The sequence below is a fragment of the Osmerus eperlanus genome, chromosome 3 (genome assembly GCF_963692335.1).
Source record: "Osmerus eperlanus chromosome 3, fOsmEpe2.1, whole genome shotgun sequence".
Lineage (NCBI taxonomy): Eukaryota > Metazoa > Chordata > Actinopteri > Osmeriformes > Osmeridae > Osmerus > Osmerus eperlanus.
This window is the reverse complement of record NC_085020.1, coordinates 17,497,867-17,637,194: the sequence shown is the minus strand read 5'-3', so window position 1 is coordinate 17,637,194 and position 139,328 is coordinate 17,497,867. Positions and strand designations below refer to the sequence as shown.

The 139,328-nt window shown below is 45.8% G+C and overlaps 6 protein-coding genes across 6 annotated transcripts; 2 read left to right on the top strand and 4 right to left on the bottom strand.

Moving 5' to 3' along the window:
• Nucleotides 1–7,069: 7,069 nt before the first annotated feature.
• On the bottom strand, nucleotides 7,070–9,644 carry gpr18 (G protein-coupled receptor 18). The gene is made up of 2 exons (XM_062456153.1): nucleotides 9,522–9,644; nucleotides 7,070–8,780 (listed from the first exon to the last, which is right to left on the bottom strand). The coding sequence occupies exons 1-2, from the start codon at nucleotides 9,543–9,545 to the stop codon at nucleotides 7,773–7,775; spliced, it is 1,032 nt and encodes a 343-aa protein (XP_062312137.1). The 5' UTR covers nucleotides 9,546–9,644; the 3' UTR covers nucleotides 7,070–7,772.
• A 1,917-nt stretch (nucleotides 9,645–11,561) lies between these two features.
• On the bottom strand, nucleotides 11,562–14,801 carry gpr183a (G protein-coupled receptor 183a). The gene is made up of 2 exons (XM_062457521.1): nucleotides 14,627–14,801; nucleotides 11,562–13,307 (listed from the first exon to the last, which is right to left on the bottom strand). The coding sequence occupies exon 2, from the start codon at nucleotides 13,274–13,276 to the stop codon at nucleotides 12,176–12,178; it is 1,101 nt and encodes a 366-aa protein (XP_062313505.1). The 5' UTR covers nucleotides 13,277–13,307; nucleotides 14,627–14,801; the 3' UTR covers nucleotides 11,562–12,175.
• A 12,673-nt stretch (nucleotides 14,802–27,474) lies between these two features.
• si:ch211-184m13.4 (uncharacterized protein LOC798560 homolog) lies at nucleotides 27,475–30,121 on the bottom strand. Its single transcript, XM_062456152.1, has 4 exons — nucleotides 30,082–30,121; nucleotides 29,608–29,958; nucleotides 28,876–29,390; nucleotides 27,475–28,367 (listed from the first exon to the last, which is right to left on the bottom strand). Exons 2-4 carry the CDS (start codon nucleotides 29,954–29,956, stop codon nucleotides 28,203–28,205), a joined length of 1,029 nt encoding a protein of 342 aa, XP_062312136.1. The 5' UTR covers nucleotides 29,957–29,958; nucleotides 30,082–30,121; the 3' UTR covers nucleotides 27,475–28,202.
• A 16,390-nt stretch (nucleotides 30,122–46,511) lies between these two features.
• On the top strand, nucleotides 46,512–106,745 carry clybl (citrate lyase beta like). The gene is given in 10 exon segments (XM_062457520.1): nucleotides 46,512–46,604; nucleotides 82,036–82,240; nucleotides 92,969–93,106; nucleotides 93,108–93,158; nucleotides 98,974–99,075; nucleotides 99,982–100,075; nucleotides 100,534–100,593; nucleotides 100,596–100,700; nucleotides 104,910–105,034; nucleotides 106,339–106,745. Coding segments are annotated over 10 exon segments (1,017 nt in total). The 5' UTR covers nucleotides 46,512–46,560; the 3' UTR covers nucleotides 106,432–106,745.
• A 16,049-nt stretch (nucleotides 106,746–122,794) lies between these two features.
• Nucleotides 122,795–127,174, bottom strand: zic5 (zic family member 5 (odd-paired homolog, Drosophila)). The gene is made up of 2 exons (XM_062457518.1): nucleotides 125,996–127,174; nucleotides 122,795–124,506 (listed from the first exon to the last, which is right to left on the bottom strand). The coding sequence occupies exons 1-2, from the start codon at nucleotides 127,038–127,040 to the stop codon at nucleotides 124,067–124,069; spliced, it is 1,485 nt and encodes a 494-aa protein (XP_062313502.1). The 5' UTR covers nucleotides 127,041–127,174; the 3' UTR covers nucleotides 122,795–124,066.
• Nucleotides 127,175–130,719: 3,545 nt separating this feature from the next.
• On the top strand, nucleotides 130,720–136,570 carry zic2a (zic family member 2 (odd-paired homolog, Drosophila), a). Its single transcript, XM_062457519.1, has 4 exons — nucleotides 130,720–131,040; nucleotides 132,248–133,850; nucleotides 135,223–135,386; nucleotides 135,569–136,570. Exons 2-4 carry the CDS (start codon nucleotides 132,875–132,877, stop codon nucleotides 135,758–135,760), a joined length of 1,332 nt encoding a protein of 443 aa, XP_062313503.1. The 5' UTR covers nucleotides 130,720–131,040; nucleotides 132,248–132,874; the 3' UTR covers nucleotides 135,761–136,570.
• The last annotated feature ends 2,758 nt before the right edge of the window (nucleotides 136,571–139,328 follow it).

Below are 139,328 nucleotides of genomic sequence, written 5' to 3'. Positions count from 1 at the left end.
ACAGGGGGCCACCTTTTAACTCGACGCTTCTTGGGCGGAAATGGAGCCGAGCGCCTTTCATTCTCTGGAGAATGTGTTGCAGAGGATTTTATCACTTTCTTTTTTTCCCTCTTTCTTTATCTTTCTCTCTCTCTCTCTTTCTCTCTCTCTCCCTCTCTTTTTCTCTTTCAGTCTCCCTCCCTCTCCCGCTCTTTATTTGTCTTCCTCTCTCTTTCTCTCTCTGTTTGTACCTCTTTTTCACTACCTCTATCTGCTCCTCTATCTCTCACTCTTCCCCCCCCACTCTTTTCTTTCAGTCCTTCAGTCAAAGCATGTTCATATCCTCACATCCTTTTTGTGATATTTGGAGCCAACACGGCCTTTAACATCCCCATTACTCTCATAGGGCTCTTTTCAAAATGACACATGGCTCTTTTGATGTCTGATAACTATGTCAACAAGTTTCTTCCATGGAAATGCCTTGGCGCTGGGTTTCTTTAAAATGTCACCAGCGGCGCTCTGAAAGGTCTCCGTATGAAGTATGTCGGGGGCAAAAGGAGAAGAAAACAAGTGAGTTTTGATCTGTCTAGGACTCCATACCTGTGCGGCCATGTTGTTGATGGGGGAGCTTTCATTCAGGGTTTCCGGGCCACTGGACTTTGGCACAGTGTTGACTGTATGCCTTTCATTGTACTGTAGGGACGATCTGGAGGTGATAATGGCAACACAAAAGGGAGTGATGGAAAAGAGTATGGTCTTTTAGTGTTCGCACGCACACACACACACACACACACACACACACACACACACACACACACACACAGTAAACACATTCTTTGCCCAGACCTGGAAAAATATATTGTGGTCATAACATTATAAACTGTACTTTATGTGGTAGCATTAAAAGTAATATATTTTATGTTACTTAATCTGTTATACTGTTGAAGTATACAGTACTTATACTGTTTACTACATATTTAAATTAACCCTTGTGTTATCTTCGGGTCATTCTGACCCATCAGTCATTGTGACCCACCGTCGTATTGCGACAACTTTACCGTATACAAAAACAAAGTGAAGCATTTTCTTTTAATCATCGGGCTGTCTCAGACCCCCACATTGCGAAGGTTAAAAGAAAATGCTATTTATTTGTTTTTGGATTGGGTAAAATTGGGTAAACACAACGATGGTTCGTTGTAAACCTTTGGGTCATGTGACACGAAGGCAGCACAAGGGTTAACTGATACTGTATGATGTATATAGACGTAGACTACATTTATAAATGATATCCATGGTGATGTTTTACACCTGGGAAAAATCCACAGTCAATTTCAGAAAAATAATATTGTAAACTATGTATAAGTTGAGTGAGAGGTAGTTGATTTGTTTTGAGGGCCAAAAAACATGCCTATTCCTCTGGTGTTCAATGGGAGGGACCTCCATGTGTGAGCATATTGTGTGTGTGTGTGAACCCAAAGGATTACTCTTCATTTTGTGCCTTTGTCATCAGTGAAGGTTTGAGTGATACTGAATGGTACCGAAAAGAAAACACACACACATGAACACTCACACACACACACACTATTAACCTCCCCCCCAGCTCATCAACTTTATTTTGCAATCTTCCCTCAGAACCATTAGAATACCCTGAAGAAATGACTTTCCAATTAAAGGGGATCTAGGAGACTGAGGCTCCTTTATCTCCGGCTCCTGGAGTTCTTTATTCCAATCATTTAAATTGGAATTGATTTTTCAATTTAGCCACCAACTGCTACGGACGCACAGCAGAAGACTCGAGTTGCGTCGCTGGAATATTTGTCATCACGCCGCCGTCCTCGAGCGTCTGTGTGCGGAGGTCCCATACACACACGCAACACAGTCTGGGTCTATGGTCAGTCAGGTTAGCTGGCTCGTTAGGTTTCTGCTTGAAAGTGAACATGATCAATGTGTTCCCTCAGACGGTCAGTCGCTTCCTTGTGGCCTTATCTCAGATTGTTGCTGATGGATCAAACCTTGCTTCATCGGTGATCTGACCACCAACAAACTCCGAGAGTACTCGGGGTGTATCAGCACCCCCCCCCGTCGCCAACAGGAAGCAGTCATCATCGTCGGCAAGTACGCTTGACCAACAGGAGTTTATGAAGTCCCCGCCGACAGCAGCCCCAGCTGTCTCTTAACAAGCTCTTCCTGGTTCCAACCCCGGCGACCGCTTTACGGGGTGACGGCCTTAAAGCAGCCCGATTTCTGTTCCGCAGATGTGTTTTCTAGAAGCGAGAGGACCGGTCGGACCGGACGGATGGCTCTTCCCTGGGCTGATGACAGCTGTGCCAGGGCCTGTTTTGTTCGCCGCGCTCTCCCGAGTTGTTTTAATAAAGTTGTGTTGCAGGAATACGGGGGGGGGGGGGTGGAAGATTAATGGAGGCACAGGAAGTGTGTCAGTTGTGAGAGGATGCAGGAGAGAACGGGCCTGTCGCCATCTGTTCCCTCGTCTCTACAGCTCTGTTAGTGCTGAGAGGATTTGAGTTCCCACAGACACACACACACACACATGCAGCCCCGCGCCGTGGAACACAGAGCTAACACAAAACTTCACTTTATATGACAGAGACGAGAGCTGGGCTTTTGTCATTGTTTTTCCCTCTTGTGTTTCTCTCTATTTCTCGCTCTCTCTCTCTTTTCCCTACCTCTCAGCATCATGAAGTTGGGCCCATGCCATGGCAGTGAGATTTAGATGAAAGACAGTCTGGATGGAACGTGATTAAGAGGTGGGTTCCTGAGGCAAAACAGGACTTGGCGTCCGTTGAGAGGAAAACGTAATCAAATTAAAATGAAACAGCGTTATTGTTGTGGAGAGTGTTCTGTGCTTGTGTCATGTCAGAAGCGTAGCGGGGAACAGCTTAATAAAGGGCTGCGTACTAGATATAACAGCAAGATCTGAAGAGCTGCCGGTCGTCGTCAACGCACATACACACACTAATGATCACCCATGGTTCTGTAAGAGCATTACACAGTAAACAGTGTTCTGAAAAGCAATAGGTCCTATATTCCATACCACAGTGATGTTTAACATCAATGATGGTACCATGAAATCGCTTAAGAGCTAAAGCGTGTACTGTACAGTTGCAATGTAAGACCTCACAGAATGCTGCTATACCTTATACATACCGTGGGGGATATATACATATATACAGTATATCTACATCTATACGCTGTAAATATCAGCCAGCACAGAGAAGAGTGTTGTCTGTGTCCAGTGGTTTATGTATGTTTCTGTTCAAGTGATTCCGATCCTGTCATGTTAAATGATGATATGCGTCCTCTCCCTCTCTCCGCCAGTGAAGACATCTGTATGACATGATGAAGTTTCCTTTCTGAGTACCAATCCTGTAATTGAGCTCAGGGAGAGCAGACGTGACGAGCACACAGAGGGGCCACTCTGGACTCAAACGCACACCTCCCTCTTTCCCCTCGCTCCCTTCCACACCGCTCTCCCTTTCCTTCCTCCCCAGTCTGTCTCTCCCTCTCTCTTTCCCTCTCTTCTCTCTCTGTATTTCTCCCTGCCTCTCTATCCCCCTCCCTTCCTGTCTTTCCCTGTGTTTGTCTCTCTCTCTCTCTCTTCGTTGCTCAATCTCTTCCTCTGTCTCATCTCTATCTGTTTATATATCTCTCTCCCTTTCTCTCTCTATCTCTCTAACATCCCCTCACATGTGCAGTAGGGCTTGATTGCTTTGTAAAACAAGGTCTTACACACTTCCTCTTCTTGGATTCGTCCGCGGCTATCTGCACCGTGGTACAAAGGAGAAAACACTGTTCAGGAACATTGGTCTCCACCCGAGTCTCGCTCTCATCCGGACACTTCCAGAGCGAGGCCGTGTTTGAGAATGATGACGCCTCCACCCTCACGTCCTGTTATCCATGCTGGTTGTAATGTAGTTCTCTCTGTCTGGGGCTGGCGATAGCACAGCTCAAGAGGAAGCCAAAGTGAGACTGGATTAAATATTAACACACCCGTCCCAGCCAGGCCACCCCCCATCCCCACTTCACATGATACAATTAAAAACAGTACGGCCAACACCCCCCCCCCCCCCGCGCGCCGCCCCGCCCCTATTACCTCCCCCACCCCCTCCCTGTGTGCGGGGCAGAACACTCGATCCCCTCTGAACGCTGTCAAGAACACAGCGCTTTACCAACTTCAAATAAATCTTGTACTAATCTATAGAGAACCTGACAAGAGCAGCCTGAGGTTTCCAGCCACTTAGCTGAGTAGAGTCGGAAAAAAGGGGAAGGTGGGGGGTGGGGGGGTGGGTGGGGGCGTTCTACATTATTTATGTGCACTAATGGTGCCGTGTCTTGCTATGTGTGTGAATCAGCAGCAAACAATCTGCTAAAATAGACACGCAGCTGTAATCAAGGCCATACATTTCCTCCTCGGCCCTTCCTCTCCCTCTCTCTGCGCCGCGCTAACGGCAGGGTCAATTGGAGTCAGTTTGATAGCGAGCACAGCGCCTCGCAGCGCGTTATCCTCTTATAATGGAGACGGAAGACTTCGAGGTGTACATTTCATTTGCCAACGCAAAAGGCCTGAGTGTGTGAGTGTGGACTGCATGTGTGTGTGTGTGCTAAATATCCCAGTACTGAACCTCTTCCAGCTCCTACAGAGCACAGAACAGCCACATGTGACTTGAGCTTTCCGCCGCTACCATAGATATGAACGATACCTTCACTTCCCAGGCCAAAGTAACAGACAAAAGGAATCCATTAATGCAGAGCTCTCAACCCGAAACTCACCAGGGGGACCCTCTGCAGCACCACTAGGTACACACATGTGCCTCTCATTTCCTTTAGTTGGCTGGGAGGGTCGCCCCTACACCCCCACAGTAAACTTGACTAAGAGAGGTGGGCTGGGGAGTGGGGTGGTTCTGGGGAGGGGGGCACTGTGTATTGAAGTGCCCTGAGAGAACGTCTAAATGATGTAAATGCAGACATGTGCAGGTAGCTAATGCCCTTGACATAGCTGGGCACTGCGGAGGCTTGTTGTGGGGGTCTGGCGGAGGCCGAGGCAGTGCGTAATTACTGTAGGGTTCTTTCATGTTCCTATAGGCTGTAATGGAAACAGCCTGAGGACTGGCAATGAAGTCCAAGCATGGGGCTTACTGTACTCCCATGTACAGTTACGAAAGCTGTTTCCACAACCGACTTATGGAATGACTGGCGAATAAGCTGTGTATGCTACAATAGGCCAGTTGGGGCATGCCGTGGTTGTGAATGTCTGAAACTCACTTTGAAAATGACCAACCTGTCTTTGGAATGTTGTGATGTCGTTTGTTTTGGTGATTTGGGAATGTAGCTGTATGTGATGTGCCCAATGAACAGGCACAACGACGGAGGCCTCGTGCGACGAGGGCCCCACGTACCTCGCGTCGGTGCTCACACTACCAGGCACAAGTTGAGATCTGGAGACTAGCGCGAGCCCCGTGTGACGGATCGCCCAATCAAAGCAATATTTGGAAAACAAATCCAGGGACGGCTGCTCTGATCATCACTTGATAGTGTGCTGACACGCAAACTCTATTAAGCTGTCTTCAAATATGCAAAATGATATGATTTTACAATGATTACATATTCACTTCCCCAGCTGGCTGGCTGCGAGCGTCTCCATTTGTCATCGACTATTGTGTCCAATTATATGATTAGCTTTGAACACTCCAGTACTTGGAAAGCTCTCGTGTGTTCCGCCGAGCCGAGCGATTCACAAACAAAGTCATTACAACATGTATTCACACATATCAAATAACGAAACAGATGGCCACTGAGCTCGTCGACTGATTTGTTTTCCACACGAGCGGCGGGAGAAAAGGTATTTTCACCGAGCTTCGTTTAATGCTGACTGTTTTTATTCCCAGAGAAGAGCAGCTGGCTGTCGCGCTGTTGGATCAGCTCGAATGAAAGACAATCTTGTTTTCATTAATTTTTCTAGACAACAAAGGCGCTTGTTGTGAAGATTTCGAGTTACGGAGGAGTAAAGCTTCCGGATAATTCATCACAGGGACTCGACAGGAAACGTAATTGTTTTAAATGTCAGTCCTGTGCAGAGTGTCTTAGGTTTCTCTTTGATGCGTAACAGGTGGAACAGACAGAACCCACCCCTGCTTGATTTGACCTCTGACCTCCTCGGTTATAAATCCCATTGACTGAATGAGTGAATCATAAAATTGTATTTGGGCAGAACCAATGAACAATAAACCAAACATGTTAAAGATGGACCGCAGTAGGGGTGGCAGTCTGGATATCCCAACCAGAGTATACACCAACAGTAAAGAGAACTCGCAACGTCCCACCAGTATAATTCCTCTACCCTCATCCCTTCCAGTCGAGCACGGAAGCATAATCAGTTGTTGATCTTTTATCCTAGCCAGAGAGATGGGGAAACGAGTTAAGAGTAATTTCCTCTCACACGCAACATGGTAGACAATATGCTATTCAATTGAATGTCCCTTGGCTGATATACAGAGCCTGGATGGTGTCAATTGCTAAAGCACAGGTGGGAACACAACCACAGACCCTAGACAACCCACTATCATGAGTCACTGGCTATGCAGTCACCTAGTCACCGAGCCACCCAGCCATCCAGTAAAGATCAGACTCACTGTGTGGTCTGTTCCACACTTACCATCTTACTCATAGGTAGTCGACAACAGCAACATATTTTCATGTTTGTTCATGTAGGGCCTTCTCTCATACTCCAACTCAGAAAAGAAACAACCAAAACATGTCAATCTAATAAAAAAAATGGAAGTCACTTTTACCCGACCTATCTTTCTTCTCTTTCTCAACACTTAACACAGACGGGATCCAGTGGGATCAACTCTCCTGTTGTACTGAGCTGATTCTCCTCTTCTGGACAGGTGGCTCTGTCCTGTTCACCAGGGTGTGCTGCCACCTCCTGGTCAGGTTGTATAACTGCAGCTCAGCTCATTTTTTGCCGTCTCATTTCCAGTAGCACAGCACCTCCCTGAGGCGGGGTTGAACAGCCCCTTCACCCTTACTGTACTGTAGATACTGAACACACAAAAACACAAACTGCTGTGGCAACAAAACAACAAAAGTTATTTTATACATATATATATATACATATGTCACAACCTTATGTTGAGGATTATTGTCGTTCTGTATCAAATCGAAATTCTAACATTTACATGACAAGGTTGAAACATTTTACAATGATGTCAGAGTCTCAGTGAAAGTGGAGTGGAAGATGCAGAGACCACAGTGTCCTGTCTACGGCGCTGAACCTCCGAGCAGGCGGACTAGATTTAAGTTATGAAACAGACAAATAAAAGAGAGAGAGATGTTGTGGTCATGGAGGACACGCAACTTACAATGCGACAATCCAAAACAGATTCGCTAGTTAGACGTGAGCAAGAGCTGATTTTAGTCTCAACAGGCTGTACCGTATAGGCCTACAGAATACTGAATACTGAGTGAGGCTGGTGTGTTTGCATGCTTGTGTGTTTGCATACGGGTGTGTGTGCATGTATGAGGACATGCTTGTATGCGTGTTTGTGTGTGTGTGTGTACCTTATATTCCACAAGTCTCAGGCGCTAACCAATCAGTCTTGAAAGCAGATGTTTACGGTAACAGAACACACCACTTCCACAGTGTGAATTTGAATCTCCCAAATGAATTAAAGAGTGTTTTTATGATAAAACACACTAGTAATCCGTGTGATAAGGGCTCTCGTCAATGCGCCGGCACAGGTGTCTCGGAGTTCCTCAACTCCCCCTCTTCCTCCTCAGATCATGGCGCTGGTCAGGTTGCTAAGCGACCTGACGCTGCCCGTGTGCGTGTGCCGGCTCTTCCTGCGCACGCTCCGTAGGTAGTTCCTGTAGAGGATCACGCTGATCACGCGGTCCTGGAACTGCTTGGAGACGATGTAGTAGAGGATGATGTCCAGCACCGTGCTGAGGTTCATCAGGAAGGTGGTGAAGGCCGCCCAGATGTTGAAGTCCCCTCCCCCGGCCTTCTGGAGGAGCAGGAACACCAGGCACACGTGGTAGGGCACGAAGCACACCAGCATCTGGATGATGAGCGTGACGATGATGCGGATGGACTTCTCCTTCACCTTGGGTTTGAGCTTGGAAGTGCGCCCGTGGACCAGGTTGTCCACGATGACCACGTAGCAGCCGATCATGATGCCGACGGGCACCAGGAAGAAGAAGACGAGACGGCAAAAGTGGACGGGGTTGTCCCGGCGCAGGTGGACGATGTCGGTCATCTTCAGGCACGTGGTGAAGTTGGAGGCGGCGTCGGGGTCGTCGTCGGGGAAGAGGAGGGGCACGGTGCTCCCCAGCGTCATGAGCCAGACCCCCACGCATGCCAGCAACGCCTTGGGGATGTTCTTCAGCTCCTTGCTGTGTTTGGGTTGGACGATGGCCACGTAGCGGTCGGCGCTGATCATGGCAAACAGCCACAGCGCCATGCAGGGGTAAAAGACGGTGAGCGCGGCCGTGACCCGGCAGAAGAAGTCACCGAAGGGCCAGCGGTCCCGGGCGTAGTACACCATCCTGAAGGGCAAAAGGAAGATGAAGAGGAGGTCCACCACAGCCACGTTGATCATGTAGACGGTGACGGTGTTCCTGCGCTTGGTGGTGAGGGCGAACACCCACAATGCCGTGAGGTTGACGACCACGCCGATGGCCAGGAGGACGCTGTAGAACACCAGACTGGCAATGCGGTATTCAGCGGGCATCAGCTCATCAGATGGGTCCAGGCTGACAGCTGCCATGGAGATTATGTTCGACTGCAGAGGACAGAGAGTCATGAGGAAAACACCCGCTGAAACACAACGATTATCTACCACCTCCAGGTGTGAAGTGAACCACTTCTAGATAAAGTACTGTATGGCATAACTTGAGGCAGAAGCTATAAACGTGTTGACAGTTTGCACAACCCCGTTACTCAATGGTTTGAATGTTTTTTAATAGCAGTGCAGCTGCAGCCTCCACACAAGATGAAGAGGAAGACACAAGTTTCAGTCTGACTGTGGATGTAGCTGACTGTAGCTCTACGTTTCAGCCTAGATCGTAGAAAGTATTTGATGTCCACAACCACAGAAATAAGTGGCGACAACATCTGCCACGTAAAGTTCCATGCTGCATTATGGTATGATCTCAGACACTTTACAATACCCATCCCTAATTCACATGAGAAAAAGGAAGTGTTTTTTTAAATAAAGAAGTGTAACTTCAAAAACGATTCCCTTGGAATTTGTGGGGCAATTTCTTGTAAATGCCTCAGCTGACCAGATACGCTTTCCTCCCTTAGAGATGTCATGTATATGTTTGTGAGCTGACGTGTTTACATTATGTCCGATTCTTTCAAGAATATTACACAACATGTGTTGTGTTCTCTATCCTAACCATGGCGAGGCAACACTAAGACACATATACACCTCCCACTGCGAATGTAACTTGTCAGACTGGTTGCTTCAAATATTCAAAAGTCTCTTTTCCAGTAACATACCCTAACATCATATGCTTACCTCTGGGACGGCCGTGGAGTCCATGTTCTCCTAGATTCTCACCATCCCGATGGACAGGCCTCTCTTCATCACCCCCCGGCAAGCTACTGTATAGAGGAACGGCGGCCGATTGACTTTCTCACAGACTTTCTCACTCAGGGCTGATATCGAGCTACGCGAATGGGAAGTGAATCCGTTTTTTTTATTTCAGTGCAACAGATGACATGGTGCGACCGACTAGATGCTGAAGCCCCCCCTCCCCCCTCCACCTCCCAACATCCTGTTCAGCCACCCCCCACCCCCCACCCCCCTCCCACCACCACCACCACCACAGTTACTGTAAAGCTCACAAAGCTACAGCAACTCCACAAACACAAACAGAGCAAAAAGCCACTTTTGCAGTCTCCAATTACACCCCCTTAAAGAAAATGATGTGCCATTAGAAGTGGGAGTGTGTGTGTTGGCGTGCGTGCGTGCGTGTGGGTGGCAGGCAGAGCGATGGCAGATTTAGGGCGAGTTATTGATTGGAAAAGTGGGGTCTGTCACAGCACATTAGTTCTCAGGGGAGTCATCCACAGCAGGTTGGCTGTGAGAAGCATCTGCTGCCTGCGAGATGTAATTAAAAACAGGATGTTGAGGCAGTTGCCATATAAACAGGAAATAAGATGGCAGTAACAGACACTTTAGCCCTGTCCTCGCTGTGAGACGGTTTTATACCTCCGCCTCCACTGCTCTTGATGCATGCAAGCCGCACCGCTCAGGTGAAACGCCCAAGGTCAAACCGGACCAGAATACTTATCGGAGGAGGAGAGGGGGTGTTTGTGTTTGTGTGTGTTAGTTGAGGCTTAGTCTCTGCATGTGTGTGTGTGTACGTGTGTGCGCATGAATGTGTGTCCATTCATGAACATCTGTCCATTGGGGACAGCACATGCACATACACATGCTGACAGCCAGCTCACATGGGACAAATATCAACCTAACTTTCAGGCTGAAAGAAAATGTAATCTCCAGTCTTACGATTTCCATAAGCATCACAGACCGTCTCCCCCACTGGAACATCTTACACACAATGGAACAGCAACTGTGTCACACTTTCCCGCACCACCTCTGTGACATTTCGTCCTCTAAGCCATGTGACCGTTCTGCACAGGCCATTTGCTTTCTTTTAAAGGTTACATGGTGTTTTCTAACACTCTGATGTATGTCGGTTGTAGTGTAATGTTGATAGGATCTGAGATATGGCTGTCACACGGGTGACCCAGACGCTTCTGTAATAAAACTGACTGGATAGAGAATCAGTCCACATGCAGAAACTCAGAGAAACAACCTTCTACTTAGAGCTATGTAAATAACCACAAACTGTTCTCAGATTTACAGCCCATGGACTACAACTCCCAAGAGACTGAGATGTTTAATGGCGAGGAGTTGAGGATGCTGTTTAGTTTTTTATTGCATGCCCTTCCATAATAACCTTCCATGCTCTGGTAATGCATAATTTTTATTCCATATGATATTAAATGCTGAATATGATGGAAGTAGCTTTAATGAGTAGAAATGCCATTCATCTAAATGATTTCCCTGGATATAATTACCTCTCTGCTACTCTCCCTGTCTCTCTCTTTGACTGTCTGATACATTTTGGTCGACCAGATGGTGTATTGTGTTCATTGCAATATGTTGTTTTGACAACAGTCTGTGTGATGTTGTCTTTGTCATGTGCTTGCCTCTGAAAGTCTTTTTCTCTCTGGTATTTATACATGTAATATTTGTAAGGAACAGTCAAATGCTATGTATGAGAAGATTAATTCCAAATATAATATTGTTTTAATACTGACGATAGTTAACTTTTAATGTTCTCTTTAGCAAATGCCATCTATGACCGCTAGGCGGTAGGACACTGAATTCGAACTCTAGACATCAGTAACCAAGATAGGGATATATCACTAGTCTTCTTACTTCTGTATAACATTGCCCTCTAGAGGCTAAGCTGGTCGCACAGTGGTTCACAATCACGTTTAAACACCAATGCACACAGAAAAATACCACTAGTATTTTCCCTGTGAAATATTTATTAGAAATGCAATGACAACAGGAATGGCCCTTGAACACTCTTGCAAAAAGAAGGTCCATTCACAAGCTTTACATCATAAACAACTGTGCAACAACAATATGTACATGAGGGGAACACTACAGATAGTCTCAATGTTTGAAAAGAATTCCACAAATGAAATCATCTGAAATCATAATTTTCTCCTGCTATTGGTACAGTACAGACAACATGTTTATTAAAATTAGATTGTGTCTTCTCAAACTGTAAGAGGAACAATCCTCCGTTTGATTTCAGTTTATGTCACCTCGGCTCTACTCTCCACCAGAGGGACCTGATGAGGACTAATGACAACATGCTAGTATGCTTCCCCCATAGTATGCCTTCATACCATATTTTTCTGGATGATGCAATGTCGTGGCTTTGTTGAATCAGACAAGTAACATGGCCATCAGTCTGGCTGATGGTGCCTGATGAATACTGTCTCGTTTTCCTCACACTTCAACACCACATTGAGCAAAAGTGTAAAACGACTCCTTTCAGTCGGGTCAAATGAGTAGTGCAGCGCCACCCGGACCTCTCCTCTCCCCCTCATGCCTCTCCTCTGTCCCCCTCTCGCTGTCCCCCTTCACGGGTTGTACCTGGAAGATGCGAGGTGAATCTTGTTGCCGTCGATCATGTCCCGTGACGAGCCCTCGGGCGAGGTTCGGACGGCGCTGGAGAAGGACACGCTCACCTGTCTCTTGAGCAGTTTCAGGACTTTCCTCTTGTAGCCCTTGCAGGCAAAGAAGTAGATGAAGGGGTCCAAGCAAGAGTTGAGGTTCATCAAACACACGGTGAAGTGCAACGACACCTGGAAGGCCGTGAGTTCCGCACAGTCCGGCTCGGAGACCAGCTTGCGGACCATGTACTGCAGCAGGTCGATGTGGTAGGGGCTGAAACACACCACGAACACCAGCGACACGCAGCAGATCACGCCGATGGCCTTGCGGCTCCGACCCGACTTATCGGTCAGGTGATTGGACCGGGCCGTCAGACGGAGCTTGAAACACAGGATCGAGTAGCACACCAGGATGGTTACCACGGGGATGCCGTAACCTAGGAACACGGCGCCAATTAGCATGTAGGCGATGTTGGGCACCTTCTCGAAGTTGGGATACTCCATGCAGGTGATGTAGTTGTCCGGTTCTGTATGGGTCATGGGCATGGAGAGGAGGGGCAGCGTCTGCATCAGAACCACCGCCCACACCGCCACGCAGATGTAGCGCACGTTGCTGACCTTGCGGAAGCGGGAGAACCGCAGTGGCAGCACCACGGCGATGAAGCGGTCCACGCTGAGGCAGGTCATGAAGTTGACGCCGGCGTAGGTGTTAATGTAGAACAGGAGGCCTGTGAACTTGCAGAGGGGCTCTCCCATTGGCCAGTGGAAGCCCAGGGCATAGTAGATGATGCGCAGAGGCAGGGACAGGGTGAACAGGATGTCAGACACCACCAGATTCAGGGAGTAAAGAGTTGTGGAGTTCATCTTTTTCAGGTTTTGCCGGATGACGTGCAGTGCCAACGTGTTGCCCAGCAAGCCCACAATGAAGACAATGATGTAGAACAGAGGGATGAGAACTCTAGAATACTCCCGGTGGGCATACAGGGTACTGCAGTTGGTGCTGGAATTGGGAGACGAGGAGAGAGAGAAGAAGGAGGGTGGAGGCTGGGTGGTGGATCTCACTTCCATTTTGGAATCAGTGAGTTGGGAATTTGTATACCTGCAAAGACAGATCACAATAGTTATTATTACAACCAAGAACATGTACAGTACATAGAGATCTTGCTCACTGCAAAATAATCGAAAGTATTCAAACGCAAAACCCTATCCCACACTGTAAATTGACGTAACCTCAGACTAAATCCCTGTAAGATAAATGAGAAATTAGCTCTATAAAAAAATATGACCTTTGTATCAATAACTGAAATCTAGTTTCACTGAGGAAGTACAACACATGCTTCTCAACATTCTATGAGCCACATTGTGTTGTGTTAAGAGTTGCTTTACAATCTGTATGTGTGCTAACATGTCTGAACCACTAAAGCACTGAGAAAATGTACATTTTTTAGCCTGCAATACAGAGTACAAATGTCTGAGCCACAAAATATTTACTGAAACAGAGGTAATGTTAAATAAAGTCAGTGTTCATCTGTGTTCTGGTTACGTTCATCTGTTTTAGGTTCACAAGTCAATTCCTATGTTTTGTTTTTGCACATGCATTGAGACATATTCAATAGCCACTTACAATATGTTGACCGACATCAAATCTCGGGGCACATTCAAAAATTCAAAAAACAACTGCCTTGGCGGAAACCTCAGAACAATGCCAGCGCTAAGCTCTGAACACAGCTGCAGGGGTCACATCACAGAAAGAAAAGGTGCTGAAAGACCTTCCTCCACACAACCGGACGTGTCCACCTCCCTGGGACAGCCATACCAAGGGTCTGTCCTCACAGTGACCTTCCAGGCCCCCACATGCCTACTGCAAACCACAGCACTACACAAAACATGCTTCCTAGCCATTAACACCTATGAAGGACTCTGGCCATAAACTCTGGGTGATTTTTTGGGGGGGAATTTTACACGTTATCACACTGTCTTGATTCTTTTTTTTTTGTCGTCTGTGTCATGTGATACTTTAAAGCCTGTTATTTGATATCTGGAATCATAATGATGGGTGAGAGTATGTGACAAGTGTATGATTGATTCATGAGGTTGATGATGTGTATGATTGTATGTTGTATGTATGATGTATGACAAGTGTATGATTGATTGTTTTTGAAGCCCTCAGAAAACTCCCAACCTCTGTCATATAGGCCCCAATGAATGAATATGTATGTTAAAACAGATTTTGCTGATTCTCCTGGCTCTAATTGTACTGGTTCTAGCTACGTGTGCCCAGGTTTTTGTGCGGGGACATCTCAAAAGACAGGTCACGCACACACACATCCTCGCTCAATACGATTACTACACATTCATCAAGTGTATTAATGATAAAAGACCCTATGGTATTACGCCATGAAACAAGCATGAACTCACCAAGTAACTGACGGTAGAATTTTGTTATGTCTTTTCTCTCCAAGTGTTCTGTGGAGGTCGCATAGATCCCCTTAGCCTAGCACGGTGTAGGTTCTTACTACAAGATGATCCCAAACCTGGCTGGCCCCGTTTAGCTATGCTCCACTCAGAATAATACAGAAGTTTGAGTCACACCATAGTGACACAATTTCCTGTGTGGATGTTTACTCTCTCTCTCTCTCTCTCTCTCTCTCTCTCTCTCTCTCTCTCTCTCTCTCTCTCTCTCTCTCTCTCTCTCTCTCTCTCTCTCTCTCTCTCTCTCTCTCTCTCTCTCTCTCTCTCTCTCTCTCTCTCTCCATCTCCCTCTCTTGTTCTGTATTTTCTCCTCTCTTTGGTAATGAAACTTTCACCACCTGTGTGTGTATGGTATACTGATTGGATCTTTACTGTTATGAGTAATATGCTGATTTTCTCGGGTGTTATTCAGCCGGTGTTTGTGCCATGTTAATCAATAAACTTTATTATGACCTCAGCGGTTTTCCAAAACAACCTATCTACCACATTATTATAACTAATTAAATGAACCTGATGGATTACACTATACAAATAGTACCTTGTCTAATTTAGCATGGCCTGGTCATAGATACTGGATTACTGGGAGGAAATAGCTTGCCACATGGTATGCCATGTGCATGTGTACGCTGGGGAGGATGTGGCTTTAGCTGAAAGTACTTGCGTGACAGTTCCTTATCATCTCATTAAAGAGTTTTTTTTTTACTTGAGTATTTGTTACAATTTCACTAAAAGGGTTGTGGCTCGGCATGAGCTTCATACCATCCATAAACAGCATGTTAACACGTGCGCACACACACACACATCCACACACCATCTCCGTGTTTTGATTTGTATTATGTTCTGACAAGAGAGCTATGAATGAAGCTCCTATCCCATTACTAATGAAATGGCTCTTCTTGAAGGGGAAAACGAATAGGCTTGTTTTTCAGTTCAAATACCACTGAATGTCACATGACAAACCTCAAGGGGTGATCACACTCAACGTTTCGCCTTAGGAACGTCCTCCAAACCTTTAAACCCTAGACTTCTTTTTTTCAGCACATTTTACATCGTACATATATAGTACCATAGGCAGTATACGTGAAATGCTACCTGTTTGGGACATGCTACTTACTTTGTTGTATCATGAGGCCATTAACAGACAGGTTCATATCAGTCTGACATTGTTGTCTCCATGGTTGATTCCCCCTTTCTTTGTAGGTCAGAACAGCCAGAAAGCAAGCTTGCTTCCAAAATGCAGAATGAAAATGGTTGTACTGTAGTACATCATCATATCACTTACAGTGTACTGTATCAGGCTGTATCAATATGTTATGGAACATACTAAATCTGTGTTTGGCGAACAACAAAGGGTGGTAGTACATTGTCTAAAACAGAGGATACAGAGATTTTCAGGTCAAACAGCAAGAGATCAGTTCCCCAAACAACTTGACAAATTCAGTGTCAAATCAGAGCTAACACGTACTGTACATATAATTACATTTACATTTATGCATTTAGCAGACGTTTTGATCCAAAGCGACTTCCAAAAGAGAGCCTTACAAAAGTGCATAGGTCACTGATCATAACAACGAGATGCTCCAAACATTGCGGGTAACCAAAACATGAAGCATACATTGTGAAAACTAAATAAGTCCCAAAGGGAAGAACCATAAGAGCATGTAGTTAAACAAGATACAATTAAACAACATGAACCTCGAAAAAGTGCAAGGGTGTACCTGCGGAAAAAAGCAAGCAACAAAATATATTACACAGCAAGTACAATAGTTTTAAGTCAGTTACAACTAACCAACAAGAGCAACAAGTCTCTCAATAAGAGTGTGATCCTGGAGGGAACATCAGGTCCAAACAAACATTCCTAAGTGTCGTTGTACTTCCGGAAAAAGTGCGTCTTGAGCCTTTTCTTGAAGGTGGGGAGATGATTCCACCATTGGGGGGCCAGACAGGAGAAGAGCTTCTGTTGGGACCGGGTGCTCTTGATGCATAAAAAAGAAATCTGAATTATCCTGAAAGCACAAAAGTAAAATGGCAAAACTTCTGTCACAAAAATTAACTGTCACAAAGGATGCATTGATGTCTCCAGAGATATGCACGTTTGTATTTTGCAACTTGGTTAACACTCCCCCTCGTAGGAAAAAAAAGGTGTTGAACAAGGCTATCTTGAGAAGTCTAATACACAGAATGACACAGAATGCCCCATTTCTGTTAACATAGTTGCAATATAATAATGCACTGTAATGTCCAAAACATGGATGTCAAATCCAATAGGCTCGACATAGGAGATAGGACTGGACAGATGTTTTTCTGTAGAGAGGTTCTTCGGCACTGTTCTTCTCTTATGTCAAAACACTAGGGTGTGTTCTTACTTAAGTGAGAAAGCAAATGCATGTCTTCTTCTGAGCACGTTTCTCCATGTTCCTCTTCTAGGGTGGAGGGTGGAGTGGGGATGGGGATCAGGCCCTGTGGTTGTATAGGGGGAAGAGGTGGACTTCCTCTTGGCCCGGCCTTGTGTGGCTGACTCACATACGCGCAGAGACTGTGCTGACAGCCAGACAGCCTCGTGGACAGTCAGGAAACTCACACACCGCATGGCCTATTCATAGTGCCGGGCAGGGGAGTCTGGGGCACGTGCCCCAGTATAAATCTGCTGTGCCCCAGTCAAATCTAAAGTTTGAGTTTTAACAATTTACTTTATTAGTCAGTGCATTCATTTAGATTGATAATCCCGGAAAAAAATAAACTCAGTATTCCAATCAACGCTTGTAAAAGTGTTTAACCGAAAACACAAACCGATGCACGCCGTTTTCACGCAGTATTCCATGTCAGCGCGCTCTTCGGGGCTTGCCAAATAGCCACTGCAGCACGCACACAGGCCAACAGCGGAAGGGAAGAAACTGTTTTTGTGGCGTGTGGTATTGGTCCTGATGGACCGCAGCCTTCTGCCGGAGGGGAGTGGCTGGAACAGAGGGTGTCCCGGGTGGGAGGAGTCAGCCACAATCTTCCTCGCTCGCCTCAGGGTCCTCGAGAAGTGCAGGCCCTCGAGGGTAGGCAGATTGCAGCCGATCACCTTCTCAGCAACGCGGGTGATACGTTGCAGTACGCTCTTGTCCTTGGCAGTGGCAGCAGCGTACCAGATGGTGATGGAGGAGGTCAGAATGAATGAATCAGAATGGGTTTTATTCGCCATGAAAGTTTGCACAGACAAGGAATTTGCTTTGGCAGGAAGGTGCAAACATTAAACATATAGGAATCAAAAATTTAAATATGAGCACTAACTATACTAAGGGTACATAACTAGAAAACCAAGGGTACATAACTAGCAATGGAATTAGATTAAAATAAACTATACAATAAAATATAAAATAAAATATAAGTTGCAGTAATTTACAATATAAAAATACAAATATTACAAAAAATACAAATGGTACAGGATTGTATTGTCCAGTGCAAAAAGCAGTGTTGTTTTAAGGGCATTAAGTCATGAAGTCAGTGTGAACCCTTGGCCTTGTTGAAGAGGCCAACAGCGGAAGGGAAGAAACTGTTTTTGTGGTGTGTGGTATTGGTCCTGATGGACCGCAGCCTTCTGCCGGAGGGGAGTGACTGAAACAGGGAGTGACCAGGGTGGGAGGAGTCGGCCACAATCTTCCTCGCTCGCCTCAGGGTCCTCGAGAAGTGCAGGCCCTCGAGGGTAGGCAGATTGCAGCCATTCACCTTCTCAGCAGTGCGGATGATACGCTGCAGCCTGCTCTTGTCCTTGGCAGTGGCAGCAGCGTACCAGATGGTGATGGAGGAGGTGTGGATGGACTCAATGATGGCTGTGTAGAAGTGCACCATCATTGTCTTTGGCAGGTTGAATTTCTTCAGCTGCCGTAGGAAGTACATCCTTTGTTGTGCTTTCTTAGTGATGTTGAGCTGATGTTCAGTTCCCACTTGAGGTCCTGGGAGAGGATAGTGCCCAGGAAGCGGAAGGATTCCACAGTGTTGACTGGGGAGTCGCACAGGGTGATGGGGGTGAGTGGGGCTGTGTTCTCCCTGAAGTCCACAACCATCTCCACTGTCTTAAGAGCATTGAGCTCTAAGTTGTTCTGGCTGCAAGAGGTCACCAGGTTGTCTGCTTCCCACCTGTAATCAGACTCATCCCCGTCAGAGATGAGCCCAATGAGGGTCGTGTCGTCCGCAAACTTCAGGAGTTTGACGAACTGATGACTGTAGGTGCAGCTGTTGGTGTCAGGTGGCTGAGCGGTTAGGGAGTCGGGCTAGTAATCTGAAGGTTACCGGTTCGATTCCCGGCTCTGCCAAATGACGTTGTGTCCTTGGGCAAGGCACTTCACCCTACTTGCCTCGGGGGGAATGTCCCTGTACTTACTGTAAGTCGCTCTGGATAAGAGCGTCTGCTAAATGACTAAATGTAAATGTAAATGTACAGGGAGAAGAGCTGAGGGGAAAGGACGCAACCCATTTGGCTCCATGGGTTAAATCAGAGCAAGAATGGTCAAAAGTAAGGTTAAATGAAATATATATTTAATAACATTACAAAAGGATGAAATCAATTACAATGTTACAAAATGAAGGTTTTAAATATGACCTACCCTACCTTGATTATTGTAAATCAGGAAGAGAAAGCAAGAGGTGAGGAAGGAGAAGAAAAGGGACAAGCCAGAGCTGAGGAGCAGGCCCTCAGGAGATGAAGAATCCACAGAACAATTCTTCACAATTCCTTCACAATTGCGTTCAATTTATACACAAGAACAGCCAATCAGACCACATCTTGACACTTATCAACATATGACAATGCTACTGTACGTAAGTTTCACAATGAGGTATATGAGACCCATTAAGTAGAGACTCCGTCCAGCAACTCTATATTTTAACATATGACAGGTGGGGGCAGGGTGACACCCAGCCTTACTATACAGTATACCTGACAACTGTGCTGTCCTGCAATCTAGCTTGTCTGGTGTAGAGTTTTGTGGGAAGACAATACAATTGAGTTGTGAGTTATTTGGGCCTGTTAAGTTGTGAGTACTAACTGATGTTGAATTGGGTGAGCTGAGCTGAGTCCTGCAATCTAGCTTGTCTGGTGTAGAGTTTTGTGGGAAGACAATACAATTGAGTTGTGAGTTATTTGGGCCTGTTAAGTTGTGAGTACTAACTGATGTTGAATTGGGTGAGCTGAGCTGAGCCGTGCTATTTAACCAAAGTCGCTTTTAACTAGTCATTCATGCATCAACAACCTCCACTCAGGAAATCCTTTTTAGTGGTATCTGATTCAAAGAATGGCAACTGTTGAGCCAAAGAGTAGAGTAGAGGTGAAGTGAAGTACTTACTCAAGATTTTGAAGGCAGGGCAGAGAGGGCTCCTATCATCTGGAACAAACTTTCTGTTTAATTCAGAGAGCCGACACACTTACTGCCACTCTCAGTGTTTAAATGAAAACAAACTCAAATCTCTTCAGGCATTCTGACTGTGCGACTGAAGCATTACTCAAATCTAAACATAACCTTTGGAGAACCAACCCTACTTCCACTGCAAGTCCCTTTCTTTAGTGTGGAAGGTGGGGGGCGAGAGAGTAGTCACTTCCACGACCGTTCTAATATTTGCACCATTTTTCATTTGATCTTCATTTTATATACTGTATATTTATTCTGTTAGCAGACACTTTTATCCAAAGTATCGTACAAAATGCACATAGTCTACTTTAGTGAGTGTGTAACATACTTTTGTGTCGGCAGTGCACACACGTCGCAACCGCCCGTCATTGAACTCAAACTCTGCACCACAGATTCCGCAAGCGTGACCTGCACTACCAGTTACGCCAACAGAATACTAGCTTCTTGCTGGTGCGGGTGGTCTGTACTTATACCAAGGAGTGAGTTGAGTTCAGTCAATACCCTCACGTGATTGATTTCACCATTTGTTCATATACATGAAAAATTGGCGGAATGGATGTACATGGGGAAGCGCTCCATGCCATGCTGCAGCATGCATGACATGAGGCAGGGAGCAAAGAGTTAAATCCCCCACGGGGAGTACAGACAGACAACATGGGGGAGAAGGGGATGGTGGTGGGTGGCAGCAGCGCAGGACACTGAGGTAATCGAGGATGCGTGTGCGTGCATGTGTGCGACTTTATAGCGCCGTCTATCGAGCTGCAGTCAGTAATAACATCATATCAAACGTTTTCTTCCTATGGACATGTAAGGTTTTTCACAGAGATGTTCATGTTATCTCCTAGGAGAGGATTGATTTTTGTTGGAAGTCTTTTCTTTGAGGGTTTAGGTCGGATGAAGATGTTGATATGTGTGAAACTGTGTGGCCATGGTTTGACATCGATTTGAAAAACTTCCCTAAACATGTCAAATCATATTTGATTTGAATTCTGATACAGATATATGTTGGCTATTTTAAAAGGGCCTGAACCATTTCCAAACAGGCTGTTGAGTAAGTTAATGCAGTCAGTGTAGTTGATGAAGCTGACTGCAGAAAGAGCATATTGCAAAACTTGGACAGGAAACCTCTTAGTGAACCTCTCACCGACAGTTTCAAAAACACATTTGGGTAACGGCTTTAGTGTCAATCCAAGTATAAACATTGAAACTTCCTCCTAACAACCTATGTTTGTGTTAAACTGAAAGCCATTTGAGGGAGGATTGGGTTGCGGTTTTCTTTTGCATGGTTAAGCTATTTTATTCTGTAAAGCAATTTAAAAGTGACTATTAAATTCCCTTAAACTATTCATGGTTTTGTGAAGTTCATGCTTGTTGTCCATTGCTACAGACCACAAAGTTTCGTTTTTTTCTCCAAATGTTTCATTTTATTGTTATCGAAAGGAATCAAGTTCATTGAGGGAAGTTTTCAAGTATCTGTGCCGTTCAAAAACAAATGTCTGGATGAATTTGACTATGATGGGTGTGAAAACAATTTGAATTAAATTATTAAATGAAATCATACTCGACCGTAACCACATATCTTTAAAAATGCATTGATTTGTCATGGCTCTCCTCCGAGTTTTGACTACTCTCTGACTGTGTGAGTTGGCTCGGCCCTCCCTCATGCAGGATTGACAGGAACAGAATGTGAGGATGATCGTGTGCGCCTTTAAGCCTACAAATATATTTTTGTTGTTCTTTGAATTAGTCAATTATTTTAAATACAATTAAAATTCATTATTTCATAATCATTTAGTTTTTATAGGCTGTATTAATCTATTAAAAATAGAGTCGGCTCTTCAGATATGCGAGCCAGCTCCCGACGTTAACCTTCAAGAGCCGGCTCTTAGAGCCGGATCGTTCGCGAACGACCCATCACTATTAGGAAGTACTGCCAGGGGGATAAATGGCCGAAAACCATGCAGAGAACTGAGCCGTATGTATCATTCATCTAATGCCTCATGTATCACCGGCCAAACTGGCTAGTGAGTTTTTATTAATACCCGCCAAAATGAATTTTAACCCGCATTTGGCGGGTTGGCGGGTGTTAATTTAGAACCCTGGTTGTAGTGCCATCTCTTGAACGCTAAGAGTGCAGTGTTGTGGAGTGTGTTATATTTCACTAGTTTGTATTGTGGTTCTGTGGGTGGACCAAACAAGCAGGCTGTACGTGAGGGGGGCCTCCTATGCAAGACTCCAGTTATAAGTACCGTGGGTGATTGGGAAGTACTGCCCTATTGAGACGGCTGGAGATTTTACTAATAATAAAGTCTATTTTTGTACGTCGGCCTCTACGGGTTTTCTGTGTTGCCTTGTGCCAAGATCCAAACCATGCACGGGTGGAGCAGAGTTCACTGTAATTCTGACAGGATCATATCATGTAAAACTGGCATTAAATAGATCAAATAAGAGATGCATAGTGTGTTCCCCATTGACACACCTGCACTAGGTTCACTGGGGTAATGGTTTGACACTCCAGTTTGTGTCAAACACGTCATTTGCTATACATCAGCTCACTCCCACTACTTGCTTGCTTTTCTTTCTCACTTGTCTCTCTGAGCGTTTATTATCCGTACCCTGTGTTCTGTGCCCAGACCTACCCTTTGTGATTTTCTGATGCCCATTTCTGGTTTGCCTGTTTTGGACTTTGCTGATTGTCTCCCTACAGTACTGCCTGCTGTGAGTTTTGTAGCTTTTGAAATGAAAGTCCTGAACCTGGATTCACCCTACTGAGTGGTTTGAGGGTCTGTGTTACAGAAGGCTTTTGCAAATAATCTGTTAAAATGTTATTTTACCCTAACATTCTGAGTAGATTACATTGTCTGTTGTAGCAAGCCATTCATATGAATATGAATGTAATGAGGAAATGAAATACTATAGTTTTGTTCCCTCACACAAACTGGTCTTTACATTTCAAAAACATTGTGCCCTGCTAATAGTAGGATACTTTCTGCAGAATAAGCTTGACTAATTAGTTCACCATTTTCCATGCCAGCTGTCTATCTATAAACTCCTCTCCAGACAACTCTGGTAAGATGATTGTCTCCCTCTGCTGGTATCAGAGCATCACATTATGCAGTTCTGTTGAGTGAGCAGGAAAATATGCTGTCTAGATTTGTTGGAGCCACAGCCTGTGTAGGGAAGGATGCAGTTAAATTACATTGGATGGTGATGTAAATGGTAAATACATGACCATCCTTTTAACGTATAGATGTAGAGAATCTCACAAAAGCCCTTTTTATAATTTGTTTCGCAAGGCTGTGCAGACACACACAGATCAAGACTAATATTCAGCCTAAACCCAGCCTAAACAGAAGCCACAGAAGACTCCCAACCACTTGTTCTTTTTGGAGGGAATATAAGTGGGAGAAACCTCAGAAGCAATTCAGTCCTTTCAGAAACAGGTCCAACATCTCTACATGTATGGCAGCCATTCCATTCCAGTGTGTTGAATTCCAACATGGGCACACCTCAGTCTACTTAATGAGGTGCTTACAGTATTAGGTGATTACCTGAACTAAATCTTTTTCAACAAGGAAAAAAAGACTCCTGGCATTTAAAAGTAGATGCCTGAAAAGGCTGGACACTACACTGTGTGTGATAGGCTACTTACTATTACTAATGTCAAATTTAGCAGGCTTGAGTTTCCCAAGTTATGATTTGAATATATTTGTTAGGCAAAATGCAGTAACCTGTGAGGGTTTCTGGACAATATTTGTTTTGTGTTTGTGTTTCTCGATTGGTTACACACATTTTCTGAAAGCATGCCTCATACTCAGAACTCTACACACAAATCAAAAAACACACACACAATGGGCATAACCCCTCAATTCGCCTGCAAAATGAAACTTTACATTCAAAATGTTATTTCTTCTCAATTGTATTTTTTGTAGACATAAGAACCAGTTGAACACTTATGTGCTCAATGGAAAACACTTCTCCATTCATCATAATGAATTAGGCCTTTTTTTGTTCAGTGTTACACTTAGACAGTACATACATAAGTGTGTTGTAAAATATTTGAGAATATCGTTTTTATACTCAGAACACAAATACACGGTAACAAATATATTTTATTCTTCCCACAAAAACAATGTACACACTGTACATCCCAACCGACACAAAGTTGCACATACAAAACAGAAGAATTTACTGTATACAGTTACAGTAAAAAAACAAAACCACTATGCTGTTCCTCTATTCTGTTCCGGTCTGGCCACAGCACCTCATCCACATCACAAGCAATGTTTTCCCTGGCCAAGAAGCGGGGGAAATATCGGCTGGCATGGCGAATCCAGCCATGAAAAGCATCAACTGCTATATCTCCACATGTGTCTTCCATAGCTTGGAGAAGGGGTATACGCGTTTGTGGATTTGGGTCAAACACTTTCCATCTCCAGGCAGAAAAGAATTCCTCAATAGGATTGAGGAATGGAGAATATGGAGGGACATGAACAACTAAAAAGCGTGGGTGGGCAGTGAACCAGTTACGAAAGCAGAGCAGCCCGGTGGAAACTTACGTTGTCCCAAATGACAACGGACCTGAGCTGCTCTGGGCCGTATATCTGATCTGGTGGAATGAGTGTGTTGTGTAGGGTGTCCAGGAATGTGATCAGATGGGCAGTATTGTAGGGGCCAAGGGTAGCATGGTGATGGATGACGCCGTGGTGGGTAATCGCTGCACACATTGTGATGTTCCCTCCGCGCTGGCCTGGGACTTCAACAATGGCACGCTGGCCGATGATATTCCTTCCCCTGCATCGTCTTTTTGTGAGGTTGAATCCAACCTCATCAATGAAGATTAACTGGTCCACTGCAGCCATGTCTAGCTCAAGGACTGTCTGAAACACACATGACAATATCAGAAATAGACATGGAGTGGTCACTATTGTGAAGCACAATCATTATGATTACAATACTGAAATATGTATAATTTATACAGTGTTGAGTATGCATCAATTGTGGGATTGTATAGGACTCACTTGCACATAGTTATATTGCATTTCTTTGACTCTTTCTGAATTGCGTTCAAATGTCACCCTGTAGACCTGCTTCAACCTTAGATTCTGTGCAAGACACGGTCCAGTGTTGATAAGCTTATCCTATCAATATTTTTAAATATCTCATTGTTTTCTATTATTTTTCTTTGTATTTGCCGTAATGTTGTGCCGTTATTTTCTAGGACCATGTTTATGATTTCAGTTCCCTGTTCAGGAGACAGAAGACGTTCCCGACCACATTGTGTGGGTAATCTTCCAGTTCTGCCAAACAAATAGTAAAATACTGTAAATACTGTGTAGGAATACAAAGTACTTGAAACATACTTTATTTTTACAGTCTTACAGAACAGTCCACAGGCAATCCTGTACTACTGTACTCATTGAATACTGTATTGATATGCAGTACTGCAATTTTCTAGTGAGAGTAGATTTCTTACCTATTCTCATTTCGGAAAGTCCAGATGATGGATGCTACAGTGTACCTGCTCAAATTTGACAGTACTCTTTGCCCAGCCTCCCTCATTGTTAGACCGTGGTTGACCACATGGTCAACCAAAGTGGCTCGAATCTCATCAGAGATTACGGTCCTTGTCCTCCCCGTCCTCCTCCTCTTACTCTCACTCCTCTGGCTCTGCCTCTGCCTCTGTTTCAAATGTTGTCATCCATGGCTCCAAAACAGAGGAGCTCACCTGTTGCCCTTTTATACTAAAGCTCTGATTGCTAATTGTACCTATACACCTGTAACTATGTGACAGGTGTTTGCCTATGTGATGAGTCAGTGTGCATATTTGAATGGCAGTGTGTTCCTTGTGAAAACAAGAGATTTTCTTCATAAAAATTGTGCCTAATGCAGAGAATTGTGTGTAGTGTTACTAAGTGTGTTTTAGAACTGCAATTTGAGTGTAAAGCAGGAATTGTGCCTGTAGTTTAGCAGAATTGGTTCAGGGGGTGGGTGTATGAGGTACATGTTGTGGTCATTGTGTCTCAAGTACCAGTATTTGTGTGTAAACAATTGAGAAAAACTGTAAATGAGTATTGGAAGGAAGCATGAGGAGCTGCTATGTGACACTTCAGCATCTTGGCCACAGGAGGGCAGTAGCGTCTTTTGCTGACCTGTTACTTGGGTGGCTTACATTTTTAGTATATATTTAAGAGTTGGGTTATTATGGCATCCAAATACTAAAAGACTAGTCAACTCATTAGTCAACATGAAATTGTGAACAGAATCAAACTGGCATTTTAATCGGTCAAGTAAAATTCTTGAATCACTTGTCTGGATTTTCAAAGGTGCTAATGGGCCTTTCTTCAGATCATTTTGGGAAGAACAAGCTGGTACTGTTCAATGTATTCAGACACTGTGTTGATCTGGGAAAAAGACTTGAAGCTCAGTGAAAGTTCAGATTCACTGTCGTCTTCATTGCCAGCAGGTTTATATAAATGAATACACTGTCAATGACAATTGTTTTCTTGGAGAAGTAGATAAGGTAGGTTTCTACGTAAACCATGTGAGGTTTTACGTCTAAATATAGAAATGAAACTCTGAGGCTTTGAAATTGTTGAATCCACACTGATGCTCTATAAAGAAGCCACTGGCACCTGGTTACACAGTACAATGCACACACACAACAAAAACACACATGCACACAAAAGGTAGAGCAGGAAGTGAGGAAATATGTACCCACGCACCCACTTCCACCCCCCTCCCCACAAACACACAGAAGCGAGAAATGTGTTCATCTGCTTTTTTTTTGTTTTTTTTTACTAAAACAGTTTCAGGTTGATATTCATGTGTGATTCAGATCCATGCTGCATTTGAGGTTTCATGGGCTTGGCAACCATTTCAGTGGGAATCACAGCCAGTCCCCTGAGTATTAGACATTCTGTAACGTTCATTAAGCAGCATTCCCATTCAATGTGTTAGTATTATTAACTTTTATAAACTTGCTTTTGTTCTTTGTATTTGGTGTAATGGGACTGAAGAGTGGGGGGGTTACAGAATCAAATGACATTCAATTACACGGTTTGCTACATTCTGATTGTTTCTACTGGACTGTGTCCACATATTAATCTCTCTGCCAGCTGAAAATGAAAACAACTCATTATGGTATCTTGGTTAATGATTGCTAAGATTTCATGTCTGTTGACAAGTTTCAACAACAACTTTGAAGTGGTCTCCAGTGTAATTTACAGAATTATGACATGCTGAAAGCAACACTTTTTTTTGCCATTTCACGATTGAGTTGTGATTATATGTAGGCTATGAGCCATGATGCTTGCAGATGGGAAATGTGAGAAAATGTTTAAATTAAAATCAGAAAAATGAACATTCAACCAGTAAATTGTCAACATACTTTTTAATGTGACAGATCAACCAATAAACAGGTGTCAATAAACCAATGACAGTTTTTTAAAGAAAACTACACTGACATTTATGTCTGTGTGTTTTTGTTATCAATATAAAGAGGAAATGAAATACTTTTTTGTTCCTTAGGACAGACGTACCAAACCACAAAGATACAACAAAAGCACACACTAGCTAGACAAAGCTAGACAAATTGTATCTACAAAAAAGGAACAACACAAGGAAAAAAAGCAATAGTACTGTTGACTTCATAGAAAAGGCACTGGCCTTATGTAACCAGTCAACTTGAGTACAGCACAAAGTTGATCTAACAGACAGCGGTAATGTTTTACATGTACAAAATTATATTTCAAGTTAGTCAGCCAAGAGTTAAAAGATTCAACATAATCTAACGAATAGCAGTTGTAAATTTAATACATTTCAGTCTTTTCCAGTAAATTAACAGGCTTTGCTGATTCACATGACTGAACCTTTGCTGTCATAGTTGTCATTGTCACACTACTTAGCCACAGATCAAATGTCACTGACAGATCGGAATTTCCCCAGAAAATTGTTCAGGGCTTGTCCATGTCAACAATGAGCTAAAGTCAAGTGCTATCAGACACAAGAACATCAACACACCCAAGCAACTGGTAAAGTAACCAGATAAGGTTTCCCACTTCCTCTTCCAGAGCATCCTCTCTCTCGCCTCAGACTTCAATGGTCTCTGATCTCTGCCTGGGGGTTCAGGTTCAGGTGTTGCTGCTGCTGTTGTCCGTGGTGGTCTTGGAGGAGGGTCCAGAGGCGGACAGGTAACCCTTAAACAGACTTAACACCCTCTTTTTGTAGGTCTTTATAGCAAAGAAGTAGATGACTGGATCTAGGCAGCAGTTGAGATTCATCATAGACACAGTCACCTGAAACAGATCATTGGATGAATATGAAGGTAGATGGTTTTCTTAGTGGCATAACATAGAACACTCAGATGTAACCAAAATATAAATGTCGTTTTGGCCGTTTTGTTGATGGTTACTTTAGAGGTGAGTGAACTTGGTTGCCCTCTTCGGCTGCAAGTTATTGCAATATTACTTCACAGCGTTGCCTTTGCCATCTTTATTCCACAATGAAAGTGCTCCGCATAGCTACTCTACATTTTATAGACTCAGGTTTTAGTTTTGGAAACGTTGAACATTACTTCCTTACGTGCTTAAATACGTTTTCAAAATGAAACCCCAAAAAGTACTTTTCAAAACAACACTGTCAAGACAGCAGCCTGTCTGGTCAGTAAACATATTCCATGAAAACTATTACCGGTATACAAAAGTATTTTTCCTTCCCTTCCCCACATGGAATGACTCGCAGAGGAAATGGAACAGAGAAAACAGAGAGAATGGCGCAGCTTGTATCTCAGCTATCCGTTCTTACCTGAAGAGACACCTTGAATGCTCTCAGTTCGGGGCAAGTGGGCTGGCCAACCATCTTCCTAACCATGAACCTCATGATGTTGAGGTGGTAGGGGCTGAAGCACAGGACGAAGGTGAGAAGGATGAGGAGGATGATGGTGTTGGCCCTTTGGCTCCGGCCAGAACGGCCGGTCAGCGGGTTCTGCTTGGCGCTGGCCCGCAGCTTGAGCTGGATCTGGGTGTAGCAGCCCAGGATGGCCAGCAGGGGGAAGCAGAAGGAGAGCAGGCAGGCCAGGAGGAGCAGGTAGGGGGTGGAGGGAGAGCCGTCGAAGTTGAAGTACTCCATGCAGGTGCGCCTGCCCTGCTGCTCCTGGAGCATGGGCCGGAATAGAAGCGGGGACGTCTGAACAGAAGCCAGGAGCCAGACAAGGCAGCAGACCCCGCGGACCACCCTCGCTCCACGCAGACGCTGCAGACGGTGAGGGTGAACCATGGCCAGGAAGCGGTCCAGGCTAATACAGGTCATGAAGGCGATACCTAGGAGAAGGATGAGATGGACTTGTTACGCTAAGCACGGGGCAGGGTCGTACAACAGAGAGAGACACCCAGGTATACAGTATAACCTACAAAGGTTTTAGGTTTAGCCAGACAGTTCAACACACACAAACACTACTCCAGACACTCCAGAGCAGGCAAACAGACAAACATCTGGACACGTACAACACATTGGGTCATTCTGTCAACACACACACACCTGTGTAGGTGTTGGTGAAGAACAAAACAGCCGTCAGCCGGCAGAGCAGGTCTCCGAACGGCCAGTCAAACTGCCGGATGTAGTAGACCACCCTGCCTGGGAGGGCCAGGGTGAAGAGGGCGTCGGACAGCGCCAGGTTCACCAGGTACACCGACGTGGAGTTGAACTTCTGCCCCTTCTTCCCACAGCTGACGTAGAGGACCAGGCTGTTGCCACAGGCGCTGACGAGGAACACCAGCGAGTAGAACACGGGGAAAATGACCAGCGCCGGAGTCCCGTAGACGAGTACGTCACAGGAGCTCCCATTGGCGGCGGTGGAGAAGTTGTCCGGCGTGCTATTGTCAGCCATCACTGTAGGGGAATCAAAGCCATGCGTTCAAAAAGAACCAGAGCTGGCATCCTATGGGGAGCAAAACCACCATAGGAGACAGTGTAAATCATATGTCAGTGACTGAGTACTGACGAGATACTCACAAGAACTGCAGTGTGCCTTGGTGTGGAGTGGTCTCCCCTGACTTCTGTGTCTGGTGTCTGAGAGTTGTGTTAAGCAGTAAGACTGCTTGTCAACTCTGATGACTGAGTATGTCAAAAAACCCTAACCCTCCCACTGTACTTTCCATCCTCCACTGCCTCCATGTCATCAGACTTGTCACTGTGACTGTAACTACCATTTATGTTGCAGAACGTGAACACTGTTTGTACATTTACAATGCATGTTTTTCAAGAGTTTTCAATTCAACAGTCTGGACAGTAATGGTTGGCCAGTGTGGAATTTCTCATGGAAAGTTACTGTACCTAAACCAAACAACATTATTTAATACTTTGCTTTTATTATACATGTAAAAGTCAGTCAGGTCAAACGTTTTCTTGTGTATTATGAAACTAGGTCAAGCTTTAGTGTCCCTTTTGTCACCTTTCTGTGCTCTCACATTGTGAGAGTCTGTGACTGTCAGCATCTAAACATGTGGTTGTCATACACACGTGCATACCGTACACAGAAGCATGCACACACCCCAGCACGCACACTCACGCATACTCTCACCCATGCACGCTTGGATGTACACACAGACACACACACAAACTAGGGCATCGTCACAGATGCATCTCGACATGATACAGGTCTGACAGTTCACTGATAAACTCCATAGTCAAACTGGGTGCCATAGCATTGAGCCGTCTGAAGCAGACAGCATCACTATGCACACATATACTTTCTTTAAAGAAGAGTGTGTGCTCCAGTATGTCCTGTATGATTTGAACTGTGACAGATAAGAAAGGTTAGAGGAGCGTTTGAGGACGTATATCCTGTTTGAGTGGCTGTGATGCTGCAGAGTCTGTACCTGAGGTGAGGAGAAGTTTGAGGTGGAGATGTTGGAAGATTAGGAGAATGCAGAATTTGCAGTGGCGGTGTGTGTGTGGGGTGGGTTTGCGGCATCGGAATCCTGTGATGTGGATGAATCATTTTTATAAGATTGTACCCACACGGCCTCTAAACAGCGAGTGTCTAACATCGAGACTAAAATCATGCACACTCGTGAGAGACATGAAATAACTGTTATATAGCAGATTGTGTGAAAACTAGGAGACTGTGAATAGACACATATTTATTATGTTGCTAGTAAAACTTCTGTCCCATAGTAATGCATACAATGTCTATTTTCATACACATGTAAGTTTTAATCTGCAGTTTTTAACTGTACAGATGTCTTGTCAGAGTATATCGTGTGGGATGCTTAAAACAATGGCAGTTTTTGCATCAGGTGGTTAGAAACATATTTACAAGGTGACATCAGCTGAGTGTGTTGCTATTGCAAACTCATTCTTCTGAGTAAAAGAGAAACTCTCTAAGAAACATAGATACACATGTCGGTGACTTGTATCTGTGTACTTACTGTGTTTGAGCCCAAACCCAGCAAGCTGTGTGAAAATGAGATCTCTTAGATAAAGGAGCTTCAGATAGACATTCTCCAGTGTGAACACCTGGCCATTTTAAACTTCACATTGAGTCTAACTTAACTGAATGTGTCTTCAGTTTGAGCGGGAACTCACATGACCTTTTGAAAAACTGAATTTCTTATGAAGTGTCTTATTGTTCAACTGACACCCAGGTAAACGCTAATGAATGAGATGAAGTTATCATTGGGGACAGTGTGCAAGTTGTGCCCCAGCTGCAGTAGTTTCCGTTAGAGCTAAATTGTTAATTGGGTGTGTTTGCCTTTGGCAAGGCACAAGAGATGGTATCTTGCTTCCACCTTTTGTTTAGACAACCCAGTCATTTGGAGCAGATACACATCTAAAAACATGCAGGGCTACAGTAGGCCCAAGTACTAGGATCAATGACCAAGATTGAGAGAGGCTGGTATAGAGGGGGTATTAAAGCTAACAAAGTTGAATGTTCTTCACCCTATTACAGCGCCATAGCCGGTGATATCACAAAACCCCTTAATCTTCAGACAGCTATAGGGACTTTACTGATGTTACTGACTAGGATCACGGACTATGATCACTAAACTTGTTATATTAGCCAGTTTTCAGAAATACATTTCAAGCTTTCACGTTTTGGGGGCAATTTTTTCGGTTGCAGAGGGTAGCTGTTTTAATCGCGATTCCAGCTAAAATAGGCCGACACCTAAGCCTACAGTTTATGACAACATTGTTAGATTAGGGTTAGGACAATATTGACACAAGATTGCCCAATTTCTTCGTTTTGATGAAACGTTTTCCAACCAACTGAGGCTGCAACATAGCCTATCACATTTCCTCTTGCACTAAGGGAAATGAGAACCCGATTTCATTCTACACTATCTATGCCATCTTCATAAATAATAATTATGCATTCTTAATTAAAATATACAGAAATATCACTTGTAAAATATCAGTAACAAAACCGATGGGTCCGTTTTGTTACTTGTTACCGACGCAAGCACACCTCACAATTTCCCCAGAAATTGTAGGCTACCCTCTCTATTTACAGTGACAGTTGACGCAGTGACAGATTCAATAATAACAGGTTCATTGTCACAGTTTCAGCAATCCTAATATTTCAAGCACAGTTACAGATTAATTTAGGGTTCCAGTTACAGGAACGGTTCCTACCACCACAGTTACAATGTGGCAGAAGTACAACAGAGTACAGTAGAGGCCTTCTCGTAGCTTCTAAGCGGTCAGGCTCAGCTGGTTCTCAGCCTGGCAAACTGGCGTGCGCCGAGTAATTGAAGCCGATGGCTCTGGACTAACGAAAGGTCACCAATCGTCACCAGTCACACGCGGTTATGATACAGCTCATTTAGATCACGAAACGAGTCCCATGCATCTACCGTCACCTGAGAGCGGGGAGGGTTCACGCTCCATTAATCCGGAGCACGGAGTTTAAGATTCGACCGCGCGTACGCTGCGTCGGATAGGGAGATGACAATTGTTATTGTACGCGCTCAGAGGGGAGTCCCTGGAACCTGCATTCATGGACACAGTGTGGACGCAGGGGTCTCCTCCTCCTGCCCCTTTCTCAAAACTTTTATCTCTGAAATAGGACGGGGACATCATTTTTAGTTGATTATCCGTAAATCCTATGTCACTGAGTTTCACGTGCACTTCTTTCTACATTCTTTTCTTTCCAGTACTAATTTTGCTGGCCTAATTTAATAGATCCCACGTTGGCTAACTTGGTTGGTATCGGTAAGTGAAAATAACTTGATAAATCATGTTGATTATAAAACGGTATGATATGTGAGCACAATTAGACAGACAAATCTGAAGTCTTAAGCCTGAATCGGGCCGCAGTAGCGGGAGCGGCGCGCACAGCCCAGTGCCGTGATGGGTGTGTGACATGAAAGGTTTTAGGAAATTGAAAGTGACGACCCCAGCATGGAACATGCATGGAAGTCACTTCTCAGAAATGTGACCTTTATAGTGGTGGGTAAAACAGGAGAGAGTGTGTGTGTGTGTGTGTGACAGAGAGAGAGAGAGAGAGAGAGAGAGAGAGAGAGAGAGAGAGAGAGAGAGAGAGAGAGAGAGAGAGAGAGAGAGAGAGAGAGAGAGAGAGAGAGAGAGAGAGAGAGAGAGAGAGAGAGAGAGAGGAGGGTGGGGTGGGGTGGGGTGGCGGTTGTATGAGGGGTAGTGGAAGGGAGGGGTGAGACTGATTTGGAGGGAAAATAGATGTAGTCAATGGTGCAACGACAGCCCACGAGAGAGCAACCCCAGAAGGCATATCATTTTAAAGGTGGCCTCGTTGAGCAGGGGAGAGACCAGGGGTCTACTGGTGAGCCAAACTGGGGATGACTTCTCATGTCCACATCCTCCACCAACTCACCAGCATGGCTCCACAAAAGGTGCCTGACCAAATTTGGGATGTTTTTAGCTGCCAGATTGAATTTAATATCAAATGTTACTGAACAGCGTCTTTAGATTGGAGTGGACAAAGTCCAAGTACAGCCAAGTTTAAAATGTGGCAATGAGTCTTTCATTCACTTCAGCGTTGAACTACTAACATTTAAACATTGCCATAGTATGCAGCTGCTAGTTCAATAAAACGTTATGTTCTCTTCAATACACTTTTACTTGTTGTTAATTTATGTGCCACTAGAGGGTGTACAACCATAATCTAAAATCTAAAAGAAGGAAATACGGCTTTCACGCTTTGGTGTAAAACCGTAAAACTACTCTTCCTGGTCTAAAATGGCATTTCCTCTCATCCTGTACTGTTAATAGAGAAGCACATTGCGAATGATATTCTATGCTGTATCCCTCCTACTGTGTGAAGTGTTGGTCTAAACACTTACGTCCAGTGCAAAGTTAGATCTATTCTGATAAACACTGAAACACTGACAGGAGACTTGTATGTGAGTGTTTGTGTGGGCATGTGCATGTGCATGCTCGCATTCATCTTTGTGTGTGTGTGTTTGTGTGTGCGTGTGTGTGCGTGTGCATGCAACTGGAGATACCGCAGGGCACTCCTTCTTTGTCAGGGGGCCTCATGTGGCTTGTGTCTGTTCTCATCATCACCACCTCTCCCTGTGGACGAGAAGTCGCCTGACCAGTCCAGTCCAGCCAGTCCCGCCTAAGTCCCCGTCCGCCTGTCCCCTGATCCACTGGCCTCGCGTGAACACTCTCCATTCACACTCAGCCAGACGCTAGTCCGCTTTAGCGCGGCTATTTATTCAAACAGTGAGCACTTTGCTTTTGAGGAACACCCTTTATCTTAAACCATGTGCGGAACGGGTGACCGGAGGTAACGTTGTCACACACACGCGCTCACACACGCGCACACACACTTACCCAAATGAACACAGCACAAACATGCACACGGTCACACAAATCGATACAGACATACAAACACGCATACATGACATGCCTTTTCAAAACTCATACACAGGCAAAAAATATGCATGCACCCACACACCTCCTACGCAAAGCCACGCACATCAGGTGCAAAGGGGTTGCAAAGGAAGCAGGTGTGTGTGTGGGAGAGTTGTTGTGGGAGAGGTGTTGCATGGAAGACCGGAATAGAGAGACACGGTCTCTCTTTGAGAATGTTGGTGGTCTGTCCGCTATGCAGGTGTGTGTAAGGGAGTGCTTGAGTGTATGTGTGCAGGTGTGTGTGAGGGAGTGTTTGAGCGTGCCTCTGTAGGTGTCTACAGGATATAGCCTACATTCAGTTCCTGCTGTCTCCTGCATCTCGGCATCAGTCTCCTCTAATGGGACGTGTCAGTGTGTTGGTACTTCTTCAGCTGGTTGTGAAACACACACTGTGGCTCCACATCCCTGTGAACTGCTCATGACTTCACACCCAGGCGCGTGGTGGAGCCTTCTCACACCATCGCTCCCCCAGCCTTCATCCCTCTGCACCCAGCCTCCAACCTCCAACCCCCATTCTCCTACCTCTAGCCCTGAGCCTCGAACCTCTACCCCCCATTCTCCAACCTTTAGCCTCTTAGCTGGGCAGGGGGTGCATACACGTGGGCCTGCTTCACGGATCACTTGTCTGACCTGCTTGTGGCAAATGTTATTGTTTAGCCATGTCTCATGTTAGCATGAGACATGGTTACAGCCACTGGCAGAGCTGCCACTATAAAATCAAGAAGACCAACTCTTCATTTCACCTCATTGTTCTTTCCTGCTTTTTGTTGAAACATCACACCCGAGAAGATGATGAGAGGAGACACGAGACAATGGCAAAATGAGACATGACATGTAGTAGACGTTTGAACTAAAGAGGACTTTGAGTTTGAAAAATGCATGCTTGTATTTATTTTCTTTGCCCTCATTTGCTTTCTTCCTTCATCTTTCGCAGGCCCGTTCCTACTTGAGAGCGATGGTTTACACTTGAACCTTCTGCCCTCGCAGCCCCAGAGTGGTGGTTGCGGACACGCACGGAGCCATGGACCCTCGACCAAAAAAACCCGCGAGATTAGCATCACAATAGAGCAGGATAGGGGACAAAGACAGCTTCATAACGGCAGAGGCTCTGCAGTGAAAGAGATCAAACCTGTCCTGCTCCGCCTGCACACACAAGACCTAACAAAAGCCACCGAAACAATCACTCTATTTAGGGTAGCTGTTCCTATGTCGTGATTTTCTCCCTCAACATGTACATAGGATCCCTCAAAACAAAGCCGGTATTCTTCTGACAGACACGGCCTGGCTGAGCTTCAAGACATGGCTCGATTGGCTTGGTCGTAGCCGAGCAGCTTTCTCAGGTCATTCGGGCCATACTCTAGATGTCGTCTCGGTGGTTGTGTTGCTGTTTCATTCACAAGGGCGTAGACTAATCATTTCAACAGCTCTCGTCGTCGCATGCTAGACTGACAGTTGCCGTCATTGGAGTGATCAGTCTGTTTCTCAGTCTCGGCCTGGGCTGTTTGATGTATATTAACTGTAATTGGTGCCGCAGCCACAATGATGTTTAGTAAACCTTTGTGCCATTTTTTCCAGCAGGATGGCCACGAGGAATGTTCCAGAGGGCCGGTCCATCTGCGGAGACTGTTTAAGAGCCGGGAGAGACTGCTGTTTGTCACTCTTGAGATCGTCTTTATTATCATCATCCTCATTATCCTTTTTTTCTCTGCCAACTGGAGTTCTCTCTTTAAGAGACCTATTCCGAACTGATTGTAATTTTTACATAACTAGCTGTACTTTCTTTTCTATCGAGAACATAACTGACTGTTCAAAATGACTGTACTGGATTAAGATTACAATAGCCATAATAATGACCATAGCTACATTGCTAATAAAAGTACACAAATATTTGATTAGATAGTTTGGTGTGATAAAACTCTTGAGAAAGGAAAGCACAGTAATAAGCTATGTAACTCATTAGTGAACACACAGGTTTACATGATTATACAAGACACAAGACAATCCTGTTCTCTGGATTTCTATGAGATCCAACTGGTATCTTTAAACCACTCCTTACCGAGACTTCCTTCTGCTTTGATAAAACATGACCATCTTCCCAGGCATGCTGCATGACTAAGCAGTGTGTTGCGTGTGGATTCCCTTTTAGTGGACTCATCTTCCTGACCTGTTTATTTACTTTGTTTGTCAGGGAGGTCGTGACCTCTCCATTGGCTCAGATGTACAGTAAACGATGTCAACCTGTCAGGTGAACTGCTTGGTGCGTGCTGCATGTTTCAGTGTCTACTGGGTCGACCTGAAGTAGTCCGGGCCGGGCCAGACTGGTCCAGGGATTCCAACAGGTTCTGGGACTGCCAGGTCTCACCAGTGTACAGGGGGCAGATGTGTGCTGACAGAATGCTGCTCATTAGTCCGAATCAGCGTCACACTGTGACAACTAGACAACTTGAGGCGTCTCTGGTCACTCTGGTTGTGGCCTTCCAGCTCAGGCCAAGCCAGACCAATGCTGACCGTTTTTAGACCAACTTATACCTATACAGATATTCTTCATCCCATCCAGGCCAGTAATGACCTCATTTAGCTCAATCTAGACCAAAACAAACCATGATTAGGTCAACCCAGAACAGCACTGTTTGTCTTTTGCCCGACCAGAATTTAGCCCCACCTTCATACTTATTCCCTCATCCCTGGATGCATAGTATGTCTCCAGTCCAGTCTTATCTCAGCCTAGTCTAGTCCAGCCCTTCCACCAGGCCAATTCCTGTCCAAATATCTCTCTTGTATCACCTCAAAACAATGTCCTAAACCCATGGGCGTCTTCAGCCCAAGGCCCAAACCTTTTGCCCCAGCCCCAGCCCAGCCCCAGCTGTGCAACCAGCCTCAGCCCTATCCCCTAACCCCAGGCCCAGACCTGCTGCCCCAGTCTCAGCTGTATGGTCGGCCCCAGCCCTTCCAGCTTCCAGTCCCCAGGCTGTGGCTGCGATATCTATTTCAGTCAGCCCTAAGACAAAACAGCTTGCACTAACACCGTGGCTCCAGAGAATTCCCTATCTGGTGCCTTCTAATGGTAGGGCTCCTCTCATAATGCGCTGTAGCGTCTCCCGTGTCCAAACTGCTTAGCGTCCAGTGGCACGCTTACAGGCATCAAGGCCAGGCCGCAATTAGAGATGTGTGGCTACCGGTCGCAGAAACAGATGTGCTTTCATCTATTTACGGTGGGATGGAAGAGAGGGGTGGGGGTTGGGGATGGGGGGGGTGGTGTGGTCATCGCAGCCTCTATCTGACTGGGTCAGATCATGCACCACTTACTCTTCTTCCTGCCAATCACTGAGCTTCCCAGCCAGAACCATGTTCCAGACAATACATTTGCACCTTGAATGTGTCACTTCATTAGTGTGTGTGTCTGAGTATGTTTAGGTTGTTCTCAAAACAAACCAAATGTTTGTTCCAAATGACTAAAAAATACAAGTTGAATATGAAGCCCACAGCTCCCATTCTGAAGCATACTCTAATTGTGTGGTTAGGGTCAAGGTCAGGATTAGACTTTGAACTTGGAAACATTCGGTTGGCCATTAGTTTCAGCTTTTTTTAAAAGTAATGCTTCCCATCAGCTCACAGTCGTTTCCTACCGTATGCATACATGCAAATGGTAAACAGATGAGACCGACAGAATGTGTGTTATTAGTGGTTGGTGAGTGTATATGTGAGACAGAGAGACTGTCTATGTAAGCACATGAGAATTTAAATACAGTAAGCAAGCATGTGTAGAGGTGAGGGCTCATTGAATAAAGTGTTGGACAGCCCTCCTACATAAAATTAAAGGGTGCCGATATAAACCCCATCTGTTAAGCTGCCAAAATTCACCAAAGGGCAAAATAGTAAGTGTTGGTATACATTTATAACGCCTTGTCTTGTTTTTTCTTTCAGTCTTGACTGCCTTGGGTGGTGAAAAATGGATAACAAATGTTGTGCTGACAGCTTTCTTATGCCCAGGGTGTGTGGATATTTATATAATCAAGGTGCCAACACATCCTGGTTAAACAGGCTGACCATCGCTGGGGGAGAGACGAGAAGCGAGGGGAGGGGTGGGGGGTGGGTGGGTGGGTGGGTGTGAGGGAGGGAGGGAGAGGGTGGAGAGAGGCATTCGTCTTTCTTTGACCATTTCTGAATGGTTAATGATAAATACAATTGGAACTGTAAACAATGAATGATTGGATACAGTGAATTACTTCAAGGTGTGAATGTATTCACTGTAAAACAACACAGAATCAGAAAGGGATTTATTCGCCATTAAAGTTTGCACAGACAAGAAATTTGCTTTGGCAGGAAGGTGCATACAATAAACATTTAGGAATCTTAAATTTTAATATGTGGTCTAACTATACTAAGGGTACATAAACTAGCAATACTAAACAATACACAGCTATTGTGTTGTATCCTTACAACAGAGAGAAGATTTGATTTCATAAAACTGTGCTAGTGCTAGGTTAGGGTTGAGGTAGTTGGGACTGGGACCAGGGCTAGGTTAGGGTTGAGGTAGTTGGGACTGGGACCAGGGCTAGGTTAGGGTTGAGGTAGTTGGGACTGGGACCAGGGCTAGGTTAGGGTTGAGGTACTGGAACTTATTCAGCCTTTAATTCTGGCTATGGTTCAGTAAGATTCCCCGCTCCCGTCACCTCTCTGCCTGGTCACTTGTCTTACTGTCATCGTTTGCTTGTATTAAAAATTCACGGGTCACTTGTATGACATTTGGTGCTTGTCTACAGCCAACGCGTGTCCTTGCGACTGTAACCAGTCAGTTGTGACCACTTTGCACGGAGGCAGCACTGGCGGTGCTTTGGGCGAACTGGGATTCCAGAATGTTTATCGTGTCAGTGACAAGCCGGATGGAGGCAGAGGTAAAGACAGCACCACACACATGAATAATGAATCAGTTCATATACATATCTACATGCAAATATAAGTGGAGGTAAAACGCCTAAACAGTAAGAAGCGCGTCAAAGTCTCTCTGTCTATTGAAAAGGAAGACGTGTTAGCGTGATAGATACTGTTGTACAAACTCTCTGTCCAGTGTGTCGAGGAGTGGTGTATTTTTACAAGGCACGCGGGGGGGCAAACCTCAGACAGACCGAGGTTGACATGACTGTGTGTTACGTGGAACTCTGTCCTGACATGAACCGGGCTCTCACAGCTTTAGGTCCTTTCTGATGTTCTGGATGTCTTTCAGACTGGCCGTGTCGTGTTGCGTGGTGTTTTGTGTGTGTGTGTCGTGTTGCCAGGCCAAAGTCCAGCTGGGATTGTTCCACATCAGTGCAGTGAGTAGAGTACTACAGGCCCACGGGAGAGGTTACTACTACTGAGGACACTCATTCATAAACAAACACAAACACACACACGCTTACTGTACACACCTACACATGTACAGACACATACGGTGTGAATGGACACACACAAAAGCAGACATTCTAACACATGGTGTTGAATACAAGGCCAGGGAGAGAAAGAGAAATGCTATCTTTGTTGAGACACAACAGTTTGTCTATTTGTCTGTTCACCCGCAGCTGAACTTTCGCTAACGCTCATGGGTCAGACACATCTCGCATCTGTGGCCAACACTCCAGTGGATCCATTCATTCTGCATAGTGCGAGTGTGTCTTCATCCCTGTGTTATTCTCATAACCTCTCATGCAACACAAACACACCCCTCAGCTGAGTGACTGGTGCCCAAGATGGTGGTAGTCTGAGGTCTGCTCATTAAATCAGTTCAATGAAGTGAGAAAGTGGGAATCAGAGTGAACCGAACAGGAAAAAAGCCCTTAAAACCATTTCCTGTGATTTGGGTAATGTGCGGACCAGCTCACATCTCCCCCCCCTTTCTCTCTCTCTGTCTCACTCCCTCTCTCTCCCTCTCTCCCTCTCACGCTCTCAATTTTTCTCTCTGTTCTCTCTCGTAATTTATTTTCTTAATTTTACATCTCACACTTCGGTTCTCTTAAGACCATCTGTCGCTGTCTTCTTTTTTCACACCCATCTATCTCTCCTTCTCTTTCTCTCTTTTTCTCTTTCTCTCTCATTCTCTGTTTCTCTTTCTCTTTCTCTCTCTCTCTTTCTCTGTCTCTCTCTCTCTCTCTCTCTCTCTCTCTCTCTCTCTCTCTCTCTCTCTCTCTCTGCCTCTCTCTCTCTCTGTCTCTCTGTCTGGGTCAGCGAGTCTGTGGGTTGGGTCCGGGGCCCTAATGCCTCCTGACACCTGGAGCTCCATCAGGCTGCGTCACATCATTCCAGTAATGCAGTGCCAGCGCAGGGTCTGGGATCGCGTGAGGGAATTAGTCTGGAAAACCCAAACAAGCCCAATGTTCTGTTAGACAGTAAAGATGATTAGATTTAGGTGCTTGATGAGCTGTTTGTTCTTCTTGCAGTTCACAATTGACGTTTTTTTCTAATCCTTTTGCTGGTACACTGAGAGGATGCAGCCAACGTTGTTTGGTGTCTATGAATCTACGTATTGCTCTATCGTTAAAAAAAGTACGGCCGTTGTTTGAAATCAATTGTCCAGGTCTTAAACAGTGTTGTGTGGTCATCAAAACAGGTGTACAGAATGCACCGATGAGGTAAAGAACTGTAAAGCAAGCAGTAGTGTTCACTGCTGCTCTAATGCAGTGGTCTTCAACCCTGGTCCTCGGGGCCCATGTCCTGTATGTTTTAGATGTTTCCCTGCTCCAACACACCTGACTCAAATCAACAGTCATCGTCAGGCTTCTGCAGAGCTCGATAACAACCCATTCATTTGGATTAGGTGTGTTGGAGCAGGGAAACATCTAAAACATACAGGACAGTGGGCCCTGAGGACCACGGTTGAAGGCGACTGCTCTAATGGATCCTAATAGGAAACGATGGCCTTATGTGACTCCATGTTGATCTCCTTGCCCTCTCGAGCTGGTGTACTAGTGCTCCTCTCTGCCCCCTGCCCCTCCTGTGTTACGAGCACCCATCCGAATTGTTGCTTAACCCATGCACTGACCCTGCCACACACTATATCCTTCCCCCTCCCTAGATACAACCCTACACCCCTACATGCCCCACCCCAATCCCCCCACCCCCGAGGCATGTATCTCTATGTGTGTCAAAGCAGAATTAAAATCCTTGTTGGAGCTAGAGAGAGAGAGAGAGGACAGGGAGAAAGAGAGACAGATTTAGAGATAGAGAGGGGAAGAGGCAGAGAGAGTGGAAGGGAGAGAGAGATAAAGAGAGAAAGAGAGAGAGAGAGAGAGAGAGAGAGAGAGAGAGAGAGAGAGAGAGAGAGAGAGAGAGAGAGAGAGAGAGAGAGAGAGAGAGAGAGAGAGAGAGAGAGAGAGAGAGAGAGAGAGAAAAAGCCAGCGCCAGTGCTTACTCATCTGTTAAAAACGGAGTGATCTGGAAAGTTTGTTATGGGAGGGTTTTTGACAGTGCCCTGCTGCTCTGTCAGAGCAGCACATGCTGCAGGCTCTGGCATCCCCTATTGCCTTCCGGGTCATTGGCCAAGCCCAGTGGCCAATGACCACTGGGCCCCACGACGCATCCCTGATTCACAGCTGGAACCGTAACAAGGTATCATCGTAAATGAGACGGTAAAACATCACTGGTTTGAAAAGCGTGAACATTTTTGTCATGATATCATTTATAATTCCTGATCTGGACTGCCGGTGGTGGCAAGCGAGAGATAAAGGGGTAGGGGAGGGGGGAAAGGGAGGGAGGAGTGGAGGACAGAGAGAGACGTGAAGGAAAGGCAATCCTTCATTGCCTGAGACAGACATTGCTTCTCTTTTTCTCTGCCTTCTCTCTCTCTCTCTCTCTATCCTGATGGCTAATGCGAACAGGCAATGATGCAGCAACTCCTGTGTGTCAGGGTTGGGTGGGTTATAGGTGTTGTGGTCATGACATGAGGCCCTGATGACACGTCAGTACTCCTGTTGTTGAGCCTCTGCTCCTCATTTCTACCGACTCCTGAGCAATGCCGAGCTCTCAGATGTGGCCTGTCCTGGAGTGCTCTGGTGATAGTGGGCAAAGGAGGTGCGGTAAGTTGGGGGCTGTCTGGGAGATGTCTGATGTTGGGCTGGTCCGGACCTGGTGTCTGCATCTCTAACAAGGCCTCAGATGTGATAGGCCCAACTGCACCAATACACTACAACTATAGTGTCTGATAGGATTATTATTATCATCACATTGCATACTTAATTTGACGTCAACAGCAAGGATAAAGCATGTAAAAATATGTGTTTATTACAGTGTAAAAATCTAACTGAAATTATTTATTTTATTTTACTTCTTTATTTTTGTGTGACATAAGTCTCTTTCTGTTTCAATTGTGGTTGATATTTCACTAACAGAATATGAAGATTCAATTATATTTAATTATTTGTCTGATTAGGGTTAAGATTAATATTTGGCCAAGAACAATACAGTATGAAATATTATTTTATGGCCATAAAAGGGTGACATATCTATGGCAAACAGAGTTGCAAGAGATCTTGGAACCAAGCATGTAGCAAAATAATTAACTTGACAACAAAAAAAAGATGAATTATGTAACTAAAATCTTGACACGTGAAAGTAGCCCTTGCAACATTTAGGGCTCCAATGTTTAGGTACAGTAATCTGGGTTGGTGTGCATGCGTGCATAGGTAGGATGGGTGGTAAGAATGGACAAACATGTGCCATCCTCTAAAACCACAATGGATACCTTGGATCTAAATGTCAGGGTTTCATAACAGATCCACTGACATTTGTGTGATGGGATTTAGCCATGGGTTAATGTGGCCAGCACCAACACACTGCATTGATGTCCATCTCACCAAGCCTGTGAAGTCAGCCTCACCATGTTTTGGGGGCCCCCTCACAGAACTGTATCTGGGAGAGATGAATTGGATTCTATGGTGGTTATAGCCAATTAATGTCTCAGGCAGTCCTGTTTGATATGTGCGTTTGTTTTGTATCATGTAAATGCGCCTCAGGAGTTGTTATCATTTTATTTTTTGGGGAGGCGATCGGTATTAAAATCAGAGCCATGTAAATCTAATCAATTATACAGTTGTGCAGATAAAATATTGGTAAATCAAAACACATTTTCCAAAAGTCACAGTATAATGAGAAATTTAAATTGGAAACAGAAACCATTTGTTTATTATAAATGCCAGGGAGAGGTGGTGACTTGCCACCCATAAATTTTGTCATCCTTTCATTTTTCTTTTATCTCTGGCTCCAGTCCTGGCACTAGTTCAAGATTTTTAATGAACCCAGACATCTGAGGCTTCAAGTCCTGGTGATGCATTGTCCATTTGGATCAGGGACTACAGACAGGGAGCGGAGGGGATCTGGATAAGAAGATGTATTTTCATATCAAATTTGATATTCCATCGCCTTACACAGAGGTCATTAGATAATGGTGACATATGAGATTGACGGGAAAAAACACATCTGAAACATGTTGTTGGATTTTCAAACGACAAAATGTAACTAACTGTAGCTTACGCTTCATCCTGTGTCTGTGTGTGTGTTTATGTATGCGTGTGTGTGTGTGTGTGTGAACCTCACATGTCTATGGAGATGGCCGAATTGAATCGAAAAAGAATTTGCTGTGCTTATGAGGACACAGAGAAGCACCCCAAACCCCCCCCTCTGCTCTGGCACGACCTGGAGTCGGCTGCTTTCTTGGGCTCAGAGGTTCCTAGGGGAGACCAGAATGGAAGTTGAGCATCTTGCTGTGATCCAAAGAAAGTGTGCCAAATGCTATCAAAACTGGATTAGTAGACTACAATTGTGTTCGATGAACGAGGGGGGGAGGGAGTTTCCAAGTAACCCATGAGTGGAATTTTCTAAAAACATTGCATTTTCTGTCTCTGCTATATCCATGGCAGGGTGCCCAAAAATCCCTCTGCATCAATTGACAAAACTGAAAAACGTTCTGTTTATCCGAGAAAATAATTTCTCGGGTAAAGTCGTTTTTCTTTGAAGGACAAAAATGACTGTATTCTGAAAATGACATTCATTTTTATCTAAGGTCATGAGAAAATCTCTCATGTTTCAGTTATGTGTAAAGAGAATCCATTGCTTATCATTCCGTCTGTGGTCTATCATCCATTGGGGTAAAGAATAGTGAAATCCCAAAGTCGATGTTAGTGATGAATATGTTTCAGTCCTGTGCAGAAAGATGCAGGGAAAGAGATGATCAGTCATTATAGGCCATTGGAAGTCACTGTGGATAATATCAATACACAGCTGTTGGTTAGGAACATCATCACAACAACACCTATGTTGCCTTGCAAAGTGACTGTATTGATTGAATTCAGAATAAGCCTCTGGAGTATAATATTATTCCATTGCAGTTATGACCATTTGTGGGCTGCTATGGAGGGCGGTGTTCAGTTAGTGTATAGTGACTAAAGATACATCTTTATACGAGGTGCCTCCTAAAACAGTTTCAAATGTGTTTTCCAATTGATAAAACACAACAAATCGTTTCTTGGTATAGTATATTTATGTGCCACAATGTAATATATGCCATAGCACAGTTTATTACTTATAAAAGCAATTGATTGTACATAATACAATTATTTTTGACTTTTTCAGCTCAAGGCTGTGTTTGTATGTCTGTTTTTGTTTTACTTCCACCTCTTTTAGAGGTACAGTAAGCCTCAGCAAGCTGCGCACACACGGTGGAATAGCTGTTCTCTGAATACTGACATTTGGAGCGAATCCCCTGCTGACTTAATCATGGCAAATATTGCGTGTCATTTGTGCGCCACACTCGGACCTGGCTGACGGTAGTGGTCGTAATTCACCTCTGCTGAGAGAGAGGACTCCTGGGGTGATGTGCCGTGCTGGTGCTGTAAGCTTTCTTTCTCTCTCTCTCTCTCTCTCTCTCTCTCTCTCTCTCTCTCTCTTTCTCTCTCTTTCTCTCTCTCTTTATCATGCCCATTCCATCTCTTCCTATCTCTCTCTGCTTTAAGCTCCCTCTCTCAGTCCTTATTTCTCTCTGGTGAGCAGAAGGCCATCGAGTGACTGTGGAGAATGACCATCTGTGAAGTAATCAACTCACTGAAGAGGAATTTGCATGGCTCACAGCTGATGAATAGACTCATTGGATAATATAGTATCTATTAAATGTAATAATCAGTCAACAGAACGAAGTATAATCTTTTTTATGTAGTTTCCAAGTCTACATGATTAATTTGAAAATATCAGGTCTAATATAAGTCTCTTCAAATCATGAATATGTTTAGCATTTTTTCCACTCTATAAACGTCAATTTATGGTGGAAATGAGTTCACCACCTCCGCCGCCCGCACCACCTCCCCATGTAATTAGCGGCATGATCTGTATAACATTTATCCATACATTTTTTGCGTGTGTATGTAAAAAACAACAACTACATGGTTGCCATTTTAATCGGTTTTCTTATTACTAAAACGTAGGGAAAGTACAATTTCAGTAGACTGTTTACATGAAGCCATGTGCCGCGTTACCGCTCATGCCCGCCCTCTTCCTTTTAAAGCCAACCAGAGGGCTCCGATTGCTTACTTGTAACCAATCGTTTTGAGACCTGCCATAACGTAGGCAGAAAAAAACATGGCGCTGTACATGAGTCGAGCTGTCAGACGAACTGCTTCTCAGTAAGTCCTGATTTCTACCCACTTCTATGATGCGGACTGTGACTACTGTACTTATCGCGAGTGACTGTTAAACAGTGTTGAAGCAGAGTTGCAATTTAGTATGGAATGTCTCATACATGCTGGCATCATAAGCTTACCACGAGGACTGATCATTTTACTGTCGGTCGGCAACACACTGACATTGTATTGGTAAATGATGATATATTACGTTAGCCTACTGTAATAGCCCGTATGGCTGTAAAAGCTTTTACCAATTATGGCGTGATCATTTTTTTAAATGTCTGACAGCCCGTGTCACCCAAAACAGGCTAGAGAGTTGTACACAATTCTGACATTCAATGTTTAAACAGTAGCCTATTTCATTCTTTGATTATTTAGTTTCCCACTCGTTTAATCTTCTAGACAACGATGCAGCGGCAGCGTCCCGCTCGAGCTTGTCGTATGTAAGTGGGGTACAAACCTGTCCATTATGTGAGCTGTTTGAGCCCTTGAGGTCCTCTGGAAGGCTGTGCCACAGCGTAGGCAAGTGCTACTGCAGTTGGTGGGAAACGTAAATCATATTAAAGCATTACATTCCGAAATAATGCTGTAGTACTACTACATGTAGGGACATTAGATTCATGCACTGTAGGCCTACATGGAAGAAAGGTATCACGTGGGCTCGTGTTATTGAGTTGTATCCTGTTAAATTTAAGATAAAGAGCAGGCAACTAGTAGTAGTATAGAATTCCACAAAGTAGTAAGTTCCATTTAATAAGACATTCCCTTGATTACATGTGAAACTTTGGTTAATCTAAGGATTTGTATAATATATATAATATATATACATAATATATAATATAATTGAGCTAGACAGAAGAACTATTGTGTCTTACACTCATGGATATTATGGTTCCTTGTACTGTACTGTTGGTTTTGTACATCTGTAATTCATTTATTTGGACCATCTTAATGAGGGACTTCAAAAAGTTTGAATGTGAATTACAAAGAAGGCCGTGGCTTTAAGGCTCTAGTAATCTTCCCCTATTGGTCATCAGGGGAGGAGAGCCAGGTGGCTCTAATTCAAGGCAGATGAATTTCCAGAGGCTCTGACGACCCTGCGAATCTTCGGTGTGAAGTGACTGTCACGCCAGTGTGTGTGTGTGTGTTTGTGTATGTGTATATGACAGCGGCTCACACGGTTGTATTGCCTAAAGGTTAAATGAGGTTTTGCTTGGTATCTGTGATCAGCAACACTTCTGATCATAGAGGTCTTATTATTTACTTAGGAAAATTCATAGTCTATGGAGCATTTATAGGCTTGGGATTTTGTCTTTTTTATTATCACACATTTTGTAATATTTTTTGTCATGCATTAATCACACCGGAATGGGAAAGTGAAGGAACTGGAAATCGAAGGCCGCAATTTATTAGACGCCTGTTTCCATATTGAAAGAGCACAATGGTTTTCTCACTGTATTTGAGCAGTGGTGTTTACATGGTTAACAAGGCCTAATAGCCAGTCGAGTAGGAGTTAGAGGGAGAGGAATGTGAACTGCCTGTTTTATGGACAGCCTGGAGCTGCAGCTCCGGTCTTGGCGGCAGACTGCTCAGTGTCAAAAACACCCTTGTGTCAAAGACGCAACTGCATCCCGGAGGAAACGCGCACCGCCGCTGCTGCTATTAAGTCAACAAGTGATGAAAGTGGCCTGGAGGTTGTCAATTAGGAAGCCAGGGCTTGAGCCTGATAAGTTAATGGAAAGTTTCCCCTCCAAGTCCCTTCCAGTCCAAGAATCTTACCCGCTTTTAAAAAAGCAAAAAAAAAAAAAAAAACGATTGCGTATAATGCACCCCTATAACGTTTTCAATTAAGAGACACAGCATAAAGCAGTGCAGATACCTGGCATTTCACTTGATACACTGGGGTTTGAAGTGGCCTTTTACATAAATGGAAGGTGTTTTTTCGTTCGCCCCAGATGCTATAATGTGCCTGCTATCATTGTGCTGGTTGTTACTGTGATGGCACTTCACACTGACTTCTTAACAGTAAAGGCGTCCTGGTGTCTGCCTGTTACTGGGCCGTGTAGCTTAGTCAGATAAAAAGTACCTTAGAAAGTGGAAACTGGAACCAAAGACATAAAACAGTGAAACAGGAGTCATACTAACGGCCATCTTACACATTTAGTGAGTGATTTTTCTTAAGACTACAATGTAGACTACTACTAATGGCTATGTATACTTTACAAAGCATTTGTTGTTTGATTTATTTTTGTCTGTGAAAAATCAAATCAAATAAATCATTACATTTTGTGGAATTTCAGTTGCAGAGTGAGAAACTCCATTTAATTAATGTCCAAGACAATTGGTTTTGATTACATTTTGACCAGCGTATCCCCTTACTGTTGCTACACATAGAGTAAGATTATTTAAAATGTTCCAAGTCTGTCCCTCCACTCATCTGGTCTGTGTCGGAGTAAAGCTGGTTTTGGGCTTTTGGGCTTCCCGTAGACAAATAAATGAGGGCTGAATAAACAGCAATGTGTTGACACCTCATTTCCTCATTGGTTGGTGGCCTTAATCCTGTCAGGCAGGAAAACAACCTAGGTCCCCCATCGACTTGGCCTAGGCAAAAGCATTTGACTGTGAGCATCAGTTTGAATGCCTTGATCATATTCAGATTAATATTAAAGGATGTAGCCAATATTATGTAATAGATACTTTCTGCACAATTGTCACAAACTAGTCATTTTACACTACAAGCTATAAAACCAAAACATTGTATTTAAGTTTAAGAAATACTACAGAAAATGTCATTTTAAACATAACATTTTTTTCATGTTGAAGTGAACTGGATGTAGCTATGTGTAACAGCCAGGTAGGCAGGCATTAGCCACCCTGATATAAGCAGACAGTCAGGCAGGCAGGCAGGTTGCGTAGAGTCAAGTCACAGCTCACAGTATGCTGGTCTTTGTCTTGGCCATCTAATTATCTTTATTTCATCCCTTTCCTGTGCTAACATCTGATTACACTTCAGTTCTGATGAGGAAGAGAATAGCTGCTACCTTAGTGGCAGTTGTCAGAGATCCAAACAAATAAACAAAGAAAATAAACCAAAGATGGCTGGTGATTTTCCTAGATTTTCCTAGATGCAGGGATGGAAATAACCCTGTGGAAGGGCATTTGACTGTAGATCAAGAGGTTGCAGCTTAGAATATTATTATCTTGCAGGAGACAAATAACGAAACCAGTTTCTAAGCTGACATCGCTCTTATTTCACTTAAAAAAAGATTGGACCTTCAGGCCCAAAAGAAGATGATCAATTATTTTGTCTGCTTAGATTTAATAGAACTACCTCGGACACACGATGGAGTGAACATCAGCTGTCGTGTGTGTGTCTGTGTGTGTGTGCGTGTTCACGGAACACATTTCCTCCTCTCTTTCCTTTTTTTCAAGTCAGTACATCAATAAATCGCTCTATTACCTGTTGTTGACCCTGCTAAGCTTGCCTTTGAAATGTGTTACAGAGCATTAAGTTAACACATGTTGCTGTGTGAAAACAAAGCCTGGGCCAGGGGCTGGGGAGCCAGCTGAGTAAACGGGTGTGTGTGTGTGGGGGGGGGGGGGTTTCAGAGAATGACAGCGAGAGAGACACAGAGAGAGAGACACAGAAAGAGAGAGACACAGAGAGACACAGAAAGAGAGAGAGGGAGGGAGAGAGGGAGCGAGAGAGAGAGAGGGAGAAGAAAGGAGAGAGACTTGGAAGGAAAGGGACGCGGCGACAGCGCCGCACTTGTCCCAGAGCTGACCGAAGCAAATCCACACGGCCAACAGATGGACCTGTTACCCCGGGTCCCCTCCACCCTTCCCCCCTCTCCCTCCCTCACCCACCCTTCCCCACCCTCTCCGATTCCAAAAAACAGCCAGGCCAAAACAAGTGCCTCTCCTCTGGCCCCCGGTGCCTTTGATCACAGGGCTCATCTCTGGGGGCCAGGAGCAGGCCTTCCTCCGGCCTCCGCCGAGCACATGGAAGCGCATCTGTACAAACACGGCCACGCAGGAGGAATGTGTGAACAATGCAACAAAAGAATCTTGTTCTGGAGGCTGTGGTGGGGCCGGGGGAGAGGTGTGTTGGGGGGGGGGGGGGGGGGGGGAGGGTTGACGGCTGGTTTATGTGGTTAAGAGATTGAGCGTGGTGGAGGGATGGACGACCAAGTTGGGGAAATACGCTGTGTTTTTCATGACAACAGAAGAGCTGGGATGAAGTAGTCCAGAGGAAAATAGACCTGACCCTTCTCAGGTCACACTGAACAATGGCTGCCAGTGAGGCCACGTTCTGAAAACGGGAAAATGGTCGACAATGCCAATATTTTTTACCATCTTAAGAAGGTTATATATAAACTATTATTTCTTGGGATGGGTGTCACTAGAAATGGGTGTGCCTGGGACACCAGCAGCCATAGGTTGGCCTATCAGTCAGGCTGAGTCTGTTCACCGTGGGATACACACCTAACCAAAGATACCGTACACCCAGGCCTGTCTCTCTCTCCTACAGTATGCGTCCTTATTGGCATGTTTCACCTCAATTTGTATTTACTAAAGCTAATTCCCTGTGAACATAAGTAATTCCCTGTTTATGGCCACCCATTTAGGTTGAATGCTGGGACATTGACCTTGTGTGTAAAGCCCACCCAAGCCTCAGTAGCTGGGGATAAAGGCCTATTTAGTCCCACTGTATTGGAACATGCTCTGTAGGCATGATTAGGATCCGCTAATGGCCCCCTGAAAGACGTAGCGCTGGCCTGGTACTGTATAGCCCACTTACTGTTAACAGGCTAGCAGTCGGGGGAGCGTGTGTGGGCCTGTTGATTACTTCCAGGTTCTCCGGTGAAAAACGCCACCTCAACTTATCTCTCAGTCTGCTCTCTCTCTCTTTTTCTCTCTCTCTCTCTCTCTCTCTCTCTCTCTCTCTCTCTCTCTCTCTCTCTCTCTCTCTCTCTCTCCTCTCTCTCTCTCTCTCTCTCTCTCTCTCTCTCTCTCTATGTATATATATATATATATATATATATATATCGTCCTCTGTTCCCCCACTTCCTCCTTCTGTTCCTCTCTCCACTGTCAGGGCTGTGCTTTTCTCTGTCTCCTGCTCGTCCTCCCACGCCACCTGGGCTGGCTTACCGCCAGCGTTGGTAGGCTAGGCCTGTGCCAGGGCGATGAGGGCTAATTTACCCAGCATTTCCTGTCTGAAGTACACGTAAAAACACACACACACACACACACACCACACACACTTAATGAGTTGGGGAACTGAGTTTACAGCACACAGCTTACAGTTTGTTGACTAGGCTTGGTGTGGTGCTTTAACTGCTATATCTGTGTGTGTGTGTGTGTGTGGGGGGGGGGGGGGGGGGGTGTGTGTGTGTGTGCACGTGTTTGTGTGCTTCTCTCGGTAGGTTTCGTCCTGTCGTCAGAAAATGTTAGCGGTTGCAAATTGATGCAGTACCTTGCCTGACCCCTTGGTGTCAGTGTTGACAGCGATGTGTGGAGAGGAGCGCATCGTGACGGGTTGGTGTTGTGCTTTAACTGTGTGTGTGTGTTTGTATTGGTGTGTGTTTTATGTGTGTATCTGTGTTAGAGATGTCTCCAGAATGTTCTAGGGGAACCTTCCATCTCATATCTGACTGTTTGTTAATGAGAGCCAGACTGAGCAGTTCATTGATTGGCTTTCTGAGGTGTCTTCTTTTTTGCCCAACTGTCAACAGCTTCAGCAGGTAAAACTATGCTGCTCAACTCAGCTGTTTACTCGCTGCAGCACTTTTATTTCCACTGAAGAAAATCTTTATTTTATACCTTTTGCAAAGGTTGTGATTGAATTTTTACATCATGATTTAGTGAAAAAGAAATCTTCCTAGTCTAATACGAAGAGGGAATTAGGGAGTCCATATTAGGTGACGTTAAATACCCTCCCCCACCCTTCAGTGTTTAATCTCATGAATTACCAATGCTGTGTGCTAAGGCTATGTATAATAAAATACCAGGCTACTCACAGGACGAGAATATTAAAATGATAGTCCTCGTGGTTTGGAGCTGTGTCCCCGACTTTAATGGCCATGCAAATGCAATATTAAAAGAACATAAGCAATAAGACGAGAGCTAATAATGGACCTGGTTTCCCATGGAGAAGCTCATGTAAATGGGGAAATGGAACCCCGAGGACTGGGGAGAGAAAAGGGTGTGGCGGTGTGTGTGTGTGTGTGCGTGTGTGTGTGTGGAGATGCCCTAGCGATAGGTAAAGAGAAAGTGAATAGGTGATGGGGGATATTTTGAGTCTTAAATCTGCTCCACCTGTCCTCTGGGCTACTTGTGTTCCGTCTATCTCTTTATGTGAGCTTATCACCAGCCACACGCACACACACACACACACACACACACTTGCACACACACCGCATCCATCCATCGGGCATCACAGTTCATTCGAAGCAGGTTTCCCCCCATGCCACACACAGGATCCATCGTCAGAGCCCGGGTTTCACCCCATCGTCAAAGCAGTCCTTATTCAGCAGACAGGGCCCTCTGTGCCCTTCTCCTCATCACTCGCCCCTAATGGGCCATGCACATGGCCTATGTGTGTTTTCATCTGTCCCTCTCTCGCCCCTCTCTGTCCTTGGTTCATTCTCAATCCATCCTTCTCTCTCTCTCTCTCTCTCTCTCTCTCTCTCTCTCTCTCTCTCTCTCTCTCTCTCTCTCTCTCTCTCTCTCTCTCTCTCTCTCTCTCTCTCTCTCTCTCTCTCTCTCTCTCTCTCTCTCTCCCTCACCGTGTCGTGTTTGTTTGGCTGGCAGAGTTTGTTTGTTTATTGTTTCCAGATGGCAGACTTCATTTGTGTGGCTTTCAAGTTTCCAGAGAGCTTTTTACTGCCTTGGCTCAAGCGCTTATCCTGTTTCCTCTGGCCTGGCTTTATGATGGGCCCTTATACCTAGCAACTGGAAACGACTGTCACAAGCAGTCGGGTTGTCGAGGAAGTAAAGTCTCTGTCTCTCTCGGGGTCTCTCTCTTTGGCTCTCTCTTCTCTCTCTTGTCGAGGAGACCCATCTCCCAGGAAGATGTTTCCATCGTGGAAGTTCACTGCGTCATTCCAAGTCCCTTAGTTCCATGTCAGGAAAGTCTGTGAGATTGAGACAGTTTTTTGGGGGGGTGTTTCAGAAGACCCTTTTGGGTGTAGATTCTCATGTGATAAAATAAACCCCCGACACACAGTACACAGACAGATATAAAACACTATAACCCCACAGGTCTTCACACTACACCAATAGTTCGCCTATAACAAACGGTTTAAACGTTTGTTCGCTGGAAGTATGAGTGCAGAATTGATTAAAAGGACATTACACCCACAGCAAAGACAATTTTAATAATTCCTCTAACAAACAAAAAAAGATTGTTTTCACAGAGGAAGACGATGAGCGTCCATCACACAGCGGTGGTCACCCACTCAGACTGTGTCAGAAATGAAGCATGCACTTGCATTCCTAAACACTTTAGGCTACTTTCTTGTTTTTAACCTTCAATAGAAATTGGGCAAAAATGATCGATTACAAAACATTTTCTTTCCTTTTGTAGACGTTCTGTGAGGGTCTGTGCATTTCAGACTGGAATGAATGACAGTGTCTGCTGGTCTTCATAGACAAACTGGCCTGAATTGGCCTAGTCTAGCCTTGTCCACACTGGTCTGGTCAGACCTATACTATGCCTGGGTCTCAAATGGTTTGATCTGGCCAAATGTTTACATTCTTGTCCAGCCTGACTAGGTCTAGTGTGGCCTAATATTGCTGGCCTGGCCCAGTCTAGGATGATATGGCCTGGTCTGGGGTTACCTATCTCGTCCTAATCGTAGCCTTGCCTAGCCTTGCCTTGTTGCTTAGGTTGTACTGACCAGTCCTAGCCTAGCCTAGTTTACACTACCCTTGTCTGGTCTGGCCAGTCCTAGCCTACCCTAGTTTACACTACCCTGGTCTGGCCAGGCCTAGCCTAGCCTAGTTTAGACTACCCTGGTCTGATCTGGCCAGGTCTAGCGTACCGTAGTTTACACTACCCTGGTCTGGTCTGGTCTGGCCAAGCCAAGCGTAGTTTACACTACCCTGGTCTGGTCTGGCCAGGTCTAGGCTAGCCTAGTTTAGACTACCCTGGTCTGATCTGGCCAGGCCTAGCCTAGCGTAGTTTACACTACCCTGGTCTGGTCTGGCCAGGCCTAGGCTAGCCTAGTTTAGACTACCCTGGTCTGGTCTGGCCAGGCCTAGCCTAGCCTAGTTTAGACTACCCTGGTCTGGTCTAGCCAGGCCTAGCCTACCCTAGTTTACACTACCCTGGTCCTGTCTGGGCATCATTAAGTCAGACCTACATCATTTATTTACAGGAACTCAGGAGGGGGTGCAGTGGGAGAGGGGGGGCTGCCACCCCAGTAAACGTGGGGGAGGACGTCTTGACTCATCGGATGTGGTTTAAAAACAGCGCTAATCAAAGCGGCCGGCTATATAAAAGGCCCAGCCTGCCCCTTAAGAAGGTCTTTTTCTCCAGGCCGTCATTGAATGAGTGATTACCCTGGCATTCCAGTCTCGCTAATCCCATTCCTAGCAGTGATTTAACCCAGGGAAACAGTGGCCAAGACACCCCCTCTCTTGGCTTACCCCGTCAAACCACTCACTGGACGACGGAGGAGGGGAGAAGTCAACGGGCTCCACAACACAGCGTACAGGGTAGCTTGGTTCCTGGTGCCTGGATATTAACACACACACACACACACACACACACACACACACACACACACACACACACACACACACACACACACAGAGACAACAGCTTTTGTCCCCTAGTTAGCCAGAGTGCTGGGTGGACTTGTCAACGGCAGTTTCTCTTGGTGCGTGTCGAAGGGGGAGGGGGACTGTGGTCTGACGTCAGCTGTAATCGCAGGCTGATTAGTCGTGTGTTAAGGAGATGAGAGGGTCGGAGGTGGGGTTTAGGGATGCAGGGAAAGCTGCCGGGGAGAAGGGAGTATTACACTGGAAGGTGTAAGGATAGAGGGAGTAGAGGTTTATCACTGCTGGGGGGGTTGGGGTGTGTGTGTGTTGGGGGACGGGGACAGGGGGGTTGTACTTTGTCCTGGTGACCCGCAGATGACCCTGTGGGAGAAAAGACCTGAGCTGAACTGTCTATCTGGATGATCAAGTTGGATGGGTGTGTTCCGGGCTTTTGTCACTGTAGTGTTTGACATGGGAACGAGGCTTCCTGTGATGTCTCTTGTATGAAATGCTTACGATATATGATACAAATAAATCGTGATTACAGCAAAGCTACCTTCTCAATTAGCCCATGGGGTGCCGACTGTACTGTGGTTGTGAGGCATCCAGTTCAGTCGTGCAACCCGGCCTAGTGTAATTTGTGGATTCGAGCTTGGATTTTGTAAATTGTGCACTATAGCTTATACATTGTAGCTTGTAGACTATATTACATAGCTTGTACACCTTGGCTTGTAGACTGCATTATGTAGCTTATTGACTGTGGCTTATGCACCGTAGACTTTACTTTATCTTGTAAACTGTGTACAAAGGTTTAGACCGTAGCTTGTAGGGTGTATCATGTAACTTGTTTATGGTAGCTTATGTACTGTAAACTGTAACTTGTAGACTCTTACTTGTCGTCTGAAAGACTAAAATTCTATCATTTTGAGACAACACTCTTTTACCTCCTGGAAAACTCATGAGATGTTCTCCTTGAATGGAAGGGAATCCCTTGTTCTCTTTAGTTTTAAGCTGACTTAAACTGTAGGCTGCTTACACCGAACAAACAGACAGACAAACAAACAAACAGGACGTAGACAGTCTAGAGGACATATCTTTCTGATGAAGTATTTCCTGTTCTATCCACTATTAGGGCCCTATGATCTTTTGGGGGTGGGGAAATTAGTGATTAGGGATTCAAAATGGGTGTAAATTACGGGTATTATCCTAGCTATCTTTTTATCAAGACAATGGAAACATGTTTGGCTGTGTCCCAGTCACTCCTGTGAATGGGGTTTTCTCGAATCGCTTGGCAGAAGCATCATGGTTTGGCTGTGCAGTGTTGGACTTCACAGGGCAATGTTCGCCTGTTTTCACAATGAGAGACTCACAGCCCATGCCTCTCTATTTTCTCTCTGGTCGAAGGGACAAGTTGGTCTCACATCCAGCTTTTTGCCTGTGAGTGATTGATGTGAGTGTGGAGTGGTTCCAAGCTATTGAGAACTGGTGGTAGTGGGATGACTGATTCTAAATGGTGAATATCACCACGGCCTGGTAGGTGTTATTGTAGTGACTTGAGAACTCTGGACCTTCACGCACGCGCGTGCACACACACACGCGCACACACACACGCGCACAAAGTCAGGAAACGGGTCAGGAGTGAAGCGTTTGATGGTCTAATTAAAACCAGTGGATATTTTGGATTCATCTCCCCTGACGTAGGTTGTGTGTGTGTGTGTGTGTGTGTGTGTGTGTGCACGCGTAGGTGCGGACACTGGGTGGAACAAGGGATGTTCCTCTTTGTGTGCGATGGATGGATACTCTGGCTCGTTTTCCTATTTTGCTGTGAAGTCGAAACTCCAAATATTTTGCTTTCCATTTCATAACAGGCCCCGTCATTGATACGGACGCCGGGATAGGCCGCCCCCTCCATCTCTGAGCTCGTCTGTCTCTGGGCCCCAGCATCTCTGCTGTTTCACAAGCCTCTCTGGGCTCCCTAGCAAAGCACGGCCTCACGCTTCTCTAAACAGCTGTAATACACGCTTCATATTCCCTTTAAAACATGAAAGAGGAGTTGCAAAACTCTCTGTTATCCCCCATTACAAAGATAATAGAAAGATGTGAGCTGTGTTTAATGAAGAACCCAGATGCTGTTAGGGGAACCTTTTATCAGGTTGTCATCGTTCTGCCGTCGCGAAGTGTTGTTGCGATGTCACGTGATTACCGCACCGTACCGTGTTCAGGAACGCTGTGTGTTCGTCCGCTATTCAGCCGATGCTGTCGATTGTTTAAAGATGCTGTAATGAATCCATCGAAAACTCTGTGTCCATTTAGGGGGGAACCGTGTTTGGATCAAACAAACCTAAAACATTTTTAAGACTTAAAATTCTCATCTAATTATCACCTACTGGCTGATGATCAGCCAGCAAACAACTCATTACTGCTTGTCTTGGCTTCCATAAGCAGTATTCAAAGTGAACGCTGTTAGCACCTCTGCAAACACTCTCTAATGGAGTTGTATTTTCCTAAATAAGCCACAGCTGCTAAATGCTCTCATAGATTAATGTAGGCTACTTATCAGACATTTCATGAAGACGTGTCTGTATAGTTTTTTTGTTGTTGGTTTGTGTGTGTTTCAGATGGAAGTGTAGGCTATTATGCCAGCTTTCCATCACAGCTTACGGTGCAACGTTCTAAAGCTGGGTTATGAATTGGCCCCTAAGCCATTCTTATTAAAAATATATAATAAATAAATAAAAAACGTTTGAAAGGGTGAGTGAATGGGATTTGCTGGACTCAAAAGGTCTGCTAAAAGGTTAAAGCTTATTCTAAATCCGACATCACTCCCAGTCCAACGCCAGACGTTGGTGGAGGTGTACACAACAGTTTCACCCAGGCAGACTGTGCCTCTGTAAACCTTGCAATCATTATGCTGGACAAGTCAGTTCATTTGAATGTCGTGCGGACACAAACAAACAGAAAGCAGCATAGCCTGTCTTTGATGTATCCAGAATGACAAAGGGACTCCCCTCCTATCAAAGGATTAGGCTACAAATAAAGACCAGGGGAAAGAGAACAAGAGAGTCTTGTGTCTCCCTGCCTCCGTTTTACGTTCATTTGGAGCGTATTTGGGTATTTTGTAATCGTGTTCTTGTGTTTTTAGTTGACTCAATGTTGTTCCTTTTCTGTATGCCAAAACAGCAGGATTTCTGGATTATTATTTTTTTCATCCCTGCACCAAAGCAAAACGTTAACTGTAACCAAACAAGTTTTAACTGGGCAGGAAATAATGTAACATTGGTACAATATTTTAGTTAGGGTTAGAGTTTGGTACCAATCAAAGCCAAATCTAAAATACAAATACAACAAAACTTGGTTACATTGTGTTGTGATTCCGTAAGACTCGAGCTTGTGTGCACTTTGCCTGTCATAGAACGGAGGAGAACCAATGCATGTCCACACAATGTTTAGAAAACTGCTCAATACATAATGGCTATCCATGAACCTATATATGCTTAAAAAGGGAGAACAGGGTTGCCCTGATCATGTTCACGAGTAGAACGTTTAGGGACTCGAGGCATAGGTAATGATGTTCCGCTGTCTCCTCAGCCGGAGTCGGTGTGTCCCAGTCCCTAACCCTTCAGTGTCCTCCCTGCCCAGATGAACCATGAAGAAGGGCTCCACAGCCAATCAAAGGACGGGAGTGGACCGGGGCCCAGGCCAAGTGCCATGCCTGTTAGTGCCGTCTTCAGTGATGCGCTACTTCCCCCCGATCTTTTGTCCGTCCTCCAGGGCCACAGCTGTGGGGGCTAGGTGCTGCCCGCGCTCCCCTCCCCAAAACCTGCCGCCACGCGCTAATGCTCCCCAAACACTAAATAGGAGCATTAGACACACCGTGTTAGAGGCTGCTGGTGTCAGGGCTGGGACCGGGGGTGCGTGTCCTCCAGTCCCCTTGGTCGGACACACACGTCTTGGACATGGACACACGCACACACACACACACAGATGCCCGGGACATTCACACACACACGGGACAGCCACATGCCTCAGAAATGTACGCTCACACACACAGGCTGGTTTGATGTGTCATTACCCTGTCCTGGGGTTGTCATGTCCTTTCTCCCCCCCCCACACACCTTTGGTTCTCTCTGCCCAGCTACCGAACAGTGCTGTGAAAATACCCACAAGGCCTTGCTTTCTGCCCATATGTAGTGTTGCAGATTTTGATTATGCACCAGCAGCATCACACCCCAGCAGGGTATAACCAAACACGCAAATTAATTCACAGCTAAATGCTGCTATATGCAGTCCGAGAGGTAGCGAGGAGAAAAGAGAGCGAGGTACAGGGGCAGTGGAAGAGAGCGAGGAAGGGAGGGGGGAAGGGCGAGAGAGAGAGGGAGAGAGAGAGGGATGGAGAGAGGGAAAGAAAGAGGGATGGAGAGAGGGAAAGAAAGAGGGATGGAGAGAGGGAAGAGCCTGAAGGCACCCAGAGCTATGTTCATTAATGTGCAAAGCAAATGGAATAGTAAAATGATAAAAACTCACCAGTGCTATCAATAGAGGGAACAGCTCTTTGATAGCACAGAATTTCAATGGGCATAAGAAATTGACCCAAATAAAATAGATGTAAAATATTCCCTGCAACTGATTAAAAATCTAGTTAATGAAGCCAACGAATAAATTCTACTTAATGAGGTGAAATTATAAGCAATGCTGTTCTCTCTCTGGGGACGAACATTGATAAGACCAGGAGTAAAAAGTTCGTCCTCGTATGTTGCAGCCAAGCCAGTCACAGAGATGACTGGAATAGATCACCTTTCAGGAACGAGAGCTTGCGTACCGGTGAGTGTACGGCACTGGTCATGTGTCTGAATGCTTTTCAAACTCTATCCTGCCTATCACTGTCTCATCATTTTAGGACTGAAGCAGTGGGTGGTTTGACATGTTGAGGAACAGACCGTTAAACAAAATGTGAGACTACTCCCTTTCCGAAGCCTGTTCGAGAGTGAGAGAGACTGTGTGTGTGTGTGGTACATGACCTGAGTTGAATGTGTTACCAGAGAGGTCCTAACCCTCTTCTCGAGTGCTGTCATGAATGGCTGTCTGGCTCGACGCGGCCAGGTCGCTACGGAGACGTCCCGCTCGTCGCGTCGACTTGAGTCGTAATGAACTTTAGCACGAAAGTACTTGGCCGCGACTTTGTCTCAGAGCAATGCAAATGGCACTGCCCCCCCGACGGTCTGGAATGCGCCCAGCTGGCCTTTAAAAGGTGATAATTGGAAAATACAGGATGCAGCCGGAGCCCTCGGGTTCCACTAAGTTAGCCACTGCATGGATGGAGGGATGAGAGGGAGAGAGAAACAGAGAGATGCACAGAAAGAAAGACAAAGAGATGGAGGGACGGGGTGAGATTGGCGTGATAAGGAGGCGTAGACATTTGGCCAGATTCATGTTTGTTTTTATTTCCTCTTCCGTGGGAGGAACGCCCGATCCTGAAATGTTACGGTTTCAAAATGGTCCACTGACCTCGTTCCTAGCTTCTTTCAATGGTTTTGTAGTCTGTGCAATGGGTTAAATAATCTCACACAAGTTTGCTCTTTACACCACAGACAGTCAGTCTGGCTCGATTAGAGGGGCTTAGATAATGTAAGACAGACTAGGTCATACTAGGCTAGGTATTCCTTATGCTGTAACACTGTCGAGGATTTGCTTTATTGATATTTACCACCACCTTGAGGGGGCACTGTTGAGCCCAACATGCAGTCTGTTGGTCACTTGCTAGCTAACTTGGGAGAAAGTTTGTGGGAGAGTTGTACACTGCACTGAGAGTTGTGTACTACTATATCTCTTCACTGGACTTAAGGAGATAGAAAATTCAAGGAATGTGTTATTTAGCGGATCATTGATTATAGAGATTACAGTACAGCACAACTCAAGGCTAAATCTAATATACATGTTCAGTCATGTAGGGAAAGTGATACCAAACCTTTTAATTTTTTTATATGCATCATATTTAGTATGTTATTATATTTAACTGAACTGGTCACACCCACTAAGTCAACGTATTGCAGTTGACTGTTGTGGTGGAGACCAACAGACTATGGAACTTCTCACTTGAAATTGCTTCAATGTCAAATATGGAAAGAGTTAGCACATTTCTGGACCGTATTCCCAGCCAGTCCAAATAGAGCTGGTGTCGTCTCAACCCGCATGACCCCATGTCAGTCAGCAGATATTTCCACGCTACGCCCAGTCCACGCTCTCCTCAGGAAACACCGCAGGAAGTAGAAATGGAATCTGCCTAATGACTTCCTGTCTGGGCGCCAGCCGTGCCCCAGTTCTACTGTATTCCTGACCTCTGGCCTTTGACCCCCGTGGAATGTTCACTGCATGATTCAAACTGCCACCCTCCTCACTGGAGCCCGGGCCCCCTGGCTGTCCCTAGTGGGGTCCCACTCACCTGTTCTGCTGTACACCACTGGCCCTAGACAGCAAACCTTCTGTGCTGGTCCTCCCTCCCTCCCCCCCCGACTGTCTGTGTTTGCCGGTCTGTCTGTCAATCAGTCTGTTTCTCCGGTTACATGTAACTGGCTGTCTGCATAACCTTTTGATAATGGTATGAAGGGGTTTATTTTCATCAGTAAAGATATTCTGTGATACATGATGAAGTTTCCATGTTCCTCCCTTTAGGGGAAGGAAGGGGCACTGATGTCACCTCTCATCTAACCCTGCACACACCCTACACCTAACACACACCCTGGACCACACACACACACCCTGGACCACACACACACACACACACACACCTCTCTCTTTCCACTCATCTACCCTTTTCGGTTTGGACTTTTTCCACATTTCCTCCAGCCGGCTCTCCCTCCGTCTGCACGTGCAGCCTGATGTTTGTGTGTCCCGCCGACTCCACCCTCCACTTCTGGACGTGCTGTCCCAGAAGCTGACCGTGATGCGATGTGGATTCAGGGTTTCACTCCCCTTCAGATAGTCCATGACTATCATGTTTCCTCTGCGTACTGTAGTCTCATATTTTGTCCCATGTCACCTGGGGTCCCATGTGACAATGTGAGTGTATATTCTGCTTGACGTTCGCATGCTCTCGATGTGTTGGTTGGGTGGAGGTTGGTGGTGGCTCGTTCTAGGATCCTCCAGAAAAGACCGGAACGTGAGACTGGGAGCCGGTGGCGACGGTTCAGCTGTCTTGCTCATGAAGGTCCTGTCAGGTACTGCCTTGCCTGTCACCCTGTTGTGAGGGGCTTTACAAACAGAGCTGGTGTTGACTGAAGGAGTTAAAGACTACTTTCACAGAAGCGGCCAAAGCCTATTATAAAGGTGATTCCTTAACCCCTGCGAAGACTGGCTTTTAATTACAGTCCCCACGCAATCTTGTTTTGGTACGGAGATGGAGGTTGTGTGTGTGTGTGTGCATGTGTGTGTGTGCGCGTGTGTGTGCTTGTGTTCGAGTTTGATGGATGAGGACGGAGGGAAGGGCAAGAAGGAGAATGGCATGGAGGGGCATGACAGGGAGGAGGGAGAGAGCGAGGGGCGTGGGGGAGGGAGGCCTGTCGGTGGATTTTATCCCAGTGTCGTGGGGGGGTTAGGTGGGCTGGCTCTCAGGAAACTCCCTGGTGTGTCAAGAGCAATCGGGCCTAAGCCAGTCTTAATTAAAGGCTTGGGGCCGGGGCTGGAATGGAGGGCAGAAGCCATGCTTGTATGAATGAGCTGTCTATCATTGGAGCAACAGGAGGTGCGCCCTTTGTTCCGAAATACCTCCAAAAGCCTTCGATATTAACATTTTGCATGCCATCCGTTAAAAATGCACCGAGAGAGGAACGCTGGCACCAGACTGATTCGTGTGTGGATTTCAATGAAACTGTGAGCTAATTTGACCAGAAACACCAGAAACATTGGTGTGGCATGACTGGTCCTCTCCCAGCAAGCTGAGCCAGTGTTTCAGAGTGATAGAATGATAGAGAGGATAGAGTGATAGAGAGGATAGAGAGGATAGAGTGATAGAGAGAGAGAGGATAGAGAGGTGATCCCTCCATCCCTCGTAAAAGAGAGAGGCGGCTGAACACTCAGTGCCTATCCAAGTGTGTCAGACTGAAGCAAAGCTATTTGAGTCACTGATAAGATGAATCATTCTGAAGAATCCGTCTCTTTGCCAGTGTGTGTGTGTGTGTGTATGTATGTGTGTGTAGCCTACAGAGTGTATCTGTACTGTAGCCTAGGGTGTAGTAGTGAAAGGGTGTAACAGAGGCCAAAAGCCTTGTCACAGGTTCAGTCCTAGCATGCTGTCTTAAATCAATCATGCTGTCTTAAATCAATCATTTTCAAACATCATTTTCACACTAAAGGTTATTTCATCCGGAAGCTGTCAAGTTGGTAAAACTGCTGCATTTGCTGTGATTGGCCACTGGGGGGCACAGGCAACTTACCGGGAGGAAAAATGTGCACTGGAATGGAGAAAAGAAAAAAAGAAAACGTAACTTTAATTTGAAAGGATTTGATTCAGAATGGGTCACCTTTTTTGGTCATCTGCTGAATGAAGTGGACATGTGCATGTGATCTGTCCTGATGTCTCTCCAGAGTGGCTGTCACTGGTCTCTCCAGAGTCTCTGTTACTTGTATCTCCAGAGTCTCTGTTACTGGTCTCTCCAGAGTCTCTGTTACTTGTATCTCCAGAGTTTCTGTCACTGGTTTCTCCAGTCTCTGTTACTGGTCTCTCCAGAGTCTCTGTTACTTGTATCTCCAGAGGCTCTGTCACTGGTTTCTCCAGAGTCTCTGTCACTGGTCTCTCAGGCACACCTTTCAGCCCCTCGAAGCTGGTGTGAGAGAAGGGGTATGGGGCTACGACAGAGAAGGATTCCCCCCCCCCCCCCCCCCAACTCCCCGCGTACCTTCCCCAGACACCTGTGCTGACTCAAGGGTGCCCATCTTTGTTTTCTACACTAGCGGGAAGAGAGAGAACCACCAGAGAGACAGAGAGAGAGAAACGCAAGACAGAGAGGAAGATGAGATCAAGGGAGAGAGAGGGCTTCATAGCCGTGTCAGTGTGCACCTGTGTTGCCGTGGGAACTTTCTGAAGCCTGCGTGCTCTGGGTGGGGGCGAAGCGGACGGAAGGCTAATTAGCTGCTAACGCTAATGACTGCTCCTCCTTCAGACTGATCGGGGGGGGATCCTCACCTGAACATCTCTGAACATCTCTGAATGCTGCCCAGCCCTGCTGCTTATGTAACTGGACGCCGGCTGAACTCCTGAGGGCGTAGCTCCCACCTTGGCAGACACACACACACACACACAGTCTTAATGGATTCAGGTTACACTGTGTCAGATGGTCACTGCTCTGCTGGCCCTGACACAGGCACAATGTCTAGCTGTTCCCGGATTCAGGCTGGTGTGTGTGTCTGTGTGTGTGTGTGTGTGTGTGTGTGTGTGTGTAGCAGTGTCCGTTAGATTAGGCTTGGATGTGTCCATATGGTTTAGTGGGGACACATTTGAGCTGTTCTGGCCTTGAGCCAAGCGATGTTGCTGGGCTTTGACTGCGCTGGAGGAGTGTGTGTGTGTTGGGGAGAGGGGGAGAAGTGGTTTTGGCGGAGAGGGGGGGGGGGGTGTAGGACTAGACTTGACTGGCTGAGAGTGTTATGGGATGTTTGGGACGCATGTCCCAGTGCATGCTGGGGCCTCTGCACTCTTATTGGTCAAGGAGCTGCTTGAAAACAAACACTAATCAGTCTTTGTTCCCTCCCTCTGTTTCTCTCTCTCTTTCTCTGTTCTTTTCTGTCTCTTTCCTTCCCTCACACTCCCTCCTCTCTCTTTCACTAGAGAGAGAGAGAAAGAGTCTAAGAGTCAAATATGCACTCGTATTTTGTCTGCTAGGCGTCAACTTACCTGAAATGTTCACTCCCCATACCCTCACCCCTACACCCTCCCCATACCCTCACCCCTACCCTCCCCATACCCTCACCCCTACCCTCCCCATACCCTCACCCCTACCCTCCCCATACCCTCACCCCTACACCCCTCACCCCTACACCCTCCCCATACCCTCACCCCTACCCTCCCCATACCCTCACCCCTACACCCCTCACCCCTACGCCCCTCCCCATACCCTCACCCCTACACCCCTCACACCTACACCCCTCACCCCCTCACCCCTACACCCTCCACAGATCCTCACCCCTACACCCCTCACCCCCTCAGCCCTACGCCCCTCCCCATACCCTCACCCCTACACCCCTCCCCATGACCTCACCCCTTCATCTGATCTCCTCTTCCTGTGTCCTCATCCTACCTCCTTCATCCTACCTCTTCCTGCCTCCTAATCCTACTTTACCATCCTACCTCCTTTAGCTAACCTCCTCATAGTGCCTCCTCATCTTACCCCCTGACCCAGCCCCTATGTCAGGGGCTAGCCAGGTTAGCTGGGGACTGGGCCACAGAGCTAGGTAAGAGACCTGTGGTCACACGTTGAGGTCCCAGTGAGGTTAGAGAGAGGATAAAGGGGGTCATTGCAAGGACCCCCCCCCCAAAAAAGCCTCCTGGAGCATCCACCCCCCCCCCCCCCAAACTGACCAATTCCCTCCTTACCATCACCGTCACAGCCACCCCCCCCCCCCCTTTCCCACCCAATAACCTGCTACACCCCCCCCCCCCCTCGGGCCGTGGGGCTACGTGGGAAGGGTAATGAATCTCTGGACGAGCCTGTTATGGGGCTTTGCTTTACGGCTCCTTTTATGGAGGCGAGCCCACCGGTAGCTACCATCACGCTTCCTGTCAGTTTAACTGAAGGCATTACCACGAGAAAAGGATACTTACAGAGGGAGGGGGGGCGGGGGGGGGGGGGTGGTGGTGGTGGTGGTGGTAGGGTCTTGGGAGAGCTCCCAGCCTCTGTGTCAGGCTCTGGCAGTCTTTGATGGTGAGATCTGTGGCTTCGGGCTATCCACTGCTACATTTTATGTCTGTCACCTTTTGTCACAGGGGCGTTATTGACGTCTGACCTGTGTACTTCTCCCCACCTCCACATCACTAATCAATTACCACATTGATCCATCCATCAGAAGGGCCTGATGGGGGCAGAAAGGGCTCCCGGGTAGCAGTGAGGTGTCGTGGGCTAGGGCCCGGGGCTAGAGCCTGGGTCTTGGGCCTGACTGGGGCTGGGGGGGCAGCTTACCTGCAGATAGAAGATTCTCTGAGAGGAACCCTGGAAGTATGGGGTTGTCGCAATTTGGTCCGATTTTTATAAATGGTAACGCTGTTTCGGTTTATGACTTGCAGAGACAGAGATAGCATTAAATATGATCAAATGTGGTCTTAATTAAAGATGTATAATTGCAAAAAAAAAAAAAAAGTGGAGGGATGTGACTGGAGGAAGGAGTAAGGGAGAGATGGACCGTTCACCCCACAAATGCATGTTTTTACTGTTACTCATAGTGCTATTTATCCATCTAGATTGTTTTGGTGTGAGTTGTTGGGCATATTTTTTTATACGCATTTGAAATGCGTATAAAATGTAATTGTTGTTAGCAGTTTCATGAAGGTACTATATTCTTTCTACCGAACTACACTTGCCAACCGTATCACGAACATGAGCCTGTCGTCCATGAGTAGATGCGCGCTTCCTTCCGAGCTTTGATACGGTTGGAGGGGTGTCGTTCGGTAGAGAGAAATAGTTCCTACATGAAAAAGAATAGACATTACTGTTGAGTTTTTGTTTTCAAATATTATTCAAGTATTTGGGGGGTTTTGCGCTTTGAGCATGTCAGAAAACCACAAGATAGTCGAGAGCAAGCAGACATCACTTCGGCTAAAATCTCAGAAACTCTGCAACTCACACCAAAACAATCGACATAGACAAATGACATTACAGTTCAGAGGAAATGTATGTATTTTTCGGATTTTGGGGTGAACTGTCCTTTTAAATAGGGAGAGAGGACACAAGCAGACAGGCAGACAGACAGGCAGACAGGCAGAAAGGCAGTTGGACCCCTGGACCAGCGTCCGCTCCTCCCCGCTCTCCCCGGCCGTGTCTTCGCCATGAGCACTTTTGGCGTCTTTGTCCCCGGCCTCTATCTTCAGGAGGCCATCCTTCCTTTCACGGCGCCCAGAACAGTCGTGGCCTGGCAGAGGGGGCTGTTCTGTGGGGCCCCTCACCGCCGGGGCCCCTTTCATCCTCCTCTAAGTGCTACAATGGGGCTCACAGGGCCTGAATGGTTGTTGCAGAGCGCACACTCAGAGAGAAAGAGCTTATTTTGTTGTGCCCGAGTCAATAAAAATGCTAAGTTAAAAGCAAGCCCACCCTCCCCACCCCCCCACTCCCCAAACGACTTGCTTGACCTTTTATTCCCACTTTTATTGTGACTAGCTGATAAATGTAATAGAACGTTTGTTTAAATTGACTGTAATGAAACAATAGGATAAAACATTATCTGGTATCAAGATACCAGGCCATGAATCAGCCTTATTAAAAAATACCGTCCGATTCATTCAGTCTAATTATCAGACGTGAGAACAACTGTTAGGTAATGGTCTTAGACGATTTTCTTTTCTGTATTTTTGGAAACTTTTCCTTAAGCTGTGTCCTCCTGAGTTCTCACTCTTTGCCTTTTCCTGCTCAGCACCCTGAATAAAGACATCTCCCCTCTGTGTGTGTGTGTTAGTGTGTGTGTGTTAGTGTGTGTGTGTGTCTCTATCTCTGTGTGTGAGTGGTTGTCTGTGTGGGGGGATGTGTTTGGGTTTGCGTGTGTCTCTATCTCGGTGTGTGTGAGTGGTTGTCTGTGGAGGGGGTTGTGTTTGCGTGTGTGTGTCTGTCTGTGGAGGGGGATGTGTTAGGGTGTGTGTTTGTGGTTGCCACTGTGGCAGGAGGCATTGTGAGAGGGGTGCGAGGCGGGGGGAGAGGAGGGCAGGGGACCGAGGGTGGATAACAGGTGGACAGACATGGGCTGGTGAAGAAAAGCCACCATGACTGGATCCTCGCGGAGCAGATTAAGGCATACAAACCCCAAACTAATGAGACAGGAGAGGAGGGGAGAGGATGGAGGCCTGGGGGGCTGGGGGGGGGTTGGAGATGGGGGGGGAAACGGAAGAGAGGAGAGGGGAAAGGAGAGAGGGATGAGGCCGTGTTTGAGGAATGGGGAGGGGGGAAATATTGCGTGGGAGGTGGTGGGGGGAACAGGATTGACAAAAAGGGGGAAAATGGGGGTGAGGGAGCGAGGGAGAGAAGGAGGGAGAAAGAGAGAGAGAGGATGGGGGGAGGGGTCCGGAAGAGTGGAAGGTTGGACCATGCGGAAAGAAGAGTTGAATAGAGGCACACCGGAAGAAACGGTACCAGGAAAAGGGGTGTCGATAAAACGACAGTGGGACGCCACCACGAGAGAGACCAGAAGGGAGGCCAGACCTCTGCGAGGCTGAGGGCGAGGTCAGCCGCCCCCAGCGCTGACTCAGACAGGAGAGCCAGGGAAGAAAAGAGGAAGGAGGGAGAGAGAATGTGAAAAAAACGAACAAATTTGGTTCCCTGGGCTGTCCGTCTCAGTGTTCCTGTTCGTCCTGCAGGATTTCTCGCTCTGTCGGTCATGTCTTGAGACGTGAGGCTGTGGAGAACCAAACACAGCCTCAAGCTGGGCCAGAGACCTGTGCCGTGGATGTTTTGTGTGTGTGTGTGTGTGCGTGTGCATCAAGAAAGGAGGAAGTGTGAGACAGGAGGGGGGTCACGGAAACCTGATAAATATTATTATTAATTTTGTTTCACACCTTCCCCCCAGCTCTTCTCTTCCGACTCCTCCTGCTTGTGCTGTTACTCCCTCCCTCCCTCTGCCTCCTTTCTATTCCTCCCTCCTTACCTTCAAATCTCCCTCCTCCTCATCTTCCTCCTCGTCCTCCTCTCAGCTTGCAGTGGACAGCCAGGTTTGTTGATACACAGCAGCATTGATTTACTTCCTCCCTCCCTCCCTTCTCCTCCTCCTTCAGTCATCTTTATTTATCCCAACTTCTCCCTTTATTTCTCCCAAGCAAAGCAGCTGTAGACTGCTGGAGGTAGTTTGCATATGAAAGACTGTGTGAGTAGCCAAGGGGTAAAGGAGAAACGTGCACACGTCTACCCGCATTCTCCTTTCGTCATTTTAGACCCGGCTTCTGGCTGTGAAATGCAGGTGAATGTATATATCTGGGGGCTGAGAGAGAGATGGGGAGAGTGATAAAAAATGGAGCCAGGATGTGAACTGACTGAGGTTCCCTGCCAAGGAGCACGTCGTTAAACGTCGCCGTCGACGAACTCCGCTGACCGCCGTTCGCCGTCCGACCCCGCGCGGGGTCGCGTCTGCCGTCACACGATGACGGTGCGCACTGACATTCTGCCTGGTGAGCTGGTTTGCTGGCTTGGGAACTCTGTACACAGGGATGCGTACTAGCGTTCCGTCGAACTGTTACGAGTCGGCCATGTTGTCTGCGGCAGGCTGGCGTTATGTCCGAGAGAGCCGCCTCGCAGGGTAACAGCGGCATTGTCGGATTACATGGCAAATTGTTCCCAAGATGTCGGGCGTTTTGGGATTTGTGAGGAGGAGCTCGCGTGTGGCTGCTCGGCTGTATGGGGCACACAGCTGACCGTGGGCCCTGCTCCCCCACCCCCCCAGCCCGCCCCCCGTCGGCCCTGGGAAGAGGAGGCTTGCAGAGCTGTGGTAGTGGGGCACTGTAGGACATGCCGTTGACAGCTGCTAGGAGAGCAAACTTGGCGCCATCTTTACGTCCCTCCACCTTCTGCCGCCCCCTGTTCTGCTTAACCGCCAACCCCCCCCGCCAACCCCCCCCCCCTCCCCCCAAGTTCCATCTAGCAGCAAATAAACGCAGCAACGCACACTCATCGATTATATCCCAGACCACTAAAAACCACCATTAAGCTAACGCAGCCACACGGACCCAGTTATCACAACCTCTCAACAAAAAAAAAGACGGGGGGGGGGGAAGGAGGAGAGCATAAGTATTTGGTCATGTTACGGCCTTGCATACTTGTACTGTGGGGGCCATAAAACATATAAAACATATCTGGTGGTTTACTGGGAGAATGTTGTCCAGATGTAGGGGTGTGTTGGTGTAAAGCCGTCCAGATCGCGTGGTATGGCGGTGAGGTAGTGTGTGTGTCCGGGGCCCATGCTGGGGACAGGACCTGTGCTTCCAGCGCTACTGTAATGTAGCAATAACGTTTATGGCCCCCTGCTTTTACAAGCAGATCCTCTGGGTAATTTAGGGGAATATTACATTGTTAATATTAGCCAGTAGTTCTACCGTTTTCCTTATTAGCCTCCATGAGATTCAGGGCTGAGAGGAGCGCTGCTTGAACATTGGATTAATCCCCTAATCAAATAAATTAGTTCATGATAAGCTTGCTCAGTAGTTTTATTGAGGGTATTGGATGGACGATATGGAACTTGAAGTACGGTTGCTGCACGCTTGGCCACCACTCCCGTCACTGGTCTGGTAAAATCCGAGTTTATTGTTGTGGAGTGTGAGAATTGGTGGAAATGGATTTGCCATGTTTGCTTTTATCGTCTAGTTTAAGTTTTCCTTTTCTGAATAAAAGTCTGAATGTTGTTTTATGAGGCATATCACAATGCTAATGCACTGGAGTCATAGTCTTCTAATCAGCAAAAAGTTGCAGTATAAATCCAGAAGTGATGTGGAACGCCATGAGGTAAGGCAAGAAATTGCTCACCATTTTAACCTTTATATTGATTCAATACAGAACTTAGACTTCCCTCATCTAAATAAAGCACTACCATTTTTATTGTGCAATGGTTTTGTTGGCAATTAATTCCACTACTTGTCAAATGAATTCCCCAATAGGAATTAATCATGCGCTTGGTTGCTAAAGGAAAATAGCCGATACAGGCGAAATTAATCTAAAGTGTGTGAGCGTGTGTGTGTGTGTGTGTGTGTGTGTGTGTGTGTGTGTGTGTGTGTGTGTTACCGAACATTATGAAGTAGCGTTTCAAATGAGTGCCTGATAGCCCTGAATAGAAAACATGCAGACTTGATTAGGCTGAACAGTGCCTACAGATATAATAGGCCAGTGACACTGTTGTGACAGTGCAGGGACAAGACCTTAGACGATAGCTCATGACATCCTTCTCAAGCCAGGGAGTTAATAAACATGGCCGACGGAGGCCTGTGAGGTGGTTCTCCTAGTTTTAGACTAACGGTACTCCCTGTTCCCCTGCCAGACCGCAGAGTACATTACATTACATTTACATTTATTCATTTAGCAGACGCTTTTATCCAAAGCGACTTCCAAGAGAGAGCTTTACAAAGTGCATAGGTCACTGATCATAACAACAAGATAGCCACAAAAACATTGCGAGTAGCCAAAACATGAAGCACACATTGTGAACAACCAAATTAAGTGCCAAAGGGAAGAACCATAAGAGCATGTAGTTAAACAAGTTACAATTAAACAACATGAACCGCTATAAGTGCAAGTGTACCTGTGGAAAAAGCAAACAACAATAATAAAAACTAGAGAGGGTACAATTTCTGGGGAAATTGTAGGGTGTGCTTGCTTGCGTCGGTTGCACAGGGGTCCGTTTTTGAATTACATTTTTACAACTGATATTTCTGTATATTTTATATAAAAATGCATACTTATTATTTATAAAGATGACAGATTTAAAAGCATTTTTTTTTGCTGCTCATTTACAACTGAAAATACGAGTGAAGTGTAGAATGAAATAGATGTCTTCTCATTTCCCCTGCAAGAGGCAGCCTCATCGTTGAATCAAAACGAATAAATATGGCAGACCGGTTTAAAAATTGACCTAATCTCTATGACTTAAACGTCATTTTAAGTTTTTCCCTTCTCGTGATATTTTCAGGCATTTAGCCTAGCTACTCATATTGCATTCATTCATTAACCCCTTTGAAGATTATTCTACGACGTTACCGGCAGCAGAAGATGGAATCGCGATTCAAACAGTACCATCTGCTAACTGAAAATATGCCCCCAAAAACGTAAATAAGCTTGACATTTATTTAGTGGAAAATCGCTCATTCATAAAAAGCTCACTGGTAGCGATCATTGTCAGTAACAACGCAAAATGCGATATAGCCCTGTGTGGAGAAGCTGCCCCGGTAAATTGTACTACTACAGTACAGTACTAGACTACTGCTGTGTTCGTCTTGGTAGCGATTGCGTTGGTTGAATTCGATTAAACGTTCCGTTGTACGGTTTAGGCTGAAATTAATTATTTTCATGAACAGATTGACAAAGGTTAGGTTGTGGCAATGAAGTTCAGGTTAGTAGTCAGATAGTTTCACCTATTGGAAGACTTTTGATTTAAGTAAGGGGCCCACCGAACATGTTTGCCGTTTGACTTCCTAAACAGCTGTGTACTGTACAGTAGATGTTTTTGTAGTGTCTCGCATAGGCTACAGCGTTGCAATGAGCAACACTGGTTTGAAACCACAGGTAATGATAATTTCACCAACAAATCGTTTACTTGTAATGTAATGTCATAGTAAATCCTACAAAGAAAATGTATTTGTGAGGAATATTTATTTTAACGATTGAAAACAGATGCATCATAGACCACTGTGGTGTGTTGCCCGGGCAACAGAGGCTAATGTCATGCTAATGCTTCAGTGAAATAGTAGACTACCGTTTCCGAAAGTAGATGTGGGCCTACTTCCTTGATAATATCGTAATATTGTACATTACATTTCATAAGTGTTTCACATCACAAAGTAAAATGAGTAAATAGTTATCACCCTGGCCTCTTTGCTTGTGGCGTTTCTGCAGCTGTCTTGCAGTAAAGCTATAGTTAGCCTAGCTATCCCCCAAGTTAACAGATGCGAAACGAATGTACAGGTAGTCACGCGTGTTTTCGTGACGTTAGTGACGTAGTGACGTTAGTAACGTCAGTGACTGTGGCTAGCAAATTAGCCACCGTTAGCTTCACTTTTCACCACAAAAGCGCAATTTCTACTTAAACCATGCAACGGAACGTAAATAAAAATACAACCAACGCAATTGCTAACAAGACAAACCTTTTGACACCGCCGTTGTGTATGTAGTCCAAATATTGACTGATCCTTAGGGGGGCGAAAATAAACAATAATAAATAATAATAAATATATATGTGAGATAACAAAGGTTGTGCCCTTGCCGAAGGCAAAGCACACCAAAAAATAAAATTAATATATATGTGAGAGAACAAAGGTTGTGGCCTTGCCGAAGGCAAAGCACACCCAATAATATATATGTGAGAGAACAAAGGTTGTGCCCTTGCCGAAGGCAAAGCACACCCAACAATATATCACAGCGAGTACAAAAATTTAAAGTTTAAAGAGTAGGTCTCTCTCTGGAGGAGAACTTCCAGCTCATCCCGTTCCTGCTGATAGTTCTCAGCACTGTCAGCAACAGGCTCTGATGGAACATTTACCAGATGTGGACAGTAACCTGGTCCTTCTGTCAGACAGCAGTCCTGTCAGACAGCAGGTATGTGAGACAGCAGTCCTGTCAGACAGCAGGTATGTGAGACAGTAGTCCTGTCAGACAGCAGTCCTGTCAGACAGCAGGTATGTGAGACAGCAGTCCTGTCAGACAGCAGGTATGTGAGACAGCAGTCCTGTGAGACAGCAGTCCTGTCAGACAGCAGGTATATGAGACAGCAGTCCTGTCAGACAGCAGTCCTGTCAGACAGCAGATATGTGAGACAGCAGTCCTGTGAGACAGCAGTCCTGTGAGACAGCAGTCCTGTCAAACAGCAGGTATGTGAGACAGCAGTCCTGTGAGACAGCAGTCCTGTCAAACAGCAGGTATGTGAGACAGCAGGTATGTGAGACAGCAGTCCTGTCAGACAGCAGGTATGTGAGACAGCATTCCTGTCAGACAGCAGTCCTGTCAGACAGCAGGAATGTGAGACAGCAGTCGTGTCAGACAGCAGGTATGTGAGACAGTAGTCCTGTCAGACAGCAGTCCTGTCAGACATCAGGTATGTGAGACAGCAGTCCTGTCAGACAGCAGGTATGTGAGACAGTAGTCCTGTCAGACAGCAGCCCTGTCAGACAGCAGGTATGTGAGACAGCAGTCCTGTCAGACAGCAGGTATGTCAGACAGCAGGTATGTGAGACAGCAGTCCTGTCAGACAGCAGGTATATGAGACAGCAGGTATGTGAGACAGCAGTCCTGTCAGACAGCAGTCCTGTCAGACAGCAGGTATGTCAGACAGCAGGTATGTGAGACAGCAGTCCTGTCAGGCAGCAGTCCTGTCAGACAGCAGGTATGTGAGACAGCAGTCCTGTCAGACAGCAGTCCTGTCAGACAGCAAGTATGTGAGACAGCAGTCCTGTCAGACAGCAGGTATATGAGACAGCAGTCCTGTCAGGCAGCAGTCCTGTCAGACAGCAGGTATGTGAGACAGCAGGTATGTGAGACAGCAGTCCTGTCAGACAGCAGGTATGTGAGACAGCAGTCCTGTGAGACAGCAGTCCTGTCAAACAGCAGGTATGTGAGACAGCAGGTATGTGAGACAGCAGTCCTGTCAGACAGCAGGTATGTGAGACAGCAGTCCGGTCAGACAGCAGGTATGTGAGACAGCAGTCCTGTGAGACAGCAGTCCTGTGAAAGAGCAGGTGTGTGAGACAGCAGTCCTGTCAGACAGCAGGTATGTGAGGCAGCAGTCCTGTGAGACAGCAGGTATGTGAGACAGCAGTCCTGTGAGACAGCAGGTATGTGAGACAGCAGTCCTGTCAGACAGCAGGTATGTGAGACAGTAGTCCTGTCAGACAGCAGGTATGCAAGACAGCAGGTATGTGAGACAGCAGTCCTGTCAGACAGCAGGTATGCAAGACAGCAGGTATGTGAGACAGCAGTCCTGTCAGACAGCAGGTATCTGAGACAGCAGTCCTGTCAGACAGCAGGTATGTGAGACAGCAGGTATGTGAGACAGCAGTCCTGTCAGACAGCAGGTATATGAGACAGCAGGTATGTGAGACAGCAGTCCTGTCAGACAGCAGTCCTGTCAGACAGCAGGTATGTGAGACAGCAGTCCTGTCAGACAGCAGGTATGTGAGACAGCATTCCTGTCAGACAGCAGTCCTGTCAGACAGCAGGAATGTGAGACAGCAGTCCTGTCAGACAGCAGGTATGTGAGACAGTAGTCCTGTCAGACAGCAGTCCTGTCAGACATCAGGTATGTGAGACAGAAGTCCTGTCAGACAGCAGGTATGTGAGACAGTAGTCCTGTCAGACAGCAGTCCTGTCAGACAGCAGGTATGTGAGACAGCAGTCCTGTCAGACAGCAGTCCTGTCAGACAGCAGGTATGTGAGACAGCAGTCCTGTCAGACAGCAGTCCTGTCAGACAGCAAGTATGTGAGACAGCAGTCCTGTCAGACAGCAGGTATATGAGACAGCAGTCCTGTCAGACAGCAGTCCTGTCAGACAGCAGGTATGTGAGACAGCAGGTATGTGAGACAGCAGTCCTGTCAGACAGCAGTCCTGTCAGACAGCAAGTATGTGAGACAGCAGTCCTGTCAGACAGCAGGTATATGAGACAGCAGTCCTGTCAGGCAGCAGTCCTGTCAGACAGCAGGTATGTGAGACAGCAGGTATGTGAGACAGCAGTCCTGTCAGACAGCAGGTATGTGAGACAGCAGTCCTGTGAGACAGCAGTCCTGTCAAACAGCAGGTATGTGAGACAGCAGGTATGTGAGACAGCAGTCCTGTCAGACAGCAGGTATGTGAGACAGCAGTCCGGTCAGACAGCAGGTATGTGAGACAGCAGTCCTGTGAGACAGCAGTCCTGTGAAAGAGCAGGTGTGTGAGACAGCAGTCCTGTCAGACAGCAGGTATGTGAGGCAGCAGTCCTGTGAGACAGCAGGTATGTGAGACAGCAGTCCTGTGAGACAGCAGGTATGTGAGACAGCAGTCCTGTCAGACAGCAGGTATGTGAGACAGTAGTCCTGTCAGACAGCAGGTATGCAAGACAGCAGGTATGTGAGACAGCAGTCCTGTCAGACAGCAGGTATGCAAGACAGCAGGTATGTGAGACAGCAGTCCTGTCAGACAGCAGGTATCTGAGACAGCAGTCCTGTCAGACAGCAGGTATATGAGACAGCAGGTATGTGAGACAGCAGTCCTGTCAGACAGCAGTCCTGTCAGACAGCAGGTATGTGAGACAGCAGTCCTGTCAGACAGCAGGTATGTGAGACAGCATTCCTGTCAGACAGCAGTCCTGTCAGACAGCAGGAATGTGAGACAGCAGTCCTGTCAGACAGCAGGTATGTGAGACAGTAGTCCTGTCAGACAGCAGTCCTGTCAGACATCAGGTATGTGAGACAGAAGTCCTGTCAGACAGCAGGTATGTGAGACAGTAGTCCTGTCAGACAGCAGTCCTGTCAGACAGCAGGTATGTGAGACAGCAGTCCTGTCAGACAGCAGGTATGTGAGACAGCAGTCCTGTCAGACAGCAGTCCTGTCAGACAGCAGGTATGTGAGACAGCAGTCCTGTCAGACAGCAGTCCTGTCAGACAGCAAGTATGTGAGACAGCAGTCCTGTCAGACAGCAGGTATATGAGACAGCAGTCCTGTCAGACAGCAGTCCTGTCAGACAGCAGGTATGTGAGACAGCAGGTATGTGAGACAGCAGTCCTGTCAGACAGCAGGTATGTGAGACAGCAGTCCTGTGAGACAGCAGTCCTGTCAAACAGCAGGTATGTGAGACAGCAGGTATGTGAGACAGCAGTCCTGTCAGACAGCAGGTATGTGAGACAGCAGTCCTGTGAAAGAGCAGGTGTGTGAGACAGCAGTCCTGTCAGACAGCAGGTATGTGAGGCAGCAGAGCAGGTATGTGAGACAGCAGTCCTGTCAGACAGCAGGTATGCAAGACAGCAGGTATGTGAGACAGCAGTCCTGTCAGACAGCAGGTATGCAAGACAGCAGGTATGTGAGACAGCAGTCCTGTCAGACAGCAGTCCTGTGAGACAGCAGGTATGTGAGACAGCAGTCCTGTCAGACAGCAGTCCTGTCAGACAGCATTCCTGTGAGACAGCAGGTATGTGAGACAGTAGTCCTGTCAGACAGCAGTCCTGTCAGACAGCAGGTATGTGAGACAGCAGTCCTGTCAGACAGCAGGTATGTCAGACAGCAGGTATGTGAGACAGCAGTCCTGTCAGACAGCAGGTATATGAGACAGCAGGTATGTGAGACAGCAGTCCTGTCAGACAGCAGGTATGTCAGACAGCAGGTATGTGAGACAGCAGTCCTGTCAGACAGCAGGTATATGAGACAGCAGGTATGTGAGACAGCAGTCCTGTCAGACAGCAGGTATGTGAGACAGCAGTCCTGTCAGACAGCAGGTATGTCAGACAGCAGGTATGTGAGACAGCAGTCCTGTCAGACAGCAGGTATATGAGACAGCAGGTATGTGAGACAGCAGTCCTGTCAGACAGCAGTCCTGTCAGACAGCAGGTATGTCAGACAGCAGGTATGTGAGACAGCAGTCCTGTCAGACAGCAGTCCTGTCAGACAGCAGGTATGTGAGACAGCAGTCCTGTCAGACAGCAGTCCTGTCAGACAGCAAGTATGTGAGACAGCAGTCCTGTCAGACAGCAGGTATATGAGACAGCAGTCCTGTCAGACAGCAGTCCTGTCAGACAGCAGGTATGTGAGACAGCAGGTATGTGAGACAGCAGTCCTGTCAGACAGCAGGTATGTGAGACAGCAGTCCTGTGAGACAGCAGTCCTGTCAAACAGCAGGTATGTGAGACAGCAGGTATGTGAGACAGCAGTCCTGTCAGACAGCAGGTATGTGAGACAGCAGTCCTGTCAGACAGCAGGTATGTGAGACAGCAGTCCTGTGAGACAGCAGTCCTGTGAAAGAGCAGGTGTGTGAGACAGCAGTCCTGTCAGACAGCAGGTATGTGAGGCAGCAGTCCTGTGAGACAGCAGGTATGTGAGACAGTAGTCCTGTCAGACAGCAGGTATGCAAGACAGCAGGTATGTGAGACAGCAGTCCTGTCAGACAGCAGGTATGCAAGACAGCAGGTATGTGAGACAGCAGTCCTGTCAGACAGCAGGTATGCAAGACAGCAGGTATGTGAGACAGCAGTCCTGTGAGACAGCAGTCCTGTGAGACAGCAGTCCTGTGAGACAGCAGGTATGTGAGACAGCAGTCCTGTCAGACAGCAGTCCTGTCAGACAGCATTCCTGTGAGACAGCAGGTATGTGAGCCATCTGTCTTGTCCTGATATGTGAACCAGAATCCACGTTGCATGTTCACAACTCACCTCTCTCTTAGGAATACGCGGCTTCATTGAATCGAGTCAAAGCTCTGCTAAAACTGCAAAGTTATTATGCCTCAGGTCCCAGGTACCTACCTACAGCATAGCTTACCTCTCAGTGGAAGCTAGACTACTGCAGTGTGTGGTTGAGGAGCGCAGGGCTGAGCAGGAGTTGTGTTAGGTTGATGTTCTTCAGGCTGTTGGTGGATACAGCTCCTCCATATAGTCCTATATGGAGGAGCTGTATCCACCATATGGACAGCCATACCTCTGCTGTAGCCTGGCGTAATGCCTACACACACACACACACACACACACACACACACACACACAGATCAGATTCAAGCTAGGTAGGTCCAGGCTTGATCCATGCCACGTCCAGGCCAGTTCCAGTCCAGATTGAGGCTAGACTTGGACCATAACAATGCCAAATCCAGGCCAGAGCGATGCCAGATTCAGTCTATTCAACTGGGCTTTCTGACACAAATCACATGCTGTGTCTGGGCAGAAACATCTGCTTTTCGGGTGATTGTATGCTCACCTTTTCTGACTGGTATCCCCTCACTGATATCTCACCTGTGCACTGTATGTCAGACACACACTGTTTTTTGTTTTGTTTTGTTTTTTACCACTGTCTAACAATGGCTGGATGGTGCATGCCTGTCCGTCTCTGTACGTCTCTCTCTCTCTCTCTCTCTCTCTCTCTCTCTCTCTCTCTCTCTCTCTCTCTCTCTCTCTCTCACTGACCTGTCTTGCCCCTTCTTCAACCCACCAGTCCCCCAGGTTACTGTAGAATGAGACCCCCTGCCAAGAGTAAAGGAGGAGAAAGGGTCAGAGAGGTAGAATTACATTTACAATTACATTTAGTCATTTAGCAGACGCTCTTATCCAGAGCGACTTACAGTAAGTACAGGGACATTCCCCCGAGGCAAGTAGGGTGAAGTGCCTTGCCCAAGGACACAACGTCAGTTGGCTTGACCGGGAATCGAACTGGCAACCTTCGGATTACTAGCCCGATTCCCTCACCGCTCAGCCACCTGACTCCCCATTATCCCCAATTAGAGGAGAGAAATGCTGAACGTGCTTTCTCTACCTGACCTCTGGTTACAATGTCAGCTAAACTGTCCGTTCCTCTCTCGCTCTCTCTCGCTCTCCCCCTTCTCCAGCCCTCGCTCCCTCTCTCACCACTCTTTCATTAAGGTGCCTCTCCCTCCCTCTCTCCCCCCCCTCTCCTTTTTTATGAAATCTAGTCTTTAATTACCGATACCGTCTTCGTGTAAGCGCCCCCCCCCACTCTTCCCACCACCTCCACTTCCATTCTAATTTATTTGCCTTTCAAGTGGGCACTTTAAAATGCCTTTTTACCATTCACCCTGGAGCTGTCTGCACTGAATAGAGAGGACTTCATTTGAGTCTCAACAGCCCCCTCCTCTGCCCCCCTGCCCCCCCCCCCACCACCACTGTGCCCTTCCCTCCACTTACATCCCTATTTTCCTTTTGAAATTTCCCTGTTAGCTTATTATTTTTTTGCTTCTTTTTTGGTGTGTCCGTTCCCACCCCCCGCTGCCCCCTTGCTCTCTGTCCCCCGCCTTCCCGTTTAGTCGTCCGCTTGCCTGCCCCTCATCCCGGCGCTCTCATCTCGGCGCTCTCATCCCGGCGCTCTCATCCCGGCGCTCTCATCCCGGCGTTTTCATCCCGGCGTTTTCATCCCGGCGCTCTCATTCCAGCGCTCTCATCCCGGCGCTCTCATCCCGGCGCTCTAATCCCGGCGCTCTCATCCCAGCACTCTCATCCCGGCGCTCTCATCCCGGCGCAGGACTGCTGTCTGTGGCCACCCACTGTAAACAGGGTGGCCACAAGAGACGCCCGCCCCCCCCCCAACAGCCTGGATGGAGCTGCATCATCTGGGCTTGCTTTAAGGCCTTGATTGATACTGGAGGGCTTGTGTGTTTGTGTGTGTGTCTAACGCCTAGTTGACAGGATTAAGTGGCTATTGAGATGACTCCGGCCCCTTTAGAGAACAAAAGAGGAGAAAAGAGAAGGCTTCAGATCCCTCTCTTATTTTTCTTTTTTTCTTTTACAAAGGGGAACGCCCCCCCCCCCCTTCCTTCTTTTTTTTTGCCACCCCCCTTCCTCGCTGTGATCTATAGATATGATAGGTGGCAGGGCAGGGGGCCTGTGGAGCCGCAGTGACAGGTGAGATGTGTTTCCTATGTAATTAGACACTGGCCATCCCAATCATTTAGGCCACGCTTTAGTGCTAATTGTCAGAGCAGTCAAATCCACAGAACAAATCATTAACCCTTGTGTTATCTTCGGGTCATTCTGACCCATCAGTCATTGTGACCCACCGTCGTATTGCGACAACTTTACCGCATACAAAAACACAGTGAAGCATTTTCTTTTAACCGTTGGGCTGTCTCAGACCCCCCACATTGCGAAGGTAAAAATACAATTATTTTTATTTATTTTTGTATTGGGTAAAATTGGGTAAAACGCAACGATGGTTCGTTATGAACCTTGGGGTCATGTGACCCGAAGGCAGCACAAGGGTTAAGATGTGTGCCTTAATTGCGCTTATTGATGTGTGTGTTTGTGTGTGTGTGTGTGCAGGTTGGTGGGTACATTTTTAAATGTGTGTGCGTGTGCGTTGGTGTGTGCTTTTTTTTTCTGTGTGCGTGCGTGCGTGTGTGTGTGTGGGGGGGGACTGTGGGTGGGTAAGTGATGAGCCATGTTCTAACTTCTAGGAGGCACAATCAATAAACAGTAATTTCACTACCCTGTGTGAGAGAGATTGTGTGTGAGTGTGTGAGGTGTATAGTGTGTGTTTGGTGTGGAGAGTGTGTGAGGTGTATAGTGTGTGTTTGGTGTGGAGAGTGTGTGAGGTGTATAGTGTGTGTTTGGTGTGGAGAGTGTGTGTGTGGAGACTAAGCCTTTCTCCTGTTGTCTCCAGACAGCCTGTGATCCAGTTATCATTAACAGGAAGCGCTATACTGATCTGCTGTTGGCCAAACTTTAATTGTTCTGCCCCCGCTAGTGTACGCATAAAAACAGGGTCTGTTTGTGTGTGTGTGTGTGTGTGTTTGCACTGCCATTGATAATAGGTTTCCAAAGCAGCCTAGATCAACATTCCACCCCCCCCCCCCCCCCCCATTTGAAAAGAATCTCAAAGCAGAGCAGAGATCCTCACACAGGGCTAAATGCTACAGCAGGACTACCATCCTTCTACCAGGCACGACAACAAAAAAACTCAAATGTTCCGGAAAAGTATAGACCCGAGCTGACTAGCTTGAACTTTATCGTGTCTTGTGAGTGAAACGCAAACGTATTCGCACGAAAAGAACGTTACGGAACATTCAAACGCTAAACTCACCTGTGTGTGTGTGTGTGTGTGTGTGTGTCAGGGCAGCTGGATGGCTCCTGTCTGTGCGGGGCCAGAGGTGTGTCCCAGCACGTCGGGACCACTCGGCCTACTCCCCCAAGTACGTCCCCCGACGCGCCGTGCTCTACTGCCCCGGCAACGACGACAGGAAGCTGCGCAAGCTGGCCTCGCTCGACCTGGACTGTGCCGTCCTCGACTGCGAGGACGGGGTGGCACTGAGCAAGAAGGTAGGACACACACGCACACACACGCACGCTCGTCACAGTCCAGCTCTCTGGCTCAGACAGGTGCTAGGCCTTAATGACTGAAAGCAGGCGTATCTCTGAGCTGCTTAAAACAAGCGCGTTTCACCCCATTGTGGAGGCACAATGGCGGAATAGCCCCTCCCCCCTCCCCCAATCATGGGCCTTTAAAACAAGGTGACCACACCCCACTGGGCCCGCCACAGGAAGCCAGCAGATGCAGCAGGTTAAAGGCGTGCATACACACAGTCACACACACACACTCACTCACTCACACACGCACGCACACACACAGTCACACACATATACATACAGTCACAGGGACTCAAACACATAAACACAGTGACACATACGCACTTACGCACTGTCACACACACACACATACACACAGACACACACGCCCGTGCACATACACACAGTCACACACACACACACACACACAGTCAAACACATCCATACACATACTCACAGTCAAACACACACACACACATCCTCTCTCTCGCTCACGTACACAAAAACACACCCACTCGCTCTCTCTCTCTGACACACACACACACACACAGAGAGAGAGAGACAAACGCACCCACAGCAGGTTTGAGAGCATTCTCTTCCCGCCCCCGCTAGCCGTCCACCATTGGTCCGGGCGGCATGCCCCGTGAAATCGGGATTGGTCGGAGGGCACACGGACCTGTCCCGAGCAGAGCGTGAGAGTAACAAAGGTTGTGAGGGAGGGAGAGAGAAGACCAGGGACGGAGCTGGGGGGGTTCCTGGGGGAGGACAATGGCATGTGGGACTGAGTGACGGGCAGCAAGCTGGAATCCTGACAGAAACTGCCTTCTCCCTGTCAGAGCCGACGGACAGCCCTTACGTCTCACTTCTGGAGAGAGAGGGAGGGAAGGTGGGGGGGGGGGGGTGTAGGAGGCAAGGGAGGGAGGGCGAGAATGGAGGAGAGAGGGGAGGGGGGGAGGGAGGGAGGGATGAGGAGATGGAGGGGGGAGGGAGGGAGGGATGAGGAGATGGAGGGAGGGAGGGGGGAGGGAGGGATGAGGAGATGGACGGAGGGAGGGAGGGGGGACGGAGGGAGGGATGAGAAGATGGAGGGAGGGGGGGAGGGAGGGATGAGAAGATGGAGGGAGGGAGGGGGGGAAGGAGGGAGGGAGGGAGGGATGAGGAGATGGAGGGAGGGAGGGATGAGGGAGGGATGAGGAGATGGAGGGAGGGATGAGGAGATGGAGGGAGGGGGGAGGGAGGGAGGGATGAGAAGATGGAGGGAGGGAGGGGGGAGGGAGGGAGGGATGAGAAGATGGAGGGAGGGAGGGGGGGAGGGAGGGATGGATGAGGAGATGGAGGGAGGGAGGGGGGAAGGAGGGAGGGATGAGAAGATGGAGGGAGGGAGGGAGGGGGGGAGGGGAAGAGAGCATGAGGGCGATGGGGAAGGGAGGCGGGTGGAAAGGGCAAGAGGAGGAGATGGGAGCATGGAGAAGGACAGAGGGAGAGGGGACGGAGGCGGAGAGAGAGAGAGAGAGACAAATTCAAGCAGCCATTCTCGAGGAGATGTGATGTGAAGAGTGAGTCTGTGAGTCTGTCACGCACAGAAAGTGACAGACTAATGTCTCCATGTCCGTCGAATCTGAGAGACAGGGAGAGGGAGGGAAAGAGAGGGAGAGATGGAGAGAGAGAGCGAGAGATGAGACAGACAAAAACCTGAAAGATGAGTAATGTTTTAAAAATACATCCTCTCCAATACTCATGTTGGGATTTGCAATGCTTGTTGGTTGCATGTAGGCTGTTACAGCTCTAAACACATCTGTTGAGTGTGTGTGTGTGTGTGTGTGTGTGTGTGTGTGTGTGTGTGTGTGTGTGTTTGTGTGTGTGTGTGTGTGTGTGTGTGTGTGTGTGTGTGTGTGTGTGTGTGTGTGTGCCCGCCCATATGTCTCTGACAGGTAAAAATGGCATTGGGGGTAGATATATCAACAGTCCCACAGCCAACCTTACAGCCCTACCAGCCCTAAGGCACATGAAAAGCACATAGCCAGGCCTATACACTGTATTGACCTCCAGCGACTGCCTGGCCTGATAATCCTGTTAGCTGACCCTTTCTCTGGTCAGGTGAGACACAATGGGTCTCCAGCCATGTTCAGTCCTGGTCATCTGTTAGCTTTGAAGGAATCACCCATACGACACACAACTAGCATTGTGTGTAATTGATCTCACTTTGTAACGTAAAAGTGTGTTGTAAAGTTTACGATAAAAAGGCCCTCTTTGTCTCCCCCCTCCCTCTGGCTCTTGGGAGCTATGTCATTTCATCCTTGATATCCATGGGGGTCGGTGTGTGTGTGAGGGAGTGTATAAGATTTCACACACGCACATATGCACACTCCAATTGCTTTTACACAAACAAATATGACCTCTGTCCACTTTCACACTTCAGTGAGAGAGCTGCTCTGAGACCAGGGCTTATTGGATGTATGCGTGTGAGTGTGTGTGTGTTTGTGTTTGTGTGTGTACGAAATGGTGTCTGTTTATGTTCGGCGCGTTTCTTATTTGTGCCTCTGTGTGTGTGCATAGTCTTTGTGCGTCTGTTCGTATGAGTTGTGTACCGTGATATGTTTGTGTATTCAAGTGTGCGTGTATGTGTGTGAGTCTGAATGCGTGCATGTGTGAGTGTGCATGTGTGTGTATCTAAACATGTGTGTGTGCGTGCGTGTGTGTGTGTGAGGTGCTCCCTGCAGTCTAGGCCTTGCCACCGGGCCATCTGGAGAGGAAATGGAGTGTGAAGTACAGTATAGTTTGGGAGCAGGCGCCGTGGAGACGGCACAGCAGTTAGTTCATTAGTCCCAAACTTCCAGGGATTAGGAGAGGATCTCTACGGTGGCGGCGGGGGTGACGGTGGTGGTGGGGAGGGGGGAGGGGGGGCGCGCAGGAGGTGGTGGTGGTATTGGGGGGGGGAGTCAGGGGGGAGTGGCACACAGACGCAGAGAGAACGAGAGAGGACGGGATACAAACGATCTGAACCCTCGAGACCCCTTCGGAGAGAGGGGGGGGGGGGGGGGAACAGGGGGCGGGGGGGCGGGGACAGGTGTAGCCGTCAGCTCCGCTACAGGGTGTTAGCTGCCCCCCCCCTTCTCCTCCCCACTGTTCTTACAGATATGATGAGATGTGTGAGAGTGTTAGAGCGGTCAGGCTTGTCTTGCCCTCCCTCTCTCCCTCCTTCCTCCTCCTCTCCTCCTGGGTTGGTGGTGACAGTTAGCAGGCTCAGGGCGACTATCCTCCGCTTCTCCGCTGCCCTCCTCCCTCTCCCCCTCCCCCTCCCCCATGGTGACTGCCCCCTCTCTCCTCACCTCTCCTCCTCCCCCTCCTCCCATCCTCCCCCCTACCCTCCTACCAGGGTTCAGCATGGCAGTTAGCATGCCCTCAGCGCCTCTCTGCTTCTGTCTCTCTCTCTTTTTTTTTCTTTTTCTTTCTTTCTTCTCTCTCTCTCTCTCTCTCTCTCTCTCTCTCTCTCTCTCTCTCTCTCTCTCTCTGTCTCTCTTTCCTTTTCCTCATTCTCTCTCAGTTTCTCTATCTTTGTCTCTCATTTCTTCTCTTCTCTCCTCTGTCCTTTATCTCTGTCCTCTCTTTCTCTCCTCTCTCTCTCTCTCTCTCTCTCTCTCTCTCTCTCTCTCTCTCTCCCTCCCCCCTCTTTCTCCGTCTGTCTGGTGGGCAGAGTAGGGGCAGCATTGAGGCCTGGCATCGGTTGGCAAGGCGACAAGCCTGCTGTGCCGTTGTCATGGCAAACTTAATCGCTGCTTGCGAGTGTACCAGCAAACGTCAACACAAATGCACGCAACCATCAAATACTCACACACACATCTGCTGGCTTCATCTTACATAACAATTTGGAAATAATCGTTTTACAGCAATATGTTCATATAATGATAATAATAATATACTGTATCTTATTTATTTGATGTTTGGATATGAAAGTAAAGAGCACAGAAATGCACCTGTAGTTATCCGCATGTCGCCAAATGATTATGGGCCCGATCTTGCACCCAGCGCAATTGACTTTGTCAACGACGCAAGTATCATTCCTAGTTTGCACTCGACGCAAAGCTGACTTTTCCCTCCACAGACGCACGTCGAAATAACCTTGCGCTCCCGTGGGCGGTTCAGCGAAAAAGGAGGCGTGTTCCGGCGCAAACGTTCCCTGGTGCTATTTTGCAGTTTCCGAAAAACAATTCCGCCACTGACCAGGAAAACGTGGTCTAAAGTCAATGGCGCATTATTCAGATGCTATTTTAAGGGCGCAAGCTTGGTCCGTGCACACTGCTGGCGAGGCCAGGGTCTTCTTTCTGCGAAGCTACTTTACATTGTTTTGATTTATGGCGTGTTACATTTCTTCAATGATTATAAAGATATTTTCATGAGAAATCTCTATGTATGTGAACATGATTGTAACAATTGTGCCAATTTTCTCCCACGCCTGTTTAACCGAAGCTAATTTGGGTGGGTTTCTTCTCCCATCTCCATCAGAATCAGAATTCGCCATGTAGCCTGTTACACAAACACTGAATTTACTGTGGCAGGAAGGTGCAAACAATAAACATATACGGGTCTTAAATTAAGTAAAAAAGTACAATAGTTAAACTAATTCCTAGAACCAAACAATAAAAAAAATAAAATATAGGGTAGGCTATATAAAAATAAGAATAAGAATTTGAATGAGCAGCATGAGCGTGCAATTTAGTGCAATGAGAAAACTGCTCTGCCTTTCCCATACAATGTCACTTGTCTATCTGTTACGGCCCTGACTAGAACGTCGGTCTCCTTGGCTGTGAACCGCTCCTGGCGTGCGCCTGGCAATCCGCCGTTATAATAGCAATCCGCCATGGAACAAGCGCTGCTCTTAAAGGGAATGTGAGATGACGCTCTGATTGGTTTATTGCACGTTACGCCCAAACCACACCCATTAGTAATGTAGCTACTTCGGACCTACCCATTTTAGATTTGCGCCAGGCGCAAAGTCATTTATCCCGCCGGCAAAATAGCCACCGAGCCGGAGTCCCGCCCACAAAGTTACTTGCGCTTTGCGGTTTGGTACTTGCGTTTCAGATCGTCAAAATAGGGGATATATGTTCTCCGAGTCATTCACAACCCTGTCTAGTTACACAGCGACACACACACCACACACACACACACAAACATTTTCTCTGAAAGACTTCCAACAGTTCTATTAGTTACAGGTCAGGCTTTACACCTGCAGAGAGCAGTGAAGGAGAGTAACACATCTGACACACTGTGTCCCACGCACACACACTTACTGAGCTATCAGATTGGTGTGTGCCATGCAGCTCACTAGAATTCTCTCAGGGAGTTGTCCTTAGCATGGCGATAGAGCGTGCATGCGCACAGGCACTATATTGTTACTTTATCATTAGCACCTTACATGTACAGTATATGGCCAATTGTAAATGGTTTACTGTATAGCCTTCTGTGTGCGATTCTATATCGTGACTATTTATATAATCACGGTGAAAGTGAAATGCACTGGCCTCGGATCAGAGTTTTAAGGTTAGCATGAATTATGCATCGGACTGTCATCCAATATGTGTCCTAAGTTGAATGCACATATTGTTAGTGGAGGGGACAGTCAAGTTACAGTGACACACACACACACACACACACACACACACACACAGATTTGGCAGACGGACCACTTGGGATCAGCCCAGCGATTTAAATATGGCTGTGTGTGTATGTGTGTGCGTGCTCGTGAACGTGTGAGTGCGCATTGATGTCTGCGTGCTTGTGTGGATGTGTGCGTGCGTGTGTGTGTGTGTGGATGTCTGCGTGCTTGTTGTGGATGTGTGTGTGCGTGTGTGTGTGTGTGTGTGTGTGTGTGTGTGGATGTCAGAGGGCCTCTGGAGTTGAGAGAAACTCCCAGCCAGCCTGCCAAGAATCACAAGCAGGTATGTGAGCTGCCTTACCCAGAAAACACAGCCTGCCCCTCCCCCAGAACTGAGATGATCCCTGCCAAAGCACCACGCTCGTCAAAGACACGTCTGTGTGTGTGTGTTCAGTGTCAGGTGTCCTGTGAGGGCAAGAGGTGAGAGAAAGGTCAGAGAGTTTAGGGGAAGTGCTGAAGGGGCTCTGATCACGTTGTTCTGGAACGTTCAACGTTGTAGCAGGTGTGTGATGGGTGGAGGGACCAGACGAGAGAGAGAGAGAGAGAGAGAGAGAGAGAGAGAGAGAGAGAGAGAGAGAGAGAGAGGAGAGAGAGAGAGAGAGAGAGAGAGAGAGAGAGAGAGAGAGAGAGAGAAGAGAGAGAGAGAGAGAGAGAGAGGAGAGAGAGAGAGAGAGAGAGAGAGAGCAATAAGGAGTCGCTCAGTGGATGAGATTTGACCATTGTTGTAGATACACTGGCTAGTCGGCGAGTCAGATGCGGTGCTTATACCTTTCGAAACGGAGTGCACACAAAGTCACACACACACATACATGCTCTCACACACTGACATACGTTCACACAGACCTACACATTCGGTCCAGATGTGCTGTGGTTAAAGCAGAGAGAGAGAGAGTGCAAGAGAGAGAGAGAGGGAGAGAGGGGTAAATCGCTCAGGAGAACAGAGAGGTTGTCTTTGTGCCCGTCCACTCTCCTGTTACGGGGCTGTGTTTGTACTGGCAGAGGACTGGGCCACACTCTACTCTGCTACGTGGCCTGGAAATCGCAGGGAGAGGAGGAGGGGCAGGGGAGGGGAGGAGGAACAGACATGAGAGAGATGCGGGGTACAGGAGAGGGAGGGGAGTCGAAGAGATGGGATAGGAAGGAGGAGAGGAGGGGGAGGGAGGTGGAGGATTGAGCAGGTTTGCCTCCCCCCACCCCCCCATCATGAGTTGTGTACTACGATCTATGTGAACCACGCTAGCAGAGCTGTTGCTTCGCTAGCAGCTCGTATCCCCCCCGCCACCCACAAGCTGCCGTGAGGTGGGACGAGAAGCCGTTCCCTAAACGTCTTCCCTGCCTCTGGTGCCGTGTCACTCGTCAAACCACTTGTCAAACCCGGAGATCACACACGCTCTCGCAAACGCGCGCACGCACTCTCGCTCGCTCGCTGGAGGCAGCCCGCCCTTCACCTGAGCCGTGCACATCTGAGAGTGAGCAACGCAGCGGGGAGCGCGCCGGAACAGAACAAGCACGTATCGCGTCGGTCCCCGAGCCTTCAACCACCCACACGCCCGCACACACCCACTGCACACCATTCGTCGCACGCACTGCCTTTCATAACTCTCCCGATGCCTGACATATTACAAACGCTAACATCAAATACATTTCGTGTTTTCGTCTTCTGACGCCGATAGATGGTGCGTGGCTTCTCATCCGGTTAGACGTGGGTTTCCAGTAAAGAGCAGCTTAGGTAGCGATGCTTGGGAAAAAACATCAGTTTGTGCTCCACACACCGACTCTGGACGGACTTGTCTGTCAGACAGAGCGAGGCCTGGGTGACGGCCTGTGTTTGGAGGCAGACGTGGAGGCACGGAGGCAGCCCCAGTTAGGAGGCTGTCAGTCTGAAGGAGGTCGGGGAGGGCAGCTTGACGTGTTGCGGTGGAGAAGGTGAAGGGATCCCGCGGCGATGGGTTTGAACGCGCGTGCGGGGAGACGCGCGCGAGCGCCGGCCCGCTCGGCAGGAGCCCCGCGCGGGTGCTCCGAGGGTGCGTTCAAGAGCTGCCCTCTCCACTGGAAGGTCAGCGCCGTCCGCACTTGAAAGGATCCATCGCGCGTGTGTGTGCGTTTCGGAGCGCATCGGCGCATTGGTGTTTGTGGGGGCGCGTGTGTGTGTGTATGAGTGCGTGTCCGCCTAATGATGAGCGTTATGGAGGGAATCAAAGAGGAGCGGGTGTCGGCGTGGAGGAGCATGCCCAGTAGGGTGCTAGGTGATTGGGGAGGCAGCTTTGAAGGAACTTGTTGGACGGCCGTACATTAATGTAAAAGATCTCCTTTTTCAAAGGGCTTTATTCAGGCTCCGAGTACCAGGCCCGCAGGGGCCCACGTCCACCAGCACGGTCTCCCCGTCAGTTACCCCAGAAAGAAGAAAAGAAAAGAAATGGAGACGGAAGGATGGCAGGTCGACGGAAAGAGGGGGAGTCGGAAACAAAGGAAAGAAGCAAGGAAAGAAACAAACTGCAGAAAGTAAGAAAGAAAGAAAGAGAGAACAGGGAGGAAGGAAAGAAGGATGGACAAAAAAGGGATAAAGGGAGCAAGGGATTCTGTAGGAAGAGTGCACTTCTGACTAGCCTGAATCCAGAAGTACCTTCTTGAAATGGAAAAAAAAGTGGCAGACTGTAGATGTGTGTGTGTGTGTCATGACATGAAAGGGCTTTATTGAAGGGTTGCTTGCTGTAGATCAGCTTCTACACTGGGCATCAAGACCTCTCAGAGAAACATCTAGCGGGCCTGGGACCATGGGCCTCTCTCTGTTTGGTCAGGGGGTAGGAGTGCCTGTGTGTGTGTGTGTGTGATGGGGTTTCTTGGGACAGGGAACCGTCATCTCATCCACCATGGAGCAGCTTTATGAAGCCTGAGTTATGGCTGTGTAAATTGCTCTGTCCGTTTCGAGTTACCATCGTACAGTCATGGGTCTATCACTGTACCCCTGTGTGTGTGTGTGTGTGTGTGTGTGAACCAGAGAGAGATCTTAGCGGAGTCAGATGGTGATCCAATCCCTCTTGTCCTGCCCAGGCCAGCTGAGACGAGGCAGACCCTCAGGAACCTGATAAATCATCATCAACTTTACTAGCAGCTTTGCTCCCACTGTGGACTGAGATTGGGCTGATGCCTGTGATGTGTTGGAGCCTGCCGCTGCATTCCACAGGACTTACTGGGGCTTCTGGTGTCTCCTTGCCCCCTCCAGGAGCCAAGGGCGCAAGGGCCCAACAGCCTGGTCCAGTGTCTCTGACACACCAGAGGCCACTGGCTGGCTGGCTGGCTGTGTTGCTGGATGGCTCTTTGGATCTCTGGCTGGCTGGATCTCTCTCTCTCTCCACATAGCAGTAGTCAGCCTCTCCGTCCACTTGCTTTAAGATTCCTCAGCAGGTAAATGACTCAAGCGAGGGCACTGATAGTTTGTGTCTGCTAGTGCCACGCAGTCTGCCTCCCTGCCTGCCTCCCTCCCCAGCCTCTGATCTCACCTGACAACTCCTAAGCAGCCGTTTCCTCATGAAGCTTAACTCGCACCACATTCGTGCCAGGGAGCCCACCCCTATCCCAGTGCAGACCTTCTTCTCTCTCTCTCTCTCTCTCTCTCTCTCTCTCTCTCTCTCTCTCTCTCTCTCTCTCTCTCTCTCTCTCTCTCTCTCTCTCTCTCTCTCTCTCTCTCTTCCTCTCTTTCCTCTCCCCCCCCCCTTCCACATACATCTGGTTTGAGTCTGCTGGCGTGTGCTACTGTGTCACTGATAGGCGTCGGGGCTGCAGGTTTCTCTTTGATTCTCCCCTCTCCTCGCCCCCTTTCCCCTCCCCCTCTTTCCTCCCACTCGACTTCCTGTCCTCCTTGCACAATGGCCACGTTTGTCAGGGCCGAGATTGCTGAGTGTTGTTTAAAATTGTTGTGTTGTGTCGAGGGAAGGCGAGAGAGACGGGGGGGGGGGAGGAGAGAGAGAGAGAGAGAGAGAGAGAGTTTTCTCTTTGTTCCGTTTATCTTAGATTGATGTAACAGTGTAATGGTCACTCTTTTATTGCCAACGCCTAATCGTTCTTTTGGCTGAGCAATTGTTGTGTTTCCTGAACTTTCCATTCAACGCTAACACATAAAGACACAGGTGTCATTTCTTTTTTTTTCTTTTTTCTTTTCTCCCTACACTCGTGCACGCCGACCTTCGATTGAATTCCTATTGCATTATTTTGGTGCAGTTCTGCAGGTAATTAAATCTTTTCTTCCCCGAAACAACATTGATTGATATCTTCTATTGTCAGTAGTTGAATGGTGCTGCATTTGATTGGCGTTATCACAAATCTTTTCGCAGTCAAGATGTTTCTTTGTGGACCTACCAGGCACCCTTCCTGTGTCAAAACCACTTACTGTCTCTCCCTCTGGCTACTGTAAACTGCCTATTACTTAATGTACTTTTTTTTTTACCCCTTCTTAAATGATTGCATCTAGCGTTGAATGTCGGCACATTTCTAAACACCATCTCCAGGTTATTCACCCTTCACACACACACAAACTCTTGACCTCTAAAGACTGTGTGTACAGTCTTTAGAGGTCAAGGCTATGAGTGGACACGCCTTCAGGTCAAGGCCGTGGTATGTTTTCAATGTGCACACCATGTACACATACCATGAAGGTCTTTCTATTGGAATCACTGGTTCATTGATTCAGACAGATGTACACTATATCACTAGTCGACTTTACAGACATCATAAAGTACAATCCTGTCATGAAACGCAGATTTCATCGGCAGACATGGCTTCATAACAGCAAGATTGCGGCGCTCCGAGGTAAACTTGCGAGGTGAGCGCAAGTGAAAGCAGAGAGAGATCAGTACATTCACAACCTTCTCTGAGGTATCATCATGGTAGAACTCGAGTTGGGAGGCTTTAGAGAACAGGCTTAGCCGGCGGTTTCTCCACATTGTGGACAGTGTTTTCGACTCGTTTGGCACCCGTCGTCACTTCAGCGGAGTGTCCAGAGAATCCCCGACACGGCTTCCTGTGAAGGCGCTGCTGTTGTGTTCCAGGGTGAGGCCCGGGAAACCATTCCCAGGATGCTGCAGGAGCTGGACCTCGGCCGGACAGAGAAGTGTGTGAGAGTGAACTCCGTGTCCAGCGGCCTGGCCGAGGCTGACCTGGAGGTGCTGCTGCAGGCGCCTCTCCTACCCCCAGGCTCTCATGCTGCCCAAGGTGGAGGACGCAGGGGAGGTGCGCTGGGTGAGTGACTCTCAGTGTGTGTGTGTGTGTGTGTGGTTGCGTGTGTTGCTCATCTCTGATGTTGCGATGAATCGACGGCGTCCGATACGGCGTGTTGAGCCTGAACGTGCTGTTCCCAGCATCCCACCACGTATCCGGCGCAGGTCGTCTCCCAGCCACGCCACATTACGCATGAAAAGTGAGAAACACTAAAAATACCCGTGACATTTGGTTGGGGGGGTTTTCTCTCATTTTATTCCGCATATTTTCGGACTCCCCCGCTCCTCCCGAGAGCCCAGTGGTCTTCTTTCGGTTACTCAGGGCCCGGGCTGTAAGGGGAGACCGCGGGGATTCTTCAAAGCAGTAATAACAAACTTTTACCCATTTCCCCCAGTGAAGCAGGGAAACGATCCCTGTGGCAGGGCCTTGGGGGGGGGGAGCCTTGGGGGGGGGAGGATGGGGGTGGGGGGGTGGGGGGGGGGTTGTTGCTCTTGGCTGGCACTCAGCAGAATGGAGCAGCATTTCTGGGGAGATAGTTGTCGGGGTTCCAAGGACGTCTGGTCCGGTGGGAGTGCGCCCCCCATGGTCACATGGTCACCTCTATCTGCAGGGGGGGGGGGGGGGTATATGGGACACTGGAGAAGGCTTTAAAAAGTGTCTTGTGATGGTCAGCCTGGGTATGGTCCGCTAACTGCTAACTTATCTACAACTGTAACAGAGGTAGTAACTCATGTTGGTCTGAATTGGTCAGCACAAGCTCAATACAGCATAATAATGAAGGTTTAAGATTGAAAGTTTCGATTTGGATATCTACTGTCTGGTTTGATCACCAAACTCTGCTTGTGTGTGTGTGTGTGTATGCAGTGTATGTGTGTGTGTGTGTGCCCATCCCTCTGGCTCCCTATAAAACAGCGCACAACAGACCTCCTGTGTGTCTGGTCGGGAGACAGTATCGTTAATGGTCTGCTGTTCTGATCATATCCATATGTGTCACTGAGGGGGAGGAGCCAGGCTGTCTGTCACTCTGGCCCTGGGTCCCTCCCTCCCAAACTCACACGCACACACGCACACACACGCATACACACGCACACATACAAGGAATGGGAGAGAGCGCGGAAGAGAGCGAGGGAGTCCCCAAAAGAGGGAGGGCTCTCTCTTTCTCTCGCCTACTCTCCTTCCCTCTCTCTCTCTCTCTCTCTCTCTCTCTCTCTCTCTCTCTCTCTCTCTCTCTCTCTCACTCTCTTTCTTCCTCACTTTCTCTCTCTCTTTCTCTCACCTACTCTCCTTCCCTCTCTGTCTCTCTCTCTCGCTCGCTCTCTTTCTTCCTCACTTTCTCTCTCTCTCTCTCTTTCCCTCCCACAGACACACACACACACAAACACACAAACAGCTAGCACACACACACGTAGCCAGGGTATAGAGGCCAAGAGCAGGAAGTTTTTAACTAGTGGTTTTAATTAGAACACGTCTATTTCCTGCTGGCTTGCTTTCTTCCCTGTGTAATTGCCGACAGGTGTTCACAGATTCTCTTCCCCCCGTCCACCTTCCCTCCTACACCTCCTTTCTTCCCTTCCTCCCTTCAAAACATGTTTTTCTTAGGGGAGGGGTTGTTTTTGAATACAGTTAATGGGCCAGCTAACCCCAGACATTTAGACTTAACAGCTATACAGTATTACATTTACCAATGAAAATATGTCAGTGAATTTAACCCCCCCCCACACACACACACACAAGAACAAGCACCTTGTGGTTTGTATGGCCTGCTGTTTAGCAGTGCTCTGATAATCAACAATCTATTGGTAAGTCAGGCATGTACTAACCAGGTACTGACTCGGTACCGACCTAGTAGTGACCAGGTACTGACCCAGTACTAACCAGATACTGACCCGGTACTGACCAGTTACTGACCCGGGACTGACCAGGTACTGACCCGGTACTGACCCAGTACTAACCAGGTACTGACCCGGTACTGACCTGGTACTGACCAGTTACTGACCAGGTACTGACCTGGTACTGACCCGGTACTGACCCAGTACTAACCAGGTACTGACCCGGTACTGACCTGGTACTGACCAGTTACTGACCTGGTACTGACCAGTTACTGACCAGGTACTGACCTGGTACTGACCCGGTACTGACCCAGTACTAACCAGGTACTGACCCGGTACTGACCTGGTACTGACCAGTTACTGACCTGGTACTGACCAGTTACTGACCAGGTACTGACCTGGTACTGACCAGTTACTGACCATGTACTAACCCGGGACTGACCTGGTACTGACCAGTTACTGACCCGGTACTGACCATGTACTGACCATTTACTGACCCGGGACTGACCTGGTACTGACCCAGTACTGACATAGAACTGACCCAGTACTGACCCGTTACTGACCCGGTACTGGGGTCTTGACAGGGATTCAGGTCATTCACAACTGCACTGTAGGTGAACGAGCTGTCCAGAACATTAGAGAGATTACTAGTAATACGGAAACTTTGACTTCGATTTTGCTTAGCTAGCTCTATTTTTATGGCGATCCTTTGTATGTATGCGTGTCTGTAGGTTTGCATGTGCGGGAGTGTGGGCGTATTTTCTGTTTTAGCATCTGACGGATTCTCTTCTGTCTCGTAAGGCTGTAAATCCTTCCCTTGTTTATCTTCCCCCTCCTTTATTGATATAAGCACACTGGATCCTCCATGTTGATGGCTTAGTAAAAGATGGACGCGCTTGTTCCCCTTTGTGTGGTGGCCTTCGGCCCGGCCCGGCCCTGCCCCCTCTGCCCCTGCCCCCTTCCCTGCCCCCCCCCCCCCCCCCCCCTCGCTGGCAGCCCTTACAGGGTCTTAACAGGCAGAACTCCGGCTTTTGTGCCCGGACAATTCTCGCACACATTCAAGAGTCTCTGCCATTCTTCGCCGACGCAAGTATTTTGGTGGTGTGTGTGTGTGCAATGGGGGTGGGGTGTGGTGGTGGCGAGGGGGGGCTCCTGAAAAGAATCGCATCCCCGGGGCCCCCCCTCTCCTCCCGCCTCCCTCCCTCCCTCCGTCCTTCCCCACCCTTCTCCTCCTCCTCCCGCCTCCCCTCGTCCCTTTTCCTTTCCTCCGCTTCCCCCCTCTGTGAAATGAACACTTCAGCAGGCCGGAAACATTTAATCTGGGCCCCTTTTGAAGACATTTAATTGAAACTTGTCCTGCTATAGTCGAGGCTTTCTGGCACCCTCTCTCTCTCTCTCTCCCTCTCCTCCAGGCCCCTGGCCCAGGCCGTGTGGGGGGACTGAAGCTCAGGGGAGGGGCTGCGAGTGGCTGGTTAGTGGCCCTAAGTGGAGAGTGGAGGTGCCTTCCATCCCTCTTGTGCAGAGGAGTCTTGGAAAGCCCTATAGGAGCCATTAACGAGTGAGCAGGGGCCTTGTCTGTGAAATAGAGCCACAATGGGTAAAAGCACCCTGCATTAGACTCTGGTCAGTCTTTAGCCTGGGCTAAGTGTGGGATATTTTGAGGTTGGTGGAGTGTGTGTGTGTGTGTGTGTGTGTGTGTGTATGGAGAGGTTGGGGTGGGGGGGTACATACACCTCACGGTACAAACATGTAATCAGGCACACTCGGCCATCTCAGCTCTTCAGCTGTGGGGGGACCTGTCATTTGTTTTCATTCACTGCCATCCCAAATAGCCCAATCATTCCTGAAACCTGGTAAGGGTGTTTGTATAGTGTGTGTGTGTGGGGGGGGGGCTGGGTATATTATCTAGTGGGCTCTACTTGCACACAATGAGCCGTATCTGTACACTATCTGTCTCCGTGCTGCAAATGGCATTCTGTGATGAAGCTTGAAGGATCCATCTGATAATGTTGTAGCTAACACCCTCACTTCCTATATTCTCCTCCTCCTCCTCTCTCTCTGTCTCTCTCTCACTGCTCTTTCTTTTGCTCTTTTTCTCTCTTTTTCTTCTTACCTTTTACTCTTTTTCCTCACTCTCTTTCTCTCCCCCCTTTTTCGTGTCAGGGAGGAGGGGTGAGAGTTTGGGGGAGACTGGGCTAAGCCCCTGGCGTTAGTTTTTATGTTGCCATAGCAGCCTCTCTCCTGCAGGGCGCTGACCTCTGATGATTACAGTACAAAGCCTATTGGGTCCCCAAACCTCTTTGAAGATGAAACGTCTTTGATGGTTTGTATTTATGCAAATCTCTCAGATATGATTTATCCAACTGCGATTGAATGGGGAGATGATTAAAATTGCCCCTATTTTCGAAAATCCTTCAATGAAGGCCTACTCTTTGAGTTTGGAGAACAAGTGTGTGTGAGTGAGCGTGAGGCGGGGGGATATTTGTGCGTGTTTCGTTAGCGCTGCTTTTACCTGGGGTTATTTTTTTATCTGTATGAAAGAGAGACGGACACCGAAAGAGGGAGAAAGAGAAGGAGGGACTCAGAGTTACACGTTTCAACTCGGGGCTTTTCTCTTCCACTCTCCCTCTCCCGGTTACTCTTTTTTTTCTCGACCGGCTTTGAAAGGAAATATCTGTTGGAGGGAGAGCTTTTGTGTGTTTCCAGATGATAGATTTTGGAATTTGGGCTACCCCACTGGCAGTCCAGGGCTAGCTATGAACTGGTCTGTTGGAAAAAATTGGAATGCTTTGGTCTTCAAAGAGGGAAAAACTTGGTTTTAAAGCCCTTCTTAGGTGAGCTTGGAAAATTAGCAGGAAGCATGTGGAATAAAGGCCTCAGCAGAGTGTCATATCAAACTGGGATTGTTGCTCCAATCTCCCTGTTCTCGTCTTCAGAGGGTCGGCGCAAAAGCTGAAAAGCACTTAAATGGAAAACTCCCAAAGACGCCAAATTTGGTTTCTTTTTTTCTTTTGGTGCTATATGTGTGTGTGTGTGTCTCAGGGGACCTGGTGCAGCATGTGTACTTGCGTGTTCCTCTCTGTGAGCACACAGACCTGTAGACATCAGAGGCAGGGGAACCCTAGCGATAATGGAGAATACCCTTCCTGCTTTGTGGCCCCTCTCCTTCTTCCTCTCCTTCCCGTTCTCTCCTCGGTCTCTCAATGTCGTTCGCTCTTCGTGATATCAAAATGGCAGAAGGAAGAGTTATTTTGATTTGTATACAATACCTCCCCCACCCCCACCCTCCCTCTCTCTCCCCGCCTGCAGAACAACAAATGCAAGGACTGTCATCTAACATGGGTGTAATCCTGAATATTTTACACGGCTACAAATTTACTTTGACACAAACGGTTTAATATAGCAGTTCTGAACAGGGCCAGCATTCTAAATATTGCCAAATATTGTCTAAATAGTGTGACTGACGTACAATACTAGCCCATATTGTCCGTGTTCTATGCCACAACATATGTTGCTATTAGACACAGTCATGGTGACTGCTTTATTGTATGTTTTTTTTTATTCTGTATGTTGTTTTGTCTTCATTCTGTATCTGGACTCTGGGTTTTTAAATCAAGTTTAATTGAATCATTCATTGTTCTCTATAGTGTGTATTCAAGGCTAGCTGCTCTTGACAATTGGATAGCCATATACTGTATATATTATTACACACCGTCTCTGCTAAACTGTTATATTTATTAATGTATCTCTGCATTATGATAGGTCAGCCCAATAGGATTTTTAATTCATTATGTTTTTATTGAAAACCAGTGTACTTTTTATTGTTTGCAGCATTAACCATAGTTCAATATCGAGTAACTGTTTTGAAGTTCAGCAAACACACTTTGTGTTTTTTAGGAACACCATGAGGGAATTTCAATAATGGAGATACCGTGGTGTGTGTTCTTTCCTTTTCAGATATCCAGTGGTCGTAGTTAATGAGTGTGTGTGTGTCCGTGTGTGTTCAGTTTGTTGACAGGTTTCAGCGCCACTTGAAAGGACGCTCGCTGACAGAGCCTATTCGCCTGCTCACCTTTGTGGAAACCGCTCTGGGCTTGCTCAATTTTAAGGTAAAACGACAAAAACAAACCTCAGAAACTGCTCGCGTAAGACGTGTTGCCGTCGAGACAGTTGAATTTCGATTAAAGCGAGGGCCAGCGTCCCAAAGTGAACGGTCAAGTTTCAAAGAGTCCTCGCTGTCTTGTTCAACAGAACAAGCCTCTTTTTGGCTCCGCTCAGAAATGGCTGTTTCTCCATCCTAGAGACAGACATATTTTAAGTAGTCAGTTTTGAATGTGATCAAGTTGACAGAGTTTTTTTTTTTTTATATTTGGGCCGGCTTCAAAGCAGGTCTGCTTCTCTGACGTGAGTGACCTTCAGCTTTGTGAGGGAGAGGGCACAGTTTTGGGGATGGGGGTGTGTTGGACACACACTCACATACACAAACCATCGTCTCTACTTTTTTTTTTCTTGTGTCGTAGCATTGTGTGTCGTAGCATTGTGTGTGTGTGTGCTAGTGTGCGTGTTTTCTTGAGAACCTTGTGCATCTTTACCCCTGTCTGAAGACCAGGCCCTGAGCAGGGAAAATCGCTGTGTCACAGTGAGAGGTGACATTCATGTGCAAGCAGACAAAAGACCAAGACGCATTCTGATTGGTTGATTCCTCTTACAATGGTACGATGACATTCCAGAAGCTTTCGAGTACATTCTGCTGGAGGTGTTCTGGTCAGACCAGGCAGACAGACTGAGAAGACGTCTCCAGCTGTAGCACTGTGTGTGTGTGTGTGTGTGTGTGTGTGTGTGTGTGTGTGTGTGTGTGAAGGCTATGCCACTTTAGCATGTAGAGATGTGAGGTTTAGGCGAAATAGCAGAAGGGACACATACACTGTTTTATTAGGTGAGTTGACCAGCTGCCAAGATGCACAGCTCTCTCAAACACACACACACACACTCTTCTGTCACTGTGTGTGCCTCAGGACGTGTGTGAGGAGGTTCGTCGGCTTGCCCCTAGCGCCGGTCTCCATCACGATGGCGTCGTATTTGGGTCGGATGACTTCTGCGCCAGTATAGGTACTCTGTCTCTCTCTCTCTCTTTCCCTGTCACCCCTTCAAACTCTCTCTCTCCCCTCCGTTCATCCAAACCTCCTCCTCTTCCCTCTTCTTGTATTATCCTAGCCGCCTCCCTCCTCCTCCTCCTCCATCTCATCCCCACATCCTTACTTACTTCCTCCTCTCTCTCTCCTTTCCCCATCCGAACCTCCTCCCTGATCCTCCCTCTCTTGCCCTCTTCTTTACCTCCTCCCTCCTCCTCCCCTCATTCTAACCTCCTCCTCTCATCCTAGCCTCCTCCCTCTCCTCCCCTCGTGCTAACCTCCTCCTCCCTTTCTCTCCTCTCCTCATCCTAACCTCCTCTTCCACTCTACCCCTCCTCCTACTCCTCTCTCCACTTTGCTCTCCGAATTTAACCTACTCACCCCACCCCTCCCCCTAGGCCTGCTACCTTAGAGTGTGTGTGTGTGTGTGTCCAGGCGCCAGCAGGACAGAGGATGCCAGGGAGCTGCTATATGCCCGTCAGAAGGTGGTGGTGACCACCAGGCCTTCGGTCTCCAGGCCATCGACCTGGTCTACATCGACTACAGGAACACGGAGGGCCTCCGACGCCAGGCCAGGGAGGGCGCCCTCATGGGGTTCACAGGTACCAGCCCTCTGCCTGCTATACCTGGCTGTCAGACTGGTTTTAGGCTGGCAAGCTAGGCGGCTGGTCGTTGGGTTGGCTGGCTGACTGGCTGGCAGGCAGTTGTAAATGGGCTTAAAGAGGCGAGCGAGAGGAAGAGAGGAGAAAAGCGGGCGAGAGAAGTTAACAGGTGCTCCCTGGGCTGTTCCGCTCTCATAAGTATTTTTTCGCTTCACTTTATGTCACTCAGGATAGAGTGTTATCTGGTATTGTTGCTAGTTGGTTGGTGGCAGACTGTGATGTCTCCTTCTGCCTCAGTGGTGCAATTTCAGCTGTAGTAAAATGCTTCTGTTGTCTCTTGCTAAATGTCGCCTTTGATTACGACATTTCTGCTCTCCCACCATGCAAGAACAAGTAAATGGCTGTAATTTCAGAAAACTGAGTGTGTGTGTGTGTGTGTGTGAGAGAGAGAGAGAGAGAGAGAGAGAGAGAGAGAGAGAGAGAGAGAGAGAGAGAGAGAGAGAGGAGAAGAGAGAGAGAGAGAGAGAGAGAGAGAGAGAGAGAGAGAGAGAGAGAGAGAGAGAGAGAGAGAGAGAGGAGAGAGATGAGAGAGAGGAGAGAGAGAGAGAGAGAGAGAGAGATGATGATGAGTAAATGATGTGCCAGGGCATTTAGGCCTGGTGTGTTTCAGGGTTTGCATAGACAGCCAGCAGCAGTTATGTTAATGTGCTGACCTGAGGGAGGAAGGCTGCAGAGTTGTTTAACTGACCTGAAGACAACCACCTCCAAGTGTAGACTGGTGCGTTAGCTTCGAGCATAACGGGGCTCAGTGTGTAGTGCCGTAGCCAAGCAACGCATTCAGAACCCCCGTGTGTGTGTGTGTGAGTCTACAGGGGACAGGACAGCCTGTTCCACTGCTCAGCACCATGCTATGTGCAGCAGGTCTCCCTCCATAGACGAGTGTCCCAGTCAGAGCGGGTCCAACGTGGGCTTACCGGGGCTACGACCACTGTCCGGACAAGACACCCACGGAGCAAAAGTGACGAACACACACACACAACGTAGCCTGTCTCATTCTCTCCCCCGTAGCGTCAATTTGGAAACAAATGTAGAGTTGTTAATACACTGTTCCATTAGGTGCCTGTGTGTGTGTGTTGTCTGTGTGTGTGTGTGACCATACAAGATATCTCGCTGAAGGAAGCAGCATTAACTTCAAGTACATCAGTGGGATTTCACACTGCAAGGAAAGGCAACGCAAACATTGCTTGCCATTTGTTTTTTATTTGCTAAGTCAGTAGTCCATGAGTAGACGCCCATGTTGCTCTGACATGCACACACACACACACACACACACAGACTCCCCATGCTGCTGCTCAGCAAAGCACCAGAGCCAGGTGGGGTTGATGGTAGTGGATTTTCTCAAATGTACACACACAAGGTTCCACACGGTTGTAGTATGGATCCCAGTGACGGGTGTTTCCACAGTGTAGAGACACACTCAGCAACCGTATTCTCCTGACCTTGTCTGACACTGCTGGTCGCCCGCGACATGACGGAGAGCACAACACACACACACACTCAGACTGCTGCGTACTAGAGAGCCATGTGGTGTACGGGTGTGTATGGGCATGTGTGCGTGCGTGTGTGTATGCACGCGTGTGATTGTATGCACCTTTGCGTTTATTTGCGTGTCGGTAGAAATATTTTGACCCATGGATTTTAAACTTGCACTCTGAGTACTTGTGACTGAGTTTGAATATAAACCTTCCCAGTAATAATAGTGATTGTCAAATATTATAAATACATAGATAAATTATATACATGTGTAAACCCTAACCCTAACCCTTACAATATTTATTTCGTAATTTTGATTTAAATAATAGGATATGTAAGAGTCTGTCTTTAGGTCGTGGATTAGTGACACCCTAGCCCCCAAAGCTGTACCTGTGCTGTAATCAACTTTGGGACTCTACAAGACCCACAACAAAGGGTTTGAATCCTGTTTTTAAGGGTTTGGTTGATGGGTATGGTCTAAAATGATGACTGACCCAGTGTTTGTGAAGCTGAAGCTGCCTTTGTCATTTTAAATCTACATATTTGTTGATATTTATACATGATTGTGTTTTTCAGTTATTCAAAGTCTAGTTATATTAGTTGGATCTAGGTTATTTGTCTGTTTTGGTATCTCTGTTGGCCAAATCTCGGTTCAACTGGACTTTGCCGAGAAACGGAGAGAATTATAAAGAGGATAGAATTCTCTCCTTCCGTAGGCCCTGTATCCCCATCGTTCCTGGGCCCCGGTCCATCATTCGCCTGCAAACACTTAGCTAAATAGCAATCCTCCAATGAGCAGCCGGCACCACATGGCAGCCTGGGATTGGCTGGAGGGCATGGATGATGCGTTTTGGGAGAACCAATGGGTTGTGAGTGAGGGGACCTGAGTCACCTCATCAGTCTGTGTGCTCTGTCACTCTCCTGTCGTCTCACGTACACACACACACACACCTCTCTGGGATTTAACTCTGCCCTGTCTGAATGTGTGGCAGAGTGACAAACACAAACACCCCAGTCTTCAGCCCCGGCAGCACAGGAGCAGGTGGCAGAAGAGGGGAAGGGGCACGCTGTTGTTGTTGTTACCCTTCAGGCACACACACACCCCCCTCAGAAAAGGGGCAGAGACTCCTCTTTAAGGTGTTTAGCCAACATGGCGGCCCTAAAGGTATCTACACCTAGAGCACTCCCCTCTCACTTAACGTAAACACACACACACACAAGCTTGCCCTGAGCAAAAAACAGTACAATACTCCCAACACTCACACCTTTGAGAAGAACTGACACGACTGTGTTGCAAGTAAAACAATTTGAAGATATTTCTGCATTTCTGTACTCTGTATGTTACAAAAACCCGCCCTTGCAATATTTGCTAATTCATTTTATTTTGTAGGACAGAATTTCCATATTTCATTAAGTCTCGAGTCCGAATGGTTAACACGAGCGTCCTCCTCCAGAGTTTCGGGGAGGTTAACTGGGGTGGGGAGAGGGAAACGTACCGAGGCAGAGGCATCTCCAGGGGTTTGTTGCCGGAGACGACAGCTAATCCCTGAGGTGACGACACCAGCTGGCCTGACGCCACCGCCAGCGTTGTTCCCGTCAGCTTTGCGTTTCGAAAACCTTCAACTTTATCGCCACAAATCGGATCCCTTGCAAACGCACACAGGATTAGGTCGGCGGCGTGCAATCCCAGTGTCCCTCGGAGGAGCGAGGGTCTCTGTGTCGCCGCAGCTGCTGGTTTAGGCTGGAGATTGGCAGCGCTGGTCTGGCATTAGGGGAACGTACAGGGTTGGAGTGTGAATGTTTTTTTATTTTTATTGTTTACGGTATGTGTGTTCGAAGTGTGTTATTGTTTTGGTTTGTGTTAGTGTGAAAGCATGTGTGTGTATGAGTATACGGTATAAGTGGTGTGTGTATGTTTGGGCATGTGTGTGTGTGTGTGTCAGATTGAAGTGCAACTAAGCGTGTAGCTGGTTCCAGGGCTTTAGCACAGCTTCTAAAGGACCCAGCTCTGCGTCACATGACAAGTCCCATGATGCATAGCATCCTGTAACCCAGCACAAGACTTTCCCTGTCGGCCTAGACCATGCCGACAAACGCACATGCACACGCACATGCACAGACATATCAGAGAGCTCCACCAAAAGAAACCTCCGTCAGAAAAGCAGAACACACCGAGCCCGCTTGCCAGGAATAAACGATATAACGGTCTCAAACACAAAATCCTCTCCTTCCTCTTTACACTACAAACAGTGTTTACTTGTAAGCTATTGTGAAATGGCCCAATGAAATGGAAATTAAATATTGACATCTTGATAATTTGTGTTAAATGTTTTGGCCTAAGTATGACAGATTGAGCTGATTGTCGCTGCATAATCTTTCCACAATTACCATCTGCCACTCTGCTGCACACTTGCACATTATTAAGTAGCAAGTCTGTGTGCCTGTGCTGAGGTGTGCTTGTTTGCACAAGCTAGCGTGTCTGTGTGACAATAGATCTAGAACAAATAACTATAAAGGAAGCTGTATTTATTTCATGGATTTTTTTTTTCTTCGTGAAAAGAACAGGGCCAACTAGGAAAAATGTCCTGTACTCTGCGTGTTTGTGTATGTGTGTGTGTGTGTGCGCATCCGTGGACGTGTGTGTTTGTGTGACTATTTCTCCCCTGGTGGTTGCAGGGAAGCAGGTGATCCACCCAGGCCAGGTGGGGGTGGTCCAGGAAGAGTTCTCCCCCAGCAAGGAGAGGGTGCAGTGGGCCTCAGAACTCATCGCCGCCTTCCAGGAACACCAGCAGCAGGGCAAGGTATCCTCATTCCTCCCACAACCACACACACACACACACATAAAATTACATAATTGCACATAAATTAATTAAATACATTATATTTTTTATATTTTTTAAATGAATTCCAATGCGTAAACGTTTTTTTTTTTTTTTACTTTGCTGCAACTCTCAACTTTTTCAAATTAAGAAAGCAGCTATTATGAACAGTTTTATCCACAACTGCAAACATTAGTCTATCTTCCTTGCAATTGTAAGCTATCGGCCTTCTCGACATTACCATTAACACACACACACAGACACTGTGTGTGTCTGTCAGTCTGCTCAGGAGCTGGGGGGGTGGAGGGGTTGGGGCCAATTAAGTACAGAATCTCCTTGTTGGTAATTTAGTGCATGGCTGGGTTCTGTGTGTGTATGTGCGTGTGTCTGTGCGTGTGTGTGTGTGTGTGCACATACGCTCGTGTGTGTGTTTGTGTCTGTGGGGTGTCTGCTGAGGAGGCTCTGTAGCACTGATACACAATCTGCCCACACCCCTGCTCTCTCTGCCAGGCCAAGCCGGGCTCGCCAGCACTAAGCATCGCCCTGGGAACACCTCCTACCCATCCCTCGGATAACCTGAATGTTTACGTGTGTGTGTCCGTCCAGCACGCCACACTGTAATGCCTGCATGTGTGTTAATGTTTCATTATTTGGGGGATGTTGCAGGACCAGTCCCTTTGTCTCCCAGCACAGCGTTTGTTTTCTCATAATTCCCACCTCCGGTTACTGTTTGCCATTCGTCCGCCCGGAGCTTGTCTTGTAGCCTGCCTGACAACACATCCTCTCATAACACTAGCTGTGGGTAAATGCTCTGCTGGGGTGTGGGGAAGCAGAACATGGTAAATATCAACATTAATGAGAGCACCTGTCCCGGCTTCACAACTGTTCAACATTTTCCCAACCAACAGTAAAACTATTTGATGCGAGCCCAAATCTGAAATGCGCATCAAAGGATGAAATGATCCGCCGCAGGGAGAGAGCGTTTATTGATTTGCGTTTTTCTGTGTAACAAGTTATTTTCTACAACTAATTTGATCATTTTCGAGTTACTCTTCCCCTTCCCCTCACTCTGGAATTGTGAGGTTATCAACGTTATTGGATGAGGCCTTTTTAGTGTCCTTCTTGCCCAACATTACCAGAACGTTCCCTGGTAAGGCGGTTGATGTACTGTAGTGTTGTCTTTATTTCTCCTCTCCCCTTTCTCTCCTCCCTTCCCTTTCTCTCCCTCCTCTTCTTTCGTCTCCCCTCCTCTCCTCCGCCCTCCTGTCTCGTCTTTTATTCGCCAGGGGGCGTTCACCTTCCGAGGCAACATGATAGACATGCCATCGCTGAAGCAGGCACAGAACATTGTCACTTTGGCGGACGCTTTCCCCAAGTAATGACCTTTGGGCGAAACGGCGACGGGAGGAGAAGAGGGCGGGCGAGGATCCACAAAGCAGAGAAAAGAGAAGGGAGAGATGAGAGCCGAGACTCAGTGATGAGACCCAAGCTGTCTCCCACCACCCGGCCATCTGATAGACACTGCTAACAAACAGATCCCATGAGATAATTGAACTTTACACACAATACACTTCAGACGCTGCAACAAGGTTGTAATCGGTGTTCATTTTGTTCATTTCTTTTGTGGAGTAAATGTTGACTGAATTTATTGGATTACTGTTATTTGTGAACTAATAAAGCTTGTGATATTTGACGCTCATTTTCTGTACCCATGATTGTTGCTCAGTAATATGGATACCATAACAACAGTTTGGGGTTGTTACTGTGCCAGTTCATGGTTACTATGGGACAAGGGCACTTGGCTGGGTGCGTGCGTGTGTGTGTGTGTGTGTGTGTGTGTGTGTTTTTGCTTCCTCCCCTGCCTCTGTGTGGTGACGGATGCCCCGGCATCTCCAGGGTTCAGGCAGTTGGGTGAAAGGGTAAACAAACACAACAAGCCACCGTTGTTCCTGCATTCAGGGCTGGCACAGCAGACCCACGGCCCCAGCCAGGGCACCGCTCTGGGCCCCAGACCCCACCTCCAACCCCACAGAATCAGGGGCCCGGGCCTTGCAACATCAAAGTCTTGTTGGCTAAGGAGCCTCAATGAGTTTACTTAAACCAACAATTCAAGTGTTTTTGTCTCTGTGCCCCTCAGCCTAGAAGCATGGGTCTTTGTGAGTGGACTGGGACTGTGCCATCAGCGAGGGCCTCCATTGGACAGCAGGCACGCACACACACGTGGATACTGCCATTTTTTTTCTTTCACTTGAAAACTTGTGCAGGTTCTTGGCTGCCCTGTATTTATTGATGTAAGACAGTAAAAGCCTATTACACATTCAACATGAACTATTGAACGATGATACATGCTGGACTGATTCCTCTGCTGTCAAATGCACAGTCTGTACAATCCACCGTGGTCAAAGGTAAACACAAAAACAATTTAAAAAAAACACGAAGCATGGCATATAGATGACATACAAAATGTGCACATAGATTTTTGTATTCCTTGTTCCTTAGCAGTAGAATGGAACTAAACGCCATGTAAGTCTGTCTAGCAGAGACATGGCCAGGGCTTTGTCTCTGAGTGGGTCATGGGGGAGGTATCAAATGCCAAATAGTGCTGTTGGTGACCATGGTAATGAAAGGGGCGTGTGTGTGTGTGTGTGTTAGTCCACTACAGTATGATCTAGTGTGTCTGGAGCAAGTCGGTGCCAGGCCAAGCCCAGACAGAGCGAAGGACTCCACCCCTGTGGCCGGGCGAAGCTCCCAAAAGTAAACTCTCTCCTTGGCATTTGGCCCAAACTCGACTCCCACCTCTCTCGGCCCTCTTCAACCTCATCTCTGCTCCGGTGTGTCGTTCATGTGAAGTTCTCTTCTGTGTTGGTGTTGGCTCTGCTCTTCCAGCTTAGTTTGGTGTTGAGTGTTGTGGTGGTAAGGCGGACCTTCTGGGGTTGGCCTGTGTTGAGTGCTCAGAGCCTCCTCTTTAACTGTGTCTGGATGGCCTTTAGGTGTGGCCAGTGGAAGATTGTGTCCCAGTTCCAGTCAGAGGAGCTTAGTGTAGATAGTCACCGCATAGGTACTCACTTGATCCAACACGTTAGGAACGTTTTATGTTTTTACTATTTTGTGAAGTTATTATTTTTGGTATAGCATGGTTGATTTGTCAGATTGTCACCGAGGAGATAAAATGAGTAGCAGATCTTCTTTTTTGAAACCTTGAGACGCAGAATGCATCAATACTTAATTAATAAACATTTGTAAGACTGTAATGATGTCAGCCAGACAGGGATTTTGAACTAGAACTAGGCTTGCTACTACCCTGTCCCCTGTCTAGGAAAAGTCCCCTTTAAAGGGGCATCCCTCTCACTCTGCCCCTTAGTCCTGGAGGTAACAACAACAGGTGTCTAGGTGGGGGGAAATGCAAGACCAACAGCAAGGTACTCAACCATGACAATGAAGTTTTCGATGTTTTATTGCACACCTTAAGCTACCTGCTAGTCTCAGTGGATACTTGTACTTATTGGAATTTTGTTCTTTATATTGATTCATTGATTTCGTATTTATGATTAAGTTGAGAGATTCCAGTTTTACGTGGAGAATAGATATAACTTGTTTTTCCGGCTGTGGTTTTACAAAAGATTTTGCAAACGGATAAATCAGGCTGTAGCCTGTTATGGGGTGATAACATTTTATTTGCTTGTCTATTTTTTGTTTTTGTTTTTGTTTTTTTGATTAGTGGAATGTCTATGTGTCAGTTCCACCTTTACTGTGTAATTTCACATGACATTTATATCATGTGTGGAACTGACATAATCTTCTCAGCTTGTTCGCCAGATTTATTTAAATACATTTCGGTGGTATTCCCTTGGAGATTACATTACAATTAACACGATTATAACCTCACAAAATGGTGACGGGAATCAATTAGGCTTCGAGCACTATTTTCATAGCCCAGTTATGTGACGGCCGAAATTGCTTTCATAAATTACGAGGTACAACACAGGCGGAGAAAATGCATGTATGCAAAACACTGTCAGAGGAAAATTAAAACGAAATGTTTTACATATTTTTCCATTAATCTAAATGGGACCCGGGTGGCAAAGATGGGGTTAGTCGCTTAATTTTCTCGCCCGGGGATGCCCGGATAATGACTTCATTGTTTTAATAGTGTGCTAATGACAATATATGACAAACTAATTTCAACAAAGGATTATGTCCCAGTAATAAAATAACTCGTTAAGATCTTAGGAGAATGATTCTGTTGGAGTTAAGACGTTTGAAGAAATGTTTTTAAAGCAGCTGCTGTAGCCGTGGTGATGATTATGAACAGAGTTTTAGTTGACTCTTAATTTTGATACTATGTTTGATAGTCCTAGACATAACTACGCTTTACAATTAATTTGTTGTTTAAACATATGCCTACATAAAATTGTAGATCAATATCATTTATTGTACTGTAATCAACAGCTTTTAACTTGCAAAACATTTGACTGTTGCAAGATTTCTTTTGTTTTTGTTTACACCTAGGGCTCACCTTTTATTTTCTTTAACACATATAGCCTATATACCTAACACCCAAAAATGATATGCTTAGGCGTAGTACTACATGTGTTATACAAGAGATTACTTTTCTGTCCATGTGGAGATTTGAGGGTGGTTGATCATAAGTAGCCTATGGAAAAAAAAACCTAGGCAACTGAATCCAGCGGCCTTTTGACGTGTGGGTGCGCATAAGCACTCTTGAAAATTATTTATGGATTAATTTACTTTTTTTATATGAGGAAGATTGTCGTTTCTCAAATGTTTGATCTTTTGTAAAACGAATATATTTAATTATTTGCTTAAGTCTGTGACAAATTAAACAAAAAAAATATTTTTTAAGATAAAAAATACAAATAATCAAAAAATAAATACTTTTGCCGTTACTTATTGATGTGCCAATCATTGAAGATTAATGTTGAGTTCATGCTTTCGCTGCAAGACGTTTGGTTTAACGGGGCCTGCATCTTCACCGACGTTTGTGGTTGTAGAAGGTTTATGTTGCGAACTATTGGTAAAACCAAGATAAGGACAATGGGCACTTAACATGAACATTGGGTATCGACTTACCCGCCCGTTACTTGTCTGTCATTCTTCAAATTTACATAATATGTAATTCGCCACAGACTTAAAAATCTATCTGCTAGACGGCTGGTTGAGTGATTTGGCACATGTGGACCATCACTAACTTCATTTGGGAGAGCCTATTGTCGAAGAGAAAACGCGTCAGTCAGCGAGGAGAGAGAGCGGCGGCTCAATCACCCGGAATCACTGTGGACAAAATGTTCAAAAGGGGACCTGTTTGTCTACAAGCCTCAATTTTTTTTACCAAGGCAAACATTTTAATTGGAAGCATGGTCATTAAAACTCAATAAAACAGGCTTCGATTGAAATAGGTCTGTAAGTTTTATTAAGCTAATGTATTCCCATTTAGATTGTTATAGCCATATATATGTGTTTTGCTGTGGTCTGAACAAATCTAAGCTACAATATTTGTAATGATAGCCCACTGTGCTTTCATCCCTATTCACATGCATAATGTTTTCTTGTCATTGAAGTCTGTCTGCCAGTCTGTTATAGCCCAATTCCCAGTCGATGAAGTTCGCAGGGTCTAGAACCGTCTGCTCCCTGGCCCCCGAGTGCTCTAGGCCTGACTCCCCCCGATCCCCACTTCTTAAAGGGGACAGATCAAAGACTAGCCCGGCCCCGCCGGAGCCCACTAAAACCCGGTTGCTTTGTCTACTGTTGCTAGGAGGCTAGTAAACTGAGGAAGGGTGTTGGGGTCGTGGTAATGAGAGTCGTTACAGTGTGACAGTCCCTCCGACGTTTTTATACATCCAGGTTTGGTGTTGTCGCAGTTTTAAGCAACTAAGACTGTTGGTTGTCAAATGTTTGTATCCCTTAAAGAAAGCTCAATAACTGAAAAAGCAGAGAGCGTTACTTGTCTAGTGACGCTTTTTTATTTGCTGTCTTGTTAGCCTAAATCAAAATGCAGTGAAATCATGTAGACTAGCCGGTCCAACATAGGCAATTTGAAAGAACAATTACATTTGTTTTAATTTAGGCCTATAAGATAGCATACTAATTTAATGATTCATAGTCATGTTTTATGTTAATTAGCCTACTGTTGAGTAGATGATGAGTCATTGGATAGACTGTCATGACATGTTTCTACGTTATGGTAGATTTAATTTCCGGCAGGGCCATAAGACAGGCTGTTTTAAAAGACTTTGGAGCGTGTTCAATCCACAAGGACGTCTGTGGGGACTGGGGGAAAACTTTAATTCTCTTTTACTGTCACTGCTCTTATTCAAATATGTAATTCATCTAATTTATGAATGCATCAGATATACGCTCCCCCGGTTGATGTTTGGGGGACGGCGCAAGCGGAGAGGCGAACCTAATCACGCCCGTGTCCTTCACATATGCGAGGCATGTTGATTGATCATGCGCATTACATCTCTTAAAATGCAAGGTTAAAAGCCAAAGCTCGATTTGTACAAGCACTTCCTTGGGGGTAGTAGTGCATCCAAATAACTTAGCCAGACAGGCCGTTTGGGGCAGCAGATGAGTCTGTCTGTCTCTGAGTCTATCTGTCTGGTTGCATGTGACCGTCACCGAAAAGGTGGCATCATAATGTGATGGTCTTGTCTTTTAATTTAGAAACGGAATCTTATCATCTATTTTTAAACGTTTTTCTTAGAATGTGTAAACAGGATTCACTGACTCGCTATTGAGCTTCTTTTTTGGGGTCCAATATGAGAAAAGTACACGGAAATAAGAAGTTGCTTAACATATCAGGAAGGAAAATTATAGGGTAGGCTTTTATGTTTGTTACTCCGACTTTCATTTATGAAAACACACAGACCCACACACACACGTCTCTGACACTGGAGTCTCCTCATCAGTGCGCCCTACGGGAGCAGGTGGAGACCGGGCACGCGGCATGGGCACCTGCACGCTCAGCTGCGCGCACCTTGTTATTGCTGCCGCCGCGTGAGCACAGACAGCGACTCCGCCAGAGACCACATTCCGACTCTTTCCCCGTTACTCAGTCTAGCTGTCGTGTTCGCGTTACAACTCATCTCATTTTACCGTTTGTTTGACCGGCAGACCGGGGATGTGTTTTTGAGTGTGCCCTGAGGAGTAGAGAGAATGTCAAATAATGTGCGTTCTTGATCGCTGTCATCTCGATCCCCTGTGTGTTGACCATGAGTTCTGGTGCTTTGCTACAGTTTCTCCAAGCCTATAGTTCTAACAGCATAGCTTTAGGGGGATTGCTCATATTCCCTTGTACAGAACCCACCGTTTATAAGTATATGCATAGCAGTCGTACATGGTTGAGAGTGTTTCAAACTACATCGAAGTGAATCAACTTCATAAAAGTTTGGATATAATAGGTTACAGGCCTACCATGTGTCTCACAGGTCTCAAAGAGTATTAATTACAAAGCATTTGTGATTCTACTAGGCAAGCGTGCAGTGTCTTTTTCAAGAGACACAAAAAAAACATGTTATGGAGTCTTAAATATATCCTTCTTGCCACTCGGTCCAACATGGACCGAACATCATCTTCAGTAATCCAATTAAACCTGATAACCCAGAACTCGCGCGCAAGGCACGTATTATTTTGTCCCCTTTCTCTTTCAAGATTCTGACAAGCGTATTGGTCTCCTTGAAAGAAAGAGTCAAGAGCTGTCTTTCATCCCTGAGAGCACTGAAGGTCTATAGACCCGATTCAAGACGTTGAAAGAATTCTCTTGTTGTCTGTGTTCCGAAGTTAGGACTTGTGTGATGTCTTTTGTGTGTGTTGTTTTCGTAACACAGTCGTCAAGTCTAGTCGAAAATGCTTGTTACTTACAAAATAAACATGTTCTAAGATAAGACCGCATAATTGTTCAAAACGGAAATTAAGTAGGCCCCTAATGGATCAAGTAAACAAAGCATTTTTGGAAACAAGGCATATAGCTCAGGTTAAATTGCCAAATTATTTATCATTGTGTGTCTTTTATTTAAATAATTGGCTATATTGATTATCGAACTAATTATATTAAAATTCTCATCATTGTGTTGTAGCCTATAGGCTATCTAAGATCATTGAAGATTTATAGGAAGATTTTTTACACAATATAGGCTACAATTATTTTACCACAGAAATCATCTTCAACGGAATTGGAGTTCTGCTGAACTGTTTTCCATGTTCCTCTGCCTGCAGAGCGAATTTTAAAGACCATTCAAAGTGTCATATTGTTCATGGCAATGTTTAATATTTATTGCTGTTAATGAACAACACAACATGCATCATTGGACATGTTTTTTTTTTTCAATAATCGTAGGCCTGGCCTACTATGGTATGATCATATAAACCCATTCGATAGCGGACAGAGTTTGAGGACGGATTGAAACTTTGGCTGTACTGACTGCAAAGCAATTAATATTATGCCACGCAACATCCATATTGTTGGCATTCAGCAATGACAGGTAATTGACATTAATCCGCTCTCTCTGAGACTCAGGGGGGAACTAAAGTAAACGGGGATACGGTTAATGAAGCACCACTTGCCCTTTGAATCTCGGTCACAGTATGTAGTGGCGAAGTTTGAACGAACTTTATCCCTTCATTTATTAGCACGCGTCATAAAAAAGTTGGAAGCATGTAAAACCGCATGGAACGAGCATTCCAGGGATATTTACAGGTGATAAGGTTTCTGATCATTTTTCTTTCAACAGAATTAGTTTTCCCTTTCAACTAAGACAAACATTATTTTGCCTTCTTAATTACCAGAAAACGTTTTGCAATATAATGGTTTTTTATTTAAATTGCGTCTAATGGCTACAAAAATATTTTGAACTGAACTTCTCACAGTGAATTCAGACTCGGAAATTAAAATAAAATTTGAATTATCGACTTTTAATAGCACGTCACAAAGTCCCTATTTATTGGACATATATGCTGATCATATGTGGTGCTCCAAATTGTCAAGGTTGCATCAGGGAGTGCGATATTTCTCTCTGGGGAGTAGCAGTTAACTTGACATTTGCCTCCCTTTCTGACCATCACTGTGAGCCTCACTGTCATCTTGCACTAATAAATAAGGCATTTCCGTAAACATAGAATGGTTATTATCCTTATTATCATCTCTATCATGAGATCTTCTCCCCTTGCACCGTGACAGGCCGACAGTTGCTGGGATGCGAACAGGATTCCCCCATTCTCAGGTGAGGAGTCACCGCCTCATCTCCGCTCTGCAGCGCGCAGCGTCCTGCTACAGGAGCCGTAGTAATGAGGGTTCCCGTGGGGGCCTCCCGGTTGGAGAGGTGTCATAACCCCGCCACGGCCATGGAGCCAGCAGCGCACGCTCACACCTTCAGTCCCGTCTCCCCCGGGCTGCGCCTGCCGCAGCCTCTTCACTCGGAGTTCACGTTCACCGCTCAAGTTTTGACAGCCGTAATAATGGGCATGGCAACACCGAGAAACACAAGGGAGGGGCGGGTTGTGTATTTGAATGTTTCATAGGAATGTAAGAAAATAAAATACTTTCATAATGTATTGAGACAGGCCATGATCTCTCTGCATCAGGACACCTGAATCCTGTTGTTTAAGCCACTAAGATGACGCCAAGGAACAATTGTGAACATTGGCTTCATCTAGTACCATAAAGCAAGGAGGTGTACCATATAACAAATGACAAGTTTTCACCTATTAGACCACCATCTTATAGACATTTGAAATTATCCTGGCTTTTGGCATGAAAGAGCATGTCATATGTTCTGGATGACAGTACTAGGGCAGTGATCATCATTTACATCTTACAGGTGACCTCCACTCACAACTCCACATTGTGTCAATCATGGATTAGACAGAAATCTCTGAAAATAGTATCTTCAGCAAAAACATAAATATCTCCCGGTTAAAATGGACTATATTTCATTCCTATATATTTTCCATCATTATCCTACGTATTATATCATGCATTAATATGCTGTTGTATCTGACGCAGTGTCAGTATGATGGATCTGCAGTGCGAGTTGGTGAGATATTCTGTCATTTACCATGGCAAGTGTCAGGAAGAGAGCAAGAGGTGTAGCCCCCCAATGGGGCCGGCCTAATTATACAATTAGTCTTGTGATTAGGACAGTCCAGCGGTAGTGCCCTCTGGGACACACCCACAATGTTATGGACGTTATATATCAAGCTCCATCAAGACATCCAGGGCTTATCCTAAGAGGTGAGCTAAGTTCAGTTTGTTTGACAGTTTTGAACTTTATATAAGAAAAAGGCAATCAAAACAAGGATATTTTTGCGAGTTTGTTAAGCCGATTAGCCAGCAGAGAGTGAATGGTGGTGTCTTAACCACCAAGAAAAGGCATCAACGGAAGGTTGGCCTCAGGCTTTATGGACTTTTTTTGCTTCTATATCCCTGGCAGAGCAAGATCCCCAGGAAACTAACTCAAAACTACCACTGTTAAATTACATTTACATGCATGCATTTAGCAGACACTTTTATCCAAAGCGACTTCCAAGAGAGAGCTTAACAGAAGAGCATAGGTCACTGATCTTAACAACGAGATAGCCCCAAACATTGCGAGCAGCTGAATGAACACATAGAGAAACCGTCCTCCTGCTTCTCTCGGAAGATAAACAGGTTTTCCCACTTCTAGCTCATGTCTACGACTGTCACAGTCATCAAACCCAATTGGATGACCTTCGGAAAGACCACCATTGGCCAAAAAACTATTGGGTAAACCCTACAGAATCCTCAATCCTCAACATGAATGTCAAAAAAACATTATGTTCATTTATCTCGGGAACATCTTGAACTATTCCTCCAATAACCCACCTCACTCTTTCTTTGAGCCCTTCCAAAATCAGTTAGAGGTGCATCACATATCTTATAGCCTATCCACATCTATTTTTGAGCTTATCCCTGGTCAGTTGGAAACACAAAGTCCCCCATTATCTCTAGTCGCTTTATGGCTCCAAAGCCATAAAGCCATATCTGTTGTTGCCAATCCCAGAGGTGAGTTATATAGAGAGGTGAGTAGTGTTGTGATGTTTTAGATCCATCCTGCTCTACCTCTATATGGAACCAGAGGGAGGTCTTCCTTCTGCATGGCTGGTGACGCATTGAGGCCCTCTCCGTGGAGTCCTCAGTGCTATCTTACGGGCTTATCGCCCTGGATTAGAACTCCATTGAAGAGAAGGGAGTTATAGGGGACTTAGGTTATTCAGACACCACACTTTGAGAACTTGCCTACAATAGGCTACAGAGGGACTTCACAATGTGGAGTTAGTCAGACCCCCTACTGCATTTGTATGCAGGCAAAGCTTGCGACTGACTTAGGACTGACTGGCCAGATTTTGGTCTGCTGTTTATTTGATAAGATTTGTATCTGGTGTGTTATCTCATTGTTTATATGATTTTGTTTGTGTCTCCTTACCGGTTGGTACCCCAACAGACCACCACCCATCACCTTGTTTTTCTCATGTTCTCTCTCTCTCTCTCTCTCTCTCTCTCTCTCTCTCTCTCTCTCTCTCTCTCTCTCTCTCTCTCTCTCTCTCTCTCTCTCTCTCTCTCTCTCTCTCTCTCTCTCTCTCTCTCTCTCTCTCTCTCTCTCTCTCTCTCTCTCTCTCTCTCTCTCTCTCTCTCTCTCTCTGCTTCCCAATATCTCTAACCCCTAGTCCTGCTTCTCACTATTTCTATTTTTACTCTGCTTGTCTTCCCTTCTGTGGATGGTCCTGCTCACCTCACCTCTCCAGCTGTGAGAGAACGATTTCTTCCTCTCTGAATGCTGACCTTTTCTACAACGAGGGGTAAGCATTCGGGCTAGTCCTCTGATGTTGCAGGCTTGATAGTTCCACACAAATCTGGGGGAGATACCAATCACTGCCCACATTGGAAGGGGTGATGGTGAAAAAAGAGTGATGGAGAATGGGGGTAGATAGATATGGTTCATCGGAAAAGGTGTTTGTTCAAATGTTATGACCCATCCTGAGGCGTGTCATTAAGATACCGCTTTGGGTATGAAAGAAAACGATGCAGACTTGAAATTGGGCTGCAGGGGTTGGTGATGGCAAATGCGATCACTTGAAAGGTTAAGAAATCAATTTGGGTTTCTATTTTGTCTTCCTGTCAGGACACTGTTGTTGTTGGAGATAACTTCTGCGCCAGCATATCTTCACCATTTTTAAAGCATTTCTCTCATACCAATAGCTTTTGAAGAAAGAAGATAAAATTGCTTTTATTTAATTTAAAGTTACAGAGAACAAGCTATGGTCACTGGGCATTTGTCAGACCTTATTTAACATGACCGTTGACTGAGAATATGGTTTTTGTTTCATCAATGACCTCAGACAGCTTTGGAAGTACCTACATGCATTAAATTCAGGACAACGATGCAGAATTAAGTGTGAGCACCAAAGCAGACAAAGGGTACAACCATTAGCCGTGCCAAGCCCCATCTTCCTTTAGGATGAAAAGGTTTTCTTTGTGGTCCAGCGTTGACACTAATAAGACCAAGTCTCGGACAGGACCATCTAATCACATGACTTGAACCAGACTACATCTATTACACTATCAGTTGTGATTATGGTCAACTCTCCATTCAGCTTTAACAGGCTTTAAGGTTTTAAGGTCCCAATGACCAACCAGGTGCTGACTGCCAAGGCTTGCATGATAACCTGAGACAGCTACCATTAGACCGAAACTCAGTCTTGTTCCACATCTGAGGCCTGCATGACCAAAACATCACGTGACCCAACCACCTCTACTATCATACAGCCGGCTGGCTAATACACCGTTACGCCAACACACTGAACCAAACATCCTACATTTACAAGCTTCTAGCAATCCCCTGTAACACAGGAGGAAAGAGCACTTAGCCAATGTCCGTACTGCATAAGCACGCTGATCTTCCCCTCCTTCTCTACCTTCTGTCCAGCGGGCTGAAGCGGGGCCAGGTATCAGGCCCTGGCTTGGACACTCGTCCGTGGACGACCTTGCTCTCTTCACCTGCTGCCTTGGAGGGGCTCCCAGACCCGACCATGGGGCTTTGGACCGGCACCAAGTCTCTACCCCCACAGATGTTACTGAGCGCCTGATATTATGTCAGCTTCTCTGGGATGGAGACAGGCAAGAGCAGGGTGATGCATCTGCTCTGCTGTGGAGGGGTGGATGAATGAAAAGTAGCCAAAGGCGTGATGATAACATGATGACAGGAGAGAGAGGGAGGGAGATAAATAAATAAATAAATAAAGAGAGAGAGACATGGAGTTATCGTATAACTGTAATGTAGGCAGTTATATGAAAATCTGGTAAGTTTCCTGGTTTATAAGAGTTCTTTGACTGAATCAGCCGTTAAAATCTCGTAAAAAAACAATCTTTTGTTTGCTCAGAAAATGTTTTGCAACTTTTTAGGGTTTGCAGATAGGTCTACACTTTCCTTTGAATATTCTAGAATATTCACTTTGAAACATTAATTCATATGAAAATATATTATGTATTTGCAGACTATCAGTCTGCCTAAAACTGTGGGACAACTATTTGTTTTGGCAATGTGTTGTCAGTTTCAGATGATAATATACAGGCCCTGCATTTACAGAATGTTAAACATTTTCATTTGAGAAATTATCAATATAAATATATTTTAATTTAATGACTCCTTTATCTAATGAATGTTATGATTGCAGTAGCCTGGCTACATGTTTCAGGCCAGCTGAAAGAGCATTTCCATTTCAGGCTAAATAATCTTTGGTCAGTTTTATACTAACTTCCAAACCGGCAGGCTTTCGGGTTCATATAGTCCAGGGTGATCTGACTTTACTGTTGCCATTAAGTCTCTGTTTCTTTGTCTGAGTCCAATGCCTAAATCTCATTGAGTGTTTTTGGTGAGTGCTTAGCTTTCTTCTCAAACCTGAAAACGGAAATTATAGGCTACTTGACATTTGGGACCACACCTTAAATGTGCTTCCCTAAATATACAGGGCGGGATCAGACGTAACAACATAAACCATCTCAACAGTGTAGCTAAATAAATTGACATGCAAACGGAAATCAGCCAAAGACATACAAAGTGCGTCCAGCCCATGACACAAGTCCCGTCAGCTTTTCCTCTCTAACGTGTTACAAAAATTCAGCTTTTCACAGTTAATTACAAGTACATTATGATGTGCTCACTAGGTAATTGATTTAATGAAGTTCCTATAAAACTATTAAGACTCGGTATAGGTCAGGCGAGTGCCCCCCCGGCGAGCCCATTGTAGGATGTTTAACTCTAGCACTCCTTTCGGAAAGACATAGGGGCTAATAGGTGAAACCACAGCTGCTCGAATAAGGGTCGAGCGAGCCGAGAGTTCAGATTCTAGGCTTCCAGACCACGAACATCCAGTCACCCAGCCTCTAATCCAAAGGGACAACACATTTCCTCAACTTTCCCAACTACCCAACTTTCCTGTAGTTACAGCACATAGAGCTCAGGTTACGGCTTCGTTTCTCTGTTGGTTTATCCCTTCAGAGACTAAAAGTTTTCATTCGTTCGGTCTATCTCACTTCTCGGTCTAATTCGTTCTTTATAGACAACTTCGCATATACTCACTGCGCGAGAAACAACGTGCCCTTTTCCGCTGTCTTGATAAATACTGTTCCGTGTGTTATCTTGGGTATTAGAGGTTAGGAGCTGACCGGGTGAAGTAGCATGTGCAACTGCAACTGGATTCGACTGTTTCTCACTTATTCATGAAACTTAAGCTAGTAGCCAGGTAGGGTGCATGGAAGATATTGGCAAAATGCCTAGAGAATGAATATGTGCCCAGTTTTCTCACTCTAGCATAGCATGCTGATGAGGGGGAGACGGGGTCAGATGTTGGAAAGTAAGAAACTGTCTGTTTGACAAGGAAGAGACAACACGGCTGTTTTAATCGTGTACATATTTTTCGTCATGGGACATGTTGCTTTAAAGGGTCTTAAGAGTGCCAAAACAGGTGGAAAGTTACTAAATGGTAATTGGTCTCAGACATTTAACACATGTGTTGGGTTGGGGGTTTGTTCCGAATATCAAGAGAATATAGCCTACTAAGTCAACATTTTCCTATGTTTGTCTTCGGCTATAGAAGCCGTCATAAAAGACAAAATAGAATTTCATGCAACACTAAATGCAACAACAAGTGTTAGCCTAAGTGCATGCATGAGATCCCTGTCAAAATATTGTAAAATAAAAGTAAGATGGTATATCTTTTTTCTGCATTTAGTTTTTTACGAGCATTACTATTTCAACGTAGGCACCCAATGTATTACCGTAAGCAACTATTCCCATTTCGATTTACGATATTCAAAAAAATTATAAAACTGGAAGAATATTTTATAGACATATTGTTTTATGTTTATAAAAGCTTCCTATTTTACAGAAGTTTTGGAAGTTCAACATAATATGGAAGAAAAGGTTCTGTTAAAGCAATTCTATTGGGTGATCTCAGCTTTCATTTTGGGGTATTTTATTTGAAAATATGGCATAGTCATCTAAAATAGTAGTTTAATCTCTCTCGCTCTTTCTTCAAATTAGAAAACGGTTTTCTGCTTCAAGGGGTCGTTTTTGTCACAAGGTGTTGCTGTTCTGCTGTGTTTAGGCACTGCGCGTAGTCTTCTTTTTATGTGGGCCCACTACTTATCCCTGTTGCTGTCCAAAATCTGGTATGAACAGACTTGACCATGACACTTTTTTATTTAAAGTACCACCGGCTGCCGTTGCCTTGAGTTTATAGGTTAACGGTAGCATACAATCAGTATATGTTAGATCCAACAACAGAAACTTTGACTTTGTTCAGGCAAAGGATCACCTCAAAAACATTTTAATGTAGGCTTTGTGTTGATGCTCAGAGAGATGACTAGCTAATGCTTGTAAACTCTGACAAGACAGCATTTGTTTTGGTTCTACGGTCGTCTGAGAAATTATCATTCAGCCCTTATAAAGGACGAAATGAGAGAGAACGAACCCCGGTTTCACCGCGACTTTTGCTTTGTCCTCTCCCCAGTGGCGTCTGCATGTCTGACTCTGCCTGTTACTGATTTGCAGGCAGCATGTTAAGGTGGCCCGTGTAAGTGATTTCCACGGGCATCCCACTAAAGGAGAACAAATCGCTGACAAAGGAGTGCCTTTCCTATTCAGCAGCGTCGTTAGGACAACCAAAAAGTATTCCTCAGATAATAAGTTCTACTTCAAAGAGCTTCTCATTGAACGGTGACTGCTTCACTCCTTTTAAGAAGTCTCTCCTTTTCAAGCCGAGGGAACCGTCTATTTGGTTATTTTTCATCGTGTTTATTTTGCAACATTCAGGAGCACTTGTTTTAGATAAATGCATGAATACTCTACCCATGTCCAAATAAATGTTTGTGAACAAAAGCGAAATGCAAAGCAAGAGTGCTTCCCATAAACAAACCTAATTAGAAGACACAACATTTGTAGGACCTAAGGGAAGCTCTTGAGACCCCCAAAAAGGTCAAAAGCCTACAACTGCTGCTTTTTCTATAAATTAGGACGCACATAGCCTATAAATAACTTGTTTGCTTTTTGCCATGGCATAGTTTCTGGTGGGGCCGTTGCACCTGCTAGAGTGGGAGCCAGAAAATAAGTAGAGAATGCTGCCTTCTTGCTTTCCATTCAGCTTTGTCCAACCGAAAATCACGGGTGCCCAACAATATCACAATCTCAAAAGGCTACATATCTCAATGTGGACTGACTCTAGGATTCAAAACGTGCGTGACTTATTATGGGGTCTGCATTGAATGAAATATTACCTGTTACCTCGTGACCGTACCACTCCTGTAATTGTTTTACAGAATGACCTGTTCATGTGGCGAAACCTGTCTCCGTAGCGGTGGCAAACATGCACTTGCACATTAGGCTGTTTCTCTGTCAACAATGTATTTGCGGTGACACATGAGGCATTTCTGGAGTAGGTGCTCAGAGTGCTTTGATGATAGTTCATTTAGTGGCAGTTAGTGTTGTGGACCAGACATATTCAAATGTGAGCGTCTCGCTCCCCAATTGCCATAGAAATCCTAACGCACCATGAAGACTGGCAAAGCGTCCAGCCTTCCGCTCAGAAGTAGCGGCCTTTGAAGTGGTGCACGACTCGCGTTGGTCAATTTTAATTCTATAGACGGGACAGGGGACACTTTGAAAGTGAGATTGTGCGTTTTAATGGTGAAAATAAGAGGGGGACTTGTTTCATATACTCTATACACGGTCCTGCTTATTGTCAGATATCTTTTTATCTTTTATTTTTCCCATGAATGATTCATGCTTGCTCTGCTTTGTGCTGTCCCGCCTTTCAGAAAGAACGCCATTAGGGGTCTGTAAATTCCGCCATTAGCCTAGTGATTAGACCAGCCTCAGAGTTAGTGGTTATTCCTGAGATATCCGTGTACTGGACTGTAAGACAATTCACATATCCATATTTCATTTACAAGTCTAGATGTTCAGCCACTGTTCAATTTTGGTAGCATGTTTGAAAACCTCGAGTTTGAATCGTCAAACTTTGTGTCAGGTTGCTGATATGACCTAAGATCATAACTCAGCTTTATATTTCTTCTTCTTTCTAGACACATCGGTGCCCTTTATAAATGAAAATGTTGTCTGTCCTAAAAGACACTTGTTAACTACATGGCCTGGAGTGTTTATTCAGGTTAATCGTAAACTTGTGTTGTCAAATTTATCCCGAACATCAAGGGTCTGCACAATCAAATCTGGTTCACCATCACGTTTTATCCATCATAACCAACAGTACCATGCGCCTCAAAGACAGATTACTACAAAGGGCATGCGAGAAAAGAGATTTTCACATTACACAGCCTATTCAAGTAAGAATAATTAGTTTTTTTTCCTTTACAGAACACAGTAAAAAGCATCAGTTAATACATTTCACCAAAATTGATATTATTATTCTTTGGTGTCTCTGTAATTCCAGCACGACATTGATACCAGCAAATAAATTACAATGTACAAAACATGAAAACTACAATAACATTCACGAGCATCAATACAGTTAATATACAAATGCGTCAGGGACAAAGCCTGTCAGTCTACATATTTAGGTTCTCAGGGGACTTATTCGTACTCTTTAACGAGCGTAACACCTGTGTATTTTTTTGTTGTTGCATAAAATATAGTCTTAAATAGTTCTTAAATATTAAAAAATGTCATCCAAACATAGCTATTGTATAAATTTTTCAAACTAATGTATGAACCCTTTAAGACACTTGTATGTTTATCATATATTTCCGGGTGATATATGCCGCTGTATGCTGTTGCTGATCTAGCTAATCTGTTATGTTTACATTCCTGACCTTATCTCAACTGATGCAACTGGTGTAATGGATATTTGGACGAATTAAATGAAAAATGCAGCTCCATTCATATTTGGAAGTTAGCTACTCAATATGCTGGTCAGCGACTACTGATGGCAACAGCGCTGGTTTCTTGTAGGCTAATACTCTGGGGTTAGACAATAATGGATAAGGCATGTTACCTAAATACAAGTCGAGGGATTGGGAATGTCGATCAGGTAAATGACAATTTAACCTTCATGTATGTTGGTCTACCTATACACATTTCCTTTTGAGAAGGTTTTTGCTTCTCAGAATAAAACCGTTAGGCCTATATCTAAGCTATGTGACTCATGAAACAAATCTTTGAATGACTGAATATTCTGTAGCTTTAGCAACAACGTACAGGCCTACTGACTATTCCAATCTAAATAAAGTGTTTGTGGTTGAACAGTGTTGTAATGTCCATACATTCACTTCTTTCCAGGGAAAATTAGGGCTCATATCAAGGCATGTTTCCCCCATAGTCTGTTCTCCACCGCATTTTAGGCTACTTGATGTTTAAAATAGTTGATATGCTTATACAGTTATTAAACTCCTACGCTCAAGGGCCACTATATGTTTTACCGGTAGGGAGATGACGTGGGGAATAAAATATGTCCTGTCTGTAAACATTAGAGCATTGTTCTAGGGTCTGAGTGTCGGAAAGAATCCTCATCGTCCGAATCTGACGTTGGCACATCGCTGGAAGGGGTATGGAGGTGGTTGGGTCCCCCGCTCCCTTGGCACACGTACCACTCATTGAGGTTGGTAACCTGAGGCGAGAGGTTTGTGGACCGGTTCCTGTGCGTTTCAGAAGAAGGCGAAAGGGGGGCGCCTAGAGGGTTCGTGGATGAAAGGTAGGAAGCGTTGGCGGAGGGGGGCGGAGGGGATTTGCAGTGGACTTTCATATGCTTTCGTAGTGAGCTGGGGTGTGTGTAGGACTTGTCACAGCCGCGCACTTTACAGTAGTAAGGCTTGTCACTGGTGTGGACGTGAGAGTGCTTCTTCCGGTCGCTGCTGTTGGCGAATTTCCTGTCACATCCATCAAATTCGCACTTGAAAGGCTTCTCCCCTGAAATAAATAAATAAATATCATTGCGTGGCACAGTCAAACATGATATCATCTATGACACGATAACATCAGTTGGTTATTTCAAAGTCATTACAGTCAGAACAATAACATGAATGTTAGAACCTGTAAGATCGGTCAATTTCAATAATTAATCCTCACCATTTTAGAACACACAATATCAATTTTGCTCACACTCACACAAATATCAATTAATTTCCTGCACTTTCAACATAACTGTTTGCATGCTAGATCAAAAGTAGGCCAACAGCCTAATTGAAACCGTCACTTAACTGCTTGGTAACATACCACTTCCAGTGTAATTACTCCATAAACGGTCGGTGTGGCAGCCCACTCCGCCGCGAGGCCTTCCTCCCCAACATACCTTATTTATTATACATCTCCACCGCCACCACTTCACTCCCTTATATCGGAGGCATGTCCATTGATAAACACGTGTAACTTGTCATACTCATGTGGCCTACTCATGTACATGGGGAGAGGATGTAAACTCAGTGCCACAATGGACAGTTGTCAATGGAAATTACTCAGAGGAGAAAGGTGCTGACGTGATGTGGTATATTTTAGGCTAAATAAGGACAAGAAAAAAAGAAGTACAAACAGGTGCATGGGCTGATTGCTAAAATCACTGCTTGGAAAATATTTGCTTGATTCATAATGGAATGTGTGCCATCGGGGTTGAGAATAATCACATACGGAAAAATAAGGGACCTTGAGTTCCTTCCGTTGAATTCCGATAAATTGACTGAACATGGCCACATAGCATTGGCATAGTGAGATTGAGAATGCATAAATTCTGTTCTGGTGGTATAGATTGCCTTTTTGAGTGACTGCTCAATATGTTCCGATGGAACAGTTCTTTTGTTTAGATACGACTTTTAGACAAAAACAAAATGTAGTTTATGTTATGGTTATATGGTTATACAACTAGGCTACTGATGCTTAACAAATATAGCCTATAGCATGTTTCTTTTGAACCCTGACTGCCATATTTTGTTTTAGTCAAATGTCAAAAGACAAATAACAGCACTTGTTCAACCCTGAACAAAATGCATTGAGTGATGTGTTTAGTCGATATCTCAATGCATACTCCCAGAGCTGTAAACGTCCATGCGGACTGAGAACCATTACGCGTATTCTACCAGGAGCACTCATTTGGAAGTACGTAAGCACGTTTTACAAACCATATGCTCTAATCCTCCCACGTTTGTCCCCACGTATGTATGAGTAAAATAGCGCATGCTTCAAATACGAAATTAGTGACTTACATTCAACTGTATCCTAACTTAATTATTGTATAAAACTACTCCCGTTACTTTTACGCACGGTCACTGTCCCCGGCTGTTTGAATAGCAGCTTATACTCGTGTATTCAACCATTCTACACTGTTTCATTGATACAAGGAGAATTTCTCCATGAGTTGTGTTTACATGCAGTTGTAGTAGGATAATCTTGATGCATTTTCGCTTACCTGTGTGAGTCCTCTTGTGAATCTTTAGATTTTCTGACCGGGCAAACACTTTACCACAACCTGGGAATGGGCAAGGGAACGGCTTTTCTCCCGTGTGAACGCGAATGTGATTTATCAGTTTATACTTCGCTTTAAATGCTTTTCCTTCGCGCGGACATTCCTCCCAAAAGCAGACGTGGCTGCTTTGCTCCGGTCCCCCAACGTGCTCTACCGTAACATGGTTCACCAGCTCGTGCATGGTGCTGTAAGTTTTGGAGCAGGGCTTCTTCGAACTTAGTTCCTGGTCGATCCATTTGCAGATTAACTCTTGCTTGATGGGCTGCCTCATGTATCTCAAGAACGCCCCCGCGGCTCCGTGAGGAGCAGACGCGATGTTCACATTGAGGTTCATGGAGTTGTAGCTATGGAGAGAAGAGGGTCCATAGTGCTCGGGCCTGTGGCCGAAGTGCTCTGGCCTTCCGTAGATGTCCCCCGGTAGACCCAGGCGCATCTGCCCATTGAGGGCATGGTGATGATGAGCACCTGGGGACGATTGGTCGTGAAGTCCAGAGAAAAGTGGATGGGCACCACTTTCCGTGTGCCCATAAGCACCTGTTGGGGAGATGAACATGCCATGGTGATGAGGGGAGGAGGCGGAACTATGCTGGTCGCCAAGTGCATGCATAGCAGAGGCTGAGAGCTCTCTCCTGAGGATGAAGTCCCTGCTGCTTGAGTAGCCTGAGTGGGGGTGAGCCACAGGGAAACCAACTGTGGTCTGAGCAGAAGTGAAAGATGCCGCGGTCTGGGCTTCGGGATGGCTCTGAATGTGCTGAGAGGGACTAAGTTTGAGAGCATTTGTCTGTGCCATGTGCTCGGGTCCAAATGGAGTTAGTGCCACTCCAGGGTCGTTGCCCATCTCCCCAGGGTGCAGGTGGGCATGGTGGGAGAGAGGGTGATGCCCCCCCAACCCCGGGAAGCCTGTCATATTCTGATGAGGAAGGGGTTGAGTCGCTGCCAAATCCGCTAATCTTATCGCCGGATTCCTCTTGCTTAAAGGGGGCTCCATGTCTAAACTATGAAGTCCATCCACACTTACCGCTATTGTTTTTTCCTCTTGCCACGTTATCTAAAACATTACAATATATGTACATAAAGATCTATATAACTTCTTTTGTCCTGCCTCTAACTCTGCTTGCTCCTTTTTCCACTCTGTCCTCAAGCGATTGGCAGAACATACAACAGTTGGAGGACACAGTAGGGAATACAGTTTAGAAATGGCACTGCGGGTATTGGACGGATTTCGGTGACTGGCAGTTAAGAGAACGAAGCGATTGGCTGTCGTTCAGCGCAGGGGCTCAGCAGGGTTCCGCCCCCTCACTCTCTTTATCGCTGTTGACTCCAAAAAGTTGTACTCACAAAGTTACTAGCAAATCTGTTTGTGCTGCTTGCTGTTAACCGTGATCGGAGCACGTGGACAACAGAAATATAGGGCGACTATAGTAATAATAATAAAGCCCCTTTCTGTTACTAGGCAGAAACCGTGGCTAGAGACAGTCAGTGCAATCTTCGTAAAAAATATGGGATTACATAAAAAAAATGAGTTGCCGTGTTTTCTTTCAACCGTCGGATAGGTATATCAATAGTCTATTTGTAATTACATATCGATTGCTACATTTAAAGAGCCAATGTAGAGTTAACTGGAAGTCATGGTCTAGCTTAACATGTTTAAAGGCCTACCTCCATCAAGGCTAGTGTAGGCTACAGAATTGCACTAAATACAGAAAAGTTATTTAAGAGTAGGCCTACAGAGAGTTCAGAAGAGTCCTGTTTTCATAACAAGCATGGATATGCTTTAGTTTTATTGTTATGAAAACTTTTGGCTTCGTTGTTTTCATTTATTTCACGTGTTTTATATTTTACACCAATATAATTATATATATATATATATATATATATATATATATATATATATATATATATCTTATCTATCTTAACATATTTTGTATGTATTTCCCATTTTTAATGAATTGGTGAATGTATAATTTTGTGACATTTTTGTGTTGTTGGTATGGTAGGCTTGTGAGTTTCGAAAAATAACGTGAAGCCTTGGCTTACGTTGTTTTTCAGTAGCCTGTCTATGAGCAATACAAATTACCTTCTCTTGAAAACACACTGTATACTGTAAATGTATTTAGAATGAACATGTACGGAACATATCACTCCTAAGTAGAACTTTTAATTAAACTATTAACCATGTATGAAGTGGAATTAGTTTGAAAGGCAGGATGCAGTTGACGGGAAAAGAAAACATTCAAACATGCTAAAAAATAATGTAATAATCTGTAGCCTATTGGACGAGGAAAATTCTAATTTCAGTTACTGAATCCAATGTGACCCTCAGTATTTTAATAGGTTAATGCAACCGAACCTAAACATTAATTACAAATCAGTACATTTTTAATTTTACACGAAAACCAGTAAATAATTGTACGTTAACTTAAGGAGTCATTGTGCTTGGATTCAGTTGAAGTGAGAGTTATTAGATACCTTTCCCCATGAATCAATTTAAAACTGATGTGTTCACTTTTTATGAGCCAGTCATGAGTTAAGTGTGAGGAAACTTGTAAATCTGTATGAGTAGACTTTATGGCACGAGAACACGCCCTCTTGTATGGTCTCTGTTCAACTCAGCAGGGCGTGTATCTGTCATTGATTTAATACGTCTTCATTTAAAGACACCTTAGGAATCGATTTGTGATCGTCAAGTCCAATGATCTTGATGTTACTGTTATTTAAATGTGTACATGGGCAGAGGTATTGCTCAAGATCTTACTCAAATTAATTAATTTAATAGTAAGTCCACAACCCTGTCTTTCTTTGGTTTAGGCAGTTCTATAATATTATGCCTCAGCAACAATTAAAATTATGCCCAAGTACAGACTACTTCTGCTGGTAACTGTTCGACAGGCTACTGAAACTGCAATATTATAGTATATTATAGTATAGCTTGAACTTGAATGTCAGTATGCTGTTGTTGAACTTAAGAAGGAACTCAAACAACTATTGAAAACATTCAATTGATGCTTGGCATGATATTTGCTTCAATATTAAATTAGATTATTGCCCCAATACACCTGTGGTATAAACAAAAGTGTCTTTCAGGCTACCACGCCTAATAACTATGCACCCTATCAAATAATAACAGGAATGTCATTTTTTAGATTGCTGTTATCAGTTGGGATAGTTGGATTGTTTTAGGGGATGTATTGCTTGGCTGACTGGGCATACAACATGTTAAGAACATGTTACATGTGCAGTTTCAGAACAGGTTCAATAGATCCCAACATTCATCTTCTCATGAGAAATAGGCATCAATGAAAATAAATCAACTGATATTAACAAAATCTATTGACTTCACTGTAGGGTGCACTTGTCAACTTCAAACAAAACAATGTGTAACAAATAATATAAAATAAATTAAGAAATTAATCAATCAATGTATCAACTATAGCCTCTTGATAGCAGCTATAGTTTTGTACACCCAACAATCTGCCTATGTCACCCTCTAAATGAAAAATAAAAATAAAAAAACAGTTTACCCCCCTCCACCCCAAAATAAACTAAACTAAAAAATAATGATAACAATAGTTGGATCATTTGCAGGACTCAGATCCTTGACTCCGGGATCAGGATTATTACCCTTAAATCTGCCCCAAATGCATTGGTGTCTTGCCTATGGCAATTGAAAAGATGGGTCTGAGATTTGGTGTAGTCAGAAGAGAGCCCACATAGTCCCCATCAGTGAGGGTATTGTAGCAGTTGTTGGCTCCTATCCACATCTCGCAGAAGAAGGTTTTGTCTTGAATGAGAGTAGAGCAGGCCCGAGGAGAAGAGCATCCAACTCCTAGAACAGCGACACTGAACAGGTTTTAGTCTCAAATCTAACCCTCGAGCAGAAATATGTTTTCAATATCTAGCATACATGTAAATTAATTTACATAAACAACATGGGTGTTCTCGTATCACACAATCGCAGGTGATAAAGGATAGTAAATATGTATGGAAGGAAACCTTCTGACATTACTTTTAGTAATTCACTTTTAGTTAAAGTCTTAATATACATTAATGTAAACTTTCAATTTGAAGTTTGTCACCATGCAGCTTAAAAGGTAAATGATGGAAGAAAATTTGAGAAGGAAAAGTACTTGGTTAATAAAATTGTTATTTTTCTAAGAGGAGGAAAAGGGCAACATATGTGGTCTTAACAGGTCAAAGGTCAAACATCCATGAAACACACAAGGTCATTGAAACCATACAAGTAACCTATTAAAGCGTCAACATATTGATATTGTCAAATTAGGGGGGGAAACCCTGCACAATTTCCTGTACACTTGGCCTCTGGTTTGCCATTCCTGCATAGAGTGGGTTTCGTTTTGTTTGTTAGATATATTTAAATCGCTAAAAATAGGTTCATTAATATTTGTAGAGAGATCCCTTAGGACTTCAACAACAGGACAATCACGATTATTGTCCATATACTAACATTTTTATTTAATATATATTTTCTCTTTTACACTGTGTCTCCTCCTATATTTCAGGCCATGTGTAACCTGTTGAAATACTGGTCTTTGGGGATTTTCACAAGCGTCTTTCTTCTTGAGGTGACGGGGGCAATTCGAACCCACAGGCATGTGCCTCTGGCCGATTGAGTTCTCTTTCTTTATAATTTCTTTTTCTTTTTCTCCTATCAAGTGACAGCAAAAGGGGTTTTGTGGTTTTCCAGAGAAATAAAGAACTTCTTAGAGAGGTCGGCAGACGTGACTTTGAACTTGGATCAGCTCCTTCGTTTCCTGCGGTGCGGGTTGAAATAGTCTGGGAAGAATGGTTCACAACGCCCAGGCTGCCCGGCTAGGGGCTGGGAGACAGGAGTCCCAAAGTTTTCCTACGTTCCCCTTTGCCTTACCCATTATTTATCGTTAGAGTGTTTGGGAGCAGAGAGAGAAAGACAAGGGCCAGTTTGATGTGTTGGAACAGGATAACTTGTGGGACTTAAGTTCAATTAAAGTGTAAGTAAACTTCCTTTCACCTAACGCTAACATGTGAATTAGCAACTGTAGTTTGGCTCGCTGTAAACGTATATTCAAAAAGTGCTTTAGACTGAAAAGATTTACCCATTATAAAGGTTGTGAGTGTATGCTCCCAGTCATTCGCTTTGACAGTGAAGCTGCTTTTTGTAATTATTCTTACCATGCATATGGACACTATAGGGTAGATATCTCAAAGCCAATTTGATGTTTTGTTTGTGGGCTAACTGCAAATTGTTCATATTTTATTAAAACATGTAAATAACAATGCCCCAATACTCTCCAAGATATAAAATAGAGAAAGAGAGAAAAAATATATATTTATTGTTGACTAACAAAAATGCAGGAAACCTGAACATGGGCCATTTAACCTGTGTGTGTGCGCGCATGTGCTTGCGTGAGTGTGTGCGTGTTTGTGCGTGCAGTTGAATACGTGTTTTTGTGGGTCTGCGCTAGCGTGAATATGTGTGTGTTAGTGTGCGCGTACACATTGCTTTCCTTCTGTCGTTCCTTCTAGTACGTAGAATGAGAACAGCTTGGCCTGGAAACTAAAGAGTAAGGATTTCCTCTCAATAATACAAAATACCAATCTGTTACAGACAAAACTGATAATTGCCGAAAAAGCACGATTCTATCCATAAGATTAGCAAAATATATATCAGGATTGTTATCTAACTGACTATGTATCCGACTGTCCATCATATGAAACAACGTCATTTAAAATACGGGTAAGTTTTTTCCTAGTTAAATTGAAAAACGTCAGCTAGAACCCTCATCACTTTACTGGCAACGTTTAGTTAGTTCAAAATATGAATGCGTAATACTAAACAGTTACTAAGATAAAAGTCTGAGCCATTAAACATCGTAATTTTAATTCCCATTAATATATTAGCCGTTTTTTGAAGTATGGGCCAGGCTATTTACTTTCATATCGCGGGGCTTGAACTGGCTTTTTTGTATGCGTTCTGCATCCATAAGGTTGGACTGTACACTCAACCCTCTGCGCCACTAGGAGCCCTACATTTGGTGTCCTTGCTCTTCGCGAACTCTTGCCGCTGAGTTAGGCTGTACATTCACTTAAATAGAACCCTATTGTCAATCTTATATTATGCATAACGACCTTTCCAATAACGAGTTTTAGACACATTTTATGCCGTTTTCTTTCCTCTCTTTCCCATTCCCTGAAAAGCCTCTCCTAAAAAGTAGGCGGTAATTAATAGTGGAAAATGGCGATCAGCTATTAGTCGCTAAATCTGTACCTGCTATTGGAGGGGCACCTGGGATTGATGATACACAGTGGCCAATGAGACTGCGTGGAATGAGTGACCAAGCTCCAGTTAAAGGGGGCGTTAGAGGAGTTAGTGTCAGTCCACGGAGAAAGAGGGACCCTCAGCGATAAACACAGGCAGGCGAGAGAAATAAACACACCAATCGGAACAACAATCCGAGATGCTGCAACAACCCGCTCTGTCACTCTGTGTTACTGCTAAGGACACCTAAGATAATTATTCATTTTTTCAAATGTGTTTAAAAGCAACCAGTTTTCAGTTTCTGGAGGAAAGCGCAAAGGAATCTCTTCACTTCGTTGCAAAGGGATTTTTTTAAGTTAACTGGTGAATATAGACGTTCTCCATAAAACAAGACATCCCGTTTTTTTCTTCACTTGAGCAGATCGTCGCTTTGAACTTTGCTTGATATGATGTTTCATTGTTTGGAAGTTGAGCCTTCCCTTTTCAAGTATACATTTTGAAAAAACATTTTCATAGACTTTGTATTGCTAACATACTGATTACAACGAAATTTGCTTTTAGACATCATGTTACTGGACGCTGGCCACCAGTTCCCCGGACTGGGAGTAAGCACATTTGCAAGGCATCACTCAGCGAGCGAGATGCAGGACAGAGACTTGAGTTTAGCACAAAATAGCTTCGTTGACTCGGCACACATGGGTGCGTTCAAACTGAACCATGATCTTTCTCCGGGACAGAGCTCTGCCTTTACCTCCCAGGCACCGGGCTACCCCGCGGCGGCTTTAGGGGCGCATGCCGCCCATGTCACCTCGTATGCGAGCTCGCCTTTCAACTCTACCCGGGACTTTCTCTTTCGCAGCCGCGGGTTTGGAGAATCCTCCCCGGCGAGCAGCCAGCACGCTATTTTTGGCCCAACTGCGGGGTCTCTTCATCACTCCCATACAGACAGCCAGGGCCACATTCTCTTCCCGGGGATCCATGACCAGCATGGTTCCCACGGATCCCCGAACGTGTTGAATGGGCAGATGCGCCTTGGACTACCTGGGGAAGTTTTCGGGCGCTCCGAACAGTACCACCAGGTCTCCAGCCCGAGAACCGACCCCTACTCGGCCGCGCAACTGCACAACCAGTACGGCTCCATGAATATGAATATGGGGATGAACATGGCAGCTCACCACCACCACCCCGGTGCCTTCTTCCGCTACATGAGGCAGCAGTGCATCAAACAGGAGCTCATCTGTAAGTGGATCGACCCGGAGCAGCTTAGCAATCCCAAGAAGAGTTGCAACAAAACTTTCAGCACCATGCACGAGTTGGTCACGCACGTCTCGGTGGAGCACGTCGGTGGACCGGAGCAGAGTAACCACGTCTGCTTCTGGGAGGAGTGTCCCCGGGAGAGCAAGCCGTTCAAGGCAAAATACAAACTAGTGAACCACATTCGGGTGCACACAGGGGAGAAACCGTTCCCCTGTCCCTTTCCGGGATGTGGCAAAGTCTTCGCCAGGTCCGAAAATCTCAAGATACACAAGAGAACACATACAGGTAATTATAAAGCTTTAATGAATCGATACTAATCAATATTTTGCAGATAAATGGCAGTATTTAGTTATGCAAATGTAAAAGGCATGTTTAGAATTAGCCTTCCATGGTAGAATGCATTAACTCTTCACAGCATGGCCAAAATGCTACTGCAAACGCAAATGTAATCAGATTATCAGAGTAAGCATATTTTTAGACTGCTAAAGTAGATACTCGTACCATCAATCAGAGAAGATTTATTTATGGGAAAGGGCATTTATATCAGCATGTAAAATAGACGCCCAGAAGCCAGCACAAACCGGTCAAACGTTAACCGTTTCTTTAATTCAGAATACATTTGGATTTCATTAATGTGTGTTATTATGTAACAGTCTGTCGAGGTTTTGTGGTTCGCAAACTTTAAAATGGGTCAAAGGGAACCTGAGGGCTCCAAGATCGAAGCGCATCGCGTGCTTCGAGTAGTAGTAAATCTCATCAACCGGTTTAATGTTTACGCGAGACTGAGCTTTCAGGCTTTGAATCCGGATGTCTCTCCTTTCTCACCACATTGATTTTATTTTCAAACAGTCCATTCAGAAATATTTGGGATTTAGATATTTTTAATTGGTCTTCTTCGAAATATAGCCTACCGTGGAAAAGTAACGTTTTATCTTGGATTTACTCCTCAGGGACACGAGTGTGTTGTTAGTGTAAAGGCCCTTTTGTTTTCTCTAGCATGCCGTTGATTCAGGTGCGAGACGAGCCATTACCAGCTTTTCACATTTGAATAATTTTCTTGTGGGATCCGTGGTTGTATCGGACAGTGGTAAACTGTCTAGGTGTTAATTCGATTTTTACTGTTTCTCAGCAAACGGCTCGCTTCCTGCAGGCTATAGGCTACGATCTTTTCTTGTTTGTGTCAGTCATTTATAATTTCAAATCATTAAATTAATCTACGTGTGTCTGTATAGTAACTTAATCAACACACTGATTCGAACGGAGTGTGAAATACAAACATCGAATTGAGTAATTGATTCATTGATTCGGGTAAGACAAATGTTTTGACGGAGTACATTTGTTAAATAGGCTAGCAGTAGGCAGTCTTTAACCACAAACAGCTGTCCCTAAATTAAAACTATTAAAACTTTTGAATTAATAAAATTTCTATATACTTGCAGGAGTTTTTTTTTACTGGGAAAATAACAAGTGTGGTTCTCTGACATTCACCATTCATCATTTAGAGTCCATGACCGTTAGGCTACTTCACGTGTTTACAATGACATCTCAAGGCAACTCTTATGATGCTCCTCATTACTGATTAGGTAATGGCATTACTTACATGTTGGCTGTCCCAAATAACCGAATCTAACGTGTATTTCTTGATACTTTCAAATAGGAGAAAAACCGTTCCAGTGTGAGTTTGAAGGATGCGATAGGAGATTTGCAAACAGCAGTGACAGAAAGAAGCACATGCATGTGCACACGTCAGACAAGCCCTATCTCTGCAAAATGTGCGACAAGTCCTACACTCACCCCAGCTCTCTTCGCAAACACATGAAGGTAAATGCACTTTGATTATACTGTACGGTGTTTATGTGTGTGTGGGCCTACAGTGGTATGTTTGTTACTCTGGAAATAGCAGATTATGTGTTAGGGGTCATAATTTTAATTCAAAGTAAGATTGTAAGATTAAGAGAAAACATTTTGATTTTTAAAAACTAAAATGGCTTCCGCTTTTTCAGGTTCACGAGGCTACCCCTCCAGCCTCCGACTCTTCGCCAGCAGCCAGTTCTGGCTATGAGTCCTCCACGCCCCCTGGTCTCGTCTCCCCTACTACCGAGACCCAAAACAACAACAATCTATCCCCCGCATCAGCCGTCCACAACAACGGCCACAGCAGCCTATCGTCCAATTTTAGTGAATGGTATGTTTAAGACTAAACCGAACAAACGATCCATTCTCAAAATCGGACCATGGAACGCAAAGATTGGGACACATTCGTGCACGCACTGAGGAGGCAAAACACAAACGTTTCAAAAGCACTAAAAGCTAATCGAATCCACAAAGGAACATGACAAATTAGCCAACCAACAGAGGAAAATATGTAATATATTCAAGTTGTATTCAATTTTGTAAATAATTACTAAATGCCCTTTCCCATTGATTGTGATAGATTTTGTCAGTCTTTTGATGTATAGATGTTCCTTCAATGGTAGCTATTTCTCTAACTGGACTTATAGTGCACATACTACAATAAAGGTGTATTATGATGTTAAATATTGTGATCTTAAGGCAAATTGATTGTAACTATACTAAACATCTATAAACTGGAAAGAGTGCCAAAGTCAACACTTAACTCAAACAGACCACAATATTTTGCTTGTGAATGTATATTTTAGTTTGCTGGGCTTAACTTGTGATGTTTTGTGCTTTGCAAGTTTGAATTGTGAAATGCTATCTGGAAGATTGTGGGGACAATAAACGTCGTGCCGTTCGATTTTCTGCAACTACGCCCTTCCTTTTGTAAATATCAACTGCCATATTTATCCATTTGTAATTAAATTATGGTATTTACTTGCTACAGATGAAACAATATTTATAAAGAATGTTTCTTTACTATAAATATGTACAATGATGAGCTAAACACGGGCAGTTGTTTTGTTATGTGTTTAAGAGGTGTTTCCTTCATTATTGTGATAAGAATTTTACTGCATACGAATATAATAAAAGGTGTTGCAAGTGATAAAGTACCACTCTCTCGAATCTTATTACTGTCAAAACATGGTCAAGCATTAGACAAGCTACGCCTCAGTTGAACAAGCGAACTCAAAACGAGATCAAAAACAGATTTCGAGTGTTTGGGATAAGTGGAACAGTCACTGGCGCAACAGTGTTGGTGTAGGCAGCAGGGTAACATTTGTTGGCTGCTAGCGTACACACTAGACTCAGTACCTTCTATCTTACTCATCAAAATTCTATTTGGGATTTTCACTTGCCTTCTCGTCTGCCTGTGAATTAAAAGGGCATATCCAGGCTGGTGTTAGGTTGGGCACGCTTGAATTTGGTTGAAATCATCCCTCTGCGTTTTCTCCAATCTGTTCGGAGATCACCTCCTCCTGGCCGGTCACTTCAGGGACCGAAGTGCATGGTTACAGCGGCAACGAACTTGAACTTGATCCTACTCTGGTCAGAGCTTTTGTGAATCCATCTAGCCTTTAGTGTCAAATAGGCTACCCATGTAGGAACTTTTTTTTTTAAAGCCAACTATACTCTACACGATCGTGTTTGCATCGAGTTTGAAAGATAAAGCTGCAAGCATTCTTTTTTTCTAGAACGGAGAGGATAATCAAGATTACATATTGTGCTGATACAATAATGGTACATTAAAGTTTAATGCAGGCCTCCCAAAATTCTATAAACAATCTGATGACTTTTCAACACAGGTTACGTGGTTCAGAGATCACTATAGACGCAGCATAGGCCCTCTTATCGTGGAAGGGATGGAGATAGAAACGAGGTACCTTTTAAGAATGACCAACTGGGAAACGTTGTACAGTTTAGCACGTTAGAGAGAAAAATATAGGTTTATCAAAGTCTTGGTTTGGATGTTATACACGCCGAAGGCAGGTATCTCATAAAGAGGCGGCATAAGCAATACACGTTGACAGAAGTGGAGTGTGGGGATCTTTTCGTTTGTCCACGCCGTTGGTGAAAAAAGGTGCACAACGCGAAAAACAAAAGATGAAGACAGGGACCATTTTTATAAATCAATCGAGCGACCACGGATGTGTAATTTCATACCGGTTGTTACCAGGACACTATAGTGTCTATCTATACTGTCTCAGGAATGTTGTGACTGGACTTCATACAAACTCATTTTACTGCACATACCTTTAATTGCAAGACTAACAGTCTTCCCTGACCAAAGAAAACCCTGTCTACGGCACTGTGGACAGGTTTAACAGTTTGTAGGCCCGATGTGATTTTTCTGTATTTTTGAATGTGAGCACAGCTCACATTCAGCTCTGTGCCCAGCTCTGTGCTCAGCTCTCTGCCCAAAAAACCTGTATAGGACAGGTTTTTTAATGGCAGTAGTCTACCCTATATGAAAGAGGTTGTATCTCCTAATTGCCCCTTCGTGCGTGGGGCGGAAGTGCGGGGTTTCTCATGAGCAGGCTTGGTGTGGTGACCTCTTTCGCGGAGGATGATATGACCTGTGGGGAGCAGGAAAGGTCAGCACCACGCGGCGCATCGATGCCTCTTCCTCCTCAACGCATGCTGCTCCGATATTGATTCACGAGAAGGATGAGCTTTTAGAAAATATTATTTTTCTTCGAGGAGAATCATAGTTAACCCCTGTAGTCAGGGCCTGTGATAAGCTGTCGATGGGAAGAAACCTTTTGGTTTTGGGCTGATTGTCCTGTGAGTCTAGCATGGAGTTATAATTTCAACGAAATAGAAGTCGGCCTCCTCTCCTATATAGCTTTAATTTAAAATAACCCTTTAAATTCCTGATTTGTTTTTATTAACATATCAAACCCCGTTCAACTTCAGGTTACACTAAAACAGGCTACAGCTCAATGTTTTCCCCATGTGAGTGTATGTGCGTGTGGGTGTTTGCACTTTTCGTAAGGCATAGGCCTAAAAAAAGTACAAATGTTCAAATGAGTACTCATTTGAACATTTGTACTTTTTTTTTGCAGGTTTATAAAGAGTTATCAGTGTTTAGGCCATGTGTGACTTAGAGCAAAAGGGGGCAGGAGGGATGGGAGGAAGGGGGTGGCCGGAAGGGGAGGGGTGTGTAAGAATTGTATTCATCCCAGTTCTGGAGTCTTACTCCTGCCTCGAACGAAGCCCAACAGGTGTTGTACCCATGCAGTCGCTTTACTCCACCAGAGGTCCGTTATATCGTGCACCTGTGGCACATTCTCTAAACAACAGCAGGGGTATTAGTCACGAGTGAAAAATATCGACAATGTATTGTTTTTTAAACATTACCATTATTGGGTTGACTTCAAATAAATCTGAATTAATTCCCATCTAATTTTCCTTGTTCTCGTGTGCATTGTAACCACGCGGCTATAAATGGTGGAGTATTGATGAATAACCCATCCCCAAAGTTATTTCAGACAAAGTAGGGTTAAGCGTGGAGTTATATTGTTCAAATCTTTAGGATTTACATGCCCAAAATAACTGAAATGATTGCTATACATAATATTATTTTTTGCGAGATATTTCATTTTCACCTCAACTAACAACACTGTCAATTTCTCTCCACTCTCTGTCTCTCTGTCTCTCTGTCTCTCTCTGTCTGTCTCTCTCTGTCTGTCTCTCTCGCTCTCTCTTTCTTTCTCTCTCTCTCTCTTTCACTTTTTGTCTCTCCTCAAGCAAACACAAAACACATCACTGCCTGAATTTGCCCCTAACCCCAATTATTTATGAAGTTATATAGTATAAATGCTATTTAATATAAACTCGCATGAAAAACAAGTTGCTAATAAA

Excerpts from the sequence above, each read along its gene's own strand:
- zic2a (XM_062457519.1), top strand. The coding sequence starts at position 132,875 with ATGTTACTGGACGCTGGCCACCAGTTCCCCGGACTGGGAGTAAGCACA. Across the intron at positions 133,851-135,222 it reads ACACAAGAGAACACATACAG|GAGAAAAACCGTTCCAGTGT; the intron begins GTAATTATAAAG and ends ACTTTCAAATAG. Across the intron at positions 135,387-135,568 it reads CTCTTCGCAAACACATGAAG|GTTCACGAGGCTACCCCTCC; the intron begins GTAAATGCACTT and ends CCGCTTTTTCAG.
- gpr18 (XM_062456153.1), bottom strand. The coding sequence starts at position 9,545 with ATGGACTCCACGGCCGTCCCAGAG. Across the intron at positions 8,781-9,521 it reads ACTCCACGGCCGTCCCAGAG|TCGAACATAATCTCCATGGC; the intron begins GTAAGCATATGA and ends TGTCCTCTGCAG.
- zic5 (XM_062457518.1), bottom strand. The coding sequence starts at position 127,040 with ATGGAGCCCCCTTTAAGCAAGAGGAATCCGGCGATAAGATTAGCGGAT. Across the intron at positions 124,507-125,995 it reads TCACAAGAGGACTCACACAG|GGGAGAAGCCTTTCAAGTGC; the intron begins GTAAGCGAAAAT and ends TATTTATTTCAG.
- si:ch211-184m13.4 (XM_062456152.1), bottom strand. The coding sequence starts at position 29,956 with ATGGCTGACAATAGCACGCCGGACAACTTCTCCACCGCCGCCAATGGG. Across the intron at positions 29,391-29,607 it reads CTTCACCAACACCTACACAG|GTATCGCCTTCATGACCTGT; the intron begins GTGTGTGTGTGT and ends TCCTTCTCCTAG. Across the intron at positions 28,368-28,875 it reads CATTCAAGGTGTCTCTTCAG|GTGACTGTGTCTATGATGAA; the intron begins GTAAGAACGGAT and ends GATCTGTTTCAG.
- gpr183a (XM_062457521.1), bottom strand. The coding sequence starts at position 13,276 with ATGGAAGTGAGATCCACCACCCAGCCTCCACCCTCCTTCTTCTCTCTC.